This window comes from Salvelinus sp. IW2-2015, linkage group LG14, assembly GCF_002910315.2.
Source record: "Salvelinus sp. IW2-2015 linkage group LG14, ASM291031v2, whole genome shotgun sequence".
NCBI lineage: Eukaryota > Metazoa > Chordata > Actinopteri > Salmoniformes > Salmonidae > Salvelinus > Salvelinus sp. IW2-2015.
The window spans coordinates 53041426-53185604 of NC_036854.1; the positions used below are offsets into that span (position 1 = coordinate 53041426).

The following is a 144179-nucleotide window of genomic DNA, read 5'->3' on the forward strand; positions in this document are numbered from 1 at the left end:
GCAGTACACATTTCCACTGCCTCAGGCTCCCATCACCACCAAGGCAACATGGTATTGTTGTGGGAATGTTGTGCTCTCCCCTGGTCTGACTTTCTCATTAGGTTCCTCAGCCCCAGTAGCATCGGTCTTTTAGTATGATCTGGTCAAAAGTAGTGCACTATGTAGGGAATAGGGTGTTATTTGGGATCACCCGCGGACAGTGAGGTTGAGGAGGGGGAGAGAGCCCTTATCTGTGCCTCCAGAAACAGACCTGGGACAGAGGAATATAATTGGGCTTCCCATTGTGAAAAAAAAAATATTCTGATGTTTACAGAAAGGGAGAGACACAGCTGTTGCTAGAGCAGTACAATTGCTTGGATAAGTAGTCTAACACATGTAGTAGGTTCTGATTTGGGGATGTCTCATTTTGCCATTGGTTTTCTTTGTTCTCCATCCCAGTAAGTAGACCTCTGCCTTGGGTAACCTTTGTCAGCTTGTTTTGTGTATACACATTGAGATATATTTGGAATCTAGTATGCGTGAGACCAATGTTCTATCATGTTAAAATGAACAATGATAGCTTAGAGAGGCAATGGCAGCAGTAAGGTGGTAAGTGGATGCCATGAGTAACGAGGCTGGTGCCAGCAGTGATTGTGTCCTAATGACAGTGATAACTGATGTGTGACAGCATGGGTCAAAGAGACACTGGTGTGACACACCCTGAACCAATGCAATTATCACTGTAGGTAGAATTGATCTCAGAAATGACTCACCTTGTCAATGAGAAAAGGGAGAAGAAAAAAAAGTAGGAATGTTACTGCTTTTTCCATCAGTAAACTCAGAGGTGCAAAGCTGAATGGAACAGCATGCGATGCTGTGAAAGGACAATACACTCACTCCAGGTACTATGCTGGGTATTCAAGCCGAATGTAGAGTGCCCTCCACAGGACATAAATTGACAGTGCATCTCTGTGTTGAGCGCTTGAGAACATTTGTCTCCGACGAAAGCACCAATCAATCACAACGACACGAACACTTGTCAAATACATTTTATTTTCATACAACTAACATTTTTATTTATTTACAGACATATCATAATGGCTTGCAGGGGCATTTCTAAAATGATGGAATTTACTAGTTGACACCAAAGCTCTAAATGACAATGTTTTTACTTGAGGCGAGTCTTCTTCAACTTTGAGGAATCTCCTGATGCTTTGCGCTTGTGGGAGGGTGTGGCGCGGCTGGCATCTGTGACCACTGGCAGACATTGGGCAGCTTCAGGCAGATAGTACATCTCTATTGGTGGAATAGGCTCCTGGACAAAATGACAGACTCATATGAGAGAGAGGAGTTTTAGTTTCCATCATTTTATTTCTTCTTAAAGGAGCAAGATGTTATATTTAAGCCATCATATCAATTCCTTCATGGTTTTTCAAGGACACTGCATAGAAACCGCTAAAATGGCTTAGTACTGGTTCTTACCTTATCATAATCCCCAAAAACATCTGTTGCAAGGACGTGAAAAACTTGTACACAAACAACCGGCCTGGCTAGTCACAAAAAAAAGCTAATTTGCAGTGTCACGCAGCGTTCTAATAAGCATGTTTTACCTGGGTGGATTTCTATTCTTTTGCTATTACTGGTATGTAATTGACATTTAGCACTATTTACATGTGGAAATGTTACATGGATAACCTTTAATTCACTGGCCAGAGTGGGTTTTATGGAGAAGGTTGAACACATTGTATTGTTAAATGAAGGAAAGTAACCACTTTATGGATCAAACATTAACCAAGGTTTCACTTTAGACTTTACTGATATAAACCGCCTTTAAAGTAGTCCGACAACAAAAAATGCCTTCCGCAGTCTCTTTGTGAGGCAGTTATGCATTTTAGTTACAGTCCCACTAACCTGGATGAGGTAGTCTGCAATGAACTCTGGCTTTAGGCATTTGACCCCCTGGGACATGGCCTCTGGCACGTCCACCCGGAAGTCTCCTGGCTTCAACCGACTGAACTCTGCAAACAGGTGGGTGGTTCCCTTGTACAGAGATGGAGAGGGACTGGGGAGAACCTGGAGAGAGGGTAAGGGAGAGGAAAGAAAGATTGGACGAAGAGAGATTAGGAGAGAGGGTGGATGGGATTGACATTCAGAAGTGTACACGTGTCAATACCTACAAAGGCAAGTATGAAAGAGAAAAGCAGTAGTTTCTTAGTAGTTTTACCCATACTAAGACGCAGTAAGCGAAGAGAAGATCGAGGTACAGTATGACAGAGTAAGAGCTTTGTTTGAACCTTTGCTCCACCAGACTGCAGGAGTCGTCTGAACCCTGACTCTCTGGTCTGGTCGATGTTCAGCATGACGGTCCAACCGCTGAATGATCCCTCCTGGTCATTGCGGTCCTGCAGGTTCCTCCTCCAGCGCATGGCGGCCAACGCCAGCCTCTTCTGCTGGGAGCTGATGGACGGTAGCACATCCAGGATGGAGCTACTGCCCCACTCATACTCATCCTCCTGGAACACACAGTCAAGATATATAAACAATATGTTTTTTTACTGAGTTGTCCTTCTTGGCCAGGTATCCCTTGTGAAATATGTCTTCTGACCTCATCGGGAGTTCCTGGTTAAATTAAGGTTTAATATAACAAGCTGGGCCTAGACGCATGTGGAAGAAATATTGGCATGTTGTGGTGGTCTGATGCACTGACGGCCAGATCGTGACCTGGATGAAGTGTCCCACGGAGCGACAGGCCTCCAGGTAGGAGCGGTGCAGGATCCACTTCCCCGCGGCCATGGCTGCCAGGTACTTCTCATTCCTCAGAGGGGTCCCCACAATGATGTGGGAGCAGCTGGGGTCAAAGCACTGCTTGTCCAGCACCACACCACCTATAGGGACCACAGAGGAACAAAGACATGTAGAGTCAGAAAGACACACACAGACAAATACAATAGGGGGACTCACATAGATACAGATGACAGACCGTCTCTGATGAGAAAGAAATAATCAAGTGTTTTCAGACCACTGCAGATAAACAAGTAGGGGTGTCCCTCAAATGGCACCATATTTAGTGCACTACTTTTGACCAGAATCCTATGGGCTGTGGTCAAAAGTAGCGCACTCTATAGGGAATAGGGTGCCAATTTGAGATGCAACCAAGGAGTTAAGGCTACTTCCGACCACTGAGATGTAATACAGAGACAACAGGGCAAATACAGTCCAGTTAGGTGRTTACAGACAGGGAGGAGGGTGGAGGATTGAGACTCACCCAGCTCGTCTATGAGGGCGGTGTAGTCTATCCTCTCCTGGGGGATAAGGGAGGACAGCTGGAATCGAGGAGGCTTCTTCTCTGCCACACTCTCCTCTTCAGTCTGTGGAGAGAACAAAGAATCGATTCAACACATCAACATTTACTTATATTATCACCTTACAAGAGGGAAGGAGGCTGCGTGTGTGGTTACCTGTGGCTCTGGGGGCACGGGAGAGTTGGCGAGAGGGAAGGCGATGCTAGGGGATTTAGGGGTGAAGAGGTCAGGCTCTGGCTCCTCCACTAGCGGGCTCATCACTCTCTGACCCACCTGCTGGTCAGTGACATCACACACCGCTGGATCGAAGGGGTCAAAGGTCAATGAAAGTTGAATATAACGTCTTCATATCTCAAAATCATTGTCATGTGGTTAATTAAAATTCTATGTAAAAATAGTCTACATAAAGCCAACAAATAAAACATTGCAGCCTGCAGGTCGAAAATATCCTGAAAGGATATTTATTTGATCAAATCACATTGGCTACACATGGCCTGTCTGAAACAACCTTGCAACATTGTATAAAATATTCTTGGCCCTCAGTTTCCCGCCAGTGAGCTCTGGACAGACACAGCTGTAGGCCATTTGCACAAGGGATAAGAAGCAGTGCTTGACTTGGGCAGGAGCTCACCAGAGCGGAGTACCGGAACCTCACATTTTCTAATGGGTGAGCTCCTGTTCCTCTTATAGAATACTAGCTCAAACGTATTGTGGAGCTCCTGCACCTAAATATAAACATTGACAGAAGCGTTCCAAACAAAAGACAATGACTACATTGACTGAACTAGTAAATGAAATTAAATAAACCAAAACTTGTTTCTCACAAGAGTAGCATAGGTTGCGCACTCTGCCAACAATGTGGCCACTCCAACAATGAGAACAGGACGGACAACTGGAATAATATTAAATGCATTAAAAGAAATGACCGTAACCAAATTAACAAACATAGTAGATTAGAAATTATAGGAATTAACGGTAAATGTACTACTGGTGATATACAGTGCATTTGGAAAGTATTCAACATTTTTCCACATTTTGTTACGTTACAGCCTCATTCTAAAACTGATTAAATACACCCCCCTCCCCAATCTACACACAATACCCCATAACGACAAAGCAAAAACAGGTATTTTTTTTTATTTTTAGCAAATGTATTACAAATAAATATTCAAACCCTTTGCTACGAGACTCGAAATTGAGCTCAGGTGCATCCTGTTTCCATTGATCATCCTTGAGATATTTCTACAAATTGATTGGAATCTACCTGTGGTAAATTCAATTGATTGTAAAAGATTTGGAAAGACACACACCTGTCTATATACGGTCACACAGCTGACAGTGCATGTCAAAGCAATAACCAAGCCATGAGGTCGAAGGAATTGTCAGTAGACCTCCGAGAAAGGATTGTGTCGAGGTACAGATCTGGGGAAAATCCATCATTGAAGGTCCCCAAGAACACAGTGGCCTCCATTATTCTTGAATGGAAGAAGTTTGGAACCACAAGATTCTTCCTACAGCTGGCCGCCCAGCCAAACTGAGCATTCGAGGGAGAAGGGCCTTGGTCAGGGAGGTGACAGAGCTCCAGAGTTCCTCTGTGGAGATGAGAGAACCTTCCAGCACTCCACCAATCAGGCCTTTATGGTAAAGTGGCCAGACGGAAGCCACTCCTCAGTAAAAGGCACATGACAGCCCGCTTGGAGTTTGCCAAAAGGAACCTAAAGGACTCTCCAACCATGAGAAACAAGATTATTTGGTCTGATGAAACCAAGATTGAACTCATTGGCCTGAATGCAAAGCATCACGTTTGGAGGAAATCTGACACCATCCCTACGGTGAAGCATCATGCTGTGGGGATGTTTGTCCAGAGGTAGGGACAGGGAGACTAGTCAGGATCGAGGGAAAGATTAATTGAGCAAAGTACAGACAGATCCTTGATAAAAACCTGCTCCAGAGTGCTCAGGACCTCAGACTGGGTCAACGGTTCACCTTCCAACAGCACAATAACCCTAAGCACACAATATCCTTGAGTGGCCCAGCCAGTGTAGAAAATAGTAAAAATAAAGAAAAACCCTGGAATGAGTAGGTGCCTAAACTTTTGACTGGTACTGTATATTTGTTAATCAATCAATCAAATGTATTTATAAATGCCTTCTTACATCAGCTGATGTCACAAAGTGCTGTACAGAAACCCAGCCTAAAATCCCAAACAGCAAGCAATACAGGTGTAGAAGCACAGTGGCTAGGAAAAACTGCTCGACTAAAACAATCTAGGTTAACCAAGAGCCTAACAACCAAACAATGAACTAATTGGGGTCAGCCCTATTATGTCTCAGTGTGCAGTTTGATGTTAGTTGCTAACTACCGTTAGCCCAATAGATACCATAGACTTCCAGTCATTGCGCTACCGCTAGTTAGCAATGGCTGGTGAAACTACCTCTAACTTCCTTTATACTGGATGTGATACCATGGACATATAACTTCGACATATGATATATGAATGGCAAGGATATACGAGATCGACTTAATTCAGTCAGTTCGACACCTTTTATAAACTAGTCCAGCTTGATGTTCGTCAATCAAAGCACAGCAAATAGCCTATAGATACCATATACCATATGCCCGGACATGGTGTAGTTCTTAAATGCATTGGGGTCATGCAGGGTATAGGTTGGCATGCGTTCTCTCTATATTCAGCTATTAATTTCTTATGGCTGAGACCCCGTTAACGGGATCGACTTGACAACAGCCAGTGAAAGTGCAGGGCGCCAAATTCAAACAACAGAAATCTCATAATTAAAATTCCTCAAACATAGAAGTATTTTACACCATTTTAAAGATAAACTTGTTGTTAATCCAACCACAGTGTCCGATTTCAAAAAGGCTTTACGACGAAAGCACACCATCTGATTATGTTAGGTCAGTACCTAGTCACAGAAAAACACAGCCATTTTCCAGCCAAAGAGAGGAGTCACAAAAAGCAGAAATAGAGATCAAATTAATCACTAACCTTTGATGATCTTCATAGGACTTCATGTTACACAATACATGTATGTTTTGTTCGATAAAGTTCATATTTATATCCMAAAAATTTAGTTTACATTTGCGCGTTATGTTCAGTAATGTTTTGCCTCCAAAACATCCGGTGATTTTGCAGAGAGCCACATCAATTTACAGAAATACTCATCATAAACTTTGATGAAAGATACAAGTATTATACATGGAACTTTAGATAAACTTCTCCTTAATGCAACCGCTGTATCAGATTTTTTTTAAACTTTATGGAAAAAGCACACCATGCTATAATCTGAGTACAGCGCGCAGAGACCAAAACCAGCCATACAGATATCCGCCATGTTGTGGAGTCAACAGAAGTCAGAAATGGCATTATAAATATTCACTTACCTTCGATGATCGTCATCAGAATGCACTCCCAGGAATCGCAGTTCCACAATAAATGTTTGTTTTGTTCGATAATGTCCATAATTTGTCCAAATACCTCTTTTTGTTTGCGCGTTTAGTTCCAAAATCCAAATTGATGACGCGCAGGCCAGACGAAAAGTCAAATTCCATTACAGTTTGTAGAAACATGTTAAACGATGTATAGAATCAATCTTTAGGATGTTTTTAACATAAATCTTCAATAATGTTTCAACCGGAGAATTCCTTTGTCTGTAGAAATGCGATGGAACGCAGCTAACTCTCACGGGGGCGTGCCTGAGTGAGCTCGTGGCCCTGACTCAATCAGCTCCCATTCCCCCCTCCTTCACAGTAGAAGCATCGAACAAGGTTCTAAAGACTGTTGACATCTAGTGGAAGCCTTAGGAAGTGCAATATGACCCCATAGACACTGTATATTGGATAGGCAAACCTACAAACCTCAGATTTCCCACTTCCTGGTTGGATATGAGTTCTGTTATACTCACAGACATCATTCAAACAGTTTTAGAAACTTCAGAGTGTTTTCTATCCAAATCTACTAATAATATGCATATCTTAGCTTCTGGGACTGAGTAGCAGGCAGTTTACTCTCAGCACCTTATTCATCCAAGCTACTCAATACTGCCCCCAGCCATAAGAAGTTTTAACAGGCAACATTTGGTCATTATAATATGTATTGAAAAGCTGTGTAATATCACTTAGCAATGCAAGTCATTACACTATTCTTTAGAATTGCATAATTTTTGTTTCTAATGTACGTAATTTTAAGAAGATTTGAAAATAGGACGCTACCCCTTTAAGAAGAACCTTCCAAAAGAGATACTGACATCAGCAACTTTGAAAACTATTTCGCGGGTGAACAGTTATTGGTCGCGGGTTGCAGGTTTTTGGGCTATTTCCTTGTTGCACCGCTGCTACCATGGCATTTCTTTTAAACTGCATTCTAATGTTGACTTTGCTTAAAGAAACAGTATCAAGTGAAGTGTTTTATGTAGGCTCAGTTCTTGGGTCTCGGGGACTGCCCAAGTGGAAATTTGAAATGGAAGTGATGGATCTCGCACAGGTGGTTATTTTTTATGCGGAAAAGTCCTCAATGAAACTGACATTAAATGTGGAGAATGATACATTTGCCTCTGTTGGCCATCAAGTTGCCTATTATTTTATATGCMRTTGTAGGCTACCATTTGATACAATAAATATTTTGAAATGATATCACTGGAGTCATTGCAAATCAATGTACCACTTGTGTAGGCTACCTGGAACTGGCAAAATAATTTTATAAATAGCCTATAACTTCAGTTTGTTGTTGTAGCCTTATGTTAATATGCAATTATTATTCATGTTCATGTTAAGTTAATTAAATTGGAAGTTATCAAAGCTCTATCGCAGTTGCTGATCAGTTGATAGAACGCATTAGATTGACCATAACAGTAGTCAGACTAGGCTACAGGTATTTATATATATATATATACTTTTTAAACAAACAAAAAAAACAGGCTGTTGTTGACAAGCATATTCAGTTCATATACATATTATTAATATTTAATTATGTGACTGAAATTACAACCCAATCCTCAGTAGCCTATTCCAGCTGGCTATTGGGAAACAAGCACTTACCTCAAAATCGCCTTGCTATTCATGTTGAATAAATGTGTTTGTTAATTTGAACTAAGCAAACTGCTAAATCGTTCAGTTTACATCTTGCCTTGGCTACTGTAGACTATATGAAATGAGATGTAGGCTATCAGGGACTATAGGCTACCTGATTTTAGTCTGTAGCCTATGCCTATTGAAATGACAAGTTCATCTCGCAAATAGGCCATTTATAACAGTTTGTAKTCTTAACATATGGCACATAACAGCACAATTACCAGAAAATAGCCTAACATTAGTTTTTTCATGTTCGTCTAAGTGTTCAGAGATTTTGAGGTCCTCTGTCCAACTTTAATGACTCAAACTCTGTCGGATTTATTTATAGTTATGGACATGTGCAAATGAGATTTATTTACAATTATAAACCTGGTTCGAGCCCTGAATGCTGATTGGCTGAAAGCCATGGTATATCAGACAATATACCACTGGTATGACAAAAAAAATACTTTTTACTCTTCAAATTACGTTTGTCACCAGTTTATAATAGCAATAATGCACCCCGGGGGATTGTGGTCTATGGCCAATATACCACGGCTGCGTCATCCATAATTACAGCCCTTAGCCGAGGTATATTGGCCATATACCATACCCTCTTGTGCCTTATTGCTTAATCATAGCAATCAAACAAGTTAAAATCAACATCCATTGATGGAAAATTATCTGGCGAGTTTAATAAGGGCAAATTATCTTTTCTCTTGCGACATATTCAAAGGCCTTTTGGGCGGGTTTTGAGTGGTAATTGGGCTTGACATTTTTTCTGGACCTGGCAACCCTGATTGACATGGCAACAGTAGGCTAGCCAATATGAATGCTAGGTCTCTTTTTGTAGCTTTCTTTATGCAGACTAGCATCAGCAGCCAGCATATTTGCATTGTGCATCCTATGGCATTGAGAAGTACACCACATGCGTCATTGGCTTCATCAATAAGTGCATCGATAACGTCGTCCCCACAGTGACTGTACGTACATACCCCAACCAGAAGCCATGGATTACAGGCAACATCCGCACTGAGCTAAAGGCTAGAGCTGCCGCTTTCAAGGAGCGGGACACTAACCCGGAAGCTTATAATAAATCCCGCTGTGCCCTCCGACGAACCATCAAATAGGCAAAGCTTCAATACAGGACTAAGACTAAGGCAGGGCTTGCAAACCATTTCAGACAACAAAGGGAAGCACAGCCGAGAGCTGCCCAGTGACACGAGCCTACCAGACGAGCTAAACTACTTCTATGCTTGCTTCGAGGCAAATAACACTGAAACATGCATAAGAGCACCGGCTGTTCCGGAAGACTGTGTGATCACGCTCTCCGCAGCCAATGTGAGTAAGACCTTTAAACACTTCAACATTCACAAGGCCTCTCCCTGTCTGTAAGTCTGTAATACCAACATGTTTTAAGCAGACCACCATAGTCCTTGTGCCCAAGAACACTAAGGTAACCTGCCTAAATGACTACCGACCCGTAGCACTCACATCTGTAGCCATGAAGTGCTTTGAAAGGCTGGTCATGGCTCACAACACCATTATCCCAGAAACACTAGACCCACTCCAATTTGCATACCACCCTAACAGATTCACAGAAGATGCAATCGCTATTGCACTCCACACTGCCCTTTCCCACCTGGACAAAAGAAACACCTATGTGAGAATGCTATTCATTGACTACAGCTCAGCGTTCAACACCATAGTGCCCTCAAAGCTCATCAATACACTAAGGTCCCTGGGACTAAACACTTCCCTTTTGCAACTTGATCCTGGACTTCATGACGGGCTGCCCCCTGGTGGTAAGGGTAGGTAACAACACATCCGCCACGCTGATCAACACAGGGGCCCCTCAGGGGTGCGTGCTCAGTCCCCTCCTGTACTCCCTGTTCACTTATTCATATTTTTTTTAACTGCATTGTTGGTTAGGGGCTTGTAAGTAAGCATTTCACTAAGGTCTACAACTGTTGTTTTTGGCGCATGTGACTAATAAAATTTGATATTGCTAGTATTTTCACTATTGAAGGTTTACATTTGTAAATCACTGTCCCTAAAATAAATTAGCTCATCGAGTAGATTGATGGATGCTTCATTTTGCTCTGAGCAGCTGGCGTGTGCTATGTGAAGGCATCAACTCATGTACTGCTTGAGAAGTTGTGACTCGCGGGACCGTGGTGGTCCTTGAACGAACAACCAAATATATTCTCCCAATACAAATAGCATGACATTTACGCATGTAGTCTTCAATGGTTTTCAATGGTAGACTGCAGCAGAGCAGGTAAATGTTGAACTGGAATTTAAAAAAAAATGCACTGTCGGGCAAGTGACTTACGAGATCCACTGGCTTGACATATTTTTAATGACACCGGAACAGCAGGCCATAATTAATGTGAAAACAGACTAACATGCTGACCACACTGCTCGCATTAAAATAAATGTACACATACATGTTATTCAATCATTACATCCACACTGCTTTCACGCGTCAACGAGGGTCTGCGTAGCCAGGGGCTAAAATAGAACTTGGTTCTATTTTTGACGTGCTGCAAGTCCCGCCTCTCCCATCTCCTCATTGGTTGATAGGAGCATATACCCACGTGGGTGATTGAAAGATGAACTGAGGTCCACACTCCAGTCCAGTCGGTAGCGGTAATGCACCTTAAAGTTGGTTGCCAACCGCCATATAAAGTCCAAAGAAGAAGAAGCCTGAGAGATTACTAGAAACAACCTCGGTTTACCCTTTTATGAGTAGAGGACCTTGTGCATTTCAGGTAAAATAACAACCCAATGTTTATATCCCAGGACAAATTAGCTAGCAACAGCAAGCTAGCTAGCTAAATTGCCATGAATTTTTCATGCGTTTCGACCTGTACCCAAATGAATATAGTTGGTTCAGAGTTTGTTTTGATATTTCAACTTGCGTGTCCTGTCCGCGCGAGACGGTGCGCGCCTGGTCTAGTCAGCATGTAAGTGGATTTCAACTCATCGTTACCACATTATATGGGACATGCAACACACACCCAGGTACTGAGAGGCGGGACAGACAGCAGTTTTTCCCTGTCATCCCTCACTTTGTGACTGACAGGTGCCTGTCCTATCAATAGATTGCTAGAAGATGTATGTCTTTCATTCTAGCTGGAGACGGCTCGGCAGACTTTTTTAGCGACTTGACAAGTACCCTAGTTAATTTAAGTGGAAAAAGTACCCGGCTGAAAATGTGTCTGTAATTGGCTGTATAGCCGACAACTGGCGCTAGTGGAAAACATTGCATTCTCTACTGTCACCTCATATGAAACATTTGATCTCAATTCTGAAGTATATAGCCACTTTTTAAATGTTATTTTTGTGGTGTTATTTGCAAATTGCATTCTGATTAGCCATATGCTAATGAGAGCCTGTGGGAATGTAGGAGTTCATGAGGAAAGAATCTCTCTCTCATATGGCTTGTAATGTGTAGCAACATCATGTTAGCAATAAATGTGCCTTCATAAACATACACCGTTAGTAGTTATTTTACTCACGTACAGACACGTTTGATTGCAAGACAATTTTCACTGTCCAAATACATATGGAGGGGAGTGTATATAGGGAATAGGGTGCCATTTGGAACACATGCATACAAACATGCATGTTTCTACCACCACACAGAGTGAGTAACAAAACACAGACAAATGTTTAGCGATAGAAAAGGTGAATGTTTTGCAACTCGAGTGAGAACTTTGAAAGGGATGCTTTTTTTATGCTGCACATAAATCTAGTCCCTTGCAAGCATGTTGTCATAACCCAATTCAAAGACATTCCATTGTAAAGTTTCACTTGAACTGAGTGTTAATGAAGACAGTTAAAAAAWATATATATATTCTCCTCCTCACCCATTTCCACCAGCTCAGAGTCGGTCATGGAGTCCCTGAGGGTGTGTCCAGCGTGGTCAGAGTGGGAGAGGGGTACAGCTAGGGGTTCAGAGTGCTGGGAGGAGCTGATGGGCCACTGCAGGTTGTCAGCCAGCTTGGCTCTCTCCTCCCGGGCTGTGGGATCGTCCCACACGATCTGCTCACTCTGAGACGGCTCTGTGTTCAGGTCCACGGCTGCCTGACGAGACATCCTGAGTAACACCAGAGGGAGATGCAGAGAGAGTTAAGCCCTATTCACACTCTAAAAGATACAATGTACATGGCCTTATTTCCATGGCAATGGCATTTACATTGTTAACATCTAACGAACTTACGAAATTCAACTCAAGTCTCAAGTAAAATCTGAACATTTGTAGTGTGGAGGAATTTCAAAACAAACAATGGGATGTTTCCCTGGATACAGATCTGGTCATCAGCATAGGGAGACTGAATAGTGAAGGTTATTTTGACCTTTCCCAGCCCCCTGGTCTGTCTGAGTCTCCTACCTCAGTGCCTCCAGGGTGTGTCGGCCGGTTGCGTTGCGGCCCATGCGGGCCTGCCTGTCGGGGGTATGGGGTTGAGAGTCGGACTCCCCGGAGCACTGGCGGGTGAGGCGGGCCGAGGAGAGCCGGCCAGTAGTCATCTTGGTGGCTAACATGATCTCCTGCAGTTGCCTCTGGAGTTTCTCCCTCATCTCCAGGGTTTCAGACAGGTCTGGGAGACAGAGATGGTCAGAGGATGAGMGGAATGAAAGAAAGTGGAATGTATGTGTGTTTTGGGGACCTGCACTCACGGGATATTCAGTTGACTCCTGAGAAGCGCAAATGTAAATTTTTAATCGACCAACAGACTCAAATTCTGTATGAACCAGGAGGGTCAATACTTACGAACTCTTGCTTAGACCACAGGTTTAAACCCTTTAGAGCAATTATGCTAGCTGTTAGCTTCTCCCATTGGGAAACATGTCACAATTAGCCGCCTTGCTACCATGTCACTTATATTTACGGAAACTTTTCACACTTTTTCATGAAAGTGTCCTTACATTTTTTTATATATTTTTTAAACAAAATCTAAATGTTTTATGTAAATGGAATGTTATACAGTAGAAGTGGCCAGGCACAGATTTCACTTGGTTTTGAGAAACATACCTCACCATCAATAGACTTCCTTATTGCTCGTTCTGTAGTACAGGGACCACGGATAAACATGAACAAAGGCTCCTTTTAGAAATGGCAAAGCATACATTTCCATGTGTGAGCATGCGCACGCTTTCTCCTATCACCACAATGGGAACGAGAAAGCACAAGCATGCATGCACACAGAAAAGTATCGCTCAAGTCCAACAAAATGGAATATAACCTTGCGGATAAAGTTCGGAATTACACAATTTCATACGTATAACATCTAAAGACCTGCATCACTATACAGAGTGCATTGTCGTTTCTAAAAGGGCGTATTTGGACATATTGCCAACATGCCTAGCTAAGTTAWAAAATAGGATATTACAGTGTTAAGCTTTCACAATGCAATTCAGGGAAACAAATAATTTTGGTCCGCATAGAAAGGAGTCACGAGTGCATTCAGTTGCGTGTGCTGCGACAAATTTGTGTCACAAAAGACAACAAACATTCTGTTCAGAACAACCCAGGGTATGACCACATTTCATCTTGTAATTGTACATCAAACATGGTGATCATAAACAATGACACTGTGTATGACATGAGTTTTATCATATGGACATGTTTAGTGCACATTTGGACTTTGGCTTGTTTGTGTTTGGCTTGCTTGTATGACATCAATCCGGTATTTACTATAATCCTCAACGTCTCATTTTTCAAAATACATAGAGTCCTCTTGCCACTAGGGGGGTGCCATTTCGACATAGTACAAATTCGTTTCCAAATTAAACTGCCTCGTACTCAATTCTTGCTCGTACAATATGCATATTATTATTACTATTGGATAGAAAAAAACTCTAGTTTCTAAAACCGTTTGAATTATATCTGTGGGTGAAACAGAACTCGACTTAGAGCAATTTTCCTATGTGTATGTCAGAATGCAGAATTGTACTGGCTGTTCTGAGACCTGTGTATTAATTTGCCTGTCCTCTATTGGTTGAGATGCACTGCATACGCCTTCCCCTGGGTGTCAGCGAATAGGGATACTTGAAATGGAGTGTCTGCGTAGTTCCCAAAGGTTATAAATTGATTGGAATCACGGTGGCCGTTCTTTTGGATCTTCGCTCGGGCGCAAAGAGGAGCTTGGCATGTCGTTGAAGAAGCTCTGGTTTTAGCTCCTTAGATAATTCCGGTCATGTTTTTATTCGATATAGGCTTTAAAGACATCATAATCTTGTTATTTTGAACCGAATTATATCAGTTTATGTCAGTATATTGCAATTTTCGGGTATTTATTTCCTTGGCGCTGTAGGAACTTGGGTATCTCTCTCTTTCGTGCTAATGTTTACTGCTAATTGCAACTCTGAAGACGACGTTCTCCAACCTAGCAACGATTMTTTTGGACAAAGGACACCTATCCCAAGATTCTGATGAGAGTTCATCGAAAAGTAAGAACTATTTATGCTGATAATTCATTGTTCTGTTGAAAAAAGTWAAATGCATGAGACGCCATTTCTTGCAGTGTAGCCTTGCGTTATCGGACCCTGTATTGCGCAGTAAGGTTAATTTTAAAAATGTAATTCAGCGATTGCATTAAGAACTAATTTGTCTTTCAATTGCTGTCCAACCTGTATTTTTTTAGTCAAGTTTATGAATAGTTTTCGATAAGTATAGGTGCCGTTCCAAGATGGCGCCGGACAGATTGCTTGAGATTTTGGACACTATTCTCAATGTATAAGCACGATTTGTGCCGCTAAATATGCACATTTTCGAACAAACTCTATATGAATTGTGTAATATGATGTTACAGGACTGTCATCTGAAGAATTCTGAGAAGGTTAGTGAAAAAATKWATATATTTTGGTGGTTTATACGTTATAGCTATTTTTGCCTTGAATCAATGCTGGTGTGATGTTCGCTATTGTGCTAAGCTAATATAACGTTATATTGTGTTTTCGCTGTAAAACACTTAGAAAATCTGAAATATTGTCTGGATTCACAAGATCTGTGTCTTTCAATTGCTGTACGCTGTGTATTTTTAAGAAATGTTTTATGATGAGTAATTAGGTAATACACGTTGCTCTCTGTAGTTATTCTAGTCGCTTCGGTGAGAGTTGGTGATGGTGGCTGCATTGGTAAACTATGATTTATACCTGAAATATGCACATTTTTCTAACAAAACATATGCTATACAATAAATATGTTATCAGACTGTCATCTGATGAAGTTTTTTCTTGGTTAGTGGCTATTTCTATCTTTATTTGGTCGAATTAGTGATGGCTACCTATGCAGGGAAAAATGGTGGAGAAAAAAAAAGTTGTGTCTTTTGCTATGGTGGTTAGCTAATAGAAATACATATTTTGTCTTCCCTGTAAAACATTTTACAGGGAAATGATGGCTGGATTCACAAGATCTGTATCTTTCATTTGGTGTCTTGGACTTGTGATTTCATGAACATTTGATTATATGATATCCCTGTGGCTTTAGGCTAGGCTATGCAAGTCAGCTCTGTTGATGGGGGGGATCCCGGATCCGGGTTTGGTAGGCGTTAGAGGTTTTAATGTACAGCATTTTCCTCTCAGACAAAAAAAAAAATCTAAAAGTTACCCAATTAACAGGGGGGATGGGGCAACTTCTTGTCGCGTGAGGTGCTCAAGTTCAGAACGGCTGAAGCGCAGAACTCTGACGTCATGTGTAGCATGTTACTTTACCGCCACAACCTTCCAATTTAGCCGCTTATCCGTGTCCAAATATGCAATTTTCAACCCGAGTATGAGTGTAAAGTGTTAATAATCATATATACAGGTAACTCCTAAAATAATGGAAACACTTGAGTAAAACAGGGATACAAAGTATATTGAAAGCAGGTGCTTCCACACAGTTGTGGTTCCAGAGTTAATTAAGCAATTAACATCCCATTTTGCTTAGGGTATAGTCTAAGGTCCATGACAGTGTCCCTACAGAACAGCGGTTTTGACAATGCCCTAGCCAAATGGCCATTTCAAACACAGCCCACCAAACGCTACAGAGCTCAGACAGCAAGTTGCAAATGGCCTAAAGGAGTCACTCGCACAAAATGTCAAAACAAGATGGAATTCCACTCTGGAAATGGTAAAGCGTGTCCACAGAAACCAACAACCACTGAGATGCTCTGGCACAACAGAAAACTAACATCACCATGCCAACCACAGCTAAACTGGAGAAGCTGCAGAAGCTGAAGGCACTACTGGAGCCTTTACACTAATACTCTCACTATTAGTGTTATAATAAGATTGTGTTTGTGTGTGTGTGTGTGTGTGTGCGTGAGAGAAAGAGCGAGTGTGTAAAGTGTGTGGGTGTGAGAGAGAGAGTAAAGTGTGAGAGTGTAAAGTGTAAAGTGTTTGAGAAAGAGTGTAAAGTGTGTGAGAGAGAGTGTAAAGCGTGTGAGAGATAGAGTGTGTATAACAAGTCTCAAAATGAACTGAAGTGATTTTGAACTATCTTTCACTGCAGGTACTTCTGAGAGGAGAAAAGTACATTTCCCTGCTCAGTGGTGTTGCCTGCTTTGTGTCATCTCCTTGGGGTGATGGAGAGCTCAGATGATAACCCTTCCTACATGGTAAGATTCAAGCTGACATTCACAACAGACCTGGAGAAACGCAAGGAAAACACCAACCTCACATGGATGAAAACCTAAAGATCCTTCCCAGACCTGAGAGGTGTGGGCTTCGGTCAGCAACTTTCTGAAGGAAAAGAGGCCTGCACAGCAACCTGATACAGCAACAGAGTCAGAGCCACCAAAGAAGGAAGCTGCCCTCTTGTTGAGTTCTTCTGAGTCTTACTCTGATGAAGAAGAAGAGTCCATTGAGAAATGTGTGGAGCATTACAAAGCAACGCCCAGCATTAACATGGAGGACTGTCCACTACAGTGGTGGTCACAGCATGCAGGGGCACACACCAGGCTGGCCTGCATTGCACGAAGGTACCTGGCAATGCCTGCTACATCAGTACCTTGTGAGAGGTTGTTTTCAATCTCTGTGCATATCGTACAAAAAAAAAAGAGCAGCTTTACCATCTGAAAATGTCAACAGGCTTGTTTGTCTTTGCAACTGACTCAGTGAAAAGAAATAGGAGGACGACTGAAGTGTATGATCACAGGTTTATGTTCTGTGGAATTCATGACATTGCTGGACAAGTTTATGCTCTTTGCATCCATAGAGCCAGTTATTTTTTTTCTTATAGCCAGCCATCTAATCAGTAATTGGGAGAACAATCATTTGGAATGGCTGAAGCTTTAACTGTGTGTGCGTGTGGGAGACAGAGAGAGAATGTATGAGGGAGCATGAATAAGTTCCAGGACTTGTTTATTGTATTAACTTGTTTATGGTGAATAAGCCATTAAAAACATTTCAGTCCCTACATGTCTATAACTCAACAGACTGCTTGTTTTTTTTTTTTTTTATGGAAAAATCTTTATTTTGCACCAAATTTGAGAAAAAAAAACAAAAACTGATTGATCGTGATTTACTACAGAATTGAATGCGGCTAATCACAATTATTTCAATTGTTTTCACAGCCCTAATTCTGTATAATGGTCCTAAATCTTTTTCCGTAAAAGCACATGGATGTGCGTGAAACGGATAAGCAAAGACTTTTGTTAAGCTGCAAAAAAACTTTCCCTTCCAATTTTGTCCATTAGCTAACAGCTAGCATGGCAAAAGCTAACAGCTAGCATTGTTTTCTAAAATACTTAAACCTGTGGTCTAAGCAAGAGTTTGTAAGTATGGACCTGGAATGTTTCAATACAATGCACTTGAGCTAAGGCACAGTAGGGCAGATCAGTGTTACATCAGTGTATAAGAGCTCACCTCTCCTCTCTGTATTGTCCTGGCCCTGCTCTGTGTCAGTCTCTCCTTCACTGATGCGGTGGGAAATAGTGGCGTCTTCCACTGCATTGTCTTCAGGCTGAGGGAGAGAGGGTGAGAGAGGTTGTTCGACCTACAGTTCAAGTCGGAAGTTAACATACACCTTAGTCAAATACATTTAAACTCAGTTGTTCACAATTCCCGCCATTTAATCCCAGTAAAAATTCCCTGTCTTAGGTCAGTTTGGATCACCACCTCATTTTAAGAATGTGAAATGTCAGAATAATTGTAGAGCGAATGACTTATTTCAGCTTTTATTTCTTTCATCACATTCCCAGTGCGTCAGAAGTTTACATACACTCAATTAGTATTTGGTAGCATTGCCTTTAAATTGATTAACCTGGGTCAAATGTTTCGGGTAGCCTTCCACAAGCTTCCCACAATACGTTGGGTGAATGTTGGCCCATTCCTCCTGACATAGCTGGTGTAACTGAGTCAGGTTTGTAGGCCTTATTGCTCGCACACGCTTTTTCAGTTCTGCCCACAAATTCTCTATAGGATTGAGGTCAGGGCTTTGTGATGGCCACTCCAATACCTTGACTTTGTTGTCCTTAAGCCATTTTGCCACAACTTTGGAAGTATGCTTGGGATCATTGTCCATTTGGAAGACCCATTTGCGAACAAGCTTTAACTTCCTGACTGATGTCTTGAGATGTTGCGTCAATATATCCACATAATTTTCCTCCCTCATGATGCCATCTATTTTGTGAAGTGCACCAGTCCCTGCTGCAGAAAAGCACCCCCACAACATGATTTCTGAGCGGCYTTTCAGGTTATGTCGATATAGGACACGTTTTACTGTGGATATAGATACTTTGCACCTGTTTCCTCCAGCATCTTCATGTCTTTTGCTGTTGTTCTGGGATTGATTTGCACCTTTTGCACCAAAGTACGTTCATCTCTAGGAGACAGAACGCGTCTCCTTCCTGAGCAGTATGACGGTTGCGTGGTCCCATGGTGTTTATACTTGAGTACTATTGTTTGTACAGATGAACGTGGTACTATCAGGCGTTTGGAAATTGCTCCCAAGGATGAACCAGAGGTCTTCGCTGATTTCTTTTGATTTAACCACGATGTCAAGCAAAGAGGCACCGAGTTTGAAGGTAGGCCTTGAAATGCATCCACAGGTACACCTCCAATTGACTCAAATGATTTCGGGAATTTTCCAAGCTGTTTAAAGGCACAATCAACTTAGTGGTGTATGTAAACCTCTGACCCACTGGAATTGTTATACAGTGAATTATAAGTGAAATAATCTGTCTGTAAACAATTGTTGGAAAAATTACTTGTGTCATGCACAAAGTAGAAGTCCTAGCCGACTTGCCAAAACTATAGTTTGTTAACAAGAAATTTGTGAAGTGGTTGAAAAACGAGTTTTAATGACTCCAACCTAAGTGTATGTAAACTTCAGACTTCAACTGTATATCTTAAACAACCATTCTTGTACATAATAAATCATTTTTTGGCGATGGAGAACAACCAAGTGGGCCAATGCATGCTGAAGCAGTTTTCTTTACATAAAAAAAAAATTCTGGTTATAATGTGTGGCGTTTTAAGTGACAGTCCTCCTCAATGCACCATTTTCATTTGAGCAGATCTAGGGATGAACTGTTTCTTCTCAGGACAAACATACCTTGTTCTTTTGGGCCTCAGTGAGGTCTCCAAGTTGTGAGGTACGGGTGGCAGGGGGAGACCTCTGGCTACTGTCAGGAGGCACCTGGCTGAGGTTCAGGCTCATTTTGGGGTTGTAGGTGAACGGGTAGAGAGACTCAGACACGTGCCTCTGAACCTCAGCACACTGGAGAGACAACAGAAAAGATTCAATATCGCACACACACACTTTTACACAAACAACCGCAACACTSTTGTGACTGTTTTCAGTCTGATAAGAACGGAGCCTGCCTGTCGTTTACTTTATGTAGTACGTGTGTGTACTGACACATGTACCCTTCTGTACATGTCCCATAACTATGTGTGTGTATGCGTGTACTGGAAACCATCCGTACCGCCTGCAGCCAGTGCTGGGACACCACATGCACCCYTCTCTCCTTCACAGCCCTGTACTCCCGCGTGTTGTCCCCCACACGACCCTGATAGATGTAGTGAGTCACCGTGTCGTCACACGACCACCTAGAACACACACGCATAGTATTGGATTATAGAGGAACATGCATCATTACATCGCAAGTGCTGTTACTGGCATTCGTAACATTCTAGACATAGTTGAGAGCTAGATGTATTGTTGAGTACCTGAAGTCAGCTCCTAGTGAGGCAGCGATGGCGTTGAGCTCTCCCTGCTTCTTGCTCAGTTTCTTACTTACGCAGATCATCATGCCAGCCAGGGGAGCAGCCTCCTGCTCTTCCACCTACAAGCACGCACACAAAGATACACCACTGCCAGATAAGAAACTGTTAATGGGCTAGTGAGTGCATGTACTTGGCTGTGAAGGCTGTAGTGTGTATTGTACTGTACTATACTCAAATTGGATTTGTCACATGATTTGTAAACAACAGGTGTAGACAAACAGTGAAATGCTTACTTAAGGGCCCTTCCCAACAATGCAGAGAGAAAAAAAATACTAATAATAACGAGGAATAAATACATAATGAGTAACGATAACTTGGCTATATACACGGGAGACCAGTACTGAATTGATGTGCAGGGGTACATATAGGTAGGGATAAAGTGACTATGCAACAGTATAGAAAAGAACACGGTAACTGTACCTCCCTGTGTGTCTCCTTGCTAAGCTGGGGACTAGCTGTGAGAGCCTGGAGGTCAGGGGTGTGGCTGTGGGTGCTGTTGGCCAGGGCCACCTTCAGGTTCCTCCTGATGACCTCTGACAGCGGGGTCGTGGCCTGACCCTGCTGAGTCCTGCCCCCTGGCGTGTCCAACGCCGCTAACGCATCCTAGAATGTCATATACAAACACATACTTTCAAAGTGTGTTATAATATAATGCTCAACACTATTCAGTCAATTAGTATTTTTGCACCATATTTCCTATAAATTGCACTACATTCTCTCGAAATACAGACAAGTGAGTTTAACCTTGACGTTGAAGGTGGGTCTGAAGAGCTGGTCTCGGCAAAGGAAGCGGGAGGGAGTGTCCAACTGCAGCGCCGGGGAGTCTTTCTGCCCCCCTGCTTTCCTGCCCCCCTCCTGGCCTCTCAGGGTGGTACAGTCCTTCTCTGGCAGGCCTTGTTCCAGCACGGAGCGGAACACCTTACTCTGGAAGCGGCCCATGTCCAGGGGGGTGACTGCCGCCCCCCTCTGGGGGCCCAGCAAGGGGATCTCTGGGGACTTGATACGGGACAGGGGGGGGAGCATGGAATGCTTCTGGGGGCCCCCCACAAAACTCTCCTCTTCTCTCTCTAAGGAAATAAACTGATTCAGATGAAATCTCTCACATACAATGGAGCATACTCTGTTTGTACAAAACTCATCCTCTCTCAAACAAAATGTTAAGGTTTCAACAGCCTAACAAAAACGATTGCTTAAATGTTATTCATCCCCCACTGCTGTTGCAAGTTTTGAAAAATGAAAATATGGTTTTCAATTAAATTAATTGCAAGGCAGACTGACCTGGAGAAGGAGGCAAGTCCACCAGGAAGTGCCCCTCCTCTGCCCTCCGGCCCGTCCTGGCAGACTCCAGCACCCAGCGCAGGGTGACGGCAGGCAGCCCCCACTTCTGGGCCGCCTGGTACTTGGTGCCCTCGGGGCTCTGCAGCACTAGGTGGGTACTGGCCAGCATGCCGTTCCTTTGGTTGACCATGCGCACAAAGTAGTCCTGGACACTGTAGGGAGGATGGATAGATGGAAAGGAAAGGAGCAAAGCTGGTAAGATGAAAGTATGCCACACAGTGCATTCAGAAAGTATTCAGACCCCTTGACTTTTGACATTTTGTTATGTTACAGCCGTATTCTAAAAAAACACAGCAATCTACACACACAACCCCATAATGGCAAAGCAAAAACAGGTTTTTAGAAATGTATTATACATTTTTTGCAAATGTATTATAAATAAACTCAAATTCCTTATTTACAGTATTCAGACCCTTCGCTATGAGACTCGAAATTGAGCTCAGGTGAATCCTGTTTCCATTGATCATCCTTGAAATGTTTCTACAACTTGATTGGAGTCCACCTGTGGTAAATTCAATTGATTGGACATGATTTGGAAAGCCACACACCTGTCAATATAAGGTCCCACAGTTGACAGTGCATGTCAGAGCAATAACCAAGCCATGAGGTCGAAGGAATTGTCTGTAGAGATCTGAGACAGGATTGTGTCAAGGCACAGATCTGGGGAAGGGTACCAAAACCTTTCTGCAGTATTGAAGGTCCCCAAGAACACAGTGGCCTCAATCATTCTTAAATGGAAGAAGTTTAGAACCACCAAAACTCTTCCTAGAGCTGGCCACCTAGCCAAACTGAGTAACCTGGGGAGAAGGGCTTTGGTCAGGGAGGTGACCAAGAACCCGATGGTCACACTGACAGAGCTCCGGAGTTCCTCTGTGGAGTTAGGAGAAACTTCCAGAAGGACAACCATCTCTGCAGCACTCCACCAATCAGGCCTTTATGGTAGAGTGGTCAGACGGAAGCCACTGCTCAGTAAAAGGCACATGACAGCCCGCTTGGAGTTTGCAAAGCTGTCAAGGCAATCGGTGACTACTTTGAAGAATCTCAATTTGTTTAACACTTTTTGGTTACGACATGATTCCATATGTGGTATTTCATAGTTTTGATGTCTTTACTATTATTCTACAATATAGAAAACTTTTGACTGGTACTATCCATCTATCTATATTTGTGTGTGTGCTTCCCTCTGTGTCACGGCTAAGAAAGTAGCATCCAGCTGTCATGTTGAATATGGATTAATTGGTGGTTGCTGTTGCCATGGTGACAACAATGACCAAGGGCTGACCATTAGCTGGCTAGCTAATCATCTTGGCCAACTGKGGGTTGAAACACTCATCTTATTTACTGTTAATTAGCCACTGCAAACCACTTTGCTAGCTAACGCAATGCTGTCTCCAAAACTGCAAGGTGTCTCTAGCAATATTTACTTTTTGACGTTCTATGACCTCTCCACTTTCCAAGCGTATTGTGTCATCATGAGCCCCTTTTCTACAACAGGGCTTATTCATTTCCCCAAAAATCTAATGCCTGTACACAGTCACATAAAGTGACTGTACATCTTGTTGCCTCTAAAGCTCATTTGACAGCTAGGTTATTGCGTTATTGAATATTAAGTGTGGAAGTGGTCTAGGAGTGTCGAAGTGGTCTGAGTTGGGAGAGTGGGGAAAGGAAAACGGAACATTTGCTGTTATTGGCAGAGAGGTTTGGAACGCTCCTATTGGTCTATTAACACATTTCCTGCATGGTGATGTCATCATGGAAGGTCAAAACCATCCCACACAACAGGCTGAAATGTTATTTTAGCTCTTACACTAAAAGGGCATTACCATAATTTTCAAAATATTATTCCAACCTTATAGTGTGGAAATATACTGTATATGAAACACAGGAAAATCACGTTTCACTGCACTGGGCCTTTAACAAACCATAGTTGAACATGCCTGATTTTTCGTCAATTTCTGGGACTTCTGGAAAGTGGCATTCCTACAACGCATGTCCTTGACATGTCCCCATCAAGTCTTTTCTACAAGTAAGTGTGTGTGTGTGTGTGTGTGTGTGTGTGTGTGCGGTAGCAAGGTGGTTACCTGGCTCCCAGGTGTTTGGCTAGCTCTACCAGGGACTCCCTCTCTGCCCCAGTAAACTGGCTGACTGAGAGGACACAGTCTCTGAGCGGGGAGCAGCCCTCTATCACTGGCACAGGGCTGAAAAGGGCGTGGGAGCCCAGCTCTAACATACACTGCTGCTCCACACACATTGCCTACACAAAGACACAATAACACATTGATTAATGCTCACACAATATGGCTTAATGAAGACTCGCACACACATTTGATACTCGCACACCCGGCCTAAAGAACCCACTAATACCACACCAGAAACAGACAACCAAAAACATGAAGCCATAATGTTCGTAAAAATCGCCTCTTACCAGCCAGGTATCAGTGACCACCTCATCCACAGTGGCCTCTACCTCACAGCCAAACAGGGGCACCACAGTGTAGTCAACCACCACCCGCGTGTGCCCCACCAGCACCTTCCCACAGTTCTCCGTCACCAGCATGGAATGCTGGGCCTCCACCTCAGCCCCGAAGCCCAACAGGAGGAAGCGTTTTCCCGCAAACAGTCCCGCCTCGCTGGCCTCCTGCAGGGTGGTGTCAGCACTGGCCCCATCCCCGTCTGCAGTAGTAGACTGGTCTGGGGCTGAGAACCAAGGCTCTGGCGCTGCAGCACTCTGCCTTCTGTGGCTGTTACTGTCAGCTGGAGGAGGCATCTCCACTGGGGTTGGAGGTGAAAAATGGCGTATAGAGTTACGAGGAGATTATGGTGGAATATGATACCTGGGGGTGCAGGTTCTGTGACTTTCAGTCAAGATAACAATATATAGTGTATGTCAACAAGAGAAATTATAGAGTGATGATACAATATTGGGCAATGTGAATATGTTAATATTCTTCGCAATTGGCTCTAAAACGGCATAAGAACGCCAATGAGGCTACACATGATTGTTATGTGACTTTTGAGTTGTCGTCTTGCTGCTACACTGAGTATACACAGAGGAGCCCCTCCCTTACCCACTCGCTGGTCATCATCTATGTACTGAGATAGCATATCCTCCTCGGCCTTCTTGTGTCGGGGGGTAGCAGGGGGGGCGGCTGAGGAGGTGGAAGAGGGGTGGGAGGCGGATGTGCGGGGGGCAGGCATGGCCATAGCTGCAGGGGCGGGAGGCAGACAGGCCAGGTGATGGTAGTCCCCCTCGGGGAGCAGGCTGCCTCTGGAGAAGCTGTCCAGCAGCCACTGCACCGTCACCACATGAGGCCTGGAGGAGAGATCAGAAAGATGGGATCACACAAGTTACTCTTCATAAATTATTTTCTAGGTTTTCCGGATTTCCTAACTACAGGGTTTGGGTCCAATATTGCATTTCTGCATCAATATAAGTACTTGAATGAATAACGGTTTAATGACAAAGCCTAATGACAATTTTTTTAACCGACTTTAAGAGTCTACTTGTAATGAAAAGCGCTATATAAAATAAATATCATCATCATTATTAACCTAAGCGTAATACACTATGGATATGGCAATGGCTGTATGTGTCTAATAGCAGCCAGTGGTCTTGTAGGTGTGCTGTTGTAACAGCTCTATGGTCCTGACTGACCTGTGTGTGGCTTTGGCCAGGAAGGTTTTGGTGTCTTCGTCTTGGTCTCCCATGACCACGTGGGTGAGGTCCTTGCTGGGCTGATTTAAGCGCAGGCCCCCGGCTATGTTGATCAGCCGACGCAGCTTCTCCAGCCGCTTCCCTGGCAGCCCACACAGGTACAGCTACAGGGGAAGACGGGAAATTCAACTTGTGTTTTCTAAAACCCAAAGACGCTTCACAATAAGCAACCATAAGGAATAAGGAACCATAATGTATATGGCTCTATATGTCATGTTRTCTGTAAGTGAACTGAACTTCTGGTTAGCACATTTCTATAAGAGCAATCATGTGTCTCTCTTGCAACTGAAGGCCTCAGTGAGGAAAGTAGCCTGTAGTTATTCCGTAGAGTGGCTCAGAATAAATAGATTATTTAAGATAATTATTGTATCGTCTAATAGAAAATTATAGGATCTATATCGAGTGGCTCATATCAAGATGAAGCGTTAAAAGGAACTTCTACTGACCTTGCAGCCGTCCAGCAGGTCGTCTGTGGGGCAAACTGTGAAGTCCAGAGCATCAATGGGATCTGGAGTGTCCAGACGGCTGACCGTGGCATTAGTCATCACCGTGTCATCCACTGTCATGCTGGTGTTCACAGAAATGTGACTCAACCCCAACAAAAACTCTGAAGGAAGACAACATAAACAACCTTGATATTTCAACCCGCGTGTCCTGATTGCTTCTGGTATGGGGGGGACAAAATCAACATGCATGCGATGGCGGACGCGTAAGAGTCATGAACTTCTGAATTAACGCTGAAAACTGTAACAATAAACCTTGAGCCTGGCGCCTCACCCTCTTTCTTCTTGCTGGTGACGGTGGGGGTGGAGGTGTAGCGGCTCTCGTCCTGGCAGAAGCCTTTCTCGATGCTGTCAAACAGCCAGTGCAGAGATACACAGAAGACATTCCACTTCTGTGCATACTCGTACTTTTGACCTGCAGACATAGAGAAGGATAAGTGAAAGTGATGGAAACTGGGTGGCAATAAGGGAGATCCAGAAACTCTTTAAGACCTAAATGTGTTACATGAAAGGGCATCAGAAGGACAGGGCTGAAGCAAATTTTTATGAAAATGTAATAGACTGTCCTTAATCATTTTAGCATTTTCGATGCATGGCTAAAGCTGGATTTATCACTTCTTTTTTTTTTTTGTATTTGCGGTGTGCGCCGACCTGATTCGGAAACCCTTATTTTACCAGGTAAGTTGACTGAAAACACATTCTCATTTACAGCAACGACCTGGGGAATAGTTTCATTTTGGTTGGGGGGGGGGGGGGGTGAATGAGCCAATTGGAAGCTGGGGATGAAGCTGGGTGGCCATGATGGTATGAGGGACAGATGACTAAGTTAGACAATAAAGGTATGGTAAGTTTGACCGACCAGAGGGCTTGCTGACAATGAGGTGGGTGCACTCGTTCATCTTGAGCTGTCCTGTGTAGCTGGCACCGTGCTGCTGGCAGAGCCTCTGTACCTCCTTACGCTCCACTGTGGAGAGGCCTGTGACACAGACGGTGCAGCCGCGGAGCACAGGGCACACATAATCCTCTATGGGCAGGTCAGTGTGTCTGAACAGGCTGAGGGGGAAGGAGAGACAGGGATCAGAAGGGATAAGGGGATGAAGAGATGGGTTTCATTTATGGCCGTTAACATGTCTAAAATACAAGTACAGCTACATGGAGCATCTACACAGAGCGTACAAAATAAGGAAATAAGGAACATGCTCTTTCCAGGACATACCAGGACCAGGTGAAAGCTATGATTCCTTATTGATGTCACCAGTTAAATCCACTTCAATCAGTGTAGAACTTCTGCACAGGCACACTAATAACAGAGTGAGAGCACCGTAATAACAGAAGTATAGGAATAGTTAAAACATGAAGCTATGATCCCTTATGGATGTTAAATTCACTTCAATCAGTGTAGATGAAGGGGAGGAGACAGGGTAAAGAAGGATTTTTAATCATCGAGACAATTGAGACATGGATTGTGTATGTGTGCCATTCACAGGGTGAATGGGCAAGACAAAAGATTTAAGTGCCTTTGAATGGGGTATGGTAGTAGGAACCAGGCGTACTGGTTTGAGTGTGTCAAGAACTGCAATGCTGCAGCATGGATTCAACAAGGTGTCGAAAGCGTTCCACAGAGATGCTGGCCCATGTTGACTCCAATGCTTGGCTGAATTGGCTGAATGTCCTTTGGGTGGTTGATCATTCATAATACTATGGTGGGGAAAATGACAAACTCTGTTATGAACATGCGCTGTATAAGCCTTAAACCTGTACATTTCCATCATGTAAGAAGAAGCTAGTGTTTTTTCATTCTGATCTTTGTGTCACTTAGTCACGTGGCCAAAGACAAAGGGCCGTCTCTAAGAGCAGTCCGCAGCCTCCAGCGACGGTTCCCGGTCCGCAGCCTCCGGCGACGGTTCCCGGTCCGGAGTCCCCGGCGACGATCTACGGTCCGGAGTCCCCGGCGACGATCTACGGTCTGCGTCCCGCACCGGAGCCGCCACCGAGGGTAGATGCCCACCCGGACCCTCCCCTATAGGTTCAGGTTTGCGGCCGGAGTCCGCACCTTTGGGGGGGAGGGGTACTRTCACGCCTTGACCTTAGAGATCCAATGAATTCTCTATTTGGTTAGGTCAGGGTGTGACTAGGGTGGGCAATCTATGTTTTCTATTTATTTTTTGGCCAGGTATGGTTCCCAATCAGAGGCAGCTGTCCATCGTTGTYTCTGATTGGGGGTCATACTTAGGCAGCCTTTTTTCCCACCTTAGTTTGTGGGATCTTATTTTTGTACTGTTGCTTTCCAGCCCTACAGAACTGTGCRTTTCGTTTTGTATTTGTTATTTTTTCAGTGTCATCAATAAAATAAAGATGTACGTCTACAACGCTGCACCTTGGTCTACTCCTTCCAACGACGAGCGTAACACCTCCCCTTCATCTACACTGATTGAGGTGGATTTAACATCCATAAGGGATCATAGCTTTCACCTGGATTCATTGTTAAGTTCATGTTTTAAGTATCCCTATACTTATGTTATTACATAAGCACTAAAGACTGTCATAATTAAAACAAACAAGTTAAACTGAGGGAAATGTAAGCACAGAGATAGAGCAGTGTACCATTACACTGTTTTCAAACTAATCTGCCTCTGCGATCTTTATAGTTGGATGCTTAAGATCTGTTCAAATCCAAAAACGAATCACATTTTATTTGTCACATGCCCCGAATTCAACCTTATCGTGATATTTACTAAATAAACCTAAGTTTTAAAAATCTACATAACAATAACGAGGCTATATACAGGGGGTACTGGTACCGAGCCAATGTGCTGGGGTACAGGTTAGTCGAGATAATTTGTAAAGTGACTATGCATAGATAATAAAACAGCAGTGTAAAAACAAAGGGAGGGGGACGACAACATGGCGCTCCGGTACCGCTTGACATGCGGTAGCAGAGAGAACAGTCTATGACTTGAGTGACTGGAGTCTGACAATTTTTTGGGCCTTCCTCTGACACCGCCTAGTATATAGGTCCTGGATGTCAGGAAGCTTGGCCCCCCTTGACCCTCTGTAGCGCCTTACGGTCAGATGCCGAGCAGTTGCCATACCAGGCGGTGATGCAACCGGTCAGGATGGTCTCGATGGTACAGCTTTAGAACTTTTTGAGGATCTGAGGACCAATGCAACATCTTTTCAGTCTCCTGGGGGGGGGGGGTAAGAAGGTGTTGTAGTGCCCTCTTCACAACTGTCTTGGTGTGATTGAACCATGCTAGTTCGTTGGTGATGTGGACACTAAGAAACGTGAAACTCTCGACCCGCTCATGTGCCATTGTCACATGACCCATTTGTAATGGGGACTTGAATAATACTTTGATATTTCATTATTTGTTGATGCTTTAATTGTCTTTAAAAGAAAAGTGGGAGATTGTTAAGTTCATGTTTTAAGTATCCCTATACTTCTGTTATTACGGTGCTCTGTTGGACCGGTCCTGAGAGTAATGGCAACTTTGTACCGTGGAGATACGGTGAAGTAAACGTTGTTAACTTCTCTAGGGTAGGGGGCAGCATTCAGAATTATGGATGAAAAGCATGCCCAAATTAAACTGCCTGCTTCTCGGGCCCAGAAGTTATGATATGCATATAACTGGTAGAGTTGGATAGAAAACACTCTAAAGTTTCAAAAACTGTTAAAATAGTGTCTGTGAGTATAACAGAACTGATTTGGCAGGTGAAAACCTGAGAAAAATCCATTCGGGAAGTAGTTTTTATTTTATTTTATTTTTTTTAATAGTTTTCTATTCAATGCCATTACAGTATCTATTGACTTAGGACTCAAATTGCAGTTCCTATGCCTTCCACTAGATGTCAACAGTCTTTAGAAATTGTTTCAGGCTTGTATTCTGAAAAATGAGGAAGTAAGAGCAGTCTGAATGAGTGGACCCTAAAGTGTCAAAGAGCTTTTTCATGCGCACGACCGAGAGAGTGCCTTTCTTGTTTACCTTTTATATTGACGACGTTATTGTCCGGTTGAAATATTATCGATTATTTAGGCTAAAAACAACCTGAGGATTGAATATAAACATCGTTTGACATGTTTCTATGAACTTTACGGATACAATTTGGATTTTTTGTCTGCCTGTTTTGACTGCGTTTGAGCCTGTGGATCACTGAAGAAAATGCGCAAACAAAACAGAGGTTTTTGGATATAAAGAGACTTTATCGAACAAAAGGAACATTTATTGAGTAAATTCATGTCTGCTAAGTGCAACCATATGAAGATCATCAAAGGTAAGGGATTAATTTGATCTCCATTTCTGACTTGTGTAACTCTTCTACTTGGCTGGTTACTGTTTGTAATGATTTGTCTGCTGGGCTATGTTCTCAAATAATCGTAAGGTATGCTTTCGCCGTAATGCATTTTTTTTTTTTTATCTGACACCGTGGTTGGATTCACAAGAAGTTAATCTTTAAACCTATGTAAAATATGTTTTGTTTTCTGAATTTTTATAATGAGTATTTCTGTATTTGAATTTGGCACCCAGCAGTTTCACTGGCTGTTGGAAGAGGTGGGACGCTAACGTCTCACGTACCCAAGAGAGGTTAAACTGGAACCTARTCGCYGTGTCATTTGGAGGTAATATTCATCTGGTCAAACTATGTCATGTTCTTAATGTTTTGTATATTCAGTTGCTTTTCATTAAGTGTGTCTGGCAAAATGAGAAAGGCATAAGAAGCCCTATTACCTGTCCTGTGATTTCTCCCAGCAGGTTTTGACCCAGGTGGGCAGTACGATGGGCTTCCCCAGGCTGGCGGCCACCAGGTACTTCTTGCTGCCGACCTCCCCGGCGACCAGGTGAGTGACGGACATGTTGAGGTCCCGGCAGACCATCCCTCCCATCAGCTGCACCAGACCCATCACATCAGCCTGAAGGTAGACAAACAGTCACTAACAGACCTGCTACACTGGACAACTTTTGCCGGGCGTGAGAAGCCCCTGTTCATTTGAATGTAACCTGGGCTTAAGAAGCACGACTGCGAGAGACTCACACTGCTCAGCATAAAATTACACTCTGGTTCTATTTTCAAGAGTTCCCCTGTAAGGCTGTTGATGTGGATCATTGGTATGATAAACACTTGGCATCATTGTTGCTGAGTCAAGTAGAGTAGAGTGGACAGCAATTGACTTACCCTAGCCTCCTTGTCCAGACTGGTGCAGGAGATAGTGATATCAGCCATGGCCATGTTGTAGACGGGTTGCTCTGCTTTGGGCACACAGCGCTGGTGCTGCAGGCAGAAGTGCACCACTAGTGGACTCACCACTCGACAGCCCAGCTACACAAAGAGACAAAGGGAGACGAACCAGTTTTCAGTACACTTCATTGCTGAATGCTGACAGTACTGTTAACATGTTGTGACTTATGAGGATTAAGTAGGTTTGGGAATGTTTGGGAATGTGTGCGTCTTGAGACAGACCTTTTTACAGTGGTGGAAGGCTGGGGTGGAGAAGTTACTGAAGACGAACAGAGACTTGTCATTATGGTCCAGCTGTAACGCCGCCTCCTCATCAATGGTCTTCAAGTGCTTCTCTGACTGGAGCTCCATGATGGCCTGTTTCATAGTGAAGAGAAAGATAATGCATTTCAATAAGGGATGGATCAAAATGTACATAATGCTTTTTCAATTTCAGTCAAGGGAAGGGTTTAGTATTTATTTTTATTTTTTTCTAAAAATCTCGTCCAGGGGAAGGTGTCATTTGTAATCGATGACATTTCAATATTTCTCAGTGTTTTAGAATGAGTTGCTAATTAGGCTATATAATCGATGTGTGCCTGAATCCGCACCTCATCTCCGAATCTCCACTCAGCGCAATATCAAGTTCGTCTATAAGCTACTTAGTGTGGTCTCAATCATTAATCCATACCAGGGCTGACCCCAATTATTCCACTGGTTGATTGTTTGGTAGATAGGCTGTTGGTACCCTGAGATCGTTTTTAGTCGAGCAGAAGCAAATATATACCGTACCAGTCAAAAGTTTGGACACCTACTCATTCAACGTYTTTTCTTTAACTATTTTCTACATTGTAGAATAATAGTCAAGACATCAAAACTAGGAAATAACAATGGAATCATTTAGCAACCGCCAAAAAGTGTTAAATCCAAATATATTTTAGATGTTTCTAAGTAAGACACCCTTTGCACGCTCGACATTCTCTCAACCAGCTTCATGAGGAACGCTATTCCAACAGTCTTGAAGGAGTTTCAACATATACTGAGCACTTGTTGGCTGCTCTTCCTTCACTCTGCACTCCAACTCATCCCACACCGTCTCAATTGGGTTGAGGTCAGGTGATTGTGGAGGCCAGGTCATCTGATGCAGTACTCCATCACTCTCCTTCTTGGTCAAATAGCCCTTACACAGACTGGAGGTGTGTTTTGGGTCATTGTCCTGTTGAAAAACAAATGATAATGGGACTAAGCACAAACCAGATGGGATGGCGTATCGCTGCAGAATGCTGTGGTATCCATGCTGGTTAAGTGTGCCTTGAATTCTAAATAAATCACAGTGTCACCAGCAAAGCACCCCCACCTCCATTCTTCACGGTGGGAACCACACATGCGGAGATAATCCGTTCACCTACTGCCTCTTGCAAAGAAACTGTGGTTGGAACCAAAAATCTCAAATTTGGACTCATCAGACCAAAGGACAGATTTCCATCGGTGTAACGGTTTTCTTCCAGGGGTGAAGGAGAGGACCAAAGTGCAGCGCGGCTAGTGTTAAACATGTTTAATAAAGAACAAGTAAAACACTACAAACAACAATACAAAATAACAAATGTGCAAAAMCCGAGACAGACCTATCTGGTGCAGACAATCACAGAGACAGGAAACAAACACCCACAAAATCCCAACACAAAACAAGCCTCCTATATATGATTCTCAATCAGGGACAACGATTACCATCTGCCTCTGATTGAGAACCATATTAGGCTGGACATAGAAACAGACAAACTAGACACACAACATAGAATTCCCACCCAGCTCACGTCCTNCTGATTGAGAACCATATTAGGCTGGACATAGAAACAGACAAACTAGACACACAACATAGAATTCCCACCCAGCTCACGTCCTGACCAACTAAACCAGGGGTGTCAAACTCATTCCACGGAGGGCCTAGTGTCTGCAGGTTTTTGGTTTTTCCTTTCAATAAAGCCCTAGACAACCAGGTGTGGGGAGTTCCTAACTAATTAGTGATGTTAATTCATCAATCAAGTACAAGGGAGGAGCGAAAACCCGCAGACACTCGGCCCCCCGTGGAATGAGTTTGACACCTGTGAACTAAACACATACAAAACAACAGAAAACAGGTCAGGAACGTGACAATCGGTCTAATGGCCATTGCTTGTGTTTCTTGGCCCAAGCAAGTCTCTTCTTACTATTGGTGTCCTTTCAGTAGTGGTTTCTTTGCAGAAAATCGACTATGAAGGCCTGATTCACGCAGTCTCCTCTGAACAGTTGATATTGAGATGTGTCTGTTACGGCAGCGTAGCCTAGTGGTTAGAGCGTTGGACTAGTAACCGAAAGGTTGCAAGATTGAATCCCCGAGCTGACAAGGTACAAATCTGTTCTGCCCCTGAACAAGGCAGTTACCCACTATTCCTAGGCCATCATTGAAAATAAGAATTTGTTCTTAACTAACTTGCCTAGTTAAATAAAGGTAAAATAAAAAAAATTGAACTTATTTGGGCTGCAATTTCTGAGGCTGGAAACTCTAATGAACGTAACTCTGGGTCTTCCTATCCTGTTGCGGTCCACATGATAGCCAGTTTCATCATAGCGCTTGATGATTTTTGCGATTGCACTTGAAGAAACTTTCAAAGATCTTGACATTTTCCAGACTGACTGGTCTTAAACCTTGTGTGGTGTTCAGGTCTGAAGGACCCATTTTCAATGTTTACTAAAATAAAAGTTATACAATTAATTATTTTTTCAACCTGAGACTCATTGGCCTTGGCTCAATTTCTGTGAAGATATAAATTAACACATTTTCAAAGCAATTTTTATTTGTCACATGCCCCGAATACAACAGGTGTAGACCTTACAGTGAAATGCTTACTTACAAGCCCTTAACCAACAATGCAGTCAAGAAATAAGAAATAAAAGTAACAAATAATTAAAGAGCAGCAGTAAAATAACAATAGCGAGGCTATATACAGGGGGTACGGTTACAGAGTTAATGTGCGGGGGCACCGGTTAGTCGAGGTAATATGTATATGCAGGTAGAGTTATTAAAGTGACTATGCATTGATAATAACAGAGTAGCAGCAGTGTAAATTAGGGGGGGAGGCAATGCAAATAGTCTGGGTAGACATTTGATTAGATGTTCAGGAGTTTTATGGCTTGGGAGTAAAAGCTGTTTAGAAGCCTCTTGGACCTAGACTTGGCGCTCCGGTACCGCTTGCCGTGCGGTAGCAGAAAGAACATTCTATGACTAAGGTGGCCGGAGACTTTGACAATTTTGAAGGTCTTCCTTCCACCGCCTGGTATAGAGGTCCTGGATGGCAGGAAGCTTGGCCCCAGTGATGTACTGGGCCGTACCCACTATCCTCTGTAGTGCCTTGCGGTTGGAGGCCAAGCAGTTGCCATACCAGGCAGTGATGCAACCCATCAGGATGCTCTCGATGGTGCAGCTGTAGAACCTTTTGAGGATCTGAGGACCAATGCCAAATCTTTTCAGTCTCCTGAGGGGGAATAGATTTTGTCGTGACTTTTTCACGACGGTCTTGGTGTGCTTGGACCAGTTTGTTGGTGATGTGGATGCCAAGGAAACTTTTAAGGATCCACAATCATCTCCTTAGTCTTGAACATGTTGAGGGAGAGGTTGTTGTCCTTGCAACACACGGTCAGGTCTCTGACCTCCCTATAGAATGTCTCATCGTTGTCAGTGATCAGGACTACCACGGTTGTGTAACCGGCAAACTTAATGATGGTGTTGGAGTCGTGCCTGGCCGTGCAGTCATGAGTGAACAGGGAGTACAGGAGGGGACTGAGCACGCACCCCTGAGGGGTCCCCGTGTTGAGGATGAGCGTGGTGGATGTGTTGTTACCTACCCTTACCACCTGGGGGCGGCCCGTCAGGAAGTACAGGATCCAGTTGTAGATGGAGGTGTTTAGTCCCAGGGACCTTAGCTTAGTGATGAGATTTGAGGGCACTATAGTGTTGAAAGCTGTAGTCAATGAAACGCACTCTCACATACGTGTTCCTTTTGTCCAGATGTGAAAGGCAGTGTGGAGTGCAATAGAGATTGCATCATCTGTGGATATGTTGTGCAGTTGCAAATTGGAGTGGGTCTAGGGTTTCTGGGATAATGGTGTTGTGAGCCATGACCAGCCTTTCAAAGCACTTCATGGCTACAGAAGTGAGTGCTACGGGTCAGTAGTCATTTAGGCAGGCTTCTTGGGCACAGGGACTATGGTGGTCTGCTTGAAACATGTTGGTATTACAGACTCAGTCAGGGAGAGGTTGAAAATGTCAGTGAATACACTTGCCAGTTGGTCAGCGCATGCTCGGAGAACACGTCCTGGTAATCCGTCTGGCCCTGCAGCCTTGTGAATGTTGACCTGTTTAAAGGTCTTACTCACATCGGCTGTGGAGAGCGTGATCACACAGTCATCCAGAACAGCTGATGCTCTCATGCATGTTTCAGTGTTACTTGCCTCGAAGCGAGCATAGAAGTAATTTAGCTTGTCTGGTAGGCTTGTGTCACTGGACAGCTCTCGGCTGTGCGTCCCTTTGTTGTCTGTAATAGTTTGCAAGCCACATCTGACGAGCGTCGGAGCCGGTGTAGTACGATTCAATCTTAGTCCTGTATTGACACTTTGCCTGTTTGATGGTTCGTCGGAGGGCATAGCGGGATTTCTTATAAGCTTCCGTTACTTCCCGCTCCTTGAAAGCGGCAGCTCTATCCTTTAGCTCAGTGCGGATGTTGCCTGTAATCCATGGCTTCTGGTTGGGGTATGTACGTACAGTCACTGTGGGGACGACGTCATTGATGCACTTATTGATGAAGCCAGCGACTGATGCGGTGTACTCCTCAATACCATCGGAAGAATCCCGGAACATATGTCTGTGCTAGCAAAACATTCCTGTAGCTTAGCATCTGCTTCATTTGACCACTTTTTTTATTGACCAAGTCACTGGTGCATCCTGCTTTAATTTTTGCTTGTAAGCAGGAATCAGGAGGATAGAGTTATGGCCAGACTTGCCAAATGGAGGGCGAGGGAGAGCTTTGTACGTGTCTCTGTGTGTGGAGTAAAGGTGGTCTACAGTTTTTTTTCACTCTGGTTGCACATTTAACATGCTGGTAGAAATKAGGTAAAACGGATTTAAGTTTCCTCATTAAAGTTCCCGGCCACTAGGAGTGCCGCCTCTGGATGAACGTTTTCCTGTTTGCTTATGGCCGTATACAGCTCATTGAGTGCAGTCTTAGTGCCAGCATCGGTTTGTGGCGGTAAAGACAGCTATGAAGAATATAGATGAAAACTCTCTAGGTAGATAGAGTATCTCATGATAAGCTCTATACCACACTACCTCAGGTGGGCAAAACCTCGAGACTTCCTTAGATATGGTGCACCAGTTGTTGTTTACAAATGTACCCTGTCTTACCAGAGGCTGCTGTTCTATCCTGCCGATATAGTGTATAACCCGCCAGCTGTATGTTATTCATGTCGTCGTTCAGCCAGGACTCTGTGAAACATAAGATATTACAGTTTTTAATGTCCCGTTGGTAGAATATACGTTCTTTTAGTTTGTCCACTTTATTATCCAGCGATTGTACGTTGGCCAACAGTACCGATGGCAGATTAGCCACTTGTCGCCGGATCCTCACAAGGCACCCCGATCTCCTTCCGCGAAACCTCTGTCCTTTTCTCCTGCGAATAATGGGGATGAGGGCCTGCTCGGGTGTCTAGAGTAAATCGCTCTCATCCGACTCATTAAAGAAAAATTCTAAGTGAGTAATCGCTGTTCTGATGTTCAGAAGCTCTTTTCGGTCGTAAGAGACGGAAGCAGCAACATTATGTACAAAAGAAGTTACAAACAATGCGAGAAAAAATACAAAATAGCATGGTTGGTTAAGAACCCATAAAACAGCAGCCATCCCCTCTGGCGCCATTATACATTGAGGGCACACTGTGCACCGCCCTACACATTTATATTACATATGTGGCGTTTGGGTCCACTGGGTAATAAAAGTGTGGAAAAGTGTGTAGGTGAAAACAAGTAAAAATGAAACAAAAAGGTTTGCTGTGTGCCTTCACTTTGTCTTCCTCCTCCCTGGGCCAACTGTTTCAACATAGGGAGACAGAAAAGAGCACCAATAACCTCTCACACTCTATACCCCTTTGTAGTGTGTGAAACTACACAATGTCTTGTGGGAATGTACCTGCACAATGTTTTTTTTTATACTTTGTATTTATTGTAGGAACACAAAGAAAGTACAAATAAAGTAAAATAAAAGAACAACAAAAAAGATCTGGCAGTTACAGTGCACTTCATACCTTCATCATCATATCATCATATTAGTTACATTGGCATCTTTGAATTAGACCTTTTCCAAGTACGAAACCCATTTAAAAAAAAGTATATTCCTTATCGGTCTTGTGGGTGTCACGCCATACATCGAGCAGTCCTAGATCCTGCAGTATCCTACTGATCATTTTGGCAACTAGGCTCATTTTCCTATTTTGATTTGTGCTGTCCAATTTTGAGCTTAGAATTGTGTTAAAATCCCCTCCACAGATAAGAGTGCCAGTGGTTTCTGTGGCAATTCAAGAAGCATGATCACACACTGTAGCGTTACTGTCAAATGTTAGTGGTTACCCTAGTCATGGACACTACAGTAAGTGTCACTAGCYCTATAATAAACATGAAACTCACCTCATAGGCCTTGACAGCAAGGTCCGTCTTTCGTCCATTGACGTCTACAAACTTAACGAAGTCTTCTCCATCTCCTTTTGACATGATAAACCTACAATGTGACAGAAGTGTAACTGCTAGCTATATGGATATAGGAACAGTCATATGGCTAGCAGGCTTTTTAATGCATGACATATAGCTAACGTTAGCTAACTACAGAGAATATAACAAGATATTGTTAACGTTAGCTAGCTTATTTTGCTGTCAGTGACTATGGCGTTAGCTACAACATATTTAGCAACAGTAGTTAGCTAACTAACTGATAAATCACGATAGCATTGACAGTCACTTTCTGCTCTGAGAACGTGCATATTTGTGCTCAAAACGTCTGGGAAGGGGGAACAGTTCAGCTTAACGACTGTGCTTACCTTGTAATAAGACCTCCAACATTAGCTTATTCCTTTAGCCAGCAAATAAATAGTTTAGCTAGCTAGCGCGCGTTAGTTATCTAGAACTAACAGGAGTAAAAGTCCTCGCGCTCGTGACCCAAATTAAGTGTGACAGACTTCAATTACGAACTTGTCATTCACAGAGGTTGATGAACATCAAAATAAGATGTCTAAAACCTGAACAAACACTCATTATCGTAATTAACAGGTCATTTGTCTCGATCACAGTGTACAACATCTCCGAAAAAGCAACAGTTCAGTCATCTTGAAGTTAGAAAGTCGCTAGCTGTTCGTACGTCGTAATAAGATGTAGAAGGAAGTGAGATTTTGGGGGTCCTAAGAAAAGTGAATATGAATGTGCGTCCCMTGCTCGCAGGAATGGAAATACATTCAAAACCATCACGATTTTCCACTTATTTAAAATTTGTCTACAGTGTAGAAAATAGTTAAAGAAAAACCCTTGAATGAGTAGGTGTGTCCAAAACTTTTGACTGGTACTGTATGTGTACTTGAGCCCAAGATTCTGGAACTTTATGGCACAAGGGTTTGCTTGCTCTGTCAATGTATGTACTGTTGCTATGCCCCACTCTGGTATAAAGTTGGATATTTCACTTATTGTACTGTATATTGTCATTCACTCTTCAGTTTAATTGGCAATAGACACACATTCTGATGAAAAGAACAACATTGTGGGTTCCCTTTAATTCTTAAAATCTTATGTACAAGTGCAACTGTTTTATTTATGTACATTCAATATAGAAAGCTTATACACGTCGTAATACATCGAACATTTCCCAATTGCACTAGTCTTTCACAGATGTATAATCAGAGTCAGTTTCTTTCCAAATGTCTTAGCAGAAGCTCATTTCAGTTAGTAAAGGCCGTTATTTACCTATAAATATTAGAGTGCTTTTTGCATTCTGGGGAAGGAAAATGACGTAGAAAAAGATTCTCAGCAGCCGCAGAAAGGACAACCTTCAAATAGATAGTGAGCAGAGCAAAGTATGGATCAAGATCATCATGGTGAGGGTAAGACAAACAGACAACGAACACACACATATGGCCACTTCAAAAGGGGCAGTCTTAATTCACCATAGTTCTGTGAGTTCCTTCTTACAATTATTTTTTCAACCTTTTCCATACGACACAAACAACATTATAAATTTAGGAAATGTTTTCGATGCATGACTGGATGCCTCCTGTAAACAGGTGAGTGGAGATTAAAGTGAATATTTTTTCAGTCAGTGACCACATGTCCAGGCCAGATAGAGTACCCTCCTTCAGGACTGGGGGGTGTGAGGATGTGTGTGACCAGGCAGGGTAGTGAGACCAGGCATGATGGAGGAAAGGAAGAAGAGAATGGAGTGCGAAACAGGTCCAAATTTACATAGATCTTCAGTCTGTTTGTCTTTTACTCCACAAAAATTAAGAGTAAAAAATATATTCATACAAAAGTAAACTATTTGTTGTCTCATTAGAAGACACAAAGGAGCACAAAAACAAAAATCGAAGGTTGACGACAAGTTTTATAATTTGCTTTAAGACAGTTTTACGAAGACTGAGTGCTGTTTGGAGGGGGCGGGGGAAGGAGAGTGACATTTTGAAGGTGTGGCGACGACAGACATTTTGGGGACAGTCTGTGATGGCCCCTCTCCTTCCTCCCTCTTTCGTGGAGCTGAGCAGTCTCTGAGCTGCAGCCTTGGAGCCGCAGATCAGTCCGGAGGGCTGAGCACTTCTCTCTCAGTCCGCCTGTCAGTCAGTCTTTCAGCCTGAGTCTCCAATGTCATTGTCCACAGGGGGCGGAATGCTGGGCAGCACTGTGGAGCCGGTTCCTGCTGTAAGGTAGCCCGCGACTCCTGGACCTGAAGGAGACAGCCAAACCGAAAGAGACAGGGGATGAGAGACTGAGGAATGCTCAAGGCTGACCACTGGAATTGAATGCACAAGATGAGTGGTAAGGACTGAGGTCAACACTAGATTATCTGTTGAAAGTGTTACATTGTGTGGTTGTTATGTTACAGGGCTGGCGGTGTGAGAGGTGGTAGTGGAGATGGCATGGAGGTATATGAGTATATGAACTATTGCTACTTAGAGCGTCAGCAAGCATATTGCCACTGTTGACTTTATTAGGGCCACTTGATTTATCAAGGGCTTCCCCATCACTGGTTCAAAGGATTCCCTCATTGACTTGTGCTACAGTGATCCAGCCATTGTGTTTTTCCAATCCATGTACGAAGATGAAGATGAGATGAGTTGGGGAAAGTGGAAATGGAAAAACTGAGCAGTGGCACAAGATGGAGGGCCACAGGAAAAGGAGTGGAGGTGGAAGTGGGAGGGTGGGGGAGCAAGGACAAAGTCTACCTGCAGTCAGAGCAAAGAGAGGAGTGCTGGGAGGGCCATGCATAGGAAACTACAGCCCGGTCCGCAGGGGGCTGCTGGCTGCCATGAGAGAGGGAGTGGACACACCTGAGGAAGAAGGAAACGTGGAGGAAGAGAAAGAACAGGAGGAAGAGAGGAGAACAGAGAGGAAAAGTAGGGAGGAGGGTAAAAGGCTGAGAGGCACTAAGCAAGGAGTCAGCAGCCACAAAGTGCTCAATGGAAGCATAGTAGAACGAAAGGATTCAGATTGGGCTTGTACAATGCCCCCTCTTTGTAGTGCTTAATATACTCTGTGTGTCTGTGGATTACATCCCCACCTGTGATGTACCCTGCAGTCTGGGACTCGGAGATGAACAGGTCATGCTTCTGGTCTTTGAAGGCACTCCACACAGTGGACCGATTCAGGATTTCATTCACCTGCAACACAGGACCGCTAAGACTGATAGAAGTGTACAGTACCATGCAGTGAGGATAGGATAAGATCAACTTTAATGTCCCGGGGGGGAAATGGTCTTAGACACACAGTAAGTACCGCAATATATTGTTGATATACAGATTGATTGACATAGTCGTGGTGCCTAACCTGTTCTCCATAGTGCAGACTGCGTGTCATGGACTTGAGAGTCTTGACGATCTGAGCCTTGGTGGCAGAGGGGTTGTCTAAGGTCTCCAGTCCAATTCCTTCCAGTAGCCGCAGGAGGTACGGCACCAACTCCACTCGGAGGGCCTGTGTGTGCATGTAGGAACCCATAAAAACACTCAAATTACATGGAATAACAAGAAGTAAAAAAGGGGCGAACGCAAGCACACCCTGTGTTTTTCACTAAGGAATTAACAGGAAAAAAATGTTGAGAAAATGTAACTGTGTTAACCTCAAATGGTACCCCAATCCCTATATAGTGCACTACTTCTGATTAGAGAACTATGGGCCCTGGCCAAAAGTAGTGCACTGCATAGATAATAGTGTCATTTGGGACTCAACAAATGATAGAGAGATGAGCTACCTGAGACACGAGGTCTGTCTGCTCTCTCTGGAACATGCGGTTGAGCGCCTCACAGGCCAGTCCTGCCATGTCCGCCCTCATCTTCATCCCACTCATCAGAGGACCGATGGTCTCCAGAGACGCCATAGAGCGCACACATTGCTGCGCGCGCACATACACACAGACACACAAAAACACAGCATTAGCCTTGCTATACACTTCTAAGTGTGACAAAAATAAATATAAAACAGATTTAGTGTACATGGGAAGATTGTTGACCTCATTACAATCAAACCAAGACTATTGTAGACTCTATATGTAGTTAAAGTTGGCTTGGTCGTAGTTATACAGCTACATTAATACATCAGCCAATCATAGCTTGCTAAACTAGCTTATGGTCGATCTGGTCGCCCTGTCTGTCATATAGAATATCATCTCATGTTGTGGAAAGCCACCATAGACTGTGATCTCACCTCATTATCTGAGAGCACGTGGATGAGGCGGATAGAGCTCTTGGGCACGGCGTTGTTCTTGTGGGTCAGTGCTGCCAGGATGCGGTGCAGGTGTCCCAGGGGAGGGACCTGATCACACAGCTGTGTCTGGGTGCTGAACAAACACACTGCCGCTGTGGTAACTGTCTCCAGGGCCTCACCCTGTTGGAAATGAGCAGCGATGGTTAGAAATTGAGATGTTTGCGTACAAGCATAGAAGTGAATATTCTGTACAGGGTCTTTTATGAGATGACAATAGATATTTTCCTGCTCAGTTACAGGAAATACGTGCGTGTGTGAGAAATGTGCTTTAATTCACTCAGTGAGATAATTTCATGGTGCCAAGGATATGAACGTGTGTGTCCTCACATTGGGATTGTTAGTCTCAAACAGCTCAGTAATGGTCTCCAGGAGGGACACTAGAAACTCCCGGGGTTTCCGAAGCACCCAGCCCGGCTGAGCGATGAAGATACGCAGGAAGACTCCGCCCACCGCCAGCTCACCCTGCCCGGCCCCGTACGCCACCGTGAACTCCTCTGGCAGCTGCAAACACAGTTAACATTGTATTATTAACACACCATGTAATTAATGCGATTACTGTTGTTTACGCTGATTCCTTTGGGCATTTATCAGGTCACCTTATTCACGGTTTACTACACAGCGAAAAGTATTAGTAGGAAATAAGATATCCATCACATTTACATGAATATGGCTCAATTTATTGATTTGAATGAACTTACTCTCCAGCTAACATCAGGATTATCCTTTTGCTGCTTAAAGTGTCTGCAGAGTAAAAGGGAGAAAAACATGAGACAAAAGATACAAATCACATGGTCAATAAGAGAGAAGCCCAGAAAGAAAGTCTGCGTACTCGAGCATCATCTCCCGGACGGTGGTGGAGACTGTCTCCCGAGAGCCGTCGTTCCAAATGAGCTCGGGGTTCTCATGTGTCCCCTCGAAGATGTGCACCGCCGCCTCCGCGTTGTCCCGCATAGCGTCCATGAACACGCCGGGCAGGAAACGCATCAGAGTCAGACGCACCTGAGGGGGAGAGAGGGATAGGGACGAGGGCGAAAGAAAACAGGGCCCTAGCCAAAAAGTAGTGCAATATATGGTGAATAAGGTGCCATTTGGGACGCAGAGCTAAAGTATTCTCTACCGCGTGATCGCTCTCTTCCTATGGCAAGCCACACAAGGATACTGACTGACCTTTGGCCCAACCAGCTTGTCTGAGGTCATCTTGGAGAAGAGCTCGGCCGTCTGGGAGCGCACCTGGGGGTGGGTGGAGTTACAGAAGAGGTCCAGTAGGTAGATCAACGCACCTGGAGGAAGAGGGAGGGAGGGCAGAGTTTGACATTTAAAAAAATCTGTCCTACTCGTCCAAAGGACAAGTGGCTAAAAAAGTTAATCTCTTTCCTGGTATGATAAAAATAAATTTGTCTATGGTTCAAAACGAACTCTGGGACAGTTCTGGGATGACAAATCCCAAATTCATACAACCACATAAAAAAATGTAAAAAAGCAATGAGGCTGATGAAACAGATCAGACCGGTTAGCTTAAAATGTTGATCAAGTTTTATTTCTTCATATTATAAGCGCAACAATGTGCACATGGCTGTAGACTATGCGCAAATGTTCCAAAATGCAATTCGAGGGAAAACACCATTCTCAAAAGCAGTTTCATCTGACAGATGAAAATATCTGTTCGAAATTAAGAAAGCGGGGAGATCTAAACATGAATCAACTATCATTGGTTAGGCCTACTAATATGACTAGGATTTATGCATTTGGCTGCTGGACAATAAAATAACGAGAACATGAGAAAAATGCTGGTTTTAAGGGCATATTAAGTGTTTATAAATAATTCCCTCCACATTTCTATGGTTCTATTTTGGCTAGGCTACCTTGAAACAAGGTAAGACATGCTTCATAATATGACATAACATTTCCAGGTTTTAAACAATACGTTCATGGTTAAATAGTTTCAAAACGCTGACTGCCTCTTGCTCAGATTCAAGGTGGGTTATGTACTGTACGGTGCGCAACACCGTACATAACCGGTCTGTTGTGACCATTTTATCTGAACAAACCTTGCCTCGAATATGTCGACAGAATCAAGCCTTTAAGATTAAAGTTGAACTATCCTTCGTTATATTTGTAAAACATGACTAGCGTTTAGCCTATATAATCACCACCTTCCGGAGACACCTGAAACCCCACCTCTTTAAGGAATACCTAGGATAGGATAAAGTAATCCTTCTAACCCCCCCCCCCCTTAAAAGAGTTAGATGCACTATTGTAAAGTGGTTGTTCCACTGGATATCATAAGGTGAATGCACCAATTTGTAAGTCGCTCTGGATAAGAGCGTCTGCTAAATGACTTAAATGTAAAATGTAAAATATTTATGTAATTAAAGGTCTCAAAGTTTGGCTACATTTTCAGGCGCCTCCCTCCTGTCATTCTGACAACTTATATCTATATTCTACTTGTCCGACAATTAACTTGTCTTCGACAAGAGGAAAAGCGTTAATGTCAATCCCTGGAGAGTTACCCACAGATGATGATACAAGTAACTGCAAAATAGCAGAAACATTTGAGTAAATGAGGGATATAAAGTATAAAGCAGGGCCTTCCACACAGGTGGGGTTCCTGAGTTAATTAAGCAATTAACATCCGGTCATGTATAAAAATGCCCATTTGCCCATTATTTTGGCTACGATGGCTGACATTGAAAGAGGGGTCTCAAAGGAGCATAGGAGGTTTAAAGTGTGTGTGCGTCTCTCAGTCACCAGATTTTAACCCAATTGAACACTTATGGAAGATTCTGGGGCAGAGCCGGAGACAGCGTTTTCCACCACCATCATGGAAGAATAGTGTTGCATTCCTCCAATAGATTTCCAGAGACTTGTGCTGCTTTTAGACTAACACTAGTGTTCCACTAGTATATACACCCTTATGTTATAGTCGGGAAATTGTGTTTAAAAAACTAGGGCTGGCAGTGATGACTTTTAAAGTGCAGAATCAACAACCTCTGCATAACCAAAACAGTTGCTTTGTGAGAAGGTGTTACAGTTCACAGTTTGCCATTGTTATGTAAATGAGAGCTGAAAAGTACCAGTGGCCTGGCTTTGGCCCCGAGTAAGAGCCCAGTGAGAGACGGGTGCCAGCCCGCATAGATGTAAACAGAAAAGTTTGAGCCTTTTTGGGTAAAAAGAAACTGGTGTAAATCCAGTATGGAAATGTGCCATTGTCGAATCCAAGGCATATTGAAGCTGTTCTGGTGGCTCGTGGTGGACCAACGCCCTACTAAGACACTTTATGCTGGTGTTTCCTTTATTTTGGCAGTTACTATAATACTGTATATTCAAGAACAATCTGCATAATACTGACCCTTTGCCATAGCTTCTTTGACTATCTTGGTGTTGGAGGTCAAGGCGTACAAGGTTTCCAGTACAAGCTGCCGGCCTGAAAGAAATACATAAAATCAGACAGGTTTTGAATAGTGTATATCGTAGAAAGGAGTAGTAGATGAAGTAGGTGTTCTGTGGTCTTACTGGAAGGCAAGGAGTGCAGCAGCACCAGTAGGTTGGACAGCACCAGGGACTCAGCGATGTTGGCCACACATTCCTGGTTGGAGGTGACCGTGTTCACAACCTTGGGGAGAAAAACAAAGAGTGAATGTGTGTGCGTGTGTGAGAGAGAGAGAGAGCGCATTTGAGTTGAGAGCGTCACTGTACCTCCAAAGCTATTTGCTGCACCTTCCCAGCCCCGTGAACGCGTAACAAGGAGAAGAKCAGCTTGAAATTGCCGATGCACTCGGTCTCCGAACCTGGGGTCAACACAGGTCACAGAACACACGTTCAGGTAATGAAAAAAGCAAAGCATTTTTTTTAAAGAATAAGCGGTGGTTGTATATTATACAGTACCTGGGTTGTTCTTAATGACGTTGCGCAAGGCCTCCAGGGCCATCTCAGCCCAGTGGAGCCTCTCTGCGTGCTGCTGGGACTCCACCTTGTTGCTCTGGGACATGGCCAGCAGGGTGGTGAGGTACTGGGCCTGGGAGCCCACATAGTCCAGCAGGCTGGCCGCAAATGCCTTGGGGTACTGGACCATAATCAACAGGGAGACATTGTTATAGACTAATAACAAGGCCTCTAACATCTGATCTGTTTAAACTAAATATTTGGATGGTTATAACCATAGAAATACATCAAATTACTAGTGTTCTATTTAATTACATGTTTGTAGCTAAATACATACAGTACCAGTCAAAAGTTTGGACAGACCTACTCATTTCAGAGTTTCTTTATTTTTACTATTTTCTACATTGTACAATAATAGTAAAGACATCAACACTATGAAATAACACGTACTGTATGGAATCATGTAGTAACCAAAAAAGTGTGAAACAAATTATATATTTGAGATTCTTCAAAGTAGCCACCCTTTGCCTTGATGACATCTTTGCACACTCTTGGCATTCTCTCATCCAGCTTCATGAGTTATTCACCAGGAATGCATTTCAATTAACTTGTGGAATTCCTTCTTAATGCGTTTGAGCCAATCAGTTGTGTTGTGACAAGGTTGGGGTGGTATACAGAAGATATCCCTATTTGGTAAAATACCAAGTCCATATTATGGCAAGAACAGCTCAAATAAGCAAAGAGAAACGACAGTCAATCATTACTTTAAGACATGAAGGTCAGTCAATACGGAAAATGTCAAGAACTTTTAAAGTTTCTTCAAGTGCAGTTGCAAAAACTATCAATTGCTATGATGAAACTGGCTCTCATGAGGACTGCCACAGGAAAGGAAGACCCAAAATTACTTCTGCTGCAGAGGATAAGTTTATTACAGTTACCAGCCTCAGAAATTGCATCCCAAATAAATGCTTCAGAGTTCAAGTAACAGACACATCTCAACATCAACTGTTCAGAGGAGACTGTGTGAATCAGGCCTTCATGGTCAAATTGCTGCAAAGAAACCATTACTAAAGGACACCAAAAAGAAGAAGAGACTTGTTTGGGCCAAGAAACACAAGCAATGGACATTAGACAGGTGGAAATCTGTTCTTTGGTCTGTTGAGTCCAAATTTGAGATTTTTGGTTGCAACCGCCGTGTCTTTGTGACACAGAGTAGGTGAACGGATGATCTCCGCACGAGCAATTTCCACAGTGAAGCATGGAGGTGGCGGCGTGATGTGGGGGTGCTTTGCTGATTACACTACACTGTCTGTGATTTATTTAGGCACACTTAACCAGCATGGCTACCACAGCATTCTGCAGCGATACGCCATCCTATCTGGTTTGCGTTTAGTGGTACTATCGTTTGTTTTTCAACAGGACAATGACGCAACACACCTCCCAAGACCAAGAAGGAGACCAAGAAGGAGATTGATGGAGTGCTCATGGAGTGCTGCAGTGATGGAGTGCTGCATCAGATGACTTGGCCTTCACAATCACCCAAGCTCAACCCAACTGGTCCAACCCAAGTTGGACCGCAGAGTGAAGGAAAAGCAGCCAACAAGTGATCAGTATATGTGGGAACTCCTTCAAGACTGTTGTAAAAGCATTCCAGGTGAAGCTGGTTGAGAGAAGGCCAAGAGTGTGCAAAGCTGTCAAATGGTGGCTACTGTGGAAGGACCACCAGAGGGCAGGCTGCTCCCACAGACAGTAGCCCAGCCCGGCATGTGAGTCAAGGTGATCAGAGGTAATTAAGCACAGCTGACGGTACTAATGAGCTATTCTCTTTCCCCTACAAGAGCGAGGAGGGAACTGGCAGAGGGGGGAGAAGAAAAAAAAGAGTGCTTGCTTCTACAAAGGAGAGGACGTACCTTTCGGAAGTGAGAAGGGGACACACCACCTCTAGGGAATGGTCACCACGGATCCGGACAACCACCCGAAGGGGGCTCTCCACGGACGGATCGTGAAGGCAGTGACACACCCGTGATTTATGTTATAGTTTAACGATACTCACCTTGTGTTCCTTGTTCTTGTGAAGAAGAAGATTTGTGTTTTCCTTGGGATATCATCCTTGATTGTGTTGGAGGGTTTGAGAAGGAAAAATACCTCAATTGAGAACTTTGTCCAATTAAGAAAACTTGCTCCTGACTCGTTCATTCCACCTTTCCGCTTTAGAGCAACCTCTAAGTACTTGGTCCACTCACACTACTTTGAAGAATCTCAAATATAAAATACATTTTGATTCTTTTAACACTTTGGTTACTACCTGATTCCATATGTTATTTCATAGTTCTGATGTCTTCATCAGTATTCCACAATGTAGAAAATAAAAAGTAAAAATCTTTAAAAAACCATTGAATGAGGAGGTGTTTAACTTTTGACTGGTACTGTACGCGTTACCAGATAATTACCTGCAGGTTTTCAGATATTACTGTGAGCTGCGTGAAGCAAATGGATTACCGTGACTGTGTGCTACTTAATGACATGACAATGACTACAATGTTGTTAGTACCAATTCGATTGAACAATGGTTGACAGTGACGAGTATGGGGCTTGGTCTGACACTAAACTGAGTGTTGGGGCTCACCTCTAGAGGATAGGCAGGCTGCTCGTTGTAGACGCGGACAAAGACCTCGCCCACGATAAGCTCTTTACCATGGTCACTGAACACAAACTCTGAGCCAAAGCTCTCATCGTTATCCCCCTAAGACAGAGACACATTTCTATATACAGGCCTAATAATACACTTTTACAGTGATCATAACACAGATGTCCATTGCAGCACCCCAAATGGACCCTATAGACCCAGGTCAAAAGTAGGGCACTATACAGGGAATAAGGTGCCATTTGGGACGTAGCCACATTCTAGAGTCAGTCCAAGTGCTCTGCTCACCCTCCTGATGTTGGCCTCCTGCTGGGCCTCTAGGAACTCCAGAAGCTCGGCCCGGGTCCCGTTGTTCCAGATCAGGTAAGGGTTCTCGGAGTTGCTGTTCAGCAGCTTCAATACCTAGTATGACACACAGGGGAAAAGACAAGGAACAGCTGCATGAGTGAGTGAGTGTGTGTGAGCATGGCATATCAGAGTATATCCTCAAGAGTGTTTTAACTAGTGGGTCTATGAGTATGTGTAATTGTGTCTAATCTACATATCCCTTTCATCTTTTCCAATATCACTCACCTCTGCCGGTGCCCCCGACCCTAACCTCCTCGATATATAGGGTGTGAGCATGGCCGCCAGGCTCTTACGAATTGTAGGATTCTCCGGGGGTTGCCCCTCCACCCCGTTAGTCTCCACTACACCTCCCTCTCCAGGGGGTGGGGGTGTCGGGGCGTAGCCCCCCAGACGACTGAGGGCCACCAGGCTGAGCTTGGCCAGGCTGTTGGCCACCGCCTGCTGGTTGGTGTCCTGGCTGGTGGCCACGCCGCTCTCCTCCAGCGTGTAGTCGTAGTTGAACAGGTGCACCAGGAGGTGCCAGAGCACGCCGGCATGGTACAGGTGCGTCTGCAGGAAGTAGTCCACGGCGAAGGAGCTGACGCACTGCACGGCCAGTGCCGCTGTCCGCTGGAGAGCCTGAGAGAAAGAGAATAAGAGATGATTGCTATCAATTGAAGGTATGTGCTCACATTTAAAATGCCACTTTTTGGAAGTATAAGTTGGTGTACTTTCTGCATTGGATGACAGAGTGGTATCTCATTAGTATATACAGAGCCAGAGATATAAGATGCCGTTACATGATTAAGTAGAGGTCTCACCTTCCCATAGTAGAGCATGTGACACAGATCCCTGATGATGTTGGGCAGCTCGATGATCTTCTCCCGGCACTCCTCAAACTGAGCCGCTACACTGTAGCACTTACACACCTGGCCACACACCTAGGGACAGACAAAATAACACAGCCCATTAACGACACTGAACAGTAACACTCATTTCCAGCCTGACATGTATGGGTTAGAATACAGTGATAATAGTGTGACAGAGGGATGTTTGTGTATCTGGTGTATTGTTAAATATATATATATATATTTTTTTAAATGTGATTTTACACTTTATTCAGACAGTAGGGAAATTAGAGGGGGAGACAGGCAAGTGGGATAAGAATAGAAAGGGTAGACACAAGGCTTGAATCCTTGTCTCCGGTGGGGGAATCGTATACAAGACATGTGCCAGGGAGTGTTACCACTCCACCACGGCCTGGCACTGTGGTGGTCTTACTTGAACAGCCATGTCATCAGACTTGCTGGAAGCGGTTAAAACAGCGACACACCGGGATAGGGCGTCCAACAGAATCTGATGGAAAAGGGAGGGGGATAATGTTATACACCATAAAAGTATGAATGTCGATCAGAAAAGGTGAAGATTGTTGCAATATCTGAATTGTATTTATTAGCACACACGGTTTCAAAACGTAGCAAAATGTTTTGCAACGGAAAATGAAAAACGAACATTTCTTATTGGACACCTCCCTGTTATAGTCATTTACTTCCATTGAATATGACCCTGATATGTGAACAGCCAGTAGTGTTGTTAGTTTTACCTCAATGCCGCTTTCTCTGCGTAGTTCCTCAGCGTTGAGGGCAGAGCAGTTGACCGTGTGGAAGGCCAGCTCGATTGCTGCTGGGAGCAGGGGGGAGGGCTTGGAGAACAGCTGCTCGTCACCCGTCTCCATGGTGATGGTCTTGATGAGCATTGGGTAGCCGGCGTACTTGTAAGGTTCCAGTTCTGTCGACAAGAGGATAACAAGAGCTTGCCTTAAAGGGATAGTTCACCCAATTTACAAAACAACATATTGGTTTATTTGGCCTGTAAGCAGTCTATGGACAAGGTAAGACAGCGATCCATTCACTGTCTCCAAATGCTAACCTTTTAGCATTTGCGTCCAAAAACCAATGCAAGCTAATATGCCCTGACATTCTAATTGTTCTGTTTTTAAGTCCAATTCACCTTAATAACATAAAAATTACAATACTACAGACAATGCAGAATAGTGCAGAGAGTATTAGAATGTCAGACCTTGTTTGTGTCTGTTGAAGAGGATGCTCTGGGCTTTGAGGATGAGGATGATGTTCTCAGGGTCGGGGCCATCAATAATGCGGCCCGACTTGGTGCACAGGAACTCATAGGCCTTGTTCACCTTCTCAAACATGTCCTGAACACACAAAAGAGACACAGCCATGAACACACACACACAACTCTGAACAATGAAAGTAATGCTCCGAGACAGGAGGGGAGAACTGCTCAAACTCTGATGATAATAGCTACGCCCCAAATGGCATCCTAATCCCTATGTCAGTGGGCACTTTAAGTCAAAATGGACGCCGAGATCCACCGCTCAGATAAAAACACGACTTAAAAACATAAGCCTATGCAACACTAACCAATTAAAAACTGTTCTGTAGCAATGAGGTTTGTGCAGTAGGCTATAGGCCCAATACATTATCACTGCATTTTGGCTATGCTTGAATTGCCCTACATTGTTGTTATTCTCAGACCATTTAAAAATTATATTTCATAACTTGTGGTATATGATCAAACTGGTAATAGAACAGTTGTTGTATTACTTGTAAGGCACAGCCGAGTGGGCCTAATTTAAAATAAATTGCTTTGCTCAATGTCCCTCCGCTCTCCCTCCACTGAGACTGACCAAAAAGGGGACACCGTCTTCCAGCTGATGGGGAAACTCAAGTCACACCGCATTATTTCTGCCTCATGCACAAATTCATGTTGTAACTGCCATGACCAGAGAAAGTGAAACTTCCCTCCATATAAAAAAAGACCCAAGTCGCTAACATGAATAATGCAAGCCTATCGATACACTCATTCGCTGCAGTGCTGGTTGTAGCGCGAGTAGGCAGCAGCACATTTTATGGCTTATAAAAGTGTTGAATATAAAGTGTTGACGGTGCAGAGTAAAAACTTAAACATGAACTCACTCATAGAAACAGCTGCTCTTTACAATATTTGTTGACAGGCTCTGTCTAGTTTTTAAATCTCACATTATCAACTTTGCTGTGCGCTCGAGGAAGCTTCCGACACGGTAATCTGAGCTATCCGATTGGCCGGCTGTAGGCGCACTTGATTTGCTGTCCGTGCATACCGGAAAGGTGGAGTTTGTAGCTTCAGACACATTAAATAGTTAAAAATGGGAACAAGTGCACCTTCCGCCAACAGTGTGAGACGAATAACAAAAAATAGGAATGTGAGGCTTTATCGTTGGGGTTTTTACAGAAATGTTTGGGGACCGACTAGGATGGTTGAAGATCGACCAACCACACAACACAGAAGGTCCAATAATATAGGGTCATGTTCATTAGGTCATAAGATGGGATTTTTTTTTTTTTTTTTTTTAAACACGTTTCAAGTTTTGTTTGTGACCACTGCCCTATATAGTGCACTACATAGGGAATAGGGTGCCATCTGGGAAGTAGCAATGGTGAGGTAACATACCCTGCCCTCTGGGTTCTTGTCCGGATGGTACTTCTGCGCCAGTCTGAAGTAGGCCTTCCTGATCATACTCTCCTCATGCCTGTGGAAAAACAATTGTATAACAATCAGAAAATCTAAAATATTCCATCTACAGAGTACCAAAAGACATCTTGTAGAGGAGAGATGACAGAGGGAAGGGAGAAGCGTATTTATCTTCATATATGAACGGCCACTTACTGTCCCTGACCCTTGGGCAGGATGAGGACTTCGTAGGCATCATCTACAGACATGGAGGGAGGCTTCTTCTCCACCTCCCTCTTCCAGGCCTCCAGGGCATCCTTCAGCAGCTTCACCTGCAGGGGGCAGAACACAATAGAGACCAATGATGATAGCACTATTAGGGTCTCCATCCCTTTCATATACACTTTTAGTATAGGTACTGCAGTCGGAAGCGCTTCCAAAACACACTTTCATTTGTCAATCAGCCTCTCACAAGCCCATTCTACCATCATATAGTTGCACGCACACACGCAGTTAACATCAACATACGGGCTCTCGGATGGGCCAGTTCGGGAAGCGGTTGGCGTCACACAGGTGCCGGAGGTAATAGATGTTGCAGAAGAGCTCGTTGTCCAGCTGGGGGAAGCTGACCACGGGGATGGGGCAGTACTGGTAGAGGGCCCGCGTGTTGCTGTACAGCCGTGGGCTGAAGTCAGCCAGGTGGGCCGCAATCTTCTCTATCATCATCCGCCTGGGAGGGGGGGACGAGGCAGATGTGTAGACGACCAATAGAGAGAGCGAGAGAGAGAGAGAGAGAGAGAGAGAGAGAAAGTCTTGGTCCAAAAACATTCCTTAAACACCCATCTTGTCCTTTAAATCCGGTAAAAATAAATCATTGGGGATAGTGCCTGAGATTTGAATTCAGACTGGGCAAAAGACAGTCAAAGGACAATAACAGCAAGCTTGTGTCTACCTCATCTCGCTGCTCCAGATCGCCTCTGGCGTGTCAAACTCTCCAAGGAAGATCTCGGAAAAGCGTTCTGCCTCGTAGTTTTCCAGGTAACACACCATGGCCTCGGGCAGGACCGGCCCCAGAACACTGCGCTGCACAATGTCTGTTCCTTTGGCCTCTTCTGACTTGAAGGCCTGCTTCAGGTGAGTGTACTTCAGGAACCTAAAGGAAACCACAAAACATAACGTAGGCCAACAGAAAATCATTAAAACACAGATGGATGGATAGATATATATACACACACACACAGTTGAAGTCGGAAGTTTACATACACTTATGTTGGAGTCATTAAAACTCGTTTTTCAACCACTCCACAAATTTCTTGTTAACAAACTATAGTTTTGGCAAGTTGGTTAGGACATCTACTTTGTCCATGAAACAATTAATTTTTCCAACAATTGTTTACAGACAGATTATTTCACTTATAATTTACTGTATCACAATTCCAGTGGGTCAGAAGTTACATACACTAAGTTGACTGTGCCTTTAAACAGCTTGGAAAATTCCAGAAAATGATGTCATGGCTTCAGAAGCTTCTGATAGGCTAATTGACATAATTTGAGTCAATTGGAGGTGTACCTGTGGATGTATTTCAAGGCCTACCTTCAAACTCAGTGCCTCCTTGCTTGACATCATGAGAAAATCAATAGAAATCAGCCAAGACCTGAGAAAAAAAATTGTAGACCTCCACAAGTCTGGTTCATCCTTGGGAGCAATTTCCAAACGCCTGAAGGTAACACGTTCATCTGTACAAACAATAGTACGCAAGTATAAACACCATGGGACCACACAGCCGTCATACCGCTCAGGAAGGAGACGCGTTCTGTCTCCTAGAAATGAACGTACTTTGGTGCAAAAAGGGCAAATCAATCCCAGAACAGCAGCAAAGGACCTTGTGAAGATGCTGGAGGAAACAGGTACAAAAGTATCTATAGTCCTATCGACATAACCTGAAAAGTTGCTCAGCAAGGAAGAAGCCACTGCTCCAAATCCGCCATAAAAAAGCCAGACTACAGTTAGCAACCGCACATGGGGACAAAGATCGTACTTTTTGGAGAAATGTCCTCTGGTCTGATGAAACAAAAATAGAACTGTTTGGCCATAATGGCCATCGTTATGTTTGGAGGAAAAAGGGGGAGGATTGCAAGCCGAAGAACACCATCCCAACCGTGAAGCATGGGGGTGGCAGCATCATGTTGTGGGGGTGCTTTGCTGCAGGAGGGACTTGTGCACTTCACAAAATAGATGGCATCATGAGGGAGGAAAATTATGTAGATATATTGAAGCAACATCTCAAGACATCAGTCAGGAAGTTAAAGCTTGGTCGCAAATGGGTCTTCCAAATGGACAATGACTCCAAGCATACTTCCAAAGTTGTGGCAAAATGGCTTAAGGACAACAAAGTCAAGGTATTGGAGTGGCCATCAAAAAGCTCTGACCTCAATCCTATAGAAAATTGGTGTGCAGAACTGAAAAAGCGTGTGCGAGCAAGGAGGCCTAAACTTCCGACTTCAACTGTATATATATACACATGAGTATACGTGGGTGGTTAGTATCAGAGGTGGGACCAAGTCATTGTTTTACAAGTAAGTCTCAAGTATTAGCACTCAAGTCCCAAGTCAAGACAGGCAAGTCAAGTCTCAAGTGCTCAACTTTGAGTTTCAAGTCCTAAACAAGTCATAATGTGCTCTTCACCAAATGTAATACCATTTCATATTTTTAACAAGAGTAATAGATAGTATATTACATTTACACAAATCATGAATGCTTTAAAAATATATATTTTTATGACTTTCCAAATAAACTTTGTGGGTAGCCAAGACTCCCCCATAGCAATCGCAATCAGGCGATGTAGGCTTGTACACAATCGCCCAACCTTAACACACAAACCATCTCTGTGTGTGGTTACAGTAGGCTAACGTATGTCAATAGTTTTAGGAACAGCAGTAACATCGGGCAGGATTTAGGCTACTAACTGCCTAGCCAGTTGTAGCTCAATCTTGGGTGCAATGATCACGTTCCCACACTGACTGACTGTGTGGAGGCTCATTGATTTAATGTTACGTTAGCCTACATGCTACACTAGCAAACTTATATATAGCTCTCGGCTATATTAGCCACGACTTACCGTTCTTTGTGCAGCTTCAAATGTCGAACAAAGTTGTAAGTTGTTAGTCGCCTCCGACTAATTTTCTTCCCGCATTTTCTTCCCGCACTGCCACACGCAACTTTTTCTCAGCTGGCACAATATGATTGGCTGCTGTGCAATTCAAACTGTAATCCGTTAAATGAAGAGTTGATGCGCTGCACACTTTTTTTTAATAGCATCATTTTTAATATTTGGGCTTGGGGAGGGTATCAAGTCAGTTCGAGTCAAAAGGCTCAAGTCCAAGTTAAGTCACGAGTCATTGGTGTTAAAGTCAAAGTCGAGTTTCAAGTCATCATATTTGTGACTCGAGTCTGACTCAAGTCCAAGTCATGTGACTCGAGTCCACACCTCTGGTAAGTATGTGTGTGTGACATGAGTGTTTGTCATGCGTGGATCGTTGTGTGTGCGTGAGTGTATGACATGCGTGTGTGTCCGGTTGCATCTCTCCACCAGTCTGACCTGGCCACAGGCAGCACGTTGGAGCCGGTGTACATSATGATGAAGAAGAAGATGCCGGTGAGGTAGAGGCGCTGCAGGTTGGGGTTGTCCTGCATCACCAGGTACAGCACGTTGGCCACCTTCTCTACCAGGATGGGGTCAAAGGTCAGCAGCAGCTGATTGGAGATGGGAGGAGGAAATMGTACATGTTTCATTACATTTTATTTAACCAGGAAGTGCCATTGAGGTCAGAAGAATCTTTCACAAGGGAGACCTGGGTCTACATTTACCTCAGTACATTTCAGGGCTCGTATTCATAAAGCGTTTCAGAGTAAGAGTACTGATCTAGGATAAGTTTAACCTTTTAGATTATAAACAATGGAGCGGGGGACCTGATCCTAGATCAGCACACCTTATCTGAGATCCTTTATGAATACCAGTCCAGCTGGCTAAAGTGGTAGGATAGTGATTTGAATGACAACCAAACATGTGAATGTTATTAACTATGGGAGGGAGATGGAGCTGATAATAGGTTGGTTTCACTCACCTGGACAATGTGAGGGAGGCAGGTGTTGTCACTGATCATTCTCTTGATCTTGGGTAAGGGACGAATAATGGCATTGTCCTGGTCCCTGGGGAAAGACGGAGACATACTCACACTTTAAACTGGGTTTCAGTGAGAGAGAAAATGAAAGAGGATAAAAGAGGGAGAAAATTAAAGTGAGAATGAAAGAGCAAGAGGGGGAATGAAAGAGAATRAGAGAGAGAGAAAATAAGAAAGCAAGAGACATTGAGAGAGAACAGAAGCGGGGGAAAAGGAGATAACTGATGATCTTCCCCCTACCTGCTGGGGTAGTAGGAGCACATGGTGATGAACATGTTGAGGATGAGCGTGGCCAGGTCAGTCTCGTTCATTACTGCCTGCCCGCTGGCCAGCAGGCACCACTTGAGCTGGGGGATGGCATGCAGGGGGCGCCAGCTGTCCATGCCCTGGGCCCAGCACCGCGTCTTGGCCGTCAGCACGCCTGTGTTCCAGAATTCCTGCATCTGGAGCGGGGGTGGGGGGCACATGCATGTGTTCAGTCATAAAGATATCATACTTAGGGATAGTTCACYCWKGTTACAAAATGTACYTTTTCATGGAGATACCAACAAMAATAACAAATTAATGCAACTGGATCCAGATAATCAGACCTAAGATCTTTCTTTTGAAGTAGAGCTAAGCATTAGTCTTGGTTCGCCATTCAATAGAAACATACCTCTTCGAAGCTAAAGGGGCCCCTCCTCTCTTTGTCTGCGTTCCCAAAGTACCACTCCTTCTCGCTCTCCCTCTTCATGTCCGCCCCGGCCTCGATCACATTGCTCTGACAGACAAAGACATGTTATTGGCATGAAACCAGACAGACTGGCCTGTTACTGAAGCATATAGCTGCCAAAATTCTATTTGAATTCCAACAGCTATATGCTTCCATCACCTGTAACTGTATCAAAACATACAACTTTAGATATGTGATGAGAAGAATATGCTACCATTTGGGTGGTTCAGACAGGGCAGCGGTAAAGACCTACCTGTAGTGGGACGGTGGCTCGGCTGGTGTGTAGGTGGGCCAGGGTGAGCAGGTCCACTAGGATGCGAACTCCATTGGAGTCCATCACCTCCTTCACATTTTTCTTGTTGAGAATGAGTTTGTTAAGGAAAAGGATCAGTCTGTCTCTTTCCAGTTTGTCTGTAGACTGTAAATAAAGAGGGGGAGAAGTTACCATTTCAAAACTGTGCCAAAAGGAACTCTGACAGTGTGTGTGTGTGTGTGTGGCTAAGATGGCTTTTTGGGCACAATACTGCTTACAGAGCCGGCCGCGCATTCACCCTCCGCACACTGTACTGCAATATGTCGAGTTCCCCTGTATTTGGGAAGGAAAAAGCTGTGTAGCCTAGTGCTTGTTTATGTTTATGAGTCTGTTATCAAAAAATGTGCAACAATGTTGTGTGTGTTTCCTGCTAAATCATGCATGGCTGATTTTTTACGCTATGGCGTAAAATAAATGAATTCATGGGCAGAACATTATAATGTATATAACCTAGTCTACAGGAATTTGAACAGTTAAGCCTACAGTTCATGCAAAAATATTCAGATCTGGTAAAAGGCCGAMATTTGGTCGTTTCAATTAGGCAAAAGAAAAAGAAAGAAAAAAAAGACTCTTTGAAACATGACTCTAGAAATTGAAACATTGTCATTTCAGCAGATCATCAACATCCATGTCGGGATATTGGATCCAAAAGCATAACTGTCTTCACTGGTGGTTAGTGCAACATAGTGCAGGTAATAAATTCAATGCAGTATTAGCCTTATATTTAGCTAATGAACGATGGGTTATTATGCATAGATTTTTTTTAAATATTATATATATATATATATATATATACACACACACTGCTAAAAAAAATAAAGGGAACACTTAAACAACACAATGTAACTCCAAGTCAATCACACTTCTGTGAAATCAAACTGTCCACTTAGGAAGCAACACTGATTGACAATAAATKTCACATGCTGTTGTGCAAATGGAATAGACAAAAGATGGAAATTATAGGCAATTAGSAAGACACCCCCAATAAAGGAGTGGTTCTGCAGGTGGTGACCATAGACCACTTCTCAGTTCCTATGCTTCCTGGCTGATGTTTTGGTCACTTTTGAATGCTGGCGGTGCTTTCACTCTAGTGGTAGCATGAGACGRAGTCTACAACCCACACAAGTGGCTCAGGTAGTGCAGCTCATCCAGGATGGCACATCAATGCGAGCTGTGTCAAGAAGGTTTGCTGTGTCTGTCAGCGTAGTGTCCAGAGCATGGAGGCGCTACTAGGAGACAGGCCAGTACACCAGGAGACGTGGAGGAGGCCGTAGGAGGGCAACAACCCAGCAGTAGGACCGCTACCTCCGCCTTTGTGCAAGGAGGAGCACTGCCAGAGCCCTGCAAAATGACCTCCAGCAGGCCACAAATGTGCAGGTTCCAATGGCACGTTGTGTTAGCTAATCCAAGTTTATCATTTTAAAAGGCTAATTGATCATTAGAAAAGCCTTTTGCAATCATGTTAGCACAGCTGAAAACTGTTGTCCCAATTAAAAAAGCAATACAACTGGCCTTCTCTATACTAGTTTAGTATMTGGAACATCAGCATTTGTGGGTTCGATTACAGGCTCAAAGTGGCCAGAAACAAATAACTTTCTTCTGAAACTCGTCAGTCTAATCTTGTTCTGCGAAATTAAGGATAGTCCATGTGAGAAATTGCAAAGAAACTGAAGATCTCGTACAACACTGTGTACTACTCCCTTCACAGAACAGGGCAAACTGGCTCTAACCAGAATAAAAAGAGCTGTGTGAAACTAAGCAAGAGGACAAGTACATTAGTGTCTAGTTTGAGAAACAGACGCCTCAAGTCCTCAACTGGCAGCTTTATTAAATAGTACCCGCAAAACCCCAGTTTCAACGTCAACAGCGAAGASACGACCCCGGGATGCTGGCTTTCTAGGCAGAGTTCCTCTGTGTTCTTTTGCCCATCTTAATATTTTATTTTTATTGGCAAGTCTGAGATCTGGCTTTTTCTTTGCAACCCTGCCTAGAAGGCCATGTCTGACAAATTCTCTAAAATGATATTGGAGAGAAATGAACATTCAATTCTCGGCCAACACCTCTGGTGGACATTCCTGCAGTCAGTATGCCAATTGCATGCTCCCTCAAAACTTGGAGACATCGGTGGCATTGTTGTGACAAAACAGCACATTTTAGAGTGGCCTTTTACTGTCCCCAGCACAAGGTGCACCTGTGTTCTGATCATGTTGTTTAATCAGCTTCTTGATATGCCACACCTGTCAGGTGGATGGACCATCTTAGCAAACGAGAAATGCTCACTAACAGCTTTTTGTGCGTATGGAACATTTCTGGGATCTTTTATTTCAGCTCATGAAACATGAGACCAACACTTTACATGTTGTGTTTATAGTTTGGTTCAGTATATATTAATTACATTTTGTTATTATGCATTAGCCTACAAGGTATATATTTGAGATTGATATAAAATTGGTATTTTAAAGTTGGTATTTTATTAGATAGCCTTCAGCTTTCATATAGTGAGTTTCCCAGCCAAGCCAACCCCCGCCGATGTGTTTGTGCGGGGCCAAGCGTGCACTGCAATTGAGTTCTCTTTGGCTGAACCATTCATGCAAAAATGTTGAGCTATGCGATACTGCTTCGGTTTGTCTGTGTCAGCACCACTGACCCGGTCCAGCATGCCCATGATGTACTTGGTRTCAGTGAAGGGGCCAATCTCATTGCAGCACTTCCCATAGACGATAGTGAGGGCCTGTAGGCACAGGCACTTCATGGTGACTTTGGGTGTGAGCAGGAAACGGTGGTAGAGCTCATTGAAGAACTCATACCTAAGAGAGAGAGAGCAAGAGAAAGAGAGCGATGTATGGACGGAGGAATATTGTGGATTGAAACGTTTATTTTGGAAAAATGTAACAATTGAAACATTTTAAGTTATGCCTTTCGATTGGATGCCAGAGCAACATTGTCATTAGATGGCTTAGACATTAGATGGCTGATCGTGTTGTAGGTAGCGGATGTCTTACGATCTCTTGATGGACCCCGACTCGTCCGTCTGATCCGCTTCCAGCAGCAGACGCAGGTAATAATCACCAATCTTTATCTCATCCGAAAGGCACTCGTACTTGACCTGCAACACACACACACGCAAAAGCACATAACCCACACACACACGTTAGCTACCAATCCACATGCTGTGTTGATTAATGATCATATCATCGTAATTTGGTTTGAACCCTGACCTCAAACTCCTGGTGGTTCCAGGAAATGACGCTAGCGTTGCCCAGCTCGCGGTCTACACCAAAGGCCCTCATCTCACCCTCCAGAGCATCCCGCAGCTCCTCCCGTGTCTTCAGGTTCCAGATGAGGTTGGGCCGCGCGTGGTCCAACTGGAACCTGCGACAAAGGAGAACCGGAGATGGGACTACTTATCCAAAACCAAAATAATCACTTTTCATGCATTGATTGATTGAATTTATTTCCTAATTTAAAGTAGAAGGCTGCACCAGCTGGAGAAACATTTATATACATGAAAAATTATCGAGGACAAAACGCAATTAAGCCTATACTAGTAAGAGAGACAGTAAGGAGGCCATTTTGCGAGTACGTGACCAAGTGTAGCTACCTGTAGTAGAAGAGCTCCCAGTTGGCTTCAATCTTGATCCTCTGTCTCCTCTTCCTCAGAATGACAGGCTTTTGGTTGGGGTTCTATAGAAGAGCAGCCAAGAACAATGTCAGTCAGTTACTACACATTCTCTCCGGGTTGTTGGACAACTGCTCTACATGAAAGGATAAGACAATGTGAGTGGATGAGTTCAGCTGCCATGATTATGACACCACTCACACCAGCGTTCATGGTAGCCTGAGTGCCAGTCTTTTTGTGCTATCATGCCAACTCCCTGTCACTCATTGTCATACCAAATTGTCATGTTTGGCTTGATAATGACAGTAATGGAGTTGGCAAGGGCACATACAGATCTGGGTCTAGACTACGTTCAAGGTACAACAATCAATACACAGATGATAGATAAAAACAAATACGAAGGTATGGCATGTATTGAATAGTGATGGGGGAAAAATGTATAGTTACATATCGGGATATTTTTTGGGGGGGTTTTGTGACTAAATCTTTATACATTTTTCTTGTTGGGGGGGCATGCACAATACACAAATTCATATAATTGAATAGTTAGCTTGCATCAAAGAGCAAAGCTGTCATCAAGGCAAARGGTGGCTACTTTGAAGAATCTCAAATATAAAATATATTGTGATTTATTTAACACTTTTTTGGTTACTTCAAGATTCCATGTGTGTTATTTCATAGTTCTGTCTTCACTATTATTCTACAATGTAGAAAATAGTAAAAATAAAGAAAAACCCTTGAATGAGTAGATGTGTCCAATCCTTTGACTGGTACTGTATATCTATTCCCAAATATTTAAAATGGGAAACGATTGGGATTCCATATGTCTTGAGAGGCAGGAGGGCAGATTTACTTAAGATGGAGCTGAATTAGTCTATGATCTTCAAAGCGTTTGGGAGGGATTGAGGAACACCTTCCTAATATTGAGTTGCATACCCCCCCTTTAACCTCAGAACAGCCTCAATTCGTCAGGGAATGGACCCATGTTGATTCCAATGCTTCCCACAGTTGTGTCAAGTTGGCTGGATGTCCTTTGGGTGGTGGACCATTCCTGACACACACGGTAAACGGTTGAGCGTGAAACTCAGCAGCGTTGCAGTTCTTGACGCAAACCAGTACACCTGGCACCTACTACCATACCTCGTTCAAAGGCACTTAAATATTTTATCTAGCCCATTCACCCTCTGAATGGCACATATACACAATCCATGTCTTAATTGTCAAGGCTTAAAAATCCTTCTTTAACCTGTCTCCTGCCCTTCATCTACACTGACTGAAGTGGATTTAACAAGTGACATCAATAAGGGATCATAGCTTTCACCTGGTCAGACAATGCATGAAAAGAGGTGTCCTTAATATTTTGTATACTTAGTGTTTAAATGAGATGACGTGATCCGTAGAATTGAGAGATATTGGTGCAATTTCTTTCGATTGTCGAATTGCCTGGCCCAGGGACTCCATAGACAAAAATAGCAGAGGTGAGATGGGATCACCCTGCCTGCTACTTCTAGTTATTCTGAATGGAACAGAGCAGGCATTGCATGTTATTACTATGTCTGAGGGATTGGCATATAGTATTTATAATCATATTAATGAAATTGGAGCCAAGTCCCATATTATCCAACACATCAAAGATAATAATTTTCTAGTCTTTCAAAATATTTTTCTATGTCGAGAGATAGAACTGCCCATGGAGCTTTGGTTTCTGATGAAGAATGTAATGGAGGCTGTCTTTTTTAAACAAATACGCTTTGGGGACGGGAGGACAGAATTTTAGAAAATAGTTTCATATCTGTGTTTATCACAGATTGAGAGCGATAGTGAGCACGCTGGGTGGTGTCATGAACCTTTTTTTTAAATTTTTTTTTTAAATAAAAGCTAAATTAGTGCTGTATTTACATCCCTTCCAAATAAACCTTTGTGAACGGCTGTGTTAATCATTTCAAGTAACAGTGGACCTAATTGGTTCCAACATTTGAAATTGACCTCAGGCAGAATAGTCACAACCAGGTGATTTGCCTTTATTCATGTTATCCAATGCCCCTTTGAGTTCAGAGAGAGAGAGATTTGGGGGCTCTCAAGCTAGTATCCTCTTTTGAGAGAAGAGCAGTTCTTATATCTTTTTAAAAAAAGACTTGATCTGACTGTGTGAATTTACAAACAGAGGTGTACCATTTGTTATAGAAAAGGGAGAATCTTTGGTTGATTCATTTAGGTTCTGATAGTAATTCACCTGTGACAGATTCAATAGTTGCAATATCCGCTAATTGATCATTACTGCAAAGCTTGTTWGCCAGTAGACAACATTATTTTTGAAGATATCATATCGACAATATCACAATAYTATTTTTGAACTAGTTGGCTGTACCTGCCCCAAAACTCCAGTGTTTTTYCTTCATAGCTTGTTCCCCATCTTTTTTTCTTTAAATAGGGAGCCAATTTATTTTCAGCACTTTTATTTCCATGACTGATCAAAACTAGTTCTCTCATGGCYCTATCTTGTCCCTCTGCAGCAGACATATGGTGAGTAATATGTTTGAACATCGAATCKCAATAAAATCACAGTATYGAATCGCAATACATATAGAATCGTGAGAATTGCAATACATTTACTGACCAGATCAGTCACTCAATATAGTCTTCGTTCACAGTCACTGCTGTCCTTGTCTGTTCCTAAGGCTAGAACTGAGATGGGGAAACAATMTTTTTTTTAATGCCCATTCATCCTGGAACATGCTTCAGAAGATTTTAAAGTTATGGGAGTTAGTGTCTTTGCCTGTTTTAAGACTCTGATCGACAACACTATTTGTGATAACTGCAGTTGTTTCTAATCTTCAATTGTATCTTTAACTTGTAACACTTTGTCTTTTGTGTGTATTCTGTATTTTTCTGTAACATTTTATGGACACGCTGCCATTTCCCTGYTTTGCCTTCTTGCCAGGTCACCCTCGCAAAATAGGTTTTTAACCTCAATAGGTTTTAACCTGGTTAAATAAATAAAATTCACAAAAATGTTTTACTGTATTGATGAATTCAAATGGACGGACAACGTTTTAATGTCAAGGACCACCAGGTGAAAAATAATGTCATGATAACAAACACCAACAAAAACACACAACCTTTGGCATAAACAGTGACAAAAATCAAAATACAGAGATGGGATCCCACAACATCATTTGTTGCATGAGGTCTAAATGACTGACAGGTAAGAGGGGGAGGGGTCAAGAGGGAGGAAGAGGGGTTCCCATTGGTCAGTTCTACTTACCAGGTTATTTCTGTCCTGCTGCATTTGATTGACAGCCGAGAACCACAACAGGCAAGAGAGGGAGGGTGGGGCAAGAGACAACAGAGAGAGATTATTGGTCCTCAGTCGGATCAAACAGAGATGCTTCTCAATTACGTTAGGTCAAAGGTCATCTGCATCATAATCAAAATCTTTATCGACATAAACAGTCTCCAGTCCAGATTCACCCACCGTATGCAATTATATATTTTTATMAAATTAATACGAATTAAATGCAAATCACAACAGTTGTGGTAGTGATTTTTGAGTGTTTGTGGTGATTGGTTGGCAAATAAAAGTCAATTAAATTATTGATTTGAGCTGGAATCACCTATACCCACATTAAGCCTTTAACAACTGTCTCATTCAGAATCTGCACTAATAAGTTCCTTTTAATCTTAGTACTTAGACGGRAAAAAACTAGTGTGGTGAGAGAAAATCCCAGGAAAACGCCATATTATTAAGTATAGGTGAACTTCGGTTTGTGGCAGCGTCGTGGCCCAGTTGATATMATTTGATTAAAGATTTGAAGGGGATCCAGAGCAGAGGCAGCTGTGGCCCATACAGGAGGACAGAGAGATTCTTCTGTTAATGACTGACCCGGTCAGATGGTCTGCTCTACTCAACGACACACATTAGTCCTTCTAACAAGACTTCTAATTTGTTACACTAACCATGTTACTGTAAATGCTTGCATTACATTCTGTCAACATAACTCACGGTGTTACTCACTCAGGGGCATCATTAATACACTTAGTTGCCAAAAGTAGAAGTCATAACTGCACCAAGAGTTTTAATAGCAATCCCAGCACCAATACACTTTTAAACCTCTTAAGGATCCACACCTTTTTTTCAATTTCCACCTAAAATGACAAACCCAAATCTAACTGCCTGTAGCTCAGGACCTGAAGCAAGGATATGTATATTCTTGATACCATTTGAAAGGAAACACTTTGAAGTTTGTGGAAATGTGAAATGAATGTAGGAGAATAACACATTAGATCTGGTAAAAGATAATACAAAGAAAAAAATCAACAATTTTTTTGTTTTCTCTTTGTATGGTCATCTTTGAAATGCAAGAGAAAGGCCATAATGTATTATTCCAGCCCAGGTGCAATTTAGATTTTGGCCAATAGAGGGCAGCAGCGTATGTGCAAAGTTTAAGACTGATCCAATGACCCATCGCATTTCTGTTAACAATTTTGTATCAAGACTGCCCAAATGTGCCTAATTGGTTTATTAATAACTTTCCAAATTCATAACTGTGCACTCTCCTCAAACAACAGCATGGTATTATTTCACTGTAATAGCTACTGTAAATTGGACAGTACAGTTCGATGAAGAAGAATTTAAGCTTTCTGCCAATATCAGATATGTCTATGTCCTGGGAAATGTTCTTGTTACTTACAACCTCATGCTAATTGCATTAGCCTATGTTAGCTGAACTGTCCAGCGGGGGACCCACCGATCCCGTAGAGGTTTTAAAAAGATTTCTGTGGATCCCTCTGACACACATAGACAAGCGGAGACACCACACATGAAGTAAGCAGCACATATGCTAGCMATGGGCTCCCGAGTAGCGCAGCTGTCTAAGGCACTGCATCTCAGTGCTAGAGGCTCACTACAGACCTTGGTTCAATTCCAGGCTGCATCAGATCTGGCCGTGATTGGGAGTCCCATAGGGCTGCGCACAATTGGCCCAGCGTCRTCCAGGGTAGGCCGTCATTGTAAATAAGAATTTGTTATTAAGTGACTTAACTAGTTAAACAAAGGTTAAATAAAACATTTATAAATAAAATATCTGCTCAGTGGCCTCAAAAACAGCAAAGAAAACAGTTTGTTAGAATGTGGTTCAAAACCCACAGGTTGCTCGAGTGTCTCCCCCAAGCCAGGTAGTGGCAAAGCTGCTGGATGTTAGCCATGCTAACTGGTACTACAGTACCTGGACCAGTCCAGGGGACAGCTATGGAAGCAGTAGTGTGCGTCTCAGGAGTCTGCAATACTGTTCAGCGCCAGCAGGAAGAGCAAGAGCCAGCGGAGCCAGAATGAGGGCATCACCATTAGAGCTACTGGCCCAGAATGAAGCCCCTGAATGGGGGGAGAAAAGCGAGCATTGAGTCCCTCTCCTCACCTCCTTCTGGACAATGCCCATCTTGTCCCTCCAGTGCATCAGCACAATGTCAGCTTTCTCCTTGGCAAACTTCTCCACCTCTTTGGCTGCTTTGCCCGCCACCCGCTGCCAGTCAGGCACCTTTTGCCAACCAAACTGGTCCTGTAGTCGACAAACAGGGAAAAATATACAGTACTGTTAACATACAAGCACACATTCATTTCTAAAAAAGGTACCACAATAGAGTGGGTACAGGGGAATTTGGGCTAGTGTCTCTAMAACAGGTTACCGTGGCGATCTTAACGTTGTCTCGGATGTGCATCCTGTCCACGTCTTTCTCCGGGACGGGATCAAGGCTGTCCAGGTATGCCAGCAGCCCCGTCGGCTGAGGGGAGAGTGAGATGGAGAGAATGTAGACAATATCAAGTTCCCTGTACACAAGTGAATTGCCTGAACACCTGTCTGGAGCCTCACCAGTATTCTGTTGAGGAGGTTCATGGCAATGGGGTTCTCTGCAGTCCACAGGCCCACAAGGTGACGACTTAGCTGCCTGTGGGAAAACAGTTAAAAAACCATGAGTGAGTTTGTCAGAATCCAAAAATGAGATAATTTGGACTTTTGAGTAAATCATGCATGGATGTTATGGGAAATTTTGTATAAATTTGAAGTAAACAGATTTCGCCCCCATTGTCCTTTACCTGTTGGTGAGCATCCTCTGGTCTGAGCTGATGGTGAACATGGAGGTGTGTAGGTGTCTGGGCAGTGCCCCCTCACTCAGAGCCAGCTCCTGCATCTTAGTGGCTATCTCCTTATCCCCCTCCTTATAAAAAAAACTAAATATTAATCATCACCAATATGAYCATCAAAATTCTCYTCTTTTTCATATTAAGTCATGCTCCCCCAGCCTCACCTCAATGATGGCCTTCATGACCAGGCCTGCTCCCTTCACAATGGCCATAGAGGGGTGCTAACAAAAAAAAGAACAAAAAAAAAGTCACACATACATTATAGAAAGTACAAAGACACCGTTTGTAGACGCTCTTTCTTCTTTTCAATGTATCTTTTCGTTTTACCCACCTCCACCTTTCACCCCTCTTTCTTTAACTGTTTTTCCTTGTTTGGAAAAGTCATAAAATCAACAATCCTCCCATCATTTCCCCTTTCTCTTAGTCTGAAATCCAAACMAAAAATGTGCATATCTGTTGGATTCCATACTACCTTTCTCTCACCCCTCCTAGCTACCTGGAAGAGTTTGAAGAGGGTGCGTCCGTTGGAGGCCACCATCTCCAGCAGCATATCAAACTGCTGACCCTCGCTGGTCTCGCTGTAGGGGGCGCACAGGGCAAAGGTCAGGAAGTCTAGCAGCGAGCTGATCACCAGTGCCCCTGTGCCGTGTTCCTAGAGGGAGGGTAGAGAAGTGGAAAAAAGAAGAGTGTAAAGGAGACTAAAGGAAAGGAACCAAGATGGCTTCCTTTGGTTTACTGCCGGGTTTCGGGACGACCAACAAAAAAAGGTTAGTGGAGGTTGAGGCTGACAAACGTACCACGTTGCTGACAAACTTCTCTAGAAGGTTCTCCAGGAATTTCTTGGAAGACATCAGTGAGGCCTTGTTCAGTTGCTCCTGACGCAGGTCGTAGTCATCGTGCATCGGCTGCAAATTAAAATTGCTATTCAATTGAAAATTCTCTATTTAAAATTGTGCATTACCAAAAGCAGTCACATTCTGTGTACTGTCATGTCGCCACACCAATATTGTGTGTAAGATGGTGTGTGTGTGTGTGCGCTTTCAGTACCTGCTCGGGGAATACAAATGGAACTTACACACATAAGAGCACAGAGCATGTCTACGGCGGCGTGTGTCACTCCGTTGTTGTTCCTCTTCAGAGCTTTCACCGTTTTCACCCCCAACTTCTCCCGGAACCTGCAAAACACACACACAGATTAAACTAGACAGAGACTCACTCATTCATTTCATTGACATGATAGGGAGACAGTCATTGACACTGGAAWTTCAAAAAGGGCCTCATATTTGATACACAAATATATTTTTCAAGGGGTCTGGGGGTTTATTCTCAATTCCACAGGAACCAAGAATAGAAATACACATCCTCTCATACATCTCAGTGACCCCAGAGGAGAAAGAGATAGTGTCCTGGATATATGAGAGAGAAAGAGAGACCCAGTTCAGAGGAGAGAAAGAGAGACCCAGTTCAGAGGAGAGAAAGAGAGAAGCACACAAACTGTACACAGGCAGACAGAGGTGAAGAAGAGGGAAGGATGACATCACTTCTCTTTTGCTCTCCCAGTGTTTGAGACACATGAAAGGAGAGTAGTAGACAGATAGCAGGCTAGCCAGCCAGAGACCGACAGCAGGCCAGAGAGACAGAAACAGAGCAAACGGGCAGAGGCAGACAGACAGACAAACAGACGTAGTCAGTCAGTGAGGCAGACAGAGGAGGTTAGACAGACAAGAGGCAGAGAGCGAGGGCTAAACAGACAGAGAGGGCAGACTGAGATGTATGGATTCATATTTACGTTCCATCTGTGAATCCAGACCCTTGACCAGACCTTGGAATGACAGAGTATTTCTGTTACCTACACGCTTACCACAACACTGCATAGCAATAACTATCAGTAGGAGAGAGGGGGACGGAAAGAGAAGGATGGGGAGAATGTAGCAGAGGTGGGGAGAGATGAAGAGAACAATTAGACAGTCAGAGCTTTGAAGGAGGGAGAGAGGGGTAGTGAGAGGAGAAACGTAAAGTCAGGAAGAAATGTTAGCAGTGTGTGTGTGTGTGTGTGTGTGTGTGTGTGTGTGTTTTGATGCCTTACTTGGGCAGCTGTGTGAAGGCCTGGAAACCTGCCTTGGAGGCTACGAGGCGTCGGATGGCGTGAAAGTGGCTCTCCAGCTCGACGTTGAGGCCCGGCAGCTCACTCTCTTGGGACAGCAGGGCCAAGATGGCGTTGCTGATCAGCTTCTCCTTGTTCTCTGAAAACAGACCCTTAGACGGGCGGAGGAAAGGAGTGTTAAGGTAGGCCTAATACACTTAGACACACTCTCCTTGGTAGGCTTGAACACTCACGTCTTGGGTGACTGCATGCAGCACGCCGCTGTAGGATACGTTAGCGTTGAATCTGAACACTGCGTCTGCAAAGTTTCCATCTGAGAAGGACAGACAGACACTTTGTCAAACTAGTTCTCATCAAGCCTGAAAGTTAAAGCCTGGTCCGACATTAAATAAATTAAATGAGCTTGAGCGCGAAAAAGGCAGATTTCTAGAAAACAGGAGGCGGGCTGAAGCTGAGTGAGGAGACGAGGAAACAGCCCTTGGGCACTGGTTCTCAATCCTGGTCCTGGGGACCCAAAGGGATGCACATTTTTGTTTTTGCCCTAGCACTACACAGCTGATTGAAATGATCAACTCATCATGAGGCTTTGAATCAGGTTTGTAGTGCTAGAGCAAAAATTAAAATGTGCACCCCTTTGGGTCCCCAGGACCAGGTTTGAGAACCACTGCCCTTGGGCCTACAAAAAGAGCAGAGAGAGGAAATCTCACCTTAGTTATGATCCACTGAATGATGAAAATATTGAAATAAAGTAGGATAATGTAATTAAAGGCATGTATCAAATTGTTGCTTAAACTGAAACCCCCAAAGTCATATCCAACTATTATACAAATGTAAATCAATAGTCATATGTGGTCACCTAGATCATTTCAGCACCATTTCGATTGGGACAGCACCATTGTGGATTTTTTAAATTTTTATTAACCCTTATTTTACCATGTATGTTGACTGAGAACACATTCTCATTTACAGCAATGCCCTGGGGAATAGTTATAGGGAAGAGGAGGGATAAATGAGCCAATTGGAAGCTGATTTTGATAAATCAATCAATGTCAGATTTTTGTTTTCACTGAATCTCCGTTTGGATATTTGGTAGGGATGTCACGATTCATCGCTAAGTATCCGTCCCTGATTCATACGTTTAAGATACTAGAGCATCGGTCTGCAGATCCCAAACCGATCCAAACGTAGCATGCATCGGTCAGAAAAATCGATTCAAATATATGACAAATCGCCGTTTCACAATTATATATAATTTGTATATTACATTATTTCTACCTTCAGAAAATACCTCATCTTTTGTGACGACTGATGCGTCCTCACCTTCAGTGTCGAAGTAAGCATGTAATGGTGTTGACAGTCATTGATCTACAAGTAATTTTCCATGCCAACCCCAGGCAATATTAGTAGTCTACTGTAGTCAAACTGCGCACTGTGCCCAGCTTCACGCACTGACCAATGCGAGGTACGCGGCCTGATCTTGCACATCAGCACGGTACCTTCAGCTTCAAAGGCAAAAAATATATATAAGATAGTCAGCTTTATAAGTTGAGTGACAACCTATGTATACTGAACACAATTATAAACTCAACATGTAACGTGTTGGTCCCATGTTTCATGAGCTGAAATAAAAGATCCTTGAAAACGTTACATATGCACAAAAAGCTTATTTCTCTCAAATTTTCCTTCACAAATTTGTTCACATCCCTGTTAGTAAGCATTTCTCCTTTGCCAAGATAATCCATCCACCTGACAGCTGTGGCATATAAATAGGCTGATTAAACAGCATGATCCTTCCACAGGTGCACCTCGCGCTGGGGACAATAAAAGGTCACTTTAAAATGTGCAGTTTTGTCACACAACACAATGCCACAGATGTCAAAAATGTTGAGGGAGCTTGCAATTGGCATGCTAAGTGCAGGAATGTCCACCAGAGCTGTTGCCAGAGAATTGAATGTTCATTTCTTTACTATAAGCTGCTTCCAATGTCGTTTTAAAGAATTTGGCAGTATGTCCAACAGACCTCACAACGTGTGACCACGTCAGCCCAAGACCTCCACATCCTGCATCTTCACCAGCTGATGAAACTGATGAGTATTTCTGTCTGTAATAAAGCCCCTTTGTTGGGAAAAACTCATCCTGATTGGCTGAGCCTGGCTCCCCAGTGGGAGGGTCTGGCTCCCAAATGGGTGGGCCTATGATCTCCCAAGCCCACCCATGGCTACACCCCTGCCCAGTCATGTGAAATCCATAGATTAGGGCCTCATGAATTTATTTCAATTGACTGATTTCATTATTTGAACTGTAACTCAGTAAAATCATTGTAATTGTTGCATGTTGCGTTTATATTTTTGTTCAGTATAATTTGCTAGGTTATTGTTATCTATGCGCGGTTGAAAATGTTGTTTTACCAGAATAAAAGTAAACGATCAAAACCATTAGATTTTGTGATGGGGGTGAAATCCAAAATTATATTGATAAATATTGATACATTACTTGCTCAAACACGTAATCTGCAAAAATGAATTAGTGGGCGATGGTGATTTCAGAACAGTTAGCTAAATATCTCTTCATGTGGGAGATATAAAAAAATAGGCCACATTGCTGCCCCTCCCCTAATCTGATAGGGGGGTGCTAGATGCCTAGTCTACYTTATGGCTCAGCTCAGGTACATACATCATGTACACACACTAAAAATTAGGCTGGGGAATAGTTAGCTAAATTGAGGTGAGTGCTCATGAGCTTATACATGAAGTTTGCTCATGTATAAGCTGATCAGAACATTTTGCTAGCATGTTATGTAGCTTAAAAAAGTTCCTCTTCACKCGCATAGCAGCCCGTCCTTCTCCCGTCCAAAAGCCTACAACTTGTCTGATAATCAATCGATGTGCTTCTCCTGATACTGAGATGCACTGCCTGTCGTGGTCTGTCATATTCATTTGGGCACACCTGAGCGATTGCTATTGGACAAGCTCAGGTAGTACCCCCCAAGTCAGTTTTCTTCCATTTAGTGAATACTGAACACACCCCAGGTCAAAAATCAAACCTGTGATAGGGGTGTCACTCACTAGGGGGTGCTGCCAGAAATTTGAGGTGCAGGCTCTCCACTTCCTCGTCCACGGGCATGCTCATTAGGCCCCAGCGCTGGCCCCGCTGGGTGGGGGCCATCTTCACACACACGTCCCTATTCCCCGACGCACGCACCCCGTCCAGCAGGCTGGCCATTAGGGAGTCCCTAAACACACACACACACACACACACACACATCACATTAAGTCATGAGACAAGGATATGCAGATATGACGCACACACAGACAATATATAAAAAGACAACGATGCAGGACAGGGAATACAGAACAAATGAGCAGGGTGTGAACAGGAACAGATTTAGTGAGCTTAGCCAACAGAAAAGGAAACGGGAGGGCAGATATGACATTTGCCATTATAGAGCCGTTTTGTGCTGTACCTGTCTGTAGAGCAGTACTTCCTGATCTGGCCTCTGATGAACTCTATGGCGAACACCTGGGGGTTCTCCGCATCGCAGATGAGAGCAAACACCTGCACACACAGTTTACTGCAAATGACACTAGCACAACGGTGCTTCAGTGCAATTCACTTGAAAAAGACATGGCATTTAACAGAGCCTGAGGCAGAAGCCAAGTCATAGAAATAGAATGAATAGAAATGACAGTTCTGAAATCCACATAACACATCAAGGAAAATTAGACTTCTACCAATTCGATGGGTCAGCCCCCAGTGTTTGTGTGGGTCAGCCCCCAGTGTTTGTGTGGGTCAGCCCCCAGTGTTTGTGTGGGTCAGCCCCCAGTGTTTGTGTGGGTCAGCCCCCAGTGTTTGTGTTGGAATTGTAGCAGCCACTCACCTCTCCAAAGGGCTTTAAGGTGACTATGTTGTAGGAGGCTGGGTCTCTCTCCACCAGACATGTCTCTGTCAGGCACAGGATCCTCTTGATGGGCTCCTGCCAGGGACAAACAGCACGGGAGAAGTTAATCTCAAGTTGATAAGGGCCAGTTGACTACAAAGCACATTTTAATCTCAATGTCCTAACAAAGTCAAAATCTCCTCATAAAAAAAGTAAACAGGTCAAATAAAAAGGTCATTTATAAATGTCATGGAAGGAACGATGGTGATGGCAGTTAGATTCTGACCGAGTGGCGCGGGGAGACCTTCTGCACCACGAACTCTGCCAGGGAGGTGATGCACTCGTCCGAGCCGTACTTCCCAAGTCGGTCCGTCACAAAGTCCTCGAAGGTCAGCGGGTCCTTACGCAGCCGCAGAGTGATGCCGATGAAGTTACCCGCGTGCTCAATGGCGCTTTTGATGATCTCGTCCCGATGCTCTGACGCAAACAGGTGCTGAGGGGGTTGGATGGGGCAGATAGAGAAAGGGATGGGGTGGTGGTGAGAGGGATGAGAAAGAGGGATGGGAAGGTGGAAAGAGGGGGATGAGGGAGAGTGTGAGAGTGCAATTAAAACAGTACGTGYGCGAGTCAGTCCTGGACAGTGGAATTTCTCAAGGGAATAAACACATATTTGCACACAGACAATTAAACCTTTAGAGACTAAGAGGCACACACACTCTACCCCCCTGGTACGTACCAGGCGGCTGAAGCCCCCATAGAGGATGCAGAAGCCCCCCTGGTAGTCGTTGAGCTCTGCAAAGCACTCCAAGGAACGGTAGTCATAGGAACACACGACCCGGTTGGTCTGGGGGTCAATCTGGTCGATTCCCCCCGGGGTCACCTCCAGGCTCACAGATTTCCGCGTGTCGCTCCAGTGGTGCTTGTAACAGTTGTAGCGCTGACGGGACACACAAAGTGGACAAAACTGGTCATGGCATCACGGCATAATATAGCTCTGGTTCAGGGTGTTACGTGCAGCTTGGGGAAGGCTCAGCGTCAGCAAGCCACATGTACAGTAACACCCCGGACCAGAGCTAGACATGATAACGCCTAGAGATCTATCAGACATTCAAACGCAAACCAATCAAATTGACAATGTCCGTTTTTTACCCCTCACAACTAATGGATATAGAAAGTGAACCACTATAGAAGACCTTGGTTTAAAAAAAAATATGAAGATAATCCTTGTGTCTGTGCCTAGCTGCCCTTTTAAAAGCATAGAATGTGTCCCAAAATGACACMCTATTCCCTATATAGTGCACTACTTTTAAACCAGCGCAAATGGCACTACATTGGGAATAGGGTGCCATTTTGGAYGCGGTGTGAGACACTAAATAAAATCCTCTGGGTTCCTGACAGTCTGCTAGACCAGCTCAGTGCGGGAGAGAGAGGGAGAAAGAGGAGACATCCTATTATTATCATCAACTCAGGAASAACAACAACTAGAGGCTGCTCCACTCTGCCCTTCTTCATCCTCTTTGCTCTACTCAACATGGCCCTGGGGTGTGTGTTTTACCCGTCCCCACGTCCAACCCCCCCCACCTCCTTTGATTTGTTCTTATCGCCATTCATATTCTATAGTGTGGTCCTGCATTCTGTAAAGGAGCACTTCATTCTTTCGGTTCTCCTTTCACTCGTTTGTTCAGGTCTTCATTCCCTCCCTCTTTTCGCCATTCCCTCAGTCAAGACTTACCCTGCCAGTTATCTTTCCCTCTGAGAAGTCTGTTCTGAATCTCTGCAGAGAGAAAGAGAGACCAGATTAAACATGTATCCACTGTAATCTGGGCCCGTATTCATTATACTTCTCAGTGCTGAATTTAGACCCGTTTTGTCCTCTACATCATAATGAAGAAGACTACGTGACAGGGGCGCTGATCCTAGATCAGCACTATTACTGTATCCTGGATAGGTAGAGGATACAGATATCACCCTTTGAATAAGTGTAATTACACATCAGAGATGAGTCAAGTCACTATGCTGGTCTCAAGCTTATGGAAATAGCAAACTCAGAGGGAGAGTCTCTTACACCTTTTCAGAACAATGACTTCATGACAACACATTCTGTTTAATGCATTGTGTGTGAGAACCAGCTGTGTCAAGGGACACGAGTGCGAGAATCTTAAGATGTTTTTTTTGGGGACAATGAGCGATTTTGCAGCAATTAATTTTCGCCTTCCCTGCGATTTAGATCTGTTCTTGTGTGTGTGCACACATTCTTGATAACTTAATTGTGTTTAATGTATATGATGGTGTTTCTAAAGCAACCTACAGTCAGCCACTGTTGCTAATGTGTTGTGAGCATTCTCATGCAAAAATAATGGCTGATGCTATACATGCTGGTGGAGGGAGGTGGTGATTAAAGTGGCAATCTGTGATTCAAACAATGACAAAGCAGTCATCCCAGGTAGCCTAGTGGTTAAGAGTGCTGGGTCAGTAACAAAAAGGTCACTGGTTCAAATCCCGGAGCCGACTAGGTGGAAAATCTGTTGATGTGCCCTTCAGCAAGACACTAAACCCTAATTGCACCTGTAAATCGCTCTGGATAATAGTGTCTGCTAAACGAGTAAAATGTAATCCCACCACTTTTTGGGGTAAACAGCTGAGGGGTGGGGCTTAAGAAATGTAACCACTCAAATGTATAGATGGGGCTATGGACTGAAGTTATACATTGTTTACAATTAAGTGGTTTACAAACAATCGGCTAAAACAAGCTTATATTTTGGGTTCTGATGAGCTAAGGCATCTGAACTAAGCTCCTGTGGTATTTATAAGTTATATTCTTCCAGAACCAATCGTGTGTTTTCTCACCAGTGCCTCTGTGAGTAGCTCTGTCCTGTGCTCTGTGGAGAACTTGAGCGTTTCAGACTTCTTGCCGCTGCCCTTGCGGAATGTAAGGTTGAACTCGGTGCCCTGGCCCTTTCCCACCGGGGTGATGCCGCAGATGTCCCCATACGGCCACTGCAGGGCACCACAGAGGAGACAGAGAAAGAGACAAACATGTCACTGAGGCATGTCACATTCACTAAAGCTAAAAATGACAGATCATAGATTAAGCATCGAAATGGTGAAAAAGGATATATCGATCACAAGGATAATGTCACATGACTCAGACGTAGAGACCTAATTAAGGGTTTTAAAATGAGCCCACTGACCTGGTTTGTGACTTCGAGCGTGGCGGGGTTGTACGTGGTAATGCCATGAGTGCCCACGGAGAAGACTCGTTTGTACCTGGAACAGAGAGAAGAGCTCAGTCAGATACCTACCTACACAACATCTGTCGGTCCTCCCCTCCTGCTCCATGGCTCGACTCATTGCGAGCTCACAGAACAGGGCTACGGGCAGCCGAGCGGAAATGGAGGAAAACTCGCCTCCCTGCGGACCTGGCATCCTTTCACTCCCTCCTCTCTACATTYTCCTCTTCTGTCTCTGCTGCTAAAGCCACTTTCTACCACTCTAAATTCCAAGCATCTGCCTCTAACCCTAGGAAGCTCTTTGCCACCTTCTCCTCCCTCCTGAATCCTCCTCCCCCTCTATGCCGGATGACTTCGTCAACCATTTTGAAAAGAAGGTCGCCGACATCCGATCCTCGTTTGCTAAGTCAAACGACACCGCTGGTTCTGCTCACACTGCCCTACCCTGTGCTTTGACCTCTTTCTCCCCTCTCTCCCCCAGATGAAATCTCGCGTCTTTGTGACGGCCAGCCGCCCAACAACCTGCCCGCTTGACCCTACCCCCTCCTCTCTTCTCCAGACCATTTCCGGAGACCTTCTTCCTTACTCACCCCGCTCATCACTCATCCTTGACCGTGGCTACGTCCCTTCCATCTTCAAGAGAGCGAGAGTTGCACCCCTTCTGAAAAAACCTACACTCGATCCCTCCGATGTCAACACTTACAGACCAGTATCCCTTCTTTCTTTTCTCTCCAAAACTCTTGAACGTCCGTCCTTGGCCAGCTCTCCTGCTATCTCTCTCAGAATGACCTTCTTGATCCAAATCAGTCAGGTTTCAAGACTAGTCATGTCAACTGAGACTGCTTTTCTGTGTCACGGAGGCCTCCGCACTGGTAAAGCTAACTCTCTCTCCTCTGCTCTCATCCTTCTAGACCTATCGGCTGCCTTTGATACTGTGAACCATCAGTCCTCCTCTCACCCCTCTCCGAGTTGGGCATCTCCGGCGCGGCCCACGCTTGGATTGCGTCCTACCTGACAGGTCGCTCCTACCAGGTGGCGTGGGAGAATCTGTCTCCGCACCACGTGCTCTCACCACTGGTGTCCCCCAGGGCTCTGTTCTAGGCCTCTCATATCTCGCTATACACCAAGTCACTTGGCTCTGTCATATCCTCACATGGCCTCTCCTGTCATTGCTATGCAGCACGAACACACAATTAATCTTCCTCTTTCCCCCCTCTGATAACCAGGTGGCGAATCGCATCTCTGCATGTCTGGCAGACATATCAGTGTGGATGACGGATCACCACCTCAAGTGAACCTCGGCAAGACGGAGCTGCTCTTCCTCCCGGGGAAGAACTGCCCGTCCATGATCTCGCCATCACGGTTGACAACTCCATTGTGTCCTCCTCCCAGAGTGCTAGAAACCTTGGCGTGATCCTGGACAACACCCTGTTGTTCTCACTAACATCAAGGCGGTGACCCGTTCCTGTAGGTTCATGCTCTACAACATGCGCAGAGTACGACCCTGCCTCACACAGGAAGCGGCGCAGGTCCTAATCCAGGCACTTGTCATCTCCCGTCTGGATTACTGCAACTCGCTGTTGGCTGGCTCCCTGCCTGTGCATTAAACCCCTACAACTCATCCAGAACGCCGCAGCCCGTCTGGTGTTCAACCTTCCCAAGTTCTCTCACGTCACCCCGCTCCGCTCCTCGCTCTCTCACTGGCTTCAGTTGAAGCTCGCATCCGCTACAAGACCATGGTGCTTGCCTACGGAGCTGTGAGGGGAACGGCACCTCCGTACCTTCAGGCTCTGATCAGGCCCTACACCCAAACAAGGGCACTGCGTTCATCCACCTCTGGCCTGCTCGCCTCCTCCCTCTGAGGAAGTACAGTTCCCGCTCAGCCCGTAGTCAAAACTGTTCGCGCTCTGGCACCCCAATGGTGGAACAAACTCCCTCACGACGCGCCAGGTCCATGCGGAGTCAATCACCACCTTCCGGAGACACCTGAAACCCCACCTCTTTAAGGAATACCTAGGATAGGATAAAGTAATCCTTCTAACCCCCCCGCCCCCTTAAAAGAGTTAGATGCACTATTGTAAAGTGGTTGTTCCACTGGATATCATAAGGTGAATGCACCAATTTGTAAGTCGCTCTGGATAAGAGCGTCTGCTAAATGACTTAAATGTAAATGTAAATCTGTTATTCAAAGACCTACAGGACATTGAGGGGACTGGGTGGTAGCCTAGCGGTTAAGAGATTGGGCCAGTAACCGAAAGGTTGCTAGTTCGAATCCCAGAGCTGACTAGGTGAAATCTGTTGATGTGCTCTTGAGCAAGGCACTTAACCCTRACTGCTCCTGTARGTAGCTCTGGATAAGAGTGTCTGCTAAATGACAAAAACATTTAACAAACAATTGAGTTAACCTGTCTAGGACTGGGGTTCCGCTAGCGAAAATCTAATTTCTCAAACATACAAGTATTAGGCACCATTTTAAAGATAAAATTCTCGTTAATCCAGCCACAGTGTCTGATTTCAAAAATGCGTTACAGCGAAAGCTCCACAAGCGATTATGTTAGGTCACCACCAAAAACCCAGCCACTTTTCCCGCCAAAGATAAAGTGCATATTTATATTCAAAAATCTAATTTTACATTGGTGTGTTATGTTCAGTAGTTCAAAAACATGCTATGATTTTGCAGAGAGCCACATGAATTCACAGAAATACTAATTATAAATGTTGATGAAAATTCAAGTGTTATGCATGGAACTTTAGATACACTTCTCCTTAATGCAACCGCTGTGTCAGATTTCAAAAAAACTTTACGGAAAAAGCATATTCTGAGAATGGCGCTCAGAGCCCAAACCAGCCAGAGAAATATCCGCCATGTTGGGTAGTCAACATTATTCATAAATAGCATTATAAATATTCACTTACCTTTGATGATCTTCATCAGAATGCACTCCCAGGACTCGCAGTTCCACAATAAATGCTTGTTTTGTTCAATAATGTCCATCATTTATGTCCATTTATGTCCAATAGCTTCTTTTGTTAGGGCGTTTGGTAAACAAATCCAAAAGCGCAATCTGGTCCATTCGGACGAAACGTTCAAAAGGTTATATTACAGGTCGAAGAAACTTGTCAAACTAAGTATAGAATCAATCTTTAGGATGTTTTTATCATATAAGTTCAATACTGTTCCAACCGGAGAATTCCATTGTCTGTAGAAAAGCAATGGAACGAGAGCAACCTCTCAAGTGAAAGCGCATGACTGAGAACGAGGTTGTAGGCAGACCCCTTAGTCAAACAGCTCCCATCCGGCCCCCCTTCACATGAGAAGCCTGAAACAACGTTCTAAAGACGGTTGACATCTAGTGGAAGCCTTAGGAAGTGCAAAATAGCCCATATCCCACTGTGTATTCGATAGGGGTGAGTTCAAAAACCTCAAATTTCCCACTTCCTGTTTGGATTTATTCTCAGGTTTTTGCCTGCCATATGAGTTCTGCCATATACTCACAGACATCATTCAAAACAGTTTTAGAAACTTCAGAGTGTTTTCTATCCAATACTAATAATAACATGCATATATTAGCATCTGGGACTGAGTAGGAGGCAGTTCACTCTGGGCACGCTATTCATCCAAAAGTGAAAATGCTGCCCCCTATCCCAAACAAGTTTTAAGGCATGGACACGTCGGTAGCATTTGCCGGCCAAGAGTACTTAGCACCTCTGAACACAGTGCGTACAGCGAGTTCCAAAAGTATTGGGACAGTGACACATGTTGTTTTGGCTCTGTACTCCAGCTCTTTGAAATGATACAACGACTGAGGTTAAAGTGCAGACTGTCAGTTTTGAGAATATTTTCATCCATATCGGGTGAACCATTTAGAAATTAAATAACTTTTTGTACATAGTCCCCCCATTTTAGGGGACCAAAAGTACTGGGACAAATTCACTTACRTGTATTAAAGTAGTAAAAAGTGACGTATTTGGTCTCACATTCATAGCACACAATGACTACATCATGCTTGTGCTCCACACATTTGTTGGATGCATTTGCTGTTTGTTTTGGTTGTGGTTCAGATTATTTTCTGGCCAATAAAAATGAATGGTAAATAATGTATTGTGTCATTTTGGAGTGAGAAATATCATACCCTCAAGACATACCACATGTTTTTACTTTAACTTTAATTTAACTAGGCAAGTCAGTTAAGAACAATTTCTTATTTACAATAACAGCCTACCAAAAGGCCTCCTGCGGGGACTGAGATGAAAAATGAAATAAAAATACTATACTAATTTCTCTCCATTACAATAACGGGAATAGGGTATTTTKGGGGGGTATGATATCTGTGCGTCTAACTTTCTCACATCATTATTCACGATTATCCCTAATCATGGTAGCATCCACATTTGTATTTATTATGGATCACAAGGCTGCAGCTACACTTCCTGAGGTCCAGCTAAATTAGGGCAGTAATACATTTGAAAAACATTACAGTCATAACAGATTTCACAACATATTAAGTGTGTGTGCCCTCAAGCCTCTACTCTAGTACCACATGTCTATGTGTACATGTGTGTATAGTGCGTATGCTATTGTGTGTTTGTATGGATGTGTCTATGTTTGTGTTGCTTCACAGTCCCAGCTGTTCCATAAGGTGTATTTTATCTGTTTTTTTTTAATCTACATTTTACTGCTGGCATGAGTTACATGATGTGGAATAGAGTTCCATATAGTCATGGCTCTATGTCGTACTGTGCGCCTCCCACAGTCTGTTCTGGACTTGGGGACTGTGAAGAGACCTCTGGTGGCATGTTTTTTGGGGTATGCATGGGTGTCCGAACTGTGTGCCAGTAGTTTAGACAGACAGCTCGGTGCATTCAACATGTCAATACCTCTCACAAATACAAGTAGTGATGCAGTCAATCTCTCCTCCACTTTGAGCCAGGAAAGATTGACATGTATATCATTAATGTTAGCTCTTCGTGTCAATCCAAGGGCCAGCCGTGCTGCCCTGTTCTGAGCCAATTGCAATGTCCCTTTGTGGCACCTGACCACACACTGAATTGGCTTGTAGGACCTACTTTGTTGATAGTGCTGTTAAGAATGCAGAGCAGCGCTTTAGACAGACTCCTCCCCACCCTAGCTACTGTTGTATCAATATGTTTTGACTATGACAGTTTACAATCCAGGGTTACTCCAAGCAGTTTAGTCTCCTCAACTTGTTCAATTTCCACATTATTCATTACAATATTTAGTTGAGGATTAGGGTTAAGTGAATGATTTGTCCTAAAGCATTGTATTTGGGACTAATTTATTCCTTGTCACCCATTCTGAAACTAACTGCAGCTCTTTAAGTGTTGCTGTCATTTCAGTCGCTGTGGTGGCTGACGTGTATAGTGTTGAGGCATCCGCATACATAGACACACTGGCTTTACTCAAAGGCATGTTGTTAGTAAAGATGGAAAAAAGTAAGGGGCCTAGACAGCTGCCCTGGGGAATTCCTGATTCTAACTGGATTTTGATGTAGAGGCTTCCATTAAATAATACCCTCTGTGTTCCGTTAGACAGGTAACTCTATCCATAATATAGCAGGGGGTGTACAGCCATAACAGTCTCACCAATAATGTCAAAAGCCGCACTAAAGTCTAACAAAACAGCCCCCACAACCTTTTCATCCTCGATTTCTCTCAGCCAATCATCAACACAGTAAGTGCTGTGCTTTTTGAATTTATGTAGAAGTGTTTAGAAACATATTCTATTGTTATTTACAATAGAAGTGACTCCAAAATACATTATTTATCATTCATTTCTATTGGGCACATAATCTGAAACACAACCAAAACAAACAACAAATGCATCCAACAAATGTGTAGTGTTCCAAGCTTGATGTTGCCGGGTCATTGTGTGCTATGAATATATGACCAGATACTTTTATACACATAAGTGTATGTCACAATACGTTTGGTCCCCTAAAATGGGGACCTATGTACAAAAAGTGCTGTCTAAACTGTTCACCCGATATGGATGAAAATACCCTGCAATGAAAGCTGACAGCCTAAACTTGAACCCCATATTCATTCTACAGCCAAAACAAAAACAAGTTAGCTCACTGTAATTTGCTAACCGAGTGCAAACCAATTTAGAAACAGCAGAAAATGTTSGCAGTCCGATGCCTACCAGCAGGTGTTCCCTAAAAACAAACTGTGTCAAACAAACTCTGAACGAATGTCAAAGGCAGACCATCATTCAGTGCGATGCGGTTTCTCCTGTAGGGGCAATCTATTCCATACGTAGCGCCATAATTTACAGTAAATGACCTGGTCAAAAGTAGTGCACTATATAGGGAATAGGGTTCCATTTGCTACTTAGGGTAGCTCAACATTCAGTAAAGAAATTGAGTGTGGACTGTGGAGTACTGCAGTGAGGGTGGTGGACCTGAATTGCTTTGCTGCTGTATCCTAAGTGGTGGCATATCTGAAGTGACAGAGGTTAGCCAAGCATTGGCTCGGCTGGTGGACCCTGGTCAAAAGTACTGCACTATAAACGGAATACGGCGTTATTTGAGAAGCTGCCCAAGTATCAAGCCACAACAAGACCTCTAAGCAAAACCTAGGATGTAGCCTACATGCACCTTAACCTAAATGCTACGCTACAGCTCTTGGGCACCGAAACTGAAGGAATAAGAGCAGAGAGCTCTGAAATTAAATTTTTGAGCCAAGATTCTATAACAACATCCTGTCCACAACTTTGCATCTGAACTAAACATGCATAAAACTAAACCAAGCTGATGTCAGGTGCCAGGCTCAGATGTTGCTAAGCTAACCCYCCAAAGGACTTATTTCCTGGGATGTTCCATTGGACAAAGTGAATGATTGGGATTGTTTTTCGGCCAAATTCCAACATGCTGCTAACCACGCTGATGCCTTTAAAATGTGCTGAATGTGTGATTGGCAATGAGGCAACMGATTCAGTAACTGACTTGATGGGAATGAAAAGATGGAGCCAACACAGGAAGGGCGGACCGGCATTATGACAACATTCGTGCAACATTCCTTGTTCTGCGTATCAAAGTGACTACGATCACGTAGGCCCTACATTTTCAAATACTTAAGGCTATTTCGTCGTATTATAATCTCTACCTACACACATTTATCAACATTTAGGCCCTGGGATATTCTCATGAGAAGAGTGTGTCACACTTGAAGACCCTGGCTTCACAGAGTTGTCTGATCAATAGGTGAAGGGAGAGCGTGGGAGCAGTGTTTGTGAGCTGAAAGGAGCACTTTCGGCACCTCCCAGTCACTGTTCTCTTCAACACAAAAACATTGGCGCACGCACACACAGAGAGACAAAACACACATAGAAAAACACAGATCTTCACTACGTTCAGACAAACAGAAAGTGGCTTAAATAGACAATCACAGTCGTTGGCCATTCGTTCCAAAACACCTTGAAAGACCTTTGATCCACGCCTGAGTGTGTCCAGATATCAGTGATAGAAATACAGGGGTAGATGGGACATCGAGAGTAATCAGTCAACGTTTGGGTGGAATCTACAGTCTCTGCATCCCAGTAGCAGAGTCTACCTCCCTCTCCTCCTCCAACCTTATGCAAGCACATCGTTTCCCTTTCATCCTACCCTGAGCCAACTCCACCCTCCCTCACTCGCTCTCCCTCCCTCTCAGCTCTAAGTGCAGGGCCCCTGCTCTGCTATGAGGGCACCCCTCTACATGGAGCCTTTGTCCTTGCTGCTCAGTGGCTGGGCCTAGTCACACGACTGGTTAATTATTCATCCTCTGTGACCTGTACTCTCCAGACAGATACAGGCACTCACCCAGCCCAGTCTAAGCACGGAACAGCCCAGCACATACTGTCGTAGTTAGGGCCAGCAGTTTTTCCTGACCATATGACCTGACAGTCTATAACCCGGGCCCAGAGTAACTAGGGCCCCCCCAAGTGTTTTCCTGGGCAGGTCACATGGTCAGGAAAAACTCTACATAGCCTACGTGGGTCAGAGGTTATGAAAAGTAGAGGGCAGGGCTGGCTATGCTGCTCCTCACAACAACAACAGTCATTATAAATCAAATGAAATGTTATTTGTCACATACACATGGTTAGCAGATATTAATGCGAGTGTAGCGAAATGCTTCTAGTTCTGACAATGCAGTAATAACCAACGAGTAAGCTAACCTAACAATTCCACAACTACTACCTTATAAACACAAGTGTAAAGGGATAAAGAATATGTACATAAAGATATATGAATGAGTGATGGTACAGAACGGCATAGGCAAGATGCAGTAGATGGTATCGAGTACAGTATATACATATGAGATGAGTAATGTAGGGTATGTAMAMATGAAAGTGCATAGTTTAAAGTGGCTAGTGATACATGTATTACATAAAGATGGCAAGATGCAGTAGATGATAGAGTACAGTTTATACATATACATTATATTAAGTGGCATTGTTTAAAGTGGCTAGTGATACATTTTTGATCAATTTCCATCAATTTCCATTATTAAAGTCAGCTGGAGTTGAGTCAGTATGTTGGCATACAGGCATTCCCTCCATGACCTCAGAGTGCTTTACATCATCATAAAGACACTGCGATCACATTTCATACGAATGTTATTGGAAGCAGTGGAACATGTAATTGGCAGGGGGTGATTTCCATGTAAAAAGMCCCATGAGCACCAACATGTGAAGTTCATAGGAGCATATGAAATTGAGTGTCAAATGGAAGCCAAGAGTCAATATTTTTGAGAAATTAATACATATTTTGAAACCATTTTCCATCCTAAAAATGTGGAATAAGCAAAGGCTTTGATTTCTGGTCAAACAGAAAAAGTCTTAAGGTATTTGAAATACATCAAAAAACAATMATGTTGWAGTCAAGACCCCTGCYAACTAATATCACTTGTATTTAGTGTGAGAAATGTAATGCCTTGAAATTCCATTACCAAAAACACACATATCTTTAAAATATTTTCACATTTCTCAGAAGTAACAAGGTAGACATATATACACACACACACATATTAGTTAGTGTTTTTACAGATAATAATTCATCAACAAAATTGGTAAGTGATTAAAACTCAAAATTCCATCACCAAATCAGTAACTGGATTTCAGCAATTGAATTGACTACAATGGGAAATCACAAACCACAGTTGGGTTCACAAGTTTGGACAGCACAGTACACAGAAAAGAAAAGTAGAATATAGTTCAGTAGAGTACAGTACACTAAACTTGAGTACACCAACTCTACGTTCCAAACTTGTGAAACAGACGTCTATGATTGATTCAGATTTGGTCCCGTTTGGGGGCAGAGTACATTAAAATAAAAAGTCTGTGTAGAATAATACCCAAATATACAAAAGGAGGATATTGCACATTTCTACCTTTGTGTATCTATTTAGGATACATCACCATGAAGAGAATGATGTTCATATTTCATAATTATGCATTTCTGTGTCGTATAGACCAGGGACACATGACTAAATTATGTTACCGCAATTCTGTTAATGGGTGCAAGTCCACTTTACTTACTGTAGTTCAATAACCAAAATAGATTTTTTCAAAGGCAACGTGTCATGTCATAGCTGACACCGCATTCTTTCTGCAGACATCATTGAATCTTAATTCGGAGCAGATATTATTTAAAAAAAWAWATAAATAAGAAACACTTGGACACAAACTGCAGGAGATTTTTCCAAAATTCTGTTACCAAATTTAGCATCTGCACAGTTCGTCCAGTAAATGTGTTTTTGTGAAATGTTCAGTGTACATTGTTAAAAGTAGTCCTTGTGCATGGAGTATGGTTCGTTTGTTTGGCATACATTTTAAATTAGGCACAGAGGCCTAATGCAAAGCAAGGCAGTGATAAGCACTAAGGCACTTGGGTATTTTGTCTACAGCTGGAAAATCTAAATCTATTGTCTACAGACAGCTAGGCTTTGGTACATGATGTACACACAAGCACACAGTGAAAGAGTCTTTCCATTGACTGAATCAAATTGTCTCTTCCCTCCTTAACAATTCCTCAGTATTGTCTGGGACAGAGGAGGAAGGCAGTAGTGTGGGGGGGGTGTATATGGTAGATGTTACCAGGGTGTAATAGAGATGAAGTTTAAAAGGGAGTTTATATGGAGAGAAAGCACAAGACGCAGTGTTAGAGATGCATACTACAGCCCTAACCACAGGACACCGCAGGGTAAATCCATTTGAATTCTATCACTTCTTGAAAGCATCACTTTTGATTTAAACAAAACTTTTCATACATGTTTGCCCAAAGAAGAAGTGGTCAGAAAGTGACTTCAGGAGATAAAGGTGCTCAAAGTTGACTCATTTCGCATAATCTACCATACCATGCGACATCCATGTCTTCATCACTGGAAAAGATAAAACGGTCGAGTTTGATATGATTTTAAAGCTTACAAACAGGGTTGTCAAAATATGTTATTTCCAGGAAAAAAACATGACGAAAATGTTACATTTTTAAACATTTAAACTACAGTCAATTATCTAAAAACGGTAAACTCCGATTCAATTGGAATGTCTATTCTATCATCTATATTTCTATGGAGGATTGACAGTATAATTTAAAACAGATATTCCCAGTCAAGTCAACATTCTCTGATGTGACGTGTGGACCCCGAACCATCTTTGTGGTACCATTTGAAAGTTGAAATGTTTACATGACAGAATTAAAAAGTAATTTTGGACTGATAGTTTCAACAACAACAAAAAAGTTAAGTCTAAAAGATATCAAATTGAAATTTTGTGATATCAGAGCAACCTTGAGGGAGTCAGAAAAGGATGTTCATATGATCGGTAAGATATACAAAACCTTGCACAGAGCATATCCAACTGACAATCTCTTAGAAAAAAATATAAACTATTGGAACTAAGAATTAAAAATAACTGATACAAGATAAGGGGGAAGTTGGAGTGTAACTGACGAAATTACAGTTAACGAAAATGTACACTTAATCCAGTATAAATGAATGTATAAAATGTATTATACAAGACAAAATTCACAAATTCTACAGCACAACGGCAGAGTYATGTCTCAAGTGTAAAACTAATAATGACTAAATAATTCATGCTTTCTGGGAATGCTATGAAGTCCGGAAGTTGTGGGCAGAGCTAGAAAGTCAGAAGTATTACAATGTCAAATTACTTTTAATCCGTCGGTCTGCATAATTCCAGATAGGGCTTCTTTTTTTWWATTTTTTAACATAGCCCATCTATAATTTAGCCCAAACAACTACCACTTTCCCTACTGCATTTATTTATTTTGCTCCTTTGCACCCCATTATTTCTCTCTACTTTGCACATTCTTCCACTGCAAATCATTCCAGTGTTTTACTTGCTATATTGTATTTACTTCGCCACCATGGCCTTTTTTTTGCCTTCACCTCCCTTATCTCACATTGTATATAGACTTATTTTTCTACTGTATTATTGACTGTATGTTTGTTTTACTCCATGTGTAACTCTGTGTTGTTGTATGTGTCGAACTGCTTTGCTTTATCTTGGCCAGGTCGCAACTGTAAATGAGAACTTGTTCTCAACTTGCCTACCTGGTTAAATAAAGGTTAAATAAATAAATAAACATCACCGGCAACAACATCGCCTATGGGCACAAACCCACCGTCGCTGGACTAAACAGGACTGGCAAAAAGTACTCTCCTCTGACGAGTCGCGGTTGTCTCACCAGGGGTGATGGTCGGATTCGTGTTTATTGTCGAAGGAATGAGCGTTACACCCTAGGCCTGTACTCTGGAACAGGATCGATTTGGAGGTGGAGGGTCCGTCATGGTCTGGGGCGGTGTGTCACAGCATCATCGGACTGAGCTTGTTGTCAGGGCAGGCAATCTCAACGCTGTGCGTTACATGGAAGACATCCTCCTCCCTCATGTGGTACCCTTCCTGCAGGCTCATCCTGACATCCAGCATGACAATGCCACCAGCCATACTGCTCGTTCTGTGCGTGATTTCCTGCAAGACAGGAATGTCAGTGTTCTGCCATGGCCAGCGAAGAGCCCGGATCTCAATCCCATTGAGCATGTCTGGAACCTGTTGGATCGGAGGGTGAGGGCTAAGGCTATTCCCGCCAGAAATGTCAGAGAACTTGCAGGTGCCTTGGAGGAAGAGTGGGTTAACATCTCACAGCAAGAACTGACAAATCTGGTGCAGTCCATGAGGAGATGCACTTCAGTACTTAATGCAGCTGGTGGCCACATCAGATACTGACTGTTACTTTTGATTTTGAACCCCCCCTTTGTTCAGGGACACATATTTCTGTTAGTCACATGCCTGTGGCACTTGTTCAGTTTATGTCTCAGTTGTTGAATCTTATGTTCATACAAATATTTACACATGTTAAGTTTGCTGAAAATAAACGCAGTTGACAGTGAGAGGACGTTTATTTTTTTTGCTGAGTTCGGTTTATATATATATATATTTTAGGCCTATATTTATTTTGTTTGCAACTATATTTGAAGAGTTCTCTATTTACCTTTTTAGATGTTATACATTATTTTATATTTTGCTAAATGCTTCATTGAAAATGTGCAAAAATATTCTAAATAAAAGGAGAAATAATCAAATATGAGTAAGTACCTTTTATTTGTTGAGTATAATTCAAAATGTTATAAATAAATTAAAAAAAATAGGGCTTCGCTTGTGGCCATCGTGCTATATCGTGATATGTATCGTTATATGAGATTTTGGCCATATCGCCCAGCCCTAATTCAAGACATGGCATATGGGAGTGTAGTGAGATACCCAATGGGCTGGACGATTCTCTTCTCATCTTGAAAAACCTAAATCAATCAATCCGCCATCGTTAACACAATGTAAAAATCAAATGATTTATTATTGAAATAGCATGGGCGACCGAGAAATGTATTGATACAAGTGGCAAACAATAATGCAGGCACTAGGGATGGGGGAGTGAGCATGCGGGTCTGGGCAGGTGAGATGTAGACATTGTTTGTGTGTATCTGTAAGATGTATACATTTTATAAAGAGTAAAACAAAACAAAAAAACACAGCTAAAACATGACACCCACCCTGTACTCAAGAGCATGTTGTGTCAGATGGCAGGCACAAAATAAAAACCTTAGATGATGTAAAATAGGGTCTAAGCTACAGCATATGCGAATATGAAAAAGATCTGAGTTAGCATGTGCTTTTGATAATTGACATTAAAGCTGAAAAATTTTCCAGAAACTATACAATTTTTGACAACCCTGTTAGTAAGCTTTTAAATTATATCAAATTTCAAACATTTATCTTTTCAAGTGAGAAAAACGTGGATGTCTCATGTTATGGTGGGGTATCTCTTGAATATTTAGGTATTCGGGTCAAAAAAGACACTTATACAATGGGCAAATATGTATCGAAGGTTTCGTTCAAATCTAAAGCGATGCTGTCAAAAAGTGATTGAATTCAAATGAATTTACCCAGCAGAAAAGCCTGTGAAAAACTGACTACATCTTCATTGATCTATAGGCTACCTGTCATAGTCATCACTCCACCGCACTGTGCAAACTTTGGGGTTTTGCTTTCCTTTACCAGTCTCAGATTTCAGACTAACGCATCACATTACGTAACTTCCTTCTTGAGTCTACTGGAAAGCTTGGTACAACTGCCTCTCTTGCGCAGCTCAAACATCTCTAATGGTAAAAATCAAGCCTAAACTAATCCAAATCATTAGGCTAGATGTAGCAATGTGCAACACGCCAAACATTTAGCCAACATGCTAATGCTAGGCAAATCCAATAGCCCTCAAAACTGAAACGGACAAATCACAGCTCGACATTCAGGGCTGCCGAGCTCACCCGGCAACATCTGCCGAGCTCACCCGGCAACATCTGCCGAGCTCACCCGGCCAGTTAATCAAGCCTTCATATGGCTGGCCCGCTTTGGTCAGTACATTTTCAAACTACAAAACAGAAGGGGGGGGGGGAAATCTATTTTTAAATTTATTTTAAGAATGTAAGAAATGTCTGAATAATAGTTGAGAGAATTATTTATTTCAGCTTTGATTACTTTCATCACATTCCCAGTGGGTCAGAAGTTAACATACACTCAATTAGTATTTGGTAGCAATGCCTAAAAATTGTTTACCTTGGGTCAAACGTTTCAGGTAGCCTTCCACAAGCTTCCCACAATAAGTTGGGTGAATTTTAGCCCATTCCTCCTGACAGAGCTGGTGTAACTGAATCAGGTTTGTAGGCCTCCTTGCTCACACACGCTTTTTCAGTTCTGCCCAGAAATGTTCTATAGGATTTGGGTCAGGGCTTTGTGATGGCCACTCCAATACCTTGACTTGTCCTTAAGCCATTTTGCCACAACTTTGGAAGTCTGCTTGGGGTCATTGTCCATTTGGAAGCCTCATTTGCGACCAAGCTTTAACTTCCTGACTGATGTCTTGAGATGTTGCTTCAATATATCCACAATTTTCCTCCCTCATGATGCCATCTATTTTGTGAAGTGCACCAGTCCCTCCTGCAGCAAAGCACCCCCACAACATGATGCTGCCACCCCCATGCTTCAGGGTTGGGATGGTGTTCTTTGGCTTACAAGCCTCACCCTTTTTACTCCAAACATATCGATGGTCATTATGGCCAAACAGTTCTATTTTTGTTTCATCAGACCAGAGGACATTTCTCCAAAAAGTACAATTTTTGTCCCCATGTGCAGTTGCTAACCGGTCTCTTATTTATTTATTTTTTAATGGAGATTTTAGAGCAGTGCGGTCTTGGCTGATTTCTTTTGATTTTCTCTTGATGTCAAGCAAAGAGGCACTGAGTTTGACGGTAGGCCTTGAAATACGTCCACAGGTACACCTATTGACTCAAATGATGTCAATTAGCCTATCAGAAGCTTCTAAAGCCATGACAACATTTTCTGGAATTTTCCAAGCTGTTTAAAGGCACAGTCAACTTAGTGTATGTAAACAATTAACCAGCATGGCTACCACAGCATTCTGCAGCGACACGCCATCCCATCTGGTTTGGGCTTAGTAGGACTATCATTTGTTTTTCAACAGGACAATGACCCAACGCACCATCAGGCTGTGTAATCAGCCAACAAGTGCTCAGCATATGTTGGAACTCCTTCAAGACTGTTGGAAAATAGTTCCAGGTGAAGCTGGTTGAGAGAAAGCTTTGCACACTCTTGGCAGTCTTCAAGGCAAAGGGTTAAGTAATAAACCAAACCCTTCTTTCTTGGCCTCCCACTCCAAACACATCACCCCAGGTCCCTGCAGGACACATCACGAGGCATTAGCAGGAAGCAGCCCTCAACCCTCCCCTTCCTGTGGCCATAGCTAATCTACTCTTTAGCACGGCTGCTATAGTTACCTCAGTCAATGGCTGGCTTAATAGGACAAAGCCATTTAGGAAGCATGTATCGGTAATGTGATCCTGTTGTCTAATGCCCAATGCCTCAGGTATCACTTCTATTGAAGCCTACCAGAGAAACAGGAAGGGAGCAGTTTTAGTAACATTTGTTTGCCCTTTCTAAGGTATAGAAGAAGCCATTGATTCATGAACTCATTGCTACCATTCAGCTGTAGTGTGAAAATTATAACAAATGAGTGCAGAAAATGCAGAAATGACAAAAATGCTGCATTTTTTGGGGGGTTAGATTGAAAAGCATAAAACAATCAGAATGGAGAAAGCCCCATTGAAATCACTTATAATTAATTTGTTGCCATGAACTACTCAAAGCATATTTAGAACTTTTATTATTCAAAATCACAAAATATTGTAAAAAAAAATTGAAAATATTGTGATATGATATTTTGGTCATATCATCCAGCCCTACTTAGAGTTAAAAAGGTGATGTCATAGATCACGAGTAATCCGTCTAACCAGCACTATATAGGTATTGGGATTTCAGTGGCATGTATTCCGGATAGCAAGAATCTGACAGTAGTGATTTACTTACACCTTGTCTCCCCCCATTGAAGATAAGGAAACGCAAACACAATGGAAGAACCGAGTCAGGGATTTCAGTGCTTTCCCTTTGCTCTGGTGTTGATAGTGTGTCTGTTCTGCTGCTGCCTGATAGCTAGGCCTACAACTAGGCTCAGTGTGGAATGGTAGAGTGTACCTGGCTTAGCCTAGGTCTTCATGTTCAGGTCATCTTTCACAGCATGATAATACCATTCACAGAGCAGATAAGCATATATACTGAACAGAAATATAAACACAACATGTAAAGTGTTGGTCCCATGTTTCATGAAGCAAAATAAAAACATTTGAAAATGTTTGTACCGGGCAGATGGCGTCGTGGGGGCGAGCGGTTTGCTGATGTCAACGTTGTGAACAGAATGCCCCATGGTGGCGTTGGGGTTATGGTATAGGCAGGCATAAGCTATGGACAACGAGCACGATTGCATTTTATCAATGGCAATTTGAATGCACAGAGATGCCGTGACGAGATCCTGAGGCCCATTGTGGTGCCATTTATCCGCCGCCATCACATCATGTTTCAGCATGATAATACATGGCCCCATGTCGCAAGGATCTGTACACAGTTCATGGAAGCTGAAAATGTCCCAGTTCTTCCATGGCCTGCATACTCACCAGACATGTCACCCATTGAGCATTTTTGGGATGCTCTGGATCGACAGCATGTTCCAGTTCCCGCCAATATCCAGCCACTTCGCACAGCCATTGAAGAAGAGTGGGACAACATTCCACAGGCCACAATCAACAGCCTGATCAAATCTATGTGAAGGAGATGAGGGTGGTCACACCAGATACTGACTGGTTTTCTGATCCACGCCCATACATTTTTAAGGTATCTGTGACCAACATATCTGTATTCTCAGTCATGTGAAATCCATAGATTAGGGCCTAATGAATTTTTTGCAATTGTCTGGTTTCCTTATATGAACTGTAAAATGTTTGAAATTGTTACATTTATAGTTGTGGTGCTAGACTGGTGCAGTAGTAGTTACAGCAAATGGAGTACCTAACTCAGCCTAGCAGACCAGCGCCAAGGACAGAGAAAACGGTCATTCAACCAATTAAATCCTATCATGGAAAGGAACGTTAGAATATGAGGTGCGCCTCTTACTTTCCCCTCCAGGAGTGTTTGGTGGTGTAGAAACAGGCCAAGTCTTTGTTGTCTTTGATGACATTCATCTTCTGGCAAGACCTGCAATAATAGGAGAACAAGGTCAAGGGAGACAGACACAAAGGGATGATGAAATAGGCTTTTTACAGTCTTGCTTTAGTGTCACTTCAATGAGTACATAGAGGTCAGAGCAGTGGCAATCGACGCCAGGCAACGTTAATTTAAGCAAATGGCAGAAAGCATAGACTGGCCTACGGTCTGCAAATTGAACTACGCGTGAAGAGCACAGGTCAATGGGATTCCTATCCTATTGCTATCTAAAGTAGTCATGTGAGTTGGGAGTGGAGAAGCGTCAGCTGGATAACCAAAAGCTAGTTCTATTGAGGAGAAGTTACACAGGACCCACCCTGACCTTAAAGACATTAATGCACATTATGTCACACACGGTCCAAAAATACTGCCACACACAATTCACACTGTTGGATCATATTCTACACCTCACATCGAAATCCTTGTTGACACTCCCTGTGCTGGCTGGGAGAGTCCCGTGACCGTTGCGTCGCTGGCAAACTCTGTGGCACTAAACAGTGTTGAACAGAAAATGAGTCAAATTGAAACAACAGACAGAGGTGATACTCTCTGACTGATAGATACGGTCTCAACAGCAGTCACAGCAACAAACAAACAAAAAGCAGCCTTTGAGCCCATCAGATCAGCATACAAACAGAATGTGTTGGTCATCACAAAACAATGAAGCCTGACACCATGACCAGAATGGCCACATTCCATGCACGAGTGTTGCAAAAATAAATGTACACATGCATGTTACTCAATAATTTCATCCTAACTGCTCGTGCACGTCAACGGACTTCTGCGTAGTCAGGCTCTAAAAAGAGAACTTGGTTCTATTTGAGACGCTTGACGCGCTGAAAGTGCCGCTAATTGGTTCTCTCAAGCATACTAACCCACGTGGGTGATTGATTAATCTCTCCTCGTTCATCTTTCAAAGAAAACTAACTAGGTTTCCCATGTTATCTGTGGATTAATTGTTGGAGTAGAGAACATACGATTTTGTATGACTAAAAATGGGTGAAAATTCTACAAAAGATCCAGCTAAAAATATATACTTCAGTACTTGTGTTGAGAATACTAGACCTATGTGGATTCTAACTAAGCTATCATGCGCACACCACCGAAATCACAGAAAGTCACTAGATAAAAACCAGCAACTAGTAGTAACTAGCAAACAGACAGACAGACAAACAAATAGTACAGTGAGACGGTAGCAGTAGACTAGTAGTAAATTGTGCCCAGAGAGCAGTAGTAACCTCTCTCTCTTGGCTGCTGCGCTGTCAGTGTTACAGAGGGAACCTGTGTCAGCCCTCTGCCCAGATCATCCTGGAAATAAATGACTGCTCTTTTCCGTCCTCTCCATGTCGGCCTGCAGCAAAGGGCAGCGAAATAAGTCCAGTTTGCCCCCAAGAGATACGTTGAATTCTTCTTCAATGGTAAGATTAAATCACAGAGGAGAAGTGTATCATACAAAGTTCCAAGGCAACGTATATGATGGGTGCTCTTCACTCTGAATCCCCACTAACACATACTGTAACAAATCAGACAGGAGCTAGCTGACTAATCCTGAAGTCAGTCATCAATCTTCCTCTGAAAGAGAACCAGAGTTAAAACCATCTAAGCTAAAAGGAACATTTCTGAATCTGAGCACATTATTTTTATATGCATCAAACCCTTCCCCCTAATGAATTTAATCAAGCGCACACAGGTGGAATTTAACAATAGGGACCGACGTTTGCAATGGGCATAGAGGTTACCACGTGCTCTGCACTCCTCTCAAAGGCCATGCAGTTTAATTCTGTAACCGTGATGAGGGGTATAAAAAGCCAGCAAAGATTCCTGGATGTGGTCATGTGACAACCCTACCCAGCTTTTCCTGTGGATTAAGCTTGGGCGATATACCATTTACACCATATACCCTCACGGGGACTGCGGGCTACGCCACTGCTTAGAACTATAAGAAATCTAAGATGTGTCAAATAAATGATATCCAGCTCAGGGCTCCATCTATGAATTTGGTTTACTAACTTACTAGCTAAGTGGCTAGATGTCAAGATCAAGCTTCATGGTTACAGCAGACATTCAATCCCCTCCTAGAGAGAGAGCGAGAAAGTATGTGTCAAAAGTATATGGACAACTGCTCATCGAACATCTCATTCCAAAATCATGGGCATTAATATGAAGTTGGTCCCCACTTTGCTGCTATAACAGCCTTCTCTCCTCTGGGAAGGCTTTCCATTAGATGTTGGAACATTGCTGCGGGGACTTGCTTCCACTCAGCCACAAGAGCATTAGTGAAGTTAGGCACTGATGTTGGGCGATTAGGCCTGGCTCGTAGTCGGCGTTCCTATTCATCCCAAACCATTTCTGTATGGACCTCCCTTTCAGCACGGGGGCATTGTCATGCTGAAACAGGATAGGTCCTTCCCCAAACTGTTGCCACAAAGTTGGAAGCACAGAATCGTCTAGAATGTCATTGTATCCTGTAGCGTTAAGATTTCCCTTCACTGGAACTAAGGGGCCTAGCCCAAACCATGAAAAACAGCCCCAGACCATTATTTCTCCTGCACCAAACTTTACAGTTGGCACTACGCATTGGGGCAGGTAGCGTTCTACTGGAATCCACCAAACCCAGATTTGTCCGTCAGATTGCCAGATGGTGAAGCGTGATTTATCACTCCAGAGAATGCGTTTCCACTGATCCAGAGTCCAATGGCAGCGAGCTTTACACCACTCAAGCCGATTCTTGGCATTGCGCATGGTGATCTTAGGCTTGTGTGCGGCTGCTCTGCCATGGAAACCTATTTCATGAAGCTCCCGACGAACAGTTCCTATGCTGACGTTGCTTCCAGAGGGAGTTTGGAACTCTGTTTTGAGTGTTGCAACCGAGGACAGACGCTTTTTACACGCTACGTGCTTCAGCACTTGACGGTCCCATTCTGTGAGCTTGTGTGGCCTACCACTTCGTGGCTGAGCCATTGTTGCTCCTAGACATTAACACTTCACAATAACAACACTTACAGTTGACCGGTGCAGCTCTAGCAGAAAGACTTATTGGTAAGGTGGCATCCTATGACGGTGCCACGTTAAAAGTCACAAGCTCTTCAGTAAGGTCATTCTACTGTCGATGCTTGTCTATGGAGATTGCATGGCTGTGTGCTCGATTTTATACACCTGTCAGYAACTGTGTGGCTGAAATAGCCAAATCCACTAATTTGAAGGGGTGTTCACATACTTGTGTGTGATAGATATAGCGCCCCCTTGTGTGCACATTCGGTAATACCATATTTTTCTGGATCAAAAAGGGGCTTTGGTGGTGGGTGTTGCAATGAATATATTTTCAACATACTTTATATCTGATCAGTCGTTTATGTTTACACTGAAAGTATTTTTTTCCATCCCAAAAGAAAATAGTACTTCAATTTACCAAGGGAGGATACAAACAAAAATCAACAAGGCAGAGCAGCAAATGGATCGTACGCTGCCTCATACGACCTGTGAGGCAGTGTATGGTTTTTCCAAGCAGTGAGTGCACAGTGCTGACTCCGCAGAGCCTCTCTGAACGCTGGGTGACTGTGGAACCTGCCTTCATGTGACATTTGAATGTGCAATAACACAAAATTATTTGAGTTCTGCACAAGATTGAATGCAAATGCTGCAGATTTAACAAATGATGTAACAGTTATGGGAATAAAGAGTCAAATCTTACAACTTTGAATTGTTTTTGTCTGAGAGGAACACAGTCAGCAAGCCAGGAGCCTGGTGTGACAACAAACTTCTCCCCATGTATTGATCATCACTTGCTAGATGTATCGTACAAACAGAGCTTCTCTGGATGGCACATGAAACAGTTAGAAACAAAACTTGAACTTTGGGGGGAATTCTCAGATAAGTCCAGATCATCAAAGGGGGAAATACATGCATATAAATAACTGATGATAGCTAACATAATAACACTGTTACCGAGGAAGAAAAGCCTGGCTTTACACACTTGAGGTTTGAGAACTATGTGCCTCAACATTTCCACTGGGGCCCTTTCAATACTATCAGTTGGGAATGATGCTGCAACTGTTAACTTTAGGGAAAAGGGTATTGTGTATATTTGTTCACCACAGTTGCATAGCATCCATGCAATCAATGACTAGGCCTAATGGATCTCAGCCTTTGTTGTGGATATAGGCTTATGTGTCTGATTTACTGAAAATGGTGCAAGTGAGAATCACGACAAGGCTACCTTTAAAAAGGTGACTTTAATCTTGGATAACGGGTGGATGGAGCTAACCTTCTTTTGGTCTACAACAAATTTGATATTGACAAATATTGTTCCCCACATTCATTGTTGCCACTAACTTACTAGGACGCAAAATCACCTACACATAACGTTACTGATAACGCAGTAGCAAAATAATGTAGTAGCTAGAAGTACAAAAAACCAATGCATGACAGCCACAACCAAGTGAGGTCAGCCTGAGAATGTAGACGCTGCTATCAAATTCAATGTTTGATTACTACATGATTTCATAGTACATATCACACAGGTCATGACCAAAACAAGGCTCAACAAACACCTTGCTAGACGTAGCTGAGTTCTCTCAACTCAACGATATAACGTTACATCTCGATGTAAGATATCCAAAGTACATGGATCTAAGTTAAACTAACGTAGAGATATGCTAAACGTTGACACAACTAACTTCCGTTAGAAAAACTAGTTAGATGCTTTCGTAGACACAGTGAAATATAATCTATATATGGGTGTCTAATTTGATAAATAACTGCAGACTCACTTTAACCACACCCCGTTTGCCAGCCGCGGTGTATTTGTCTTTGCTTTGGTAACGTTAGCAAGCTAAAGGCTAGTAGGGCCACATTCAAGTGCAGCTCTAGCTGGCCAAGTTGAGAGGATACAGATAGAGACAAGACCGAGGAAAGACGGAAGCCGAAATGGCCAATTCAGTGATGCACATTGTAAATATCTCATGACAAGCGACGCCTACAACTGTCGCAGTGTTATTATTTTTATCAACACACACTTCAACTGGATGTGCTTTTCACCAAAGAGGGAAGCTAGCAAGCTGCATACAGTAGGTTAGCCATGCTAGCTAGCTTAGCAAGGGTGCTGTGTAATTTACATGGAGGTGCAGTCGCAGATTAATTTACCTGTTTGTTCGCGACCAGATTTGATTATTTTCCGAACCTCAACCCCCGACCCTCTAAATTGCGTGGCTGTTGTGTTTCTGCTTTGCCAAGCCGATGATGTTGCTGTTAAATTGCGCTCCCAATGCTTAGGATGCTGCCATATTCCTGACAGGCGAAAGCGCACGCGCGAAACCTAGGTTTTGATTAATGCCGCTAATGTCAGAAGTGACTATTCATAGCAGTTTAGGGCAATTAACGTAGCAGGTTAGGATAATTAGGTTAAGGCTTGGAAAATAGTTAGGGTTATATGCACATTTTGACGTCACGTTGACATTCGCGGCATCCCTTCTAGACATGACCCGAAACCTGTCTGTCATGAGTGTGTCAGTTGATTGGTTTGTCAGGAAGTAGCGCTTTCTAAGCGAAGTTGTCTATAAGCCCAGATCTAGGATCAGCATCATACCAAAGAGTGTAATATCACGTTCAAACAATTGGGAACTCGGAAATCTCTGACTTCAGTGGGTTCAACGCAACTGGGAACTCGAAAAACGGTCGTCCAACTCCGGCTTCCCGGCCTGCCGCCTGAAGCTCACCAACGTCATGATTTGACGTCGTTTTTTCCCGAGTTCCCGTTTGTCTTGAAAGCACCATCTTTCTAGAGCTCCGACTTTCAGGCCTGAAGATCACTGACGTCATGATTTGACCTCGTATTTTTGGGGAGTTCACAGTTGTCTTGATTGCACCATAATCCGTGTGTATTGAGAGCAATACATATACTGAACAAAAATATAAACGCAACATGCAACAATTTCAAGATGTTACTGAGTTACAGGTCATTGATGAATTCAGTCATTTGAAATAAATTCATTAGGCCCTAATATATGGATTTCACATGACTGGGAATACAGATATGCATCTGTTGGTTACAGACACCATAAAAAGAAATGATGGTCCTCAGGATCTCATGAGGCTGGTTGGATGTACTTCCAAATTCTCTAAAATGACGGAGGCGGTAGAGAAATTAACATTAAATTCTCTGGCAACAGCTCTGGTGGACATCCCTGCAGTCAGTATGCCAATTGCACGCTCCCTCAAAACTTGAGACATCTGTGGCAAAGTCTTGTGTGATAAAGCTGCATATTTTAGAGTGGAGTTTTATTTTTCCAGCACAAGGTGCACCTGTGTAATGATCATGCTGTTTAATCAGCTTCTTGATATGCCACACCTGTCAGGTGGATGGATTATCTTGGCAAAGGAGAAAAGCTCACTAACAGGGATGTAAACAAATTTGTGCACAAAATTTGAGATAAATATTTTTTTTGTGCATATGGAATATTTCTGGATATTTTATTTCAGCTCATGAAACATGGGACCAACACTTTACATGTTGCATTTATATTTTTGTTCACTGTATAACTGATCTGCAAATAAACAGTAAACCCAAAGAATTAGCAGAAAGACACCTTCCAAATTAAAACGGTGCATCACTTTTCCTCTCTACCCGACCACCATATAATGTTATCTAAGTTACTTTTAATTAAATAATTTTAAACATACTGTACATTTTGGTACATTCACTCCCTGTCATGGTTTTCTTACAATTTCTGAGAATCAGTATAGTAATCAAATGCAGGCAGTGGTTTCATCTGTTATTTCTAAAGGGGAATAAAACACAGAATAGGCAAATACATGAAAAGAGACAGAATGGGACTGTATACTTTAATGCAAACAAAGTCAGCTTCATAATTGTTTTGCTTTTGCTGTTGTCCTCTGACAAAAAAAAATCTGCAAACTTTGAACTGGTGCAAAATAAATGAAGTCTTGCTCACTACTGTTTTCATTCCTGAAACGGTAAAATGTATTTAATCAAGAGTGTTGTAGCGCCCTCTATAGACAGCATCTTGACCCTTCCACTCAAAGTAGTAACGGCAGGATCCACTCTATGTTGTCACAGATAAAGGTCTAACACACATACAGGCTAGGATTGATGCCATCTATATACAAATTAGTGTGCTATTTAAGATGCAATTGTATTGACTACCTGAAAATGTAATACAGATATTAAATAAGTTGAACCCTCCATCACCTCCCTACTCTATTACAGTACACTCTGGTAGAGACCTAATTTGACTTACATATGGCGCAACAAATCTATGTCTAGATCACAAGAACGTCCTCCTCAAATGTGCACTCCCAGAGCATAGATAAAGATGACAAAAACAGCTAAGTATCATGAAACAATAAAATTACATTTGTCTCGTTTTGACCTCAGTTTGTAGAACTCAGGTCAGTCACACTAACAGCCTTGTCAAACCAAATAGCTAGAGATAGCAAACCAAAAGTTTATAGAATTGTGTCATGTGACAGACTCAGTGTAGTCAATCAAAGTACAGTTGGTCTGTAGTTCTCCAAATGTAGTTCTCTAAACAATACAACACAATTCAGCAGTGACCTGCCAGCCAGCTCCTCAAACCGAGACTATTGATTTTAGTGGCACCTGGGTCCCATACCATAAAGTGTGATAACTCACCGTGCTTGAATGTAGATGGGAAACATCTTGGCTTCTGTGACTGAGTGGCAGAGTGATGTTGAGAGTGGGACAGGGACACTGAGTGGTCACGTTATGAAGCATCTGATTCAGGGGCCTACCAGTAACCTTGCGCTGCTCATTAGCTAAATTGAATTATAGATAGACACAAGAGGAAAGGGGAGCATTTGGCTTCTATAGGATCCTGCAGAAACAAAATGTACATTGATATCTACAGGCTTCAGAGAAAAGAGGCAAGGAGGGAGGCCGAATGAACTTTTACAAACTTTTTATTTGGTTCACATGAAGTCAAATGGGAATGAAAGAACACACATGTTGTTCTATTTATATAATATATTAATTTTTTATCATCAGATAAACAACAGATAAGGATTTTCCAATCTGCAACAAAAAGTGAATCTCAGGGGCCTGTAAAAGGGTCACAGATCACAGAATTAGCTGTGGTTGTTAAAATACCTTCAATGTGCTTCTCTGAGCCATTTAGAATAATAGGGCAGCACAATATGCGTACACACATCATGAGGTCAACATGTCATGTAATAGGCCTAATGTACACTATCTTTATGTACCCTAATGTATTGTCATGAACATGTCATCCTTGAACAATTAATTACACAAATTCAATGACAAAGTTTTATAAAGACCCTCAATGAAGATAAAGGAGGTCATGTTATTTTGTTTTAAGTTAATGTTGTTGTTGTTTTTTTATTGGTAATGAAAATATATCGTATAAAGCGGTATATATTACTGGCAAATTGCTCATACTGTATATACAGAAACATAGTGTAGTATTTCTTTCTGATTAAAAAAGAAGAAAGCCAGAGAAAGAGTAGAAAAATAATAACATCTGAGATTAAATCTGAGTGAATGTGATGCATCCTCTAACTAAGTAACATGTAGCATCATCACCTAGCTCAACCCCCATACACATTGACTTAGTTGCTGAGACATAGAGACACTGATTACACTGGTTCATGGACCCCCTGACGGACAGTTGGCCTGACCAATCTGTCTTCAACTCTCATTAAATTGCACTGGCATGAATACTCAGCATACACTACATTACTGTCTGGTCCACTCAGCATACCTGCTCCCCAATCCTCACTCCCAGAGCCCTGAGTTTCTCCTGACCCACCTGAACTGACCAGGAAAAACTCCAGGCCTTCATTATTAAAGGATATACACTTCACAGAGCTCAAAAGGTAAGAAATACAGTTAAGGGCTTACTTGGTACATCTATTTCATCATGCCCATCTAGTGTGGTGGTTGACAGGAAAACATTTTTTTTTTTTTAAACAGCTGATGTTGCCAATAATTTTGCAGATTTATTTACAAAGAAAATACAGTATATTTACTGAGCGATAATGTAAACACCCATTCTTCCAAACAAGCTATTGTCCAATGGATTGATGATCATATTATGAGCAAAAAAAACTGATATTTTAGTCTCCAAATGGTGTCAGTAGAGGAGGTGTTAAACCTATAGAAGTCATTACCCGATGGTAAATCTACAGGGTATGATCTTATGGACAATATTTTACTTCGCTATGCTGCTCCCCAGATTGCAGCTCCAATGAAATACATATTTAATTGGTCACTGGAAAAGGGGATTTACAAATGTATGGAAGCATGCTAAACTGTCCAATCCCAAAAGACAGCAAAAAAAAACATTACTCCTGCCAATAATCGACCAAATAGTCTACTCCCTTCACTCAGTCAGATATTGGAGGGTATTGTGAGTAGACGAATATAGGAGTACATGGGAAAGAATGATCTGATTACAACCAATCAGCATGCTTATCGCAAAAAGCATTCCATTACCACTGCATTGGTTGACATGACTGACCAGTGGCTTAATGCTATGGATAATGACATGTTTGTGGATGTACTATTTTTTTAATTTTAGTGCAGCATTTGATTTAGTGGATCATGAAATAATTTTGACAACATGATTGCATTATGCGTTTAAGGAGGCAGCATTGAGTTGGGTACAGTCATATCAAACAGACAGGAAACAGTCCACCTTATCAATGGGTCATTTTCTTTCCCTCCTGCTTTAAACTGTGGAATACCGCAAGGCAGCTGCCTTGGGCCACTTCTTTACATAATATATACCAACGACCTTCCTTATGCCTTATCTGAAACTCAAGATACTATATTTGCAGATGATTCTACAATTTATACAGCAAGACAATCGGTTCAATAGGTACAGCAAGCTCTACAAGTAGATCTGGGAAATATCAGGGAGTGAGTTTGCCGGAAGAAATTAGTTTTGAACACCAAGAAAACCAGGGTTATGTTGGTCTGTTCCACCAGGAAAAGGCCAACACAGCATAGGATACAATTAGGTATGTGGGAAGTACACATTGAGGAAGTGGCAGAAACCAAACTACTAGGAGTGCAGCTAGACAACTGCTTATCATGGTCGTCTCAAATTACTCATCTATGTAAAAAAAAAAAAAAAAAAAATGCATGCATTTTCAGAAGGATAGCTAAATATTTCCCGGGAAAGATTCTTAAGCAAACAACCCAAGCATTAATTGGGAGTCAGGTGAACTACTGTTCTGTGGTCTGGAGAACTGCATCAGAAAGTTAAATTAGGAGGCTACAGATTGCACAGAACAAAGCAGCAAGGATTGTTTTAAGGTGGAGATATGGTTCTTCTGTTGTAGTCATGCTCAATACTCTTGGTTGGTCATCGATCAACAAGATAATTGAAAAAAACATATGAATATTATTCAATCATAAAGTATCTGTTATTTAAGCATAAACAGTGGTGGAAAAAGTACTCAATTGTCATACTTGAGTAAAAGTAAAGATGCCTTAATAGAAAATGACTCAAAGAAAAGTGAAAGTCACCTAGTAAAATATTACTTGAGTAAAAGTCTAAAAGTATTTATATTAAACAATCCAGATGGCACATTTTTCTTGTTTTTTTATTGACAGATAGCCAGGGGCACACTCCAATACTCAGACATCATTTACAAACGAAGCATTTGTGTTTAGTGAGTCGGCCAGATCAGAGCCAGTAGGGATGACCAGAGATGTTCTCTAGATAAGTGTGTGAATTGGGCCATTTTCCTGTCAAAATGTAACAAGTACTTTTGGGTGTCAGGGAAAATGTATGGAGTAAAAAGTACATTATTTTCTTTAGGAATGTAGTGAAGTAAAAGTAAAAGTTGGCAAAAAATATAAAGAGTAAAGTAAAATACAGATACCCCCAAAAAACTATTTAAGTAGTACATTAAAGTATTTTTACTTAAGTACTTTACACCACTGCAAACTCTATTCACAACAGAATTCAGTTGGTAAGAGACAGACATTCAGTAAATACTAGTGTCACGTTCCTGACCTGTTTTCCTTTTTCTTGTATTTATTTAGTTGGTCAGGGCGTGAGTTGGGTGCGTTTGTCTATGTGGTATTTTCTATGTTGGGATGTTTGTGTCCAGCCGGGTATGATTCTCAATCAGAGACAGCTGTCAATCGTTGTCCCTGATTGAGAATCATACTTAGGCAGCCTGGGTTTCACTTGTTGTTTTGTGGGTGTTTGTCTTCCGTGTAGTTGTTGTGCCACACGGGACTGTTTGTCAGTTTTCTATTTGTTATTTTGTTTCTTTATAGTGTTCAGTTCGATGCTAATAAATTATGGACACTAACCACTCCGCGTATTGGTCCGATCCTTCTCGCCTCTCCTCGTCCGAGGAGGAGGAATTAGAAAGCCGTTACAACTAGAAATAGATTGTCCACCATCTATCTATGTGTTATCCAGAAAGAAAAGAGAAATGGGCAAAATAACATTTCGATTTAGAGCAATAAAGAAATTGAATCATTTATCTGAGCAAACCAGAAACGTTCAACATATAGATTCAAACAATACTTTAGAACCATTTAAATACAATAAATTGGAAGGTTGTGCGGGACTATGGTAGATGAAGGAATCAATCTATCTTTTCAGACTGTTAAGAGTATTTATCTGGTCAATATGTCAGTGTGTTATGTCTGTAACAGTGTATTATACTGTATGTGAAAATATGATCTTATTATAAATTGTATTTTAATGTTTAAGGACTCTTGGTAGATTAGTCCAAATGAGGACTAAAAGAGATCCTAATAAAATCAAACATGGTTAGAAAAAAGAAAATAAAAAACAAACACCTGTCCAACACAAGCGTTTCGCTACAATGTGTATGTGACCAATACAATTTTATTTGATTTTGATCTCCCCGTCATCTTTACACCTCCTCCTCCTGAGTGCGCCTCCTATGGTGCAGCTGCAGTTCCCCTCCTGGTCAGCTGCGGGTAGCAATGAGCTGGTAGCGGCGTGGCACATTAGCGAAGCTGCTGAACTCTGGGCTTATGTTAATGTTGTCAGGTCCTCCAGGGCAGGAGAAGGAGAAACGCTGCAGCAGAGATACAAGCAACAAAGATCTCCATACAAGCCAGGGACTCCCCCACACAGGCACGCTTACCTGCAGAGAAGGCCAAGAAGGCGGGGTTCTTCTGGAAGTTTCCGTTCTGATCCAGAAAATGATCAGGGTTGAAGGTTGTGGGTGTGGCCCAGTGGTCCTGGTCTCTTAGAACAGAGTGAACCATGGGAATTATCACGGTGCCTTGAGGGATATTGTACCCTCTGAATGAGATATTCTTGGTGGCGTAGTGCGGGATGTTGAACGGGACGATGTCCAGGAAGCGCTGCACCTCATGGATGACAGCGTCTGTGAAGGGAAGGGACTTCCTGTCCTCCATCTGGGGAATGCGTTGTCGTCCAATGACTGTGTCAATCTCCTGCTGCATGTGCTCCTGAATGTTGGGGAATTTGATGAGCACTATGAGGGCGTATCTGAGAGTGGTGCTGGTGGTCTCTGTTCCTGCCAGATAGAAGTTCAACACTGTGGACACCAGGTTCTCATAATGGAACTCAGAGGAGGACACATCCTTCTCCTGGTTGAGTTTGGTAAGGAAGCAGTCTATGAAGTCTCTAGGGTTACCTCGGTCCATGGTTTCCTGGTGCTCATGGATCTTTTTCAGCACAAAACCTCTCAGCTCGTCCACCTGGCCGAACACGACTTGCTGCCGACCAGGCAGGCGTTCCATCAGCATCTGATATTTTTTTTGTGCATATGGAACATTTCTGGATATTTTATTTCAGCTCATGAAACATGGGACCAACACTTTACATGTTGCATTTATATTTTTGTTCACTGTATAACTGATCTTAAATCCGCAAATAAACAGTAAACCCAAAGAACTAGCAGAAAGACGCCTTCCAAATTAAAACGGTGCATCACTTTTCCTCTCTACCCGACCACCATATAATGTTATCTACAAATTACTTTTAATTAAATGTAAATTGTAGACCTGTGTAGCGTTCATCGTGAGGAGAAAGAGAGGAGGACCAAGATGCAGCGTGGTGAGTATTCATATTCCTTTTAATGAAAACCGAATACTCGAACAAAACAACAAAATAACTATAACCGAGAATAACACGAAACGAAACAGTCCTGTCTGGTGACATACACAAAGACACAGGAACAATCACCCACAACCCACAATACAAAACAGGCTACCTAAATATGGTTCCCAATCAGAGACAACGACTAACACCTGCCTCTGATTGAGAACCATATCAGGCCAAACACATAGAAACAGACAAACTAGACATACAACATAGAATGCCCACTCAGATCACACCCTGACCAAAGAAAACATAGAAACATACAACGCAAACTATGGTCAGGCCGTGACAACCTGTCCCCAAGGGGTGCTTCCAAAGCGCAGTATGGCTGAGAGGATGTTGAGCAAATGCAGGAAGTTGTCATCCTTGTAGCCGAAGCGCTGGCCGAACACCAGGGAGCAGATGACGTTGGACACGGTGCGACTCAGGAAGGGCTGGGGGTCAAAGGGCACAGCTTTAGTGCCGTCCAGACTCTCTATGAGATGTTGGCTCTCCTCCTGTATCCACTCTTCCATTCTCTTACGGCCCATCCCAAAGTCTCTCAGTGTGGTCAGGGTGAAACAACGCAGCTTGCACCAACGCTCCCCGTTACTGATGGCCAGGCCGTATCCCCTGGTAGCTCGGACCAGAAAGGGGACGGGAGCTCGTCCTATGAAGTCCTCAGCCTGGTCCACCAGAGACTCCTTGACCTCCTCGTACCCCACCAGCACCACAGATACACTGTCATCACTGGCCCATACATACCACTCCACTTGGTGAGGGTCTTGAAGGGGGCCTGTTTGTCCATCTGAAGCAGGTTGCCTAGCAGCGGCAGAGCGCGGGGTCCGGGGGGAAGACGGATATGTCTCTGTCTCCTCAGCAACCACAGTAGAACCAACACCACGCATCTCCATTACTCCGGCAGGCAAAACAACAATGTGGCTTGTTCTTGTTCTCTTCTTCTTCTTCTGTATTCTTCTTTATTCTTTTTCAACCCACCTCTCTTTATCTACACCTCTCTTTAGTGTTTTCTTTCTCTCAGTGCAGCAGTGGCTGTCTGTCACTGTTGCATGCCTGACTGTGTGTGTGAGTGTCTGTGTGTGAGTTGAAGATGTTTGCAGAGATAAGTGGGTGTGTTGAAACTTGTCTGGGACAGTGGTAAACAACAGATCATTTGATTGGCTGCTGACATCACAATCACGTGACTGCACCTTGACCACCAAACAATTTATGCTTCTCAGGCCAATGTAAACAAGGCAGATGACAGTGCAGAAAACCCAAAGAGTGGAAAGGACTGATATCTAATACTGTGTCTGTCTAGGTTTTAAAGCATTTATTTTTATTAAACGGAATACAACAAGGATAATAAGGATAATAACAAGACAACCATAAAAAACTGAGGACGATGTACATGACAATATTCTGTGGCGTACAGCAGGTCAGCCACCAGGGGGAGACTTGTCGAGGCCTGGTGACAGACGAAGTGTATATCACGAGGCGATGGCTCCATCTGCTGGACATGCCAGGTCTCGACGGGCTCTCCGGCCAGGACTAATTGTGTCTGATTGGGAGTTGGTGAGTAATCAAGGGCTGATTGCTCACCAGCTGTGCAAGTCCCATAAAGCTGCCAGAAGGGCAGCACACAGGGGAGAGTCGGGGAAGAAAGGACTCCCGTATAGTTGGGGACGGTTGCAGAGGTATGAGGAGGGAGTTGAGTTTTTGTGCCCGACAGGATACAGGAAGACCCGAAGCCCAGAAGACAGTATCCCGGAGAGGGTCTCATGGGGGAGACCTATCCTTTTCTTTTTGATTTATTATTTAAATTATTAAATTAAATTATTTAAAAGGTGCCATAAAGAACAGGGCTCCGGGCAGCCGAGCGGAAATGGAGGAAAACTCGCCTCCCTGCGGACCTGGCATCCTTTCACTCCCTCCTCTCTACATTCTCCTCTTCTGTCTCTGCTGCTAAAGCCAATTTCTACCAGTCTAAATTCCAAGCATCTGCCTCTAACCCTAGGAAGCTCGTTGCCACCCTTCTTCCTCCCTCCTGAATCCTCCTCCCCCTCCTCCCCCTCCTCCCTCTCTGCTGATGACTTCTCAACCATTTTGAAAAGAAGGTCGACGACATCCGATCCTCGTTTGCTAAGTCAAACGACACCGCTGGTTCTGCTCACACTGCCCTACCCTGTGCTTTGACCTCTTTCTCCCCTCTCTTCCAGATGAAATCTCCGGTCTTGTGATGGCCGGCCGCCCAACAACCTGCCCGCTTGACCCTATCCCCTCTCTCTTCTCCAGACCATTTCCGGAGACCTTCTCCCTTACCTCACCTCGCTCCATCAACTCATTTGACCGCTGGCTACGTCCCTTCCCGTCTTCAAGAGAGCGAGAGTTGCACCCCTTCTGAAAAAACCTACAACTCGATCCTCTGATGTTCAACAAACTACAGACCAGTATCCTTCTTTCTTTTCTCTCAAAAATCTTGAACGTCCGTCCTTGGCCAGCTCTCCTGCTATATCTCTTCAGAATGACCTTCTTGATCCAAATCAGTCAGGTTTCAAGACTAGTCATTCAACTGAGACTGCTCTTCTCTGGGTCACGGAGGCGCTCCGCACTGCTAAAGCTAACTCTCTCTCTCTGCTCTTCATCTTCTAGACCTATCGGCTGCCTTTTGATACTGTGAAACCATCAGATCCTCCTCTCCACCCTCTTCCGACTGGCATCTCCGGCGCGCCCACGCTTGGATTGCGTCCTACCCTGACAGGTCGTCCTACCAGGTGGCGTGGCGAGAATCTGTCTCTGCACCACGTGCTCTCACCACTGGTGTCCCCCAGGGCTCTGTTCTAGGCCCTCTCCTATTCTCGCTATACACCAAGTCACTTGGCTCTGTCATATCCTCACATGGTCTCTCCTATCATTGCTATGCAGCGACACACACAATTAATCTTCTCCTTTCCCCCCTCTGATAACCAGGTGGTGAATCGCATCTCTGCATGTCTGGCAGACATATCAGTGTGGATGACGGATCACCACCTCAAGCTGAACCTCGGCAAGACGAGCTGCTCTTCCTCCCGGAAGGACTGCCCGTTCCATGATCTCGCCATCACGGTTGACAACTCATTGGTTCCTCCTCCCAGAGTGCTAAGAACCTTGGCGTGATCCTGGAGCAACACCCTGTCGTTCTCAACTAACATCAAGGCGGTGACCCGTTCCTGTAGGTTCATGCTCTACAACATTCGCAGAGTACGACCCTGCCTCACGCAGGAAGCGCGCAGGTCCTAATCCAGGCCACTTGTCATCTCCCGTCTGGATTACTGCAACTCGCTGTTGGCTGGGCTCCCTGCCTGTGCCATTAAACCCCTAAAACTCATCCAGAACGCCGCAGCCCGTCTGGTTGTTCAACTTTCCCAAGTTCTCTCACGTCACCCCGCTCCTCCGCTCTCTCCACTGGCTTCCAGTTGAAGCTCGCATCCGCTACAACAGACCATGGTGGCTTGCCTACAGCTGTGAGGGGAACGGCACCTCCGTACCTTCAGGCTCTGATCAGGCCCTACACCCAAACAAGGGCACTGCGTTCATCCACCTCTGGCCTGCTCGGCCTCCCTACCTCTGAGGAAGTACAGTTCCCGCTCAGCCCAGTCAAAACTGTTTCGCTGCTCTGGCACCCAATGGTGGAACAAACTCCCTCACGAACGCCAGGTCAGCGGAGTCAATCACCACCTTCCGGAGACACCTGAAACCCCACCTCTTTAAGGAATACCTAGGATAGGATAAAGTAATCCTTCTAACCCCCTCCCCCTTAAAAGAGTTAGATGCACTATTGTAAAGTGGTTGTTCCACTGGATATCATAAGGTGAATGCACCAATTTGTAAGTCGCTCTGGATAAGAGCGTCTGCTAAATGACTTAAATGTAAATGTAAATGTAAATAAACACCCTTGAAACCGAGCTAATCCTACTCTGTCCGTGTCTGATCTGGGTAAACGTCTTGACCAATTGCGGGCATTCTGATAACGTGGTCAGATCAGGGTTGACGTTTACACAGCATCAGCATGGACGAGTTGATAGCTCAGTTCGTCTGGGCCCAACAAGCACAACAGGCGGTCAGGAACGAACGCTGGAGGAACAGCGACTACAAAACGTCCGCCTCGTTGAGGAAATCAGGAAGCTGTAAGGAGGAGTGTCTCCTGAATCACATCCCAAACAGTTTTTAATCAAGCTAACGGAATACGATGACATCGAAACATACCTCTGTACGTTTGAACAGACAGCACTACGGGAAGGATGGCCAAGGCGGAAGTGGGCTAGTCTGTGGCCCCGTTCCTCTCTGGGAATGCCCAAAAGGCGTATTGGGACCTGAACGACGAAACAGGCGGCTAACTACGACGGAATCAAACGGGAGATACTCAGCCGCTACAGGTACAGCCTGGCCCATCGGGCTCAACGGTTCCACGACTGGAGGTTCGTATCCGACACATCCCCCCGAGCCCAGATGAGCGACCTACTGCGCGTCACCAGAGCATGGCTCCTAACCGACGTATCCACCCTCTCCATCCATCGACATAATGGTCCTGGATCGCTTCTTATGGGCGCTACCCCACGACATGAAGAGGGCAGCAAGTCTATGTGCGCTCCAGACCTTGGAAGTCCTCCTGGAAGCAGTGGAGATGCATCAGAACACTCAGGCCCTGCTGAGTGGTAGCCTGGACGAGTCGGCGACCCGTTCGAGGGGACGGAAGGACAGCCCCACCACTGTATCCCCCGAACCGACAGTCGGCAGGGCCAAAGGACCGCAAACGCATGGAGAGACGGCTGGGGTAGGGCCGACCCGCCACCGACGACCCCAGGTAGATGGAGACCAAAGGAGGAGTTTTGAGTGTGGCGCCCGGGGGCACATTGCCTGGAATTTCCCGGCTCGAGAGGAGTCGATGCCATCAGCTAGCCCCAGAGGCGAGGTGGGTCATGCCGTGAACTGTCACCTCCTGTTGGGCGCACCACAAATCAACTGCACCCATGGTCCCGGTGAAGGTTGACGGACACGACACGGAAGCGCTATTAGACTCCGGAAGTATGGTTACGCTTGTAACCACGAGCCTGCTGAACCAGGAGTCCGAACGGGGTAGGGAGATGTTCATGGTGACAAAGCGGTATCCAACCATATGGACCAACATCGTGACGCCGCAAGGGAGCTGCCAGATGATGGTGGGTGCAGTACCAGAGTTGCCGGTACCTCTCCTATTGGGACGGGATTGTCCGCTGTTCGCGGGCCGGCCGAAGAAGAGAGCGGGGACGACCCATCGCCTGTGCGAACCGGAAGCAACCAGCAACCTGTTAACCAACCTGTATCTACGGGGCCGGAKGGGGCACCGGAACCTAACCCCCCCCGGGGAACCACTGGAGGAGGAGCCCAGCCTCCCCCTCCTCGATTTCGAGGTGCCAGTCGAGACACCCGCTAGGGGCCAACTGAGGGGACAATTCGGGACGGCCCAGTGGGAGGATCCGAACTTGAAAGCCGCCGCAGCCCAAGTGGTAGCGGTGGATGGACAGCTACTTCCGGGGGTGAGTGACTGGCGATACCCCCATTTCCAAATCAAGAATAACCTTTTGTATCAGGTGTCGCGCCAACAGGGGGAACTTCGAGAGATATTGTTGCTGCCCCGACAGTATGTGAGAACCGTTCTTCAGCTGGCCCACACCCACGTGTTGCAGTACCTGGGAATGGAGAAGACCCGGGAACGGATCGCCGCCCGGTTCCACTGGCCCGGGATGAGGAGGACCGGAGTGTCAACTCACTGCCTCGAAAGCCCACTTCCGAAACCCATTGGTCCCCCTACCGATCATCGGGGTGCCCTTTGAACGCATCGCCATGGACATAGTGGGACCCCTGGTAAAATCAGCATGAGGACACCGGTACATCCTGGTGATAGTAGATTATGCCACCCGGTATCCCGAGGCCATTCCCCTACAGGCGGCGGTATCCAAGGGAATCACCCGGGAGCTGTTCCACCTTTTTAGCCGGGTGGGCATCCCGAACGAGATCCTGACAGACCAAGGTACTGAGTTTATGTCCCACCTAATGAAAGAGTTGTGTGCTCTCCTGAAGATCAAGCAGATCCTGACCTCCGTCTTTCGCCCGCAGACGGATGGGCTCGTCGAGCGCTTCAATAAAAAGCTCAAACAAATGCTGCGGAAGGTCATCGAGCAGGACGGGAAGAACTGGGACCAGCTACTACTCCACCTAATGTTCTCAATCCGAGAAGTACCCCAGTCCTCCACTGGGTTTTCCCCTTTCGAACTCCTCTACGGGAGGAGACCACGCGGCCTACTGGACGTCACCAAGGAGGTGTGGGAAGCCCAACCGACCCCTTTACGCAGCGTGGTAGAGCACGTGGAGACGATGAGGGAGCGGATGAGAGCCATATGGCTAGTCGTGAGGGAACATATGGAGAAGGCCCAACGCTCCCAAGCCCAGGTCTACAATCGGGGAACCCATTTCCGAGAATTCCAGGTAGCAGACAGGGTGTTGGTCTTAATCCCCACGGCCGAAAGTAAGTTCCTGGCAACATGGCACTGGCCATATGAGGTGATCGAGAAGTTGGGACCTGTCAATTACCGCGTACGGCAACCGAGGAGACAGATTTACCACGTGAACCTGTTGAAGAAGTGGCACGAGAGGACAGCCTCGGCGATGTTATGGTCAGGACCCAGGACGCCAACGGTACCAGTGGTGGACCCGAGCAATGAGGACCTCGACCCGGCCCAGAAGCAAGAGCTCAGGAAGCTCGTCGATCGGAACACGGCGGTGTTCTCCGAGAAGCCGGGCCGCACGACCCTCATTGAACACCACATCCGTACCCGGCCTGGGGAAACAGTATGAAAGAGGCCATATCGGATCCCGGAGGCCCGAAGGAAGGCTGTGAAACAAGAAGTCTAGGCTATGCTGAGGATGGGGGTCATTGAAGAGTCCCACAGTGCATGGTGCAGCCCCATCGTGTTGGTGCCCAAACCGGACGGTAGCCTCCGCTTCTGTAATGATTTCCGGGGTGTGAACAACATAAGCTTATTCGACGCCTACCCCATGCCGAGGGTGGATGAGCTCATCGTTGGCAGCCTCCTCCCGGGAGAAGACGGCGTTCTCGACACCAAACCGTTTGTATCAGTACCGGGTGCCCCCGTTCGGTCTCCACGGAGCCCCGCCCTGATGATGACTGATGAACAGAGTGCTTCGATCCCACCAGCAGTACGCAGCGGCCTATCTGGTATCATCATCCACAGCCAAGGTTGGGAAGAGCACCTGACGCGCCTCCAGGCGGTGCTGGACGCGCTCAGACATGCCGGGTTGACCGCAAACCCCAAGAAATGCAAACTAGTGTTCGAGGAGGTGGAGTACCTGGGGTATTTGATCGGACGGGGGAACGTCAAGCCCCAGGAGAGGAAGGTTCACGCGGTACGTGACTGGCCCGTTCCACGCACCATGACACAGGTCAAGTCCTTCCTGGGACTGGCAGGATACTATAGCCGGTTTATCCCCAACTTTGTGGCTATAGCTTCCCCCCTCACTGATCTAACCAGGGCCCGCCTCCCGAAAACAGTGAAATTAATGGACGAGACTGAAGCAGCGTTCAGCCGTCGGAAGGAAGCGCTCTGCTCCCATCTGATTCTCGTAACGCCTGATTTCCAGGTGCCGATGGTGGTCCAGACGGATGTATGCGATACAGGATTGGGGGCCGCTCTGTCCCAGATACACGATGGGGAGGAGCACCCCATCATGTACATCAGGCTCCAGACGTGACGTTGGGCATTCAGGCCAAAGAGTTCAATCTTTGTTTCATCAGACCAGAGAATCTTGTTTTTCATGGTCTGAGTTACCTTTAGGTGCCTTTTGGCAAACTCCAAGCGGGCTGTCATGTGCCTTCTACTGAGGAGTGGCTTCCGTCTGGCCACTCTACCACAAAGGCCTGATTGGTGGAGACCTGCAGAGATGGTTGTACTTCTGGAAGGTTCTCACAGAGGAACTCTGGAGCTCTGTCAGAGTGACCATCGGGTTCTTTGTCACCTGCCTTATCAAGACCCTTCTCCGACCAGCTCTAGGAAGAGTCTTGGTGGTTCCAAACTTCTTCCATTTAAGAATGATGGAGGCCACTGTGTTCTTGGGGACCTTCAATGCTGCAGAAATGTTTTGGTACTCTTCCCCAGATCTGTGTCTCTACACAATCCAGTCCCGGCGCTATATGGACATTTCCTTCGACCTCATGGCTGGGTTTTTGCTCTGACATGCACTGTCAACTGTGGGACCTTATATAGACAGGTGTGTGCCTTTCCAAATCATGTCCAATAAATTTTATTTATCACAGGTGGACTCCAATGAAGTTGTAAAAACATCTCAAGGATGATCACTGGAAACAGGATGCACCTGAGCTCAATGTCGAGTCTCATAGCAAAGGGTCTGAATATTTATGTAAATAAGATATTTATGTTTTTATTTTTATAAATTTGCAAACATTTATAAAAACTGTTTTCGCTTTTTCATTATATATTGTGTGTAGATTGACGAGGAAAACAATTAATGAATACTTTTTAGAATATGGCTGTAACGTAACAAAATGTGGAAAAAGTGAAGTGGTCTGAATACTTTCCGAATGTACTGTATAGCCCCTCAAGTAATTTAATAGAATGCATAGAACTAGAAATGCTAACCCAACAAGGAACTTGTTCAATGGCTGAACGTTTATTTTTTTTAATTTAATTTTTATTTTTTTTATATATTATTCAAAATACAGATCAACAATTTACATTCTTACATCATACAAAACAGAACGCAGGTATTAACGAGAAAATACTGGAACAAACAAAAATAAATAAAAAAAATTACAATTCTAGTACAATTGTAATCACTCTGAAAAAATCTTCTTGTAATGATTTAGGAAAATGTTATTCTTATTGTTCACTGGGGTTAATGTTTTAATAAAATAGATCAATTCAAAAAAATGTAAAGTGTAATTTTGGTATAGAATTTTGGAATTTTTGTTTGTGTATGAAGTATTTGGCAACAAGAATTTTAAAAAAAAATCGCAATAGTTTCAGTGGTCTTGTTATCATCGCAATTGTAACATATTATACATTTCATGTCAAAAACATAGGTAGTGTTCATAATGGTAAATAAGTATTTTGCAAGGTTTCCCCAAAATGCATACATAAATTTACATTCAAAGAACAAGTGAGACAGATTCTCACCTTCTTTTTCACAGAAAATGTAGATATCATCAATAGCCACAAATTTGGATATCATTGAATTACATGGATATATCTTATGTAAAATATTGAAGTGCACTTCCTTAACCATGCATTTTTCCAGACAATGTCAGGAATAAGCATGTTCCAGAAAAACTTTCCTCTCGGTGTAAGTTGGTTTTGTGAATGAAGAATTTGTCTTATATATTTATTACAACAAGATTTCTCAAGTAAGCCCACGCCTTCCAATCTGAGTTCTGGATAAACTTTGTGATCATTACCAAAGCTAAGATGAGTTTTCATTAGTGTAGTTAGACCACTGGGAACGGCTTTGATCACAGAAATAAACTCTCTGAAAGGTATTGGAAAGTCTTTCAATGTTATAAATTGTTCATATATGAGAATATTACCCTTGTTGTCGAAAACATCAAGAACAAAGTCAATATTCCTCTCATGCCAGCTGGGGTAGAACAATTACTTATTCCTTACAGTTATGTCTGAATTATTCCACAAAAGAGCTTGATTTGGGGAAAAATTCTGCAGGAAACATATTTTCCAGGCCATTAAAGCTTGTTGGTGAAACCTAGCCAATTTAGCAGGTAATCTTTCTGGAATATAATTACATTTCAGTAAAAATTGAAGACCTCCCAACTTATTAAACACATTATTTGGAATGAAAAACCATATTGAATCAGTCTTGATCAAACATCTTTTCAACCAGTTTATCTTGAAAGTGTTATTTATGTCAACAAAATCCAACACTTCTAGACCGCCTTCAGCTCTTTTGTTAGAAAGGACTGGCTTTTTTAGTTTGTGAGACCTATTTTTCCAGATGAAGTTAAGAAAGGTCTTATTGATCTCTTTACAAGTAGCAGGATTTACACATAACGATAATGAGGGGTACACAAAACGAGACAGTCCCTCTGCTTTGGACAGAAGTACTCTCCCAAGTATAGAAAGATCTCTTTGTAGCCAATTATTGAATATATTTGAGGTTTTCTTAATTTTAGGAGAGAAATTCAAATGTTGTCTGACATTGTTTTTTTGACAAATGTTTTCCTAAATATTTAACACAGTCCTTTACATGAATATTTTCTATTTCTTTATCATCAGAGTCAAATAAACATAAGATTTCACATTTAGTGTTCTATGGTTGAACGTGCTCCATGGTTACCAACGCAATGACGCTTTTCCGTATCCAAGACATCTCCAGAGCTGAAGAGGCGAGCTAGCTGATATATTTTCAGATATCACCATCAATAAACATAGCTAGTTTAAAGCGTAGTGTAACTACTCGTTTGTCTAGCCAGTTAACATAATATTTAGCAGTAAAAGAGTAGGGTGTTTGGCGTCAACAATGGTGAGTAACATTAGCAAGCTAAGCTACTTTAGCCCAGCTAACGTTAGCTAGCTAGCTTATGTAGCCAGCAACATGATATGGCCAGCTTGCTGGTGTGGATTTAGCAAGGGATCAAATCAAATTGTATTCATCACATGCGCCGAATACAACGGGTGTAATGTTAGACTTAACCGTGAAATTCTTGCTTACGAGCCCTTCCCAACGATGCAGAGTTAAAAAATAATAATACAAAGAAAAATAGTAGCTAACACAAAAGGAATACAATACCCAAGAATTGAGCTATATACCACGAGTACCAATACCAAATCAATGTGCAGGGGTATGAGGTATTTGAGGTAGATCTGTACATGAGTCATGTCATGAAGGCAGGGTAAAGTGACTAACGACGTTAACGTTAGGCATCAGGATACAGTAGACATGATTCGAGTAAAATAAAGAACAGAGTAGTAGTAGTAGCAGCAGGATTATGCTTTGTCACGTCTGGTGCGCGAACAATCTCTGTAATCGATGCGGTCGACTGCACGGATAGTTAGCTTGCTGACGTTAGTTTAGTGAGTGAGTAGCGAAATTGTAAACATTAGCTAACTAGCCAAGTGACTGCTACTAGGCTAGCCCTCTAGAACATACTATAACGTTTCCATGACGACACAGAGCTGCCTGCTGATTAGCTAGGGTTTCCACTAATTGCCACAGTCAAAATTGACTATATCGTAAAAATGCATGAACACTAAAATGAGCTATTTGGTCTTAATTTAAGGTTAGCAGTGTGGTTAAGAATGGGGTTAGGTTTAATCCAACTTGAAGAGAAATTGTTCGATATTGTGCTTGAAACAGTAACGTAACCTGCTAGCTAACCAACTAACTATGATTAATGAAGAGGGCCACAACCACAGATCCGTCTTCTAGTTTATGTTACTTAGCTGGAAATTGACATCCATCCCTGTCCCTCTTTCTCCTTCTCTCTCCTTGAAGGCTGAGTTTGGTTTCAATGAACACCATCAGAATGAGGCCATCAACTACATGCGCTTTGCACGCTCCAAGAGGATCATCAGACTCAAGACCATTGACTCCTGCTTCGAGGACCTTAAAGACAGCAGGTGTTGTATCACACTATTTTTATGTTTTTTATCACAGCTAGCCAACAATGTTTGTCGGAGGAATGTAAGTCTGTCTTTTTAGGACAGCTTTGAAGGGTATTTGTGTGTATCTCCAAAGAAGAAGTTCCCCCACAGGGAAAAATAGTTATTCTATTTATATTCTATTATAGGCTAGTGGAGGAGACATTCACAGTGGACGAGGTGCGGGACATGCTGGACGGGCTGCAGCTGGTTGTGCGAGGGGAGGTCGAGACAGAGCTCATCAACACGGCCCACACCAACGTGCTGCTGCTTCGGCAGCTCTTCTCCCAGGCTGAAAAGTTCTACCTCCGTCTGCAGACTGACATATCGGAGCTGGAGAACAGGTGGGCTGTGGGGAGGGGTGGGATGGCTCGGAGGTGGACTGTGGGGATGAGGGGGGGGCTTCGAGGACAGGCTGACTCCCATTTTGCGGCTCAGTTGGTAGAGCATGGTGCTTGCAACGCCAGGGTTGTGGGTTCGATTCCCACGGGGGACCAGTACAAAAATGTATGCACTCCTAACTGTAAGTTGCTCTGGATAAGAGCGTCTGCTTAGTGACTAAAATGTAAAATAGTAGGTAGTACTGAGAATTAGGGAGTGTATGTGAAGGTATATTTCAGTTTAACATTGGAAACTAGCTGGTGGCTCAATGAATCTCAATAGCGCACATCCTAAATCTAAACTCGGACTGAAGGCTATTGAAGCAATTACGCAATGGGTTAATAGCAGATAACGGTTTCTCACACTTCACTACCCTTTTCCCCCAACAATACAATGAAATGGGAGGGTGAGGCTAAGACCCTTCCCTCACACTCACTGCCTCACTCTGAGGATGGATCTGAACTTGTTACTGGGGCACAGGAACATGCCACTTTGAAATGTATAAAATGGCTCTGTGATGTGGAGTACATTTCCAGGCCAAGGGACTGTTAATGGGTCTTTTAGAGAGAGAGGGGGGAAAGCCATTCCTTTTACAGTCCCAACTTTTTGATGTTGAAAAACTGACAGGCCATCAGCAATGTAGAATGGTAGAATGGAGACAGTGATTACATGGCAAATGGTATTAGAGAGACCATTTTCGTACTTTACGAACAAGACTTTGATTTGCCTCTATGGATATTGTGAGGTTGTTGTGAGATTGGTACATGAGTGTGAGGGAATGAGAGATATTGGATTAATAAAAATGTTCTAGCAATTTGGGTCTTTGTTTGTATTTGACATCTAATATCTGCTGAATTGAGAATATTAACAGCTGTGTTTAAACTACATTTGACCTTTATTACACTCAATGAAACTCACTTTATGGTATCAAACATTCTGTCATTACTCTGGTTCGTTTATGAGCTATAAATGTGCCTAAAAGTATAAAATGTTCTAATTATTTGTCCATCTCTCTTTTTCTCATCCCCTTTGCTCTTTTTCATTTTCTACAGAGAGTTGTTAGAGCAAGTGGCTGAGTTTGAGAATACTGAGTTTAAAAACCCAAATAAGGTGAGTGCCCAACCACTTTGAACTATTTCCCCTTTATAAAAAAAGAAGTGTGCATATATTACATGTTTAGGGTTAAGGCTGAAATGTTGCACTTTCATGAAATACACAGCACTTGAATCGTATCACAATTGGAAATGGCCRACCTTTTTAAGTGAATGTTTTAAGTCCATGTTATCAAGGTAATGGACAGCTGACAACATATATTGATGCCATTTATTGATGGGAGAGTATGTGCTCACGTACATGCCTTACTTCCTTACCCAGACTAACCAAGAAATTAGCAAGCCCAAGTTAGCACCGCTGAATGAAGGTGGGGTATCTGAACTTCTCAACAAGGTACGGTACTCAAACCTCATCTGGTAGTACAGATGTWTATTGTAAGAGCACCAGCTCAGCAGCTATATCACCAGCCATCTCATCAACTGTTTCTTCACATTGGTTTTTCATCAGGAGATATCAAGGCTACAAGAGGAAAATAATAAGCTCAAAGGCAGGCTCCGGACTTTGGAAACCCAGGTACCTCACACATCTGAATCCGTAAAGTGTGTTTCTGATTGACATGTTCTTACTTAGTTATGATGTTGATTATCAATGGTGTGGCACTGTAGATTTGGACATCATTTTGTCAAGTTCTGTACCTGATCACATCCATGATCATGATTAGTTTATAATGGCACGAYAATATTCACCTGAATGACTCCTGATTTCCTAGTAACCTCAGAACAATCATGAGCTGCTTGTCTGCTAGCTGCTTGTCTGCTAGAATGGAATGGATGGCCGAACTGCCTGGTTRGTTATTTGGGTAGCTATTTCCTCGGAGAGGGGTTTGGAAGGTGCTCTTTTTCATTTTGAAGTGCATTTTGAAGTCGTCATTAATGTACATAAGTTTAAAAAATCTGAATAGTTTGGAATAYGTGTGTGTGTAAGCTGCGTATTGAGGGTTAACATATTCAGGATTTCCATTAAAATGTTGGCAGTGTCATACTCCTAAAATAAACAAATGAAAGACATTGTACTGTAGCAAGYTAGCTATCTGGCTAGAATAGCCTGCTATGTTACTAAGTAAGTTATGTTATAGTACTCTAGCTATTGCCATTCCAGCTGACAATCAGAGCTTGCATTTCAGAGCAGAGTGTCCAGAGTGAATTTACGAACACTTAAATGCACTCTACTTATTGTAACTTTTGACAACATTGTAATTGTGCTCATTTTTCCACCTGTCCTACACCTGACCTTGCTAATTGAGTGATCGTATCACTTATATGTTGGTATCACTTATATGCAGTATACTGATTGTTTTTCAGGCCATGGGTGCGTTGGATGAGAAGACCAGGGCGGAGAGGGCTCTCAAAGACTTGCAGAAGGTCAAGGGRGAACAGCAAGTACTGTAGCACCATAAGGGCCATGGGTTCAAGGTCATGGGTTAACAATATAACAAACAAACCTTGTTCAAAAGACCATAGAATGACAACTGCACTTGATTTTTCAGTAGTATTTCCTGTTTACTTCCTGKTTTTTGTGCATTGTATAATTTTTTTCCTTTTAGTGAAATTGTCCACATGCTGGACTTGTGTTTATGATGTGTTGAAGCTTTTGTCCTGCTTTTTTTCTGAACGATTACTATTATTTAATTTGCTTTCATGGAAATCAACTGGTATGTATCAATCTGTCACTATGCTTTGTGTGTTGAATATATGTCAATCTGAGTGTGCATCCTAAATGGCACCCGATTCCCATAGGGCTCTGGTCAAAAGTACTGCACTGTATAGGGAAAAGGGGGCCATTTGGAACGCACATCAAAGTTCACCCACTGACATGCCTTGTCTCTCTCCCCAAGATGACCACCCGTTCTCAGGAGATCACTAGTCTGGAGGACACGGTGGCAGCACTGCAGGAAGACTACCAGAAGTCCCTGAGTGTCAAYGCTGCCTCCCAAAGAGACCTGCAGGACAACCTGGTGTCTGCCAAACATGACCTGCTCAGGGTACAGGAACAACTGTCCCTGGCAGAGAAGGTACGTGCTTGGCCCGTACCCTATACTGGTACCTACCTGATGCCTTTCACATAAATCATGCATTGATTTCAACCAATAGACAATTGTGTGAACTTCAGTCTCAAAATATAGTGTTTTCGGAAAGTATTCAGACCGCTYGACTTTTTCCACATTTTATTACGTTACAGCCTTATTCTCAAATTGATTAAATATTTATTTTCCTCATCAATCTACACACACTACCCCATAATGACAAAGTGAAAACAGGTTTTTAGAAATGTTTGCAAATTWAAATTTAAAAAACAGAAATAMCTTTATTTACATAAGTATTCACRCCCTTTGCTATGAGAYTCAAAATTGAGCTCAGGTGCTCTGTTTCCATTGAAAGGCACACACCTGTCTATATAAAGTCMCACAGATGGCAGTACATCTTAGAGCAAAAACCAAGCCATGAGGTCAAAGGAATTGTCCGTAGAACTCCAAGACAGGATTGTGTCGAGGSACAGATCTGGAGAAGGGTACCAAAACATTTCTGCAGCATTGAAGGTTCCCAAGAACACAGTGGCCTCYATCATTCTTAAATGGAGAACCACTAAGACTCTTCCTAGAGCTGGCTTCCTGGCCAAACTGAGCAATCGGGGGARAAGGGAGCTCCAGAGTTCCTCTGTGGAGATGGGAGTACCTTCCAGAAGGACAACCATTTCTGCAKCACTCCACCAATCAGGCCTTTGTGGTGGAGTGGCCAAATGGAAGCCACTCCTCAGTAAAAGGCACATGACAGCCCGCTTGGAGTTTGCCAAAAGGCACCTAAAGACTCTCAGACCATAAGAAACCATAAGATTCTCTGGTCTGATGAAACCAAGATTGAAACCAAGATGGAACTCTTTGGCCTGTCTGGAGGAAACCTGGCACCATCCCTACGGTGAAGCATGTTGGTGGCATCATGCTGTGGGGATGTTTTTCAGGGACTGGGAGACTAGTCAGGATCGAGGGAAAGATGAACGGAGCAAAGTACAGAGAGATCCTTGATGAAAACCTGCTCCAGAGTGCTCAGGACCTCAGACTGGGGCGAAGGTTCACCTTCCAACAGGACAACGACCCTAAGCAGACAACTAAAACAACGCAGGAGTGGCTTTGAGACAAGTCTGTATGTCCTTGAGTGGCCCAGCCAGAGCCCGGACTTGAACCAGATCAAACATCTCTGGAGAAACCTGAAAATAGCTGTGCAGTGACGCTCCCCATCCAACCTGACAGATCTTGAGAGGATCTGCAGAGAAGAATGGGAGAAACTCTCCAAATTCAAGTGCCAAGAAGACTCGAGGCTGTAATCCCTGCCAAAGGTGCTTCAACAAAGTACTGAGTAAAGGGTCTGAATTCTTATGGAAATGTTTTTTATTTTTAATACATTTGCAATCATTTCTAAAAACCTGTTTTTGCTTTGTCATTATGGGGTATTGTGTGTAAATTAGTGAGGAGGAAAAACTATTTAATCCATTTTAGAATAAGGCTGTAACATAACAAAAAGTTAAAGGGTCTGAATAGTTTCCTAATGCACTGCATCTGAAGTTATCATTTGAGCTATGGACACAATTGTATTATCTGCCATTTTGTGTAGGAGCTGGACCGGAAGTTCCAACAGACTTCTGCCTACCGCAACATGAAGGAGATCCTCACCAAGAAAAATGAGCAGATCAAGGACATCAGGAAACGGCTTTCAAAGTGAGTCGGTTGATTATTATACAAATTTGTTATGTATGATATATAGACTGGTTAATTGAGATTCTTCTCCTGAAAGATGATTATGTTTGTAGTTCCTGTCTAACAACCTTCTCTGCTAACAGTTCCAATGTATCAATTCTAGATACGAGTCTGATGAATGAACCCTTTGCATCACACAACAAGACACAAAATGGAGGTTAAAATACACAACAAGAGGGTAGAAATGGCCCAAGACCTGGGACTGTCACTCTGGAGAAGGTTTTTGCCCATTTATCATTTATTCTACCCCACTGCAGGAGGAGGTGCTTTGAACAAAAAATGTAATTGAGAATATCACCTGTAGTTCAGAACCTTTCAGAAGAATCGTATCATCTCGCTGATCCAGCAGATTTTGTAGTCATTGGCTTTAGGAGATGATTGCGGGGTATTAAGGGTTGGGGGCTAATCGACAGAGCCTCCTATGGTCAGTCTCACTGGGAGAAGAACCTTGAATGTCTCTGTCCCTCTGCTACTCCGTGCTGTCCCATATCTAGGAGCTGGAGCTTTGTGTGTTTAGTAGTAGGTTTTCCTCATTGCACTATGCAAGTACTTTCACGTCCTTGACTTGCTGTCTAAAAAAGGAGGCCTTCTGAATAGGAGAGATATGCTTGAAGCTTTGGTGCTGTCTATATCTGATGGTGATGGGTACATTTTCCCATGACACCAATATAAACTATTGTGTCTCCTCAAGACTGTATAATCTTTTTCACCTATTTCTATGTAGCTGGGGTATCATGCAACATCTGTTTATATGTATTCAGCTGGCGGAATTCGGAGCTCCAAGTTTTAATGATAGTGAATAGTCATGGCTAATGGTACATATTATGAATCGCAGCATAGCATAACATTCCAAAATATCTTGAGGGGAAGGTTTTGAGGGAAACGTTTACATACAGTAGTATGATTTGACATGTTTTCTTATTTTTCTTACAATTTTTATCCTGTTTTAGCATATAAAAAATGCTTGGAAAGATAGAGGTTGGACCTAAGCAAATGTATAAATACTTCTCTACACATATAGAATATTTTTATGGGAACAGTGAACTTTTTTGTCCTTAACCCTGATAATAGCCTGGTATCAAGGCATATATTGTATTCCGTCTGGTACCAGGCCAGAGGCATATGTGTGTAATATGACAAAAATTCTATGTTGCTGTCTTTGACGTAATGCTCTTGTAGAGTACGATACACGACCACCTATGTCATATTAGACGTGTATGTGTGATATGTTTGAATTGTTGTGGGGTAATAAAAACTGTTACCAAAATGTCAGCTTCTTTCACATTTGTTCAAAGTGCACCCTGGGACAGGATATAAAAGATGTGGGCCTGCAAGCAGCTATCTAAAGTTAATCCTCACACTACAATGAATGGGATGGGCCTGGATATGGGTGGTGGCAGTGCTGCCTTCTCTATGGGCCGCAGCAGGGGGCTGGGAACGTGTGCAGCTCTGGCTGCAGCAGTAGCATCTGCTTCTGCGGGGCCCATGCTGGCTCGGGTCCGCTCATGGGCTGCAGAGAAACACACCCTCTCTAGGCTTAACAAGCGCTTWTCAGGCTACATGGCGCAGATATGACCAACGAGCCCAACCGGTGCCACCACGGCTGAGTACGAGACCCAGGTGATGGAGTACCACGGTTAAACTGAAGATCGGGCTGGACGGCATCCGGGGAACCCATGAGATTTAGGCCATGGTAAGAGACTAACTGCATCTCATCTCTCTGAGAGAAGTGCATGTTTGCTTCCCAAATGGTACCCTATTCCCTATATAGTACCCTACTTTTGATCAGGGCCCATAGGGGCATCGTCGAAAGTAGTGAATTATAAAGGGAATAGGGTGACATTTGGTWCGCAAATGTTTTTTAAATTTTATTTTTACAATCTAGCTATGAGTCTGAGTCTGCTAAACCTATTTTGAGAAGATGTTTGATTACCTGTCATACCTGTCACCATTTGGTTATTGWTAGGATTTATGTTTATGCACTATAGCCCGCTACCATATTGTTTGAAGATGAATATTGTTTTGTTACACACACAAACAATACAGATGTGTAGGTGTGTAAAGACTGATCAACATAGAGGGACAGGCTATACAGGCTGTGGTCAATCTGGAGAGGGGAGGGGTGCATATCTCTAAGCCAACCAGGGAGTGTAGAGCACTGGACAATACCATATTAGGAACTGTTTGAGTGTAGAATCGACGGAGACACAAGACGGATTTAATCTACCCAACAACCAGATGCGGACAGAGGAGAGCACCATGGGACTTGGACAAGTTCGAGTGCCAGCATAGGCTGAGCAAAGTTTAAACCGCGCTCAGCCTCTACTATGATAGGCCAACGGACGAGTTGGAACTAAAGCTGTCATAGTATAAGAACTGCTATTTGAGTACATTCCACAGTTCTCTGTTTTACCTTGCGCGGTGATACAGCGAACCCGTATATACGAAAATTGCATTTACCATTTATCGCTTGAGTTTAATTAAAATACTTAAAATATATTCGGTGACTCTGAATCACATTTTGTCCTGATACCAGATTTGAACTGACGCAAATCTCTTTCATTATGCAGGTATGATTTTGAACAATCCTGGAAGCATGAAGAGGGTACTGCAGAATCTAGGCTTATAAATATCAGATTTTGTTATCAGGTCTCATTCAGCCGTGTTTATCTCCATATCAAATCATTTCTTGATACCTGTACTATGATTGTTTTCAATTAAAATGGTCAAAAATAGCTTCTTAGCTAAGAGCAATTTCTCATCAAGAATTTTGCTAGGACTGTCTAGGAGTGGTCTGAGTGGGGAGGGGAAACCTGAAAACTGGCTGTTATTGGCAGAGATGTTTGGAACTCCCTTTCTTATTGGCCTATTAACTTAATTACCTCATGGTGATGTCACCAGGCAGGCCAAAACTCCATCCCAACAAAACAGACTGAAATTGCAGGTGGTCTTTTCAAACAGCTCTCACACTAAAAGAGCATTATCATAAAAAAATATATATATATAAAACAGGGAAAAAAACGTTTTTTACTGCATTGGCCCTGAATTTCCTGTTCAATGGGACAACAATACCCAATACAATACACTATAACTATCCATTGTGTAGGGTGTTGACATAAGTGGAGGTTGGTGGGAAGAGCTATAGGAGGACTGAGTTATTGTATTGGCTGGAATGGAGTAAATGGAACGGTACCATACACATCAAAGATATGGAAACCACATGTTTGACTCCGTTCCAATTATGACATTCCAGCCATTACAATGACCCCCGTCCTCCCATTGCTCCTCCCACCAGCCTCCACTGGTTGACATGGCCCATGAGATGCCAAACACTCAACCCTTAAAGGACAACTGCACTTCCTGATTTGGCCTTGTTTTAGATGTGGTTCATTTAAGAAATGTTAGCGGCTATGATTGAATTCAAACGTGAGTTGGTTTCGGGTGTGGTTTGATGTGGGTGTCTCTTGTATGTGTTGGCAGGTGCGATAAATTAGGCAAATTATTTAGTCAATTAGCTTCACGCCTCATGCCCACCAGAGGCATCAAACTCTGCGTTCCGGTGGAAGGCATTCATTGTCAATGGCGCAACTCTTATGTTGGGGAATGCCCCACTAAGCAGCGATGTGTTCTGTGTACCGCATATGTTCAACTCGTTCGTTGCTTTAACGTGCGGTGGTACAAATGGAAGTACCCACACATATTCCAACTAGCTAGCTTTTATCTAGTTGAAAAGTGAAACATGTAAGTACGGAAAAGACATCCAGCAAAAAGTATATGCATCTGATGGACATCAGGCATCAGCTGGCTGGCTGCATACCAAATAATAGCCAATCAGAGTTGAGTTTAACTGGGTAAGCTGTGAATGGTCCTGGTGCATAAGGACAAAAAAAGTGTCAATGGAAGCCAGTTTTTGGATTTGGCTTCACACCAATCACATCAAAAGCAACATGTCGTTGACAGAACTTAAATGGTTGCATCTCGTTGTGTCGTCCTCTGATGGCTAGMTAGCTAAAATGGGCCCTTTCTTAAATGATCCATGGATGGATGTAATGGATGGATGGATCCATGGATGGATGTAAATGTAATGGAGATAGGGATTTGGACATGTGGTTTTACTTAATTCTCCATACTGGCCAATGATTATAACGGTGATTCTGATCCAACCATAAATGCATACATTGTGCCTCCTGAGAGGATGGAAGTTCAATATGTAGCTAGAAGCATGTCCTGTACCGAATGACCGAGTCATAGACTGTTTGTCAACATGAAAGAGAGGAGGATGGCATTGGCATTTCTCTACAAGTAGGGCGAGTCAACATGTTTTTTCTACACGCACGCACACACACACACACACACACACACACACACACACACACACACACACACACAGAGAGAGAGAAATCAGAACAATGGACAGCCACATCATATTTAGCTTACGTTTACTCTACTAAATAGTTTTTGGTATCTTTTAGTTGTCACTGTATTAGACATAGGTGATTTGATAATGTTGAAATGGTGCTGGAATAGTGGATGCAGCTCCTGTTTTCTTTGTGACTTGCGGTAACTCTCTGTGGTTCTAAATCAATAGTTGTTTAGTAGTCCGAAAATGCCGGAAACATTAACTTGCTTGACCATGCTGTAGGTCATGTAACTGTTTGTTTCCTGCTATATGCTTTGTGGACTTCACCGGACAGAGGTTGCTCTCTGGTTTTATGATGAAACAAAGGTGTGGTTGTTGTCTTGGCGTTAGGGCTATATATCACGGTGGCAAGACGTATGAACCGAACTGGGCAATTATCACAACACAGGTTATAGTATGGCTTTTTGTTTCTGGCTTGGCTTCCACAGGGATTTTACCCATGTACCACTACTGCTGGGGGGTGATTTTACAGGAGCTTTTCAAGCAAACTCGGGATCTCGTCCACGGACACGTACATCGCTTCTGCCCTCAACAAGATAACCTACTACAAAATCTAGGCAGAGCTCAATCAAACTCGAAATGACATACAATAATTATTTATAAACGATTTCTAAATGATATGAATGATATTTGGTACCATAGAGTGACTTTCAAAGCCACTGGAATTGTTTGCTGTGAAATACACGCTCTGTCCACTGGGGGTCAGTAGATATGGCTACACCATATAGTCCTGGGCCCGTAGCCGCGAAGCATCTGAGTAGGAGTGCTGATATAGGATCTGTCCATATAATCTGATTCATTCTAGTCTAAATGCTAAAACTGATCATAGCTCAGTACTCCTACTCTGAGATGCTTTGTGGATACGGGTGCTGGCTACACGTTTAGCACCATAGTCAAACTATCTTGACAGGAAGATGAGACATTTTTGGGCAGCAGAGCATTATTYAGCCTTTGAAATCTGAGTAATGAAACTATGGTTACCAAATTTTGAAAAGCAGACCAGGATGACTAGTTACTGAATGAGGATGAATTGCACTTTCTTTTTATAGAAAATAAATACAACTAAGGGATTCTTGGAAGACAGGACAATCTCTCCTTTTTCCCATATTTTTTTTATATTAACAACATTTGAAATATACACTGAGTACACCAAACATTAAGAGCACCTGCTTTCTACATGACAGACCAGGTGAAAGCTATGATCCCTTATTGATGTCACTTGTTAAATCCACTTTAATGAAATCAAATTGTATTTGTCACATGCGCCGAGAACAACAGGTGAAACGCTTACTTACAAGCCCTTAACCAACAATGCAGTTTTGATGAAAATAAAAAAATATATATATATTATATATTTTTTAAGCATTTAAACAATTGAAACATGGATTGTGTATGTCTGCCATTTAGAGGGTGAATGGGCATGACAAAAGATTTGTGCCTTTGAACAGGGTATGGTAGTTCTGGTTTGTGTCAAAAACTGCAACGCTGCTGGGTTCCTGTGGAATGCTTTCGACACCTTGTAGTTTCCAGAGTTTCCAATTTGGCATGTTTTTCTAGATTCAGAACATAAAACAACATTTAGAAAGCAAACATCCCTTGGATCTAACACAGCGAATATGTCAATATGTTGCAGAACAGTGATTACATTTTTTTTCACAATATGGACAAAAAGATTAAGGGGGTTAGCCATCAGTGACAGAGTTGACAAGCCAGTGCCGGAGTTTACAGCAAATACTAAAAACAGACATACTTTTGCCTCTAAAAATACAAGTTCAATACAAACATTTAGTAAAATATAGAAAATTATTATTTTGAAAACCCCAAWTAAAAATTAAACCATTCCAGCAGTTCTTTCAGCACTCTGACAGAGTTGACGATACACAAAAATCTGACAGAGTTGATGTTTTTACGGCGTTGAAAAAAAAGTAAATTGTCTTTTTCATTCAAGTGATACACAAAGTAACAATTTGTTTTTCCTCAGTTGCTTTGACTCTARAATCGAATAAAAATTAACGGTAACCAAATTAATCAATTAACCAAAATGAATATCCTATCAGGCAGATGGAGTTGACCGTTTATGKTTGTGACAAAGGTGATTTCAATATTGTTTGATTTAAATCTATCAAAAGTAGAGAACTTTCCAGACCATGAGTGGTTTTGTTGCACTACATGTAATGAGGACATGAACAAGGGGTCCTTATGGTGTRATCAAACCATGTACGTAAGTCAGACAGTGATTCTATGACAGTTTCGTGATGCAGCTGGCAAGCTGATGAGTATCAACRTGTGAAATAAATCCGTGCTAACAGTCACACAGGAAGTGGTGCTATTGTGTGTCAGCGTGCCAAACTCCCTTGCCGCTGAGGGCACAAACAGCGACTTTCTAGAAAACACTGGAGCAACTGTCTGCTTATACACACATCACAGAGATTCACAGCAGCTTCCTGGCCAATTTAAAGACCGGGGACTAAGGGGGTTTACCAAGGGACTTTTCTCAATTCTAACTCAAAATCAGTGTCAACTGTAAAGTGTTTTTCTTCAGAAATTTGAAGTGAGGTCCTGTTTATGGGAAATAGGGTGCATTGACTGGCTCTTTGATTTTGAAAGACTTTTGGTCACATGGTCATGGTGATTTATGTTGTGTTTCCCAGTTAAACATACTGTATGTTCTAACATGAGCTAGCGAGTTAACATAATTATGGTTCTGACCCTCTGACTGGACTCCTGCCAAAACCACCTCCCTGGACCACCTCCCTCTGTAGAACATGTCCCTGGACAACCTGGTCTCAGAGCATTTTGTATTATTCTGTACGTAAATCCGGGAAAATCCATTTAGTATGCTATAAGTTTTTCTTATGGTACAGTATGTATTAATTTGTGGATGTCTATCACCCATTTTGTATGATATGTGACAAATATTTTTATTTATGTTACAAAATGTTACACATTTTCTAAAAGTACAATATTTTACTAATTTTCATAGCATTAAATATTACGAATTCTAGCTAGGTGGCTAACGTTAGCTAGGCTAGGATTAAGGTATTAKGGTTAGGGGAARGGTTAGCTAAAGGGGTGAGGGCTTAAATTAATAAAATGATGGACAARGGGACACATGAATGCAGCATCAGAGCTCTCATTCAATTCCATTCATTCTTTATTCGATTCATACTTCATTGCCAATCGACAAAGGTTGATAGGGAAATGGATAGGAACTCACATCATTCACCAGTGACAGTGAGGCAATAACCAGTTGGCTGTTGGCTGTCATTCCAGTTTCCCCATCCASTTATTTGGCTTCTCCGCTCTCTACATGTCTAGCTCAACTAGGCCCCCGCCTCCCACGTTAGGAGCCCCGCCAAGTCTGTGGCTCTCTGGCAGAGCTTGCGGCAGGGGTGAAGAAACAGGAGAAAATAAACATGTAGTTTGAGATTAAATTGTCACTTCTGAGCTATCAGCAAATGTCTTGCATCATTCAATATAATTGACAAATTAAATAGGTACCTGTTCCTTTAAAACCACCCTTAGGTTAAAAACATTATTTTAGAATATATCTTTCAGGTATCTGCAAAGAGCATGTCTTTCACATAGACTTCCTATACTTACACAGATAAGAGAACATTTTGGAAACCACAAGGACAACAGGCATCTATAGTCTCTTACAGGGACGGACTGGGACCAGAAATCGGCCTGGGCATTTCTTACACACCAGCCTATTATTCTTTTTTTGCTTCAGACCTCTACACCGGCCCATTGTTTTCCTCAAGGCTCACATTATTGGCCAAATAATGATAATTCTGTGCAAAACAAAAACAAACAACTTTAGACAGGACCAATGGGCTAAAGATGGTCCAGCCATCTGGCATTTGCCCAAACAGTCCTATGGCCAGTCTGAGGATATGGGTAATTTAATTACTAGGTAAATTACAGATGTCACACCAGCAAAACCACAATAACTGTTTTTCTCAATATCAATATCTATGCATAACTGTGCCGTGTCATTCTTCTTAGGAAGAGTACCACTCAATTTGCCAATTCAATCTTAGATTAAGAGCTAACGTCATTGATGACTAATAACACTGATGCATACTCTGATTCTCTGTGCAGTGACAGAGGTGGTGATGAGAGTGAGACCAAAGAGGAAGTCGTCACTGGTGAGTCCCTGTAACCAATATCATTTGACCAGACCGAGCCAATGTGTTGGTAGACCAATGATAAAGTACCATGTGGTTTAGGGTTATCGTCTGTTGTCATGAATCACTATGAAAGCGAATCAGTCTCAAGCACTCCGATTGTCAGGTTTTCGCTTAGTATCACCATCAACCACATATTGTTATGTACGTAGGCCTATTACTAATCAGCAATTCTAATGAATAAGGCTTGATGTCATCTCATAAGGGGTTGCTGGGACTCACAATGCTTTCTCTCTGCAGAAGCCCACTCTGAGACCACCACTAACACGTCTGATGCGGATTCTGAGTCCTAGAGGTCAGACGTCAGAGTTCGGACCTAAGCAGCACAGCATGGTGACCCTATATAACAAATACACTCTGCTTCATCATATAGAATTTCATTGTGGTCATTATTGTGTTCTGGTGAATAGCAAGATGTCTGTTAGAATGTCCATAGTGCATGCAGAATGTAGATATGGTGTTTCCTTCTGTGTGATTTGAATAGTGTATGCAAGAAGCCCAATATCATTTGGTGACTGGCTTTGTCATATTTAAGTGTCAGTGTGTGTGTGTGTGTGTGTGTGTGTGTGTGTGGATGGATGGGTGCATGTGTTTTCAAGCATTACTTGTGTTTAACAGAGAAGTCTGTCCTGTGGTTGCACAGGTGTTCGCAGCTACCAGGCAGGTTACAGCTCCAGTAACACTGCTTTGCCGTGTGTCAGTTGGAACTGATGTCACCACCAGCACCTCTCTTGCCTGTCACTTTATTCAAGAGTTTGTTTTCATAGGCACCCTGAAGCATCCTTAGCCCAGCTTACGGCCATGGCTGTTTCACTTTTGCCTCTTTGTGGTCCAAACCGAGAAACGCAACCTGAAAGAGGAGACTGGTAGCTACTTTCAACCGCCAGCATCTCACCCCCGGGTCCTATGAGAAACCTGAGACAGAAACTGCTACATCAAGTTGGGTAGTGAAACTTTTATGAGGATTTCACACCGGTCTGCACTGTGCTCTTGTTTTACCCAGTGCCCAAATATGTGTTGAAACACAGGAGGTTAGAAAGTACTCTTCCTTACACCTACTCACAGGAAACAAACAGACGTTAATGAACTTCCCTCTTCCTTTTATGTTTCTATCATAACAGTCACTTTGGCTTTGGAAACTCAAAAGATGATAACACATATTTATTGATGTTTATTGATTGATTGATTTTCACCAAAGAAAACAAGTGATAGACAGCCATACAGATRAAAACAATGCAATCAAAAAGCAGTATGCAGGTGTGGTTGGAAGCCTTTAAATGAAAACCACACATGGCAAACACACACGGTATCAACAATATCAAGTTGTCAAACTCTTGACTCTTGACTGTTGCTGTAACCTGGAACACAGCCTGATAAAAACATAACATCTTTAAATGAATGAAATCAAAACTATCATGACTGCCTCTTCGTTTTGATGTGTCCGTAAATAAGTCCTAGAATGCCCGGAACCTTTTGACCTTTTGATGTTTTTGCGGTGTACTGTACATGTGATTTACCGTGCCCACATTGCAAAGCAGCATTTTGTCCCTTTAAGTTCCCCTTGCCTTTCATATCTGCTCATAGTAGCTGCACTTCCTTTTCTATGGCGTCTGCTTCTTTCTCGCAATTGTAAACAAGGGTGGATATGCTTAGATGTAGTTCAATCGGGGACAGACTAACTGAATGAGTAACAGAGACGGTGTAATATGAACATTTATTAAAATAGTTTTGGGAATAGCCTCGTCTCCGAGGAATAATTGTCGGAGCCAGATGATAGGATGGCAGGTAGCCAGCCCTATGGGGGGCAACTGGCATCGAGACCCCAATGCTGGGAGAAAGGAGGTGGATGGGTGGGGAGGTGGATGAGTGTCAAACTGTTGCTGAAAAACAGCAAGTGAGAGAACATGGGTAAGTTGACATAGAAACACATCTCAAGATTTCCGCCCTATGGCTGAGAGAGTGGGAGGTGATCATAGGTGAAACAGCAAGCGTGAGGAATGTACATACTTGTGCTATGCTATAAGGCTATAAGGTAAATAGGTGAATGACATTCCGCATGTGGCAAATAGAAAAGAGAAGGCGAGATATGAAGCCATGATGATAATGTTTGTAAACGCTAACATATACAGGTAACTGCCAAAATAATGGAAATGCTTGAATAAATTAGTGATACAAAGTACAGTGGGAAGAACAAGTATGTGAAACCTTTGGAATTACCTGGATTTCTGTATAAATTGGTCATCAAATTTGATCTGGTCTTCATTTAAGTCACAACAATAGACTGTCTCCTCCCCTTCATCTACACTGATTGTACATACTAGGCGGTGTCAGAGGAAGGCCTGAAAAATTGTCAAAGATTCCAGTCACCCTAGTCATAGACTGTTYTCTCTGCTACTGCACGGCAAGCGGTACCGGAGCGCCAAGTCTAGGTCCAAATGGCTCCTTAACAGCTTCTACCCCCAAGCCATAAGACTGCTGAACAATTAATCAAATGGCCACCTGGACTATTTCCATTGCCACTTTTCTCTGTTAATTATCTATGCACAGTCACTTTACCCCTACCGACATGTACAAATTACCTCGACTAACCTGTACCCCAAACACATTGACTCGGTACCAGTACCCCCTCATTATTGTTATTTTATTGTGTTACTTTTTATAATTTTTGGACTTTAGTTTATTTAGTAAATATTTTCTTAACTCTATTTTCTTAACTGCATTGCTGGTCAGTAAGCATTTCACTGTAATACCTGTYGTATTCGGGCAGATGTGACACATTTGATTTGATTTGATTGAAGTGGATTTAACAAGTGACATCAATAAGGGATCATAGCTTTCACCTCGATTCACCTGGTCAGAGCAGGTGTTAATGTTTTGTACACTTAGAGTATCATACTTACTGGATTAAGCTAAAGAAGCAAGCCATTCAGTCYGATTTACTGATTGAACTTACGTTATCAGCTACATCACTTTCATTTAGGCAACATCCGGGCATTTGACCCATGCCAGTAGACTAATTGTCAGCCCACAATGAACTTCCCCTCACCATCTCACAACACTGGTGTTGTCTTRCTACCAAGTTTATCCATTTCATGCACCACTAAGTGCTTCACTTGAGCATACTGTGTCGTGAAAAATGGGCCGTGACATGAAAAGGGTTTTTAAGAGGGATGAGGGAGAATTGTTACAGCTGCATAAGACAGGTGGTGCGAGATCCAATGAAGAGCAGATATGCCTAATAAAGCCTGCATTCAATTCTATGAGTAACTTCATATAAGGTGTCTCATAGAACAAATGCAAGTACTACTAGCTGAGTATACCACAGGTTCCCTAAAAAGAGAGACAGTTTCTCAGTTGAATGCATACAAAGTTGATTTGAATTTTACACTGGTATTCTGTATGTTTGGGGAAAAAAACAGAAACGAATGGCACAGGCAAAGCGATCTATCGACATGTGACATTGTGGTTAAGACGTAAAATCATAAAAGCTGGTGACGATGAGACAGGTAGCAGTATTCATCAAGGGCTARAGGCGTCTACTCAGAGGAAGAGACACAGCATTGAAGTCTCATCACTGACTGGGTAAGTGCATGTGACGTTGTCTTTGTCATCTTGCTAGTGAGTTTTGTTTCAGAAGTAGAGATTTTCTTTCATAATAGTGGATAGTATTATTTTGTTAACATTTTTGTTAGGTTGAAATTGTTTTAATTGTGGATCAAAGGTGATAAATTATTAAGTGTATATGTAGTAATAACTTTATTTTCACATCTATTAGGTTATTTGTGGGTTAAATTAAATCATTTTTTACATTTTACTTATTCTGACAGGTAAAATGGAGTGGCCATTATTCACTGCACTCCCAACTGATGAAACTGTAAGTATTATTTCAATCTAAATGCTTGTATTGACAATTAAAAAACAATACCATAAAATTAATTAGAGAGCAGAATCAAACATCAGAGAATGAATTCAATCCAAACATGTTGATTGTAGCCTAAAGTATCTACTGTTTGTCTTTTGAACTCCCATACATAGACCACATAAAGTTTCACATCAACATTAATGTGGTCGGTGAGAAAAACTCTTGTTAATATTTTCGACTTCACTTTAAGTACCCAAAGTACCCAAGATTCAGATCAGATTTTAGATCAGTTTTCTGGAGGGTTGCTTATCATGTTTGTAACAGTGTTTTTGTGGTCTGTTTTTGTGAGAATGTATGACTGTGGACGAGTATGTGTCTGTGTGTGTATGTTATTACAGTACACACATACTGTACCTAGATGCTTTTAGTTATTATTTTCCCATGATACATAAACATTAATTTAATTATATATTCTTTTCAATGTTCAGTTGATCAGATTCAGTGATACTTTAAGAAAAAGATCAATGAAGCTTGGAGTTTGTGAATTTAATGCTTGCTTGCCTTTAAGCTAAACACATACACACAAACTTCGCCACAGTAAAGGCTAAAACATCAGTCTAAAAATGTCCATGTGGTGTGCATGCTGTCACCGCTTCCCCCAATTTAATCGCCGTCCTACATCTGTGTGTGTTGGTGTCGACAATGAGTGCTGTGTCGTTGACGTGCATCATGAACCTGAGCCCCTCTTGTAGCCCCTGTGGAACGTTATCCCGCCATCTCTCAGCCCCTCCATCTCTCAGCCCCTCCATCTCATACAGGAGGAAGTGGTGTAGTGGTGAGGTTTCTCCTGTAGAGACAGTGAGACACATCACCTGCATCTAAGAGCAGCCAGAGTAGCATCTGGTTTAGATAGAGTGTCACTACCACCAGATCTTGGTGTCACCCTGCTGTGCTCCACTGAATCCACACTGTTATGAAACTCTGTCGTGTAGGCAGATGGTTTGGGGGAACAGACAGGCAGTCAACCACCGTAGACAGGAAGTGATGAAAAAAAATAGGATAATAATAGTTAAATTCAAATAATAGTTCAATTAAAAGTAGGCTAAATTGAAATCTGTCTGTCTTTAAACCGTTATCAAAGACACAGTGACAAAATAAATGATTAGGGACACCTGTTACACAAATTCAGAGTAAAAGTCTCCCATTAAAGAATGCTTGTTTGTATTACAGCTTTCTGGAGATTACACAGACGACTATGGGACCTTCACTGAGACCCCAGGGGGGCTATGTGACAAGAGCTGGGTGAGGGAGTTTCGGGGTCTCTACGAACCCCCGCTGTTCTGGCTCATCTTCGTCTTGGGCGCTGTGGGCAACCTGATGGTGGTCTTCATCTTTACCACGGTGCGCCACCGCCTCAAGACCATGACGGACGTCTACCTACTCAACCTGGCTGTGGCCGACCTTCTCTTCCTGGGCACGCTGCCTTTCTGGGCCGCCGACGCCACCAAGGGCTGGATGTTCGGCCTGAGCCTCTGTAAGCTCCTCTCGGCCATCTACAAGATCAACTTCTTCAGCAGCATGCTGCTGCTCACATGTATCAGCGTGGACCGCTATGTGGCTATCGTCCAGGTTACCAAGGCCCACAACCAGAAGAACAAGAGGCTGTCTGTCAGCAAGCTGACCTGCCTAGCTGTCTGGATCATCTCAGGTCTCCTGGCACTGCCTGAGTTAATCTTCGCCCAAGTCAAGCCTGACCGTAGGGGGAATTCCTTCTGTGTCTTGGTCTACCCAAACAACCTCTTCAATCGCACCAAGATCCTGGTGCTCGTTCTGCAGATCTGTGTGGGTTTTTGCCTGCCGCTGCTGGTCATGGTGCTGTGCTACTCTGTCATCATCCGCACCCTGCTGCAGGCCAAGAGCTTCGAGAAGCACAAGGCACTCAGGGTCATCTTCGCTGTGGTGGCTGTGTTTGTCCTCTCCCAGCTCCCGTACAATGGGCTACTGGTGGTCGACGCCATGCAGGCTGCCGACACCACCATCACGGACTGTGCTGTATTGGAACATTTCGATGTCGCTGGTCAAATTGCCAAGAGTCTGGCATACACCCACGCCTGCATTAACCCCTTCCTGTATGTGTTCATTGGCGTTCGCTTCCAGAAGGATCTGCTGAGGCTGCTGAAGCTGTGCACCTGCGGCCTGAGCCAAGGAGGTGTCAGTAAGCTGCAGGCCGTCCCCAAACGCCCTTCTGTCATGTCTGACACTGAGACTACCTGTGCCCTCGCCTTGTAATCGTGCCCACTGAAGCCACACACACACATTCAACATCACCTCAGATCACATAATTTCATTGGTAAACACCTCATCATTCCACACCTTTCTTCTTCCATGATATCATATGCTGCTAGAGGACACTCCCACCTGTTGCATCCTGAGTACATTGGTATTTTACCAGTATAGAAAGGAATTGTTGTTTACATTTAACTCGTCAAGAAACATTTAACTCGTCAAGAATCAAGAAACATGCAATACATGAAAAGCATACCATTCTCTAAGACATTGTATTAAAGTGTAAATTATTGTATATATACTGAACAAAAAATAAACGCAACATTCAACAATATCAACGATTTTGCTGGGCCCTAATCTATGGATTTCACATCCTCCTATGTAGCAGTGGCCCTGGTCTTACCATGACTGTTTTAATATGATCTCTACTTGCAGACTTAGTGCTGGTCTAGAGTGTAAAATCCTCCTTTTTTATGTATTTTTTATAATTGTTTAACAAATTTGAATAACATTTACAAAACCCAATTTCTCAGAATGCCTCATCTTRGGCTTTAACATCACAACTTTTTTTCCCAGAGTACAATGAGGTCACATGAGTAAGTGTGAAGCCTTTTAAGGTAGCAAGATTAGAATAAACAGCAAGAACAAAGTCTTAATGAAGGAACGCAATGCAATGCTTTGAGCCACAAGAGCAGCATTCACTTAAGGTCATCTACTTTGTGTGAGAAATTAGCATGCTGTGGCTTGTTGCATTCACAACACTTTCACTATGACTGCAGCCTAAGACTATTCTTAGGTGGCTCTTCAAACATCATTGACTCTATGTTGGTTTGGGAATGACTTGAAAGTGTCCCATTAAGACTGGTATGTGAAAAGTTTGCACTTATTCACCTCTGAACACCGTTGACTCGGTACCTTTGGTTCAGACAGGGTGAAAGTAGCATGCCGTGAAATTTGACGATTGAGAATTTAATCGTGATCCCACTGAAATACAAAAATAAGCCTTGTCTGCTGTTTTGTTGAGTTGCAGTCTGATTACCTAAATTCAGGTTGTGAGCAGATGAAGTGTAGTATGAAATCGAATTGCAATTTTAGTATCATTTACACATTACACTAGTTTCAGATTTGAATCACCGTTGGTAGCATTGAAACACTTGTCTTTGACGATGTCACCAGCCTACATTACATCAGTACATAGAGTTGAAGTCGGAAGTTTACATGCACTTAGGTTGGAGTCATTAAAACTCGTTTTTTAACCACTCCACAAATTTCTTGTTACCAAACTATAGTTTTGGCAAGTCGGTTAGGACATCTACTTTGTGCATGACACAAGTAACTTTTACAACAATTGTTTACAGACAGATTATTTCACTTATAATTCACTTTATCACAATTTTCAGTGGTTCAGAAGTTTACATACACTAAATTGACTGTGCCTTTTAACAGCTTGGAAAATTCCAGAAAATGATATCATGGCTTTAGAAGCTTCTGATAGTCTAATTGACATCATTTGAGTCAATTGGAGGTGTACCTGTGGATGTWTTTCAAGGCCTACCTTCAAACTCAGCCCCTCTTTGCTTGACATCATGGGAAAATCAAAAGAAATCAGCCAAGACCTCAGAAAAAAAATTGTACACCTCCACAAGCCTGGTTCATCCTTGGGAGCAATTTCCAAATGCCTGAAGGTACCACGTACATCTGTACAAACAATAATACACAAGTATAAACACCATGGGACCACACAGCTGTCAAAGCGCTCAGGAAGGAAATGCGTTCTGTCTCCTAGAGATGAAYGTATTTTGGTGCGAAAAGTGCAAATCAATCCCAGAACAACAGCAAAAGAACTTGTGAAGATGCTGGACGAAACAGGTACAAAGTATTTATATCCACAGTAAAACGAGTCCTATATCGACATAACCTGAAAGACCGCTCAGCAAGGATGAAGCCACTGCTCCAAAACCGCCATAAAAAAGCCAGACTACGGTTTGCAACTGCACATGGGGACAAAGATCGTACGTTTTGGAAAAATGTCCTCTGGTCTGATGAAACAAAAATAGAACCGTTTGGMCATAATGACCATCGTTATGTTTGGAGGAAAAAGGGGGAGTCTTGCAAGCCGAAGAACATCATCCCAACCGTGAAGCACAGGGGTGGCAGCATCATGTTGTGGGGGTGCTTTGCTGCAGGAGGGATTGGTGCACTTCACAAAATAGATGGCATCATAAGGGAGGAAAATGATGTGGGTATATTGAAGCAACATCTAAAGACATCAGTCAGGAAGTTAAAGCTTGGTCGCAAATGGGTCTTCCAAATGGAAAAGGACCCCAAGCATACTTCCAAAGTTGTGGCAAAATGGCTTAAGGACAACAAAGTCAAGGTTGGGGTGGCCATCACAAAGCCCTGACCTCAATCCTATAGAAAGTTTGTGGGCAGAACTGACAAAGCTTGTGCGAGCAAGGAGGCCTAAAAACCTGACTCAGTTACACCAGCTCGGGCAGGAGGAATGGGCCAAAATTCACCCAACTTATTGTGGGAAGCTTGTGGAAGGCTACCCAAAACGTTTGACCCAAGTTAAACAATTTAAAGGCAGTGCAACCAAATACTAATTGAGTGTATGTAAACTTCTGACCCACTGGGAATGTGATGAAAGAAATAAAAGCTGAAATAAATCATTCTCTCTACTATTATTCTGACATTTCACATTCTTAAAATAAAGTGGTGATCCTAACTGACCTAAGACAGGTTTTTTTTACTGGGATTAAATGTCAGGAATTGTGAAAAACTGAGTTTAAATGTATTTGCCTAAGGTGTATGTAAACTTCAGACTTGGTGTGCCTTAATACTTGTTATCGAGCCAATATTCTCCACCCAACAGGTCCTGCCAACATCTCAACCCTAACCAGCCACAAGCAGAATAGACACAGATATCCCATCTGATCCAGTGCTAGGTAGACATGGGAGTGTTTTTCTATATTTGGCCATGCTACAAAAACCATGGGAACATCAAAGACCTGTAATGGTGGCCAGTTACTGGTAAGGCCCTCTTATCTCTTCACTCCGGAGTGCAACTGGAGACCGTGAAGCAGGGTGAGCCATACTGTAGGCTGTCTGCCCGTTGCATCATCTCAGTTCCATAACTCCCCCTCAGATGCACTCAACCTGCTGCTATCAAAGCATTTGTCTTAAATCAGGCTGAATAGCAAGTAAACTGAGATTGACTGAAGTTGGGGTTGGCATGGGTGCACGCCATAGAGTTCCATCCTACTGGTTACACACTGGTTGAATCAACATTGTTTCAACGTAATTTGTCAACATTGAGACGTGGTATCATCGTGGAAAATACATTTGATTTGAAAAATGTAATCAACCAGTACTGTTTTCATTTAATTTCAACCAGTGGTGTAAACATAGACATTAGGGTAAAACTTCTACTTAAATACATTGACTTAACCTGACTGACAGGTTGTTGCATCAATCTCATTTCAACATAATCATCAGAACTATGTATATGTTGAAATTGTGTTCATCATACCATGTCAAGTTGTACTGCAAAGAGGGTTTCTCCATTAGATATAAAAGTTGTATTGGATCTATGAAATTCTACAAAGTGTGATTTTGTGAGAAGAAATGTTTTATTGTGTGCTCACTTGAGAATGTGTTCTATTAGAAACTCACTAAAGATACCCTAAAAGAAAATGACTCAAGTAAAAGTGAAAGTCACCCAGTAAAATACTACTTGAGTAAAAGTCTAAAAGTATTTGGTTTTAAATGTACTTAAGTGTCAAAAGTAAAAGCATAAATCCTTGAGAATTCCTTACATTAAGCAAACCAGATGACACGATGTTCTTGTTTTTTTAATCTACGCATAGCCAGGTGCACAGTTCATCACTCAGATTAAATTTGCAAACAAAGCATTTGTGTTTAGTGAGTCCACCAGATCAGAGTCAGTAGGGATGACCAGGGATGTTCTCTTGATAAGTGTGTGATTTAGACAATTTTCCTGTGCTGCTAAGCATTCAAAATGTAATGAGTACTTTTGGGTGTCTGAAAATGAAAGGAGTAAAACGTACATTATTTTCTTTAGGAATGTAGTGGAGTAAAAGTAAAAGTTGTCAAAAATATAAATAGTAAAATATAGTACAGGAACCCCAGAAAACGACTTAAGTAGCACTTTAAACCACTGGCCCAGAGTCACTGTACCTGTGCAATGCAGGTGGGACCACAGATGCACCGCTTTCATTTGTCTCTTTTGTTGTGTCTGCCCATCTCACAACAGGAAGCCATCAGTCATGTCAACAACAGGCTCCACTAAAGCTCCCTGTTCTACTGCAACACTACAGACAGCTAGGCCTCCACAGGGAACCCAGCCAAATGACTAACCTCCATCAGAAAAAAAAACTTTCTCTCAGTTTGTCCTCTGCTTTCTCTAAAGTGACTTATTTCATTTTATTTTACTGTCATGTGGCCATTTTATTACCATGTGGGTATCAAAGCATCCTTCACTCATGCTGCCAAACATACCCTTGTAAAACTGACCATCCTACCGATCTTCGACTTGGGTGGTCATTTACTTAATAGCCTCCAACACTACTCAACAAATTGGATGCAGTCTATCACAGTGCCATCCATTTTATCACCAAAGCCCCATATACTACCCACCATTGCGACCTGTACGCTCTCGTTGTCTGGCCCTCACTTCATACTCGTTGCCAAACCCACTGGCTCCAGGTCATCTACAAGTCTCTGCTAGGTAAAGCCCCGTCTTATCTCAGCTCACTGGTCACCATAGCAGCACCCACCCGTAGCACGCGCTCCAGCGGGTATATCTCACTGGTCACCCCCAAAGCCAATTCTTCCCTTGGCCGCCTCTCCTTCCAGTTCTCTGCTGCAAATGACTGGAATGAACTGCAAAAATCACTAAAGCTGGAGACTCTTACCTCCCTCACTAGCTTTAAGCATCAGCTGTCAGAGCAGCTCACAGATCACTGCACCTGTACATAGCTCATCTGTAAATAGCCCATCCAACTACCTCATCCCCATACTGTATTTATGTATTTATTTATCTTGCTCCTTTGCACCCCAGTATATACCCCAGTATATCTACTTGCACATTCATCTTCTGCACATTCTACCATTCCAGTGTTTAATTGCTATATTGTAACTACTTATTGCCTTATTTGTTTTACCATGGCCTATTTATTGCCTTATCTCTCTTATCCTACCTCATTTGCACATGCTGTATATATATTTTTCTACTGTATTATTGACTGTATGT

General features: G+C 43.1%; 5 protein-coding genes across 13 annotated transcripts; 2 read left to right on the forward strand and 3 right to left on the reverse strand.

Moving 5' to 3' along the window:
- Positions 1-1013: 1013 nt before the first annotated feature.
- On the reverse strand, positions 1014-39014 carry LOC111973211 (DNA topoisomerase 2-binding protein 1-A). Of its 5 annotated transcripts, none has more exons than XR_011480959.1 (28): positions 38457-39014; positions 38050-38140; positions 32434-32556; positions 31584-31718; positions 31299-31442; positions 30854-31035; positions 26986-27179; positions 26401-26541; positions 26070-26230; positions 25564-25727; positions 24977-25221; positions 24334-24680; positions 23990-24162; positions 21849-22060; positions 21315-21637; positions 20991-21173; positions 20514-20629; positions 20270-20393; positions 19897-20061; positions 18207-18303; positions 12748-12955; positions 12224-12453; positions 3438-3580; positions 3245-3347; positions 2687-2864; positions 2274-2492; positions 1891-2052; positions 1014-1294 (listed from the first exon to the last, which is right to left on the reverse strand). XR_011480959.1 is itself a non-coding variant. In XM_070446743.1 (28 exons), the coding sequence occupies exons 2-28, from the start codon at positions 38131-38133 to the stop codon at positions 1148-1150; spliced, it is 4689 nt and encodes a 1562-aa protein (XP_070302844.1). In that variant the 5' UTR covers positions 38134-38140; positions 38457-39008; the 3' UTR covers positions 1014-1147. The 5 variants fall into 5 exon arrangements, 4 of the variants coding, with proteins under 4 accessions (XP_070302844.1, XP_023856262.1, XP_023856263.1 ...); XM_070446743.1 differs by having other exon boundaries at positions 2701-2864; positions 38457-39008; XM_024000494.2 differs by lacking the exon at positions 32434-32556 and having other exon boundaries at positions 2701-2864; positions 38457-39004.
- Positions 39015-39144: 130 nt separating this feature from the next.
- On the reverse strand, positions 39145-99574 carry LOC111973209 (dnaJ homolog subfamily C member 13). 3 transcript variants are annotated; one of them, XM_024000493.2, is made up of 56 exons: positions 99239-99574; positions 94007-94087; positions 76876-76951; positions 76532-76681; positions 75417-75458; positions 74421-74621; positions 73971-74177; positions 73685-73780; positions 73271-73362; positions 72873-73039; positions 70041-70120; positions 69790-69959; positions 69493-69525; positions 68779-68878; positions 68501-68608; positions 68200-68355; positions 67868-67924; positions 67656-67777; positions 67432-67507; positions 67247-67342; positions 66979-67119; positions 64830-64847; positions 61547-61629; positions 61164-61317; positions 60948-61051; positions 60593-60752; positions 57886-58050; positions 57576-57680; positions 57161-57363; positions 56864-56948; positions 56338-56492; positions 53691-53891; positions 53267-53468; positions 52955-53070; positions 52739-52817; positions 51305-51440; positions 50829-51013; positions 50507-50581; positions 50047-50166; positions 49472-49864; positions 49187-49300; positions 48881-48997; positions 46258-46435; positions 46069-46160; positions 45886-45985; positions 45722-45796; positions 43540-43652; positions 43202-43371; positions 43071-43113; positions 42700-42873; positions 42313-42492; positions 41861-42001; positions 41440-41583; positions 41174-41273; positions 40839-40943; positions 39145-40339 (listed from the first exon to the last, which is right to left on the reverse strand). In XM_024000493.2, the coding sequence occupies exons 2-55, from the start codon at positions 94072-94074 to the stop codon at positions 40888-40890; spliced, it is 6774 nt and encodes a 2257-aa protein (XP_023856261.1). In that variant the 5' UTR covers positions 94075-94087; positions 99239-99574; the 3' UTR covers positions 39145-40339; positions 40839-40887. The 3 variants fall into 3 exon arrangements, with proteins under 3 accessions (XP_023856261.1, XP_023856260.1, XP_070302843.1); XM_024000492.2 differs by lacking the exon at positions 40839-40943 and having other exon boundaries at positions 99239-99573; XM_070446742.1 differs by lacking the exons at positions 40839-40943; positions 69493-69525 and having other exon boundaries at positions 99239-99573.
- Positions 99575-102016: 2442 nt separating this feature from the next.
- On the reverse strand, positions 102017-109304 carry LOC111973583 (cytochrome P450 2G1-like). The gene is given in 7 exon segments (XM_070446818.1): positions 102017-106184; positions 106186-106896; positions 107206-107211; positions 107500-107932; positions 107935-108109; positions 108611-108823; positions 109212-109304. Coding segments are annotated over 7 exon segments (1761 nt in total). The 3' UTR covers positions 102017-106054.
- An 8133-nt stretch (positions 109305-117437) lies between these two features.
- On the forward strand, positions 117438-125424 carry LOC111973235 (leucine zipper transcription factor-like protein 1). Of its 3 annotated transcripts, none has more exons than XM_070446739.1 (10): positions 117438-117786; positions 118759-118883; positions 119054-119248; positions 120338-120395; positions 120660-120731; positions 120846-120911; positions 121700-121759; positions 122233-122409; positions 124004-124107; positions 124250-125424. In XM_070446739.1, exons 1-10 carry the CDS (start codon positions 117784-117786, stop codon positions 124266-124268), a joined length of 879 nt encoding a protein of 292 aa, XP_070302840.1. In that variant the 5' UTR covers positions 117438-117783; the 3' UTR covers positions 124269-125424. The 3 variants fall into 3 exon arrangements, with proteins under 3 accessions (XP_070302840.1, XP_023856294.1, XP_023856295.1); XM_024000526.2 differs by having other exon boundaries at positions 117439-117786; positions 121700-121777; XM_024000527.2 differs by having other exon boundaries at positions 117439-117786; positions 121700-121777; positions 122251-122409.
- A 10852-nt stretch (positions 125425-136276) lies between these two features.
- On the forward strand, positions 136277-139238 carry LOC111973185 (C-C chemokine receptor type 9-like). Its single transcript, XM_024000458.2, has 3 exons — positions 136277-136338; positions 136584-136630; positions 137849-139238. The coding sequence occupies exons 2-3, from the start codon at positions 136589-136591 to the stop codon at positions 138905-138907; spliced, it is 1101 nt and encodes a 366-aa protein (XP_023856226.1). The 5' UTR covers positions 136277-136338; positions 136584-136588; the 3' UTR covers positions 138908-139238.
- The last annotated feature ends 4941 nt before the right edge of the window (positions 139239-144179 follow it).

Bases quoted from the DNA above. Each gene is read 5' to 3' on its own strand.
- LOC111973185 (XM_024000458.2), top strand. From the start codon at position 136,589: ATGGAGTGGCCATTATTCACTGCACTCCCAACTGATGAAACT. The intron at 136,631-137,848 runs GTAAGTATTATT...TTTGTATTACAG, and splicing joins CACTCCCAACTGATGAAACT to CTTTCTGGAGATTACACAGA.